The sequence below is a fragment of the Haplochromis burtoni genome, unplaced genomic scaffold, assembly GCF_018398535.1.
Source record: "Haplochromis burtoni strain Fernald_Lab_line unplaced genomic scaffold, NCSU_Asbu1 Contig_80, whole genome shotgun sequence".
In the NCBI taxonomy this organism is placed as follows: domain Eukaryota; kingdom Metazoa; phylum Chordata; class Actinopteri; order Cichliformes; family Cichlidae; genus Haplochromis; species Haplochromis burtoni.
The window spans coordinates 394,988-533,977 of NW_024582441.1; the positions used below are offsets into that span (position 1 = coordinate 394,988).

Consider the following 138,990-nt stretch of genomic DNA (forward strand, 5'->3'; position numbering starts at 1 on the left):
AAGATCTATCCTTTATCACCTTTCAGGTTGTAAATCGTGTTTTTAAAAAGTAACTAAGTAACTAAGTAATTAATTACTTTTGAAAATAAGTAATCAGTAAAGTAACGGGATTACTTTTTTGTGGAAGTAATCAGTAATTAGTTACTGATTACTTTTTTCAAGTAACTTGACCAACACTGCACATAAGTGCGTTCTATCTAACATACTCCATGGAAGACATGGGAGAGCCACTTGGGGTTCAGTATCTTTCCCAAGGATACTGAGACATGCAGACTGGAGACCAGAGGAGCCAGGGATCGAAACACCAACCTTCCGATTGGCCTCCTGAGCTACAGCCACCCACTGATAAATTATTAAGTATTAATGGTTCAGGCTGCTGGTGGTGGTGGGATAATGTTGTGGGGGATATTTTCTTGGCACACACTGGGTGGCTGGCTTAACACCAGCTTTAAGAAGGTCCAACCCATTACTCTCGAGATGGACCTCACAAATAGGCTGGTGAATGTATAACGTTGTTGTAGAGCTGTGCATTTGAGGAACTGCATGTTTCTATTTCAATCCACGGATGTTGCGACTTGGTTCCAAGCAAATATTGAGCATATTATAAATCTTACTTGGGATAACTTAAATTAATTCATAATAACTTAAAGAATTTTATGGAAGTCTTCCCAAATGACCACATGCCAACAGAAATATCATTTTCCTCAAATATAAGGATACGAAGGATACCCTAGCCCTAACCCTACTGTTGAGCTGGCAGAATGAAATTTTAATTTAAGGAAAGTAATGTAATGTGCCACATTTACTTTTTTCATAATATGTCGTTGACCCAAAAATCACAGCAACAATAAGAGTCCATTTACTAATTTAGTCCTAATTTATATAGCTCTTTGTTGTCCATGATACCAGCTAAAAAGTCTTATAAATGCACATGTGAAAAGAAGTTAAATACAGCAATGGCTCATGTCAACCGTTACGTAATAGCCCTCATCTGCAGAGTCATGACTTAATATTTACTGCTGTACATAAATTTAATACAGTGCAATATATTTCTGTCTTTGTTCATGTGCAGCATCAGAGCAGTGACCATGGACTTCTATCTGCAAGTTTCCTGCTAACAGCAGACGAGCAGAGGGCGGGACAACCGTCCACAACTTCCACCAGCACCAACTTTCCAGTGAGTCGAAAAGAAAGAGAGAGAAAGAGACAGAGGCAAGAGAGAGGACAAGAGCAAGAAGGAGAGAGGAGAGCGGGTGAACACAGTCGATGGATGCTGTCCGGATCGAGGGGACAGCACGTTCTTCACTGACGAGGAAAAGAAAGATTTCAAAATTGAGTCGAAGGATAGAAACTCGCCGTCAGGTAGGTCTCACTTTGTCACTCTCTGCACCGTCAGGTTTAGCACATTTGTGTCTGTGAAAAGGAAACTTTTAACACAACAGAAATATCTGTGGAGGTAACTCTGCGATACTGAAACAACTTTCTGTCTTTCACACTTGCTTGGTTCAATGTGAAAGGCTGTAAGTGAATTATGTAATGTGTGAGTGTATACATGGATGTTTGTATGTAAGAGGTCCACCAACATTGCCTCTGTAATAGAAGTAGGTGCAAGGTGATCCCATGTTTCATCTGCTGTGTGTGTGTGTGTGTGTGTGTGTGTGTGTGTGTGTGTGTGTGTGTGTGTGTGTGTGCATCGAGCCCTGCTCATACCGAGGGGGAGAACATTGCCAGGGTCATGAATATGGAGTAGACTGAGTTTGGGAGGGTGAGATCTGTTGTGCTTCACATCAATTCTGTCTTGTTAAGCAGAGTCAGCAGAGTCATCAAACTCTCCTCCAAGGACACATCATAGAGCCACTTATGCACCTCCCACATCCGCCTACACCTCGCGCTCATCTTTTCTCATCGCCTCCCTCTCTCCCTCCCACCGGTGCCCCTCGCCTCCTCCTGCTCCTCATCATCTCACCTTCTTTGTTTGCTGTCTTTTTTAATAAACTGCACTTTGTTAAGTTCTTCCTTGTTCTCCTACTCTTCGATAAATTCTTTTTATTTGCACTCCTGATGCCCACTCTCTCCAACTTCTCACTCACCTCTTCCTCCACTTTCTGGTTTCCCTTAAAGGCATGGTGTGTGAGAAGGGGATCCAGATCCTTCTCACCACCGTGGGGGCATTCGCTGCCTTCGGCCTGATGACGGTGGCAATAGGCACGGACTACTGGCTGTACTCCCGTGCCCTCATCTGCAACAGCACAGCCAACGTGACCCAGGATGACCCTCATAATAAGGACAAGAAGGACCCTGGTGCTCTCACCCACTCCGGTCTATGGAGAATATGCTGCTTGGAAGGTAACAAAAGAGCTTTCATCGACAGGAATCTGTGTGCGGGATTTGGACTTAAGTAGACGCATGTTTGAAAAAGTTTGAAGTTTATAGCTACTTTCTGGATCTTTAGGTTCATATTCAACTGAGAGATATAATAGAGTTGCAGGGTGGAAGGGCACTCACAGTATTGTGTGACTTTAAGTTATGGTCGTGGTGGTTTCAGACTGGATGCTGTGCAGACAGCAGATGAATTGAACCACTGTTTAAATCACATTAATCACTGCATGCAGTAATTTTGATACTTTGTTTATTATACTGTATTTACTGGCTCTTTTTTTAATTTTCTATATTCAACTATTTAACCTTTAAGCTGGTGGCCTGAAACCCGCTCCTGAGGTCCAACTAGACAATCGTATCTCATTGAAATGTTAAAGCTTATAAATGGGAGTACATTTCCCATTATTCAGTCACATATTTTTAATAGTATGCATTGTTCTTCTGTTAAATGGGATCAGAGTCTAACAGCAAGAACCTCTCACTTGACTTTAGAAAAACTTTGCTCAGGAGGGCGCAGCACTGCAGCAGCACCAACATACACATTTCATTTGTATTTGGTCGACCGTGCCACAGGGCCAAAAAAAACAATTTTGCATAATTGCAATATAATTACGTGATACTGAAGCGTAACCCTCATCCAAAATAATCCATTAATCATTGTCTGTGATTCAGGATGCATTCATTCAAGTCAATTGCTGAAACAAAAGCCTCTGTTCACCCATCGGCTTCTCATTTCAAGTGGCGGAAGATACAGAATCTGGCAGTAACCATCTCTCAATCTTCACTTCTTGTGTCACTGCAACACGAGCTGCTAATTCATTATACATTACACTGCCTGCCTGACACTCTACAGTAAAAGCTGGGATGGAGTTAACAGTGAAGAAGCAAAGGGGTGGTGTGAGTTTGCGATCTGTGCCTTTGCTCACATGCAGACTGAGGTAAAAGCTTTTTTTTTGTCTCCAGGAAAACCGCTTGGCTCTCTTTATAAAGCATCCCTGGCCCATCCTGGGCTTGGTCATTGTACAAAGCTAATTTGTCCTCATCTCTAAGCTTCCTGATAGCAAAGCAGCCAATTAGAGATAAGCTCTAGCCCTTGCAGCTCTGCTGCAGTGCACCCCCACCCACTCTTTCCCTCACCGCTCTCTCTCTCAGTTTTTTCCACTTGCTATCCCTCTGCCTTCCTCCCCCAAACATTTTTACATTTCATCTTTCACTGGTTTGTCCTCATCTTTGCCTCCTTGTAGTTTCCTCTCGTTTTCAGCCTTTTCTGCTGCAGTAAAGCTGACAGAGTCTTGGCGTGGCTTAGAGGTCAAGTATCCTTGATGTCTGTGGAGTATTCAGCCAAGATAGATGCTCAGTAGTTGTGCAGTGATGCAGTGAGGTGTAGAAGGGGTGGAAATGCAGGACATGCTAGCTCCAAAAGATTTATGCCTGCAGGTGGGTGGCACATTGTGCTGTGGATATAGACGTGTCCTGTCCTCTTCTCCCCTCTGCAGACTCATTCAAGGTGGGGTTGCACTGACTTACCAGTCAATGAAGATTTTATCTGTCTGTGTGATTTTTTGTTAGATAATTCCACAAATGTGTGAGCCCGATACTGAACATGTCAGCTGCCAGAGTTACTTAGCACAGCTGTGTTTGAGGTCATGTAGTGAGATAATATTGGAAGCACGTTCACATACACTCATTGAATACTTTATTCAGTTGACCCTTTTGTCTTCAGAGCTACCTTAATTATTTCCTGGCACAAATTCAACAAGGTGCTGGAAATGTTGCTCTGAAATGTTGCTCCATATTGGAATGACAGCGTCACACAGCTGATGGGAATCCATGAAATGAATTGAGAGATGTATATATTGGTTGTAATGAGGTTTATTACACGAAGTAGTCCTCTGTCCTCTCATATCAATGAAGCATTTTCACCTAAAGAACTGCTGCACATTGAATGTTTTCTGTTTGTCAGACAATTCTCTGTAAATCCTAGAGATGATTGTGTAGGAAAATCCCAGCAGATCAGCAGTTTCTGAAATACTGACTAGCCTATTTGGCTACTGAAATGGTTTATTCACTCTCTCTGCCTCTTAGGGCAGCAGACCACATGAACCAGTGTTTCTAAAACTAACTCTTACATTTATATAAGACTATAGATATAGAATACTCTAAGAACGTGTGTGCATAAGGTGGTATTTTCACAGTCCTGGATTTGTGGTTTAATAAAGGACGATGGAAAATGCCAACATAGACTAATGCAGGGTTTCAAAAGTGCCTGATCCATGTGGCTCATCCAGTATTTCCCTCCCATTGTACCACCATCTGTTTCTTTACAGACCTACCTGTGGAAATGTAGGAGCACTGAGAGACCATCTCACCCCACATCTGTTCGTCTCTCCCTCAGTCTGTGTCTCTTCATTTCATCACTCCACCTTTCTCAAAATCCATCCACCAACAACAGTGGTGGGCTGTCATCATCGTTCCGTGCGTCCCTCCGTTCGTCTGTCTGTCTACATTCAAGACCCCGCCGGGTAGTTATCGGTCTGCCTGTGTGTCTGCTTGTATGTATTTACGTTGTGCCTGTGCGTTCACTGTGTTTGTGACATTACTAACATAAGCTGTAATTACAACGAGAGTCATTAACCTCGATGATGTTCCTAAACAATATACCCAAATTTACCATTCAGCGCATTTGCTTGGATTCATTTTCGAATCACGGTACAACATTTTCCAGGTCAATCAGTCTTTTCATCAAGAGGATAGAAACTGTTCTCATAAGGCTTCAGCTTTGAGTTGTTGCCTTTTGTTGAGTCTGGTCACCATTTTTCTTCTTGTCTGTCTCAGGAGTGAAGAGAGGAGTGTGCTCTCAGATTAACCACTTCCCAGAGGATGCAGACTTTGACCATGATGGGGCAGAGTACGTCCTACGTAAGTTATTACCTGAAGTGCCAGATGTGGGTGATGTAGAGGGGGAACAAAAAAACAACCTGAAAACAAATTAAGAGCAAAGTATAAAATTATGCCTTGATGCTTTAAACTTGGCGTTTTATTGCTCATTCTCTCAATCACATTAAGAAATAAACACGTGACAAGGTTTACAAAGCCATGAGAGAAGGGGTGCCCTAGTTCATGCTCAATGCCCTGCAGACATGTCTTTCTACACTGATATGATGCATGTGTGCCCGTGCATACTTTAAGAAAAGCTTGTGCTCTGTTTACAATGTTGCAGAGGCATTTTGCTGGCATTTAGGTGGCATTTTCTCTCCTGTGGCCTAGTTGTCCTAGATGAGAGAGGCGTGTTAATGTGTGTGTGTGTGTGTGTGTGTGTGTGTGTGTGTGTGTGTGTGTGTGTGTGTGTGTGTGTGTGTGTGTGGTTGGCAGACCTCCTGAAAGGACCGGGGGCCACATGGGAAGGGTTTGATTCAGTTGGGTGCCTAGAACTGAGTAATTAATTTCCTCAAAAAAGTATTCTGTGTATTTTATTTAAAGCAAATTTCAACATATTTAATTATTTCATAGCATTTTTACCCATTTTTCTCACATTTTCTAAGCCTTGGTTAACAAGGACATAGAATGTTTTTCTCCACCTGTCACTACAGTAGGAGCACAGAAACAGGTTGGCTATAATTTCTTCCTTGTAATCCTTATAGGGAAATATGCTTCTTACAGTTTCAATGTTAGATGATCATATTAAGCATAGCGAAAGACATCCCAGTGAGCCAAAAGGTCAGGGGTCAGACAGCACTAAACGCTTGGTTTCCAATGGGTTTTCTACTCTTGTGTCGAGTTGATGTCAGCTCAGAACGATTTTCCTTATATTTCTTATTTTAACATGGCTTAGGTTACCATGCCATACCACTTTATTTATAAAGCACTACAGTGCTGATCAAAGTGCTGCACAATAACAGCAAACATAAAAGACCAAAGGGTAAAAGTTACAGAATACACTGGGTCAAAGGCCATGGCGTAAAAATGTGTCTGTAAACAAGAGTTAAAAACAGCAAGTGAAGGAGACTGCCTGAAGTGCGATGGCAAATTGTTCCACATACATGGAGCCGCAGCTGTGAAAGCTCTATCGTCTTTGAGTTTGTGTTGCATCTTTGTAACAAGCGAAGTCGTCTGGTCTGCTAACCTGAGAGAACGAGACGGGATGTAAGGATGTAACAGCGCACACAGCTGAAACGGGGGAAACAACCACTTAGAGAATTAAAAACAAATAAAAGGATTTTAAAGTGGATTTGTAAAGGCTCTGGAAGCCAGTGTAGAGAAGCTAAAATTGGAGTGTTATTGGTTGCACCAGATAAAAATCTAGTGTTCTGCACCAGTTGTAGGAGGTGCAAAGGAGCGTGAAGTCAAGCTAATTCCTATGAAAAGTGCATTGCAGTAATCGAGATGAGACGTAATAAAAGCATGTATTAATGTTTCAAGGTTTGCATATGGACAGGAGAGGCTTGATTTGTGACAGCAGCCTCAAGTGGAAAAGGCAGGAATTAGACACTGTGTTCCCATGAGGATCGAATTATAGAGAATGATTCATTTTCAATGAATTTCTTATATAAGGTCAAGAAGAAAATGTGACACAGGAGGTGCATTTGGTGCCACTGGAACAACATAACTTCTGTCTTGCTCTCATTAAAATTTGGGAAATTTAATCAATAAGCCAGTTAAGGAAAGGCTGGACAGGACATGCACCAATGTGTTTCACTATAAAAATAAACTTGACAGTCATAACAGTTAAAGCAAATATTATGTGTCTGGAAAATAGTGCCAAGTGGGTACAAAGAGAAAGATGGAGGTCCAAAAATGGAGCCTTGTGGTACTTTTTTCAGACAGAGAATAAATGTTTTCTTTAAATGTGAAAGTGCTACAAATGAGCATAAAAGATTTAGTCCTAGTTGTCGTAGTGCCAGGATGCACAATAAACACTCTCTGAGCACCTACTTTTTCAAAAACACATCAGAAGAGCAATTTGTAAATTTGCCTGCAGCACAGGCACAACAATTGCATGCTGCTTTAATGAAGAAGCCAATCACAGTTGCAACAATGATCTTATTTTTTGTATAGGGTTTTTCTAACAGACCTATTTCAGAATAAAATGCTTGTGATACTCTGTTAGAAAACCTATGACATAATTGACTGTTCTGTCCTGTATACAAGAGCTAAATACCTTGTGCTTATTTAGGTAATTTGATTATATTACACAAACTTTATCAAAAGCAAGTTTTGATCTGGTGAAAATCTTCTATTCATTAAGTTTCTTGATGTCATGTTGCACAGTAATAGCTTTTTGCTTGTTTCATTTACTCTTCATCTTCCATTCTTTTAGGGGTAGTCAGGGCTTCCAACATCTTCCCCATCCTTAGTGCCATCCTTCTGCTGATGGGAGGAGTTTGTATTGCTGCTAGTCGTTTCTATAAAAGCAAAAGGAATATTATCCTGGGGGCAGGGATCCTCTTTGTGGCTGCAGGTAAGTGAGGACTGTTTTACGTAACTCTGTATGTAGCTCAGTATCTGTGCTTGTGTGCACATGTCTTCATGTATTTATCTACACTGCTAAAAAAAAATTACAGGAACACATTTTTATAGTAGTGCCAAGTCAGTTACACCTCTGGGATATTGATCTGGTCGGTTAAGTAGCAGAGGGGGTTGTTAATCAGTTTCATCTCTTTTGGAGTTAATGAAATTAACACGGATGCACTAGAGGGACAACAGTGAGACAATCCCCTAGAGAGGAAATGACATTTTTCCCTCCTTATTTTTCCTGACTGTTTTTTCCACTAGTTTTGCATTTGGCTAGGGTCAAAAATTACCTACAGCAGGCCTCTAGTGTGAATGTGCCTGACCAAATAATCAAAAACAGGCTTCGTGAGGGTGGCCTCGGGGCCTGACATTGTCTAGTGGGCCCTGTCCTCACTGTTCAGCGCTGTGGAGCCCGATTTGGTTAGCATTTGACATAGAATACTAGAATTTGCAGGTCCATCATGGGCACCATGTGCTTTTCATAGATCAGACCAGGTTCACCCTAAACACATGAGAGATGTGAAAGGGTCTGGAGAAGAACGTTATGCTGCCTGTAATAGCATTCAGCATGACTGTTTTGGTGGTGGATCAGTGATGGTCTGGGGAGGCGTATCCATGGAGGGATGCAAGGACCTCTACAAGCTAGGCAACAGCACCCTGACTGCCATTGGGTATCAGGATATAGTCCTTGGGTCCACTGTCAGGCCATATGCTGGTGCAGTGGGTCCTGGGATCGTCCTGGTACATTACAATGCTCATCTGCTGAGAGCATGGAGGCAGTTCCTGGAGGATGAAGGAATTGATACCATTAACTGGCTCCCACCATCACTTGATCTAAATCCGGTAGATTTAATGTGTGTGAAATTCTGTTTCAGTCCTGCATCATTTTTTCACTTTGGTTTTGCAGTGTCTTTGAATTCAGCTCTCTGTAGGATGACAATTTTCTTTTCCTTGAAATGATGTAGGATCCGTTTGTACCTATCGCATTACCCAGTCCATATCAGTGTAGATATCCTGCATTTTTTTCCATTGAGGTCTGATTGGTTTTAAATGGTTGTTATACCTTTTTTTAGCAGGGTAGATGTGTGAACAGTGTTCTGGAGAATATCATGTGGCACAACAGTTTCTATGCTTTGTTTGGGGGTGCCTGTCGCTGCCAAATTAATGGCTACCTGTTGTTTTTATTAACAAATGTCAGACAAATTTATGTATTAGCACTGTATGCAGGCCCATGTTTGTGTACATCTTTTATAAATATCGTATTTCTGTGCTGTCGCAGGTCTGAGCAACATAATTGGTGTGATTGTCTACATCTCGGCTGCGCTGGGGGACATTTCTCCGAAGAAGGATGAAGATAAGAAATGGCAGTACTCCTATGGTTGGTCCTTTTACTTTGGAGGCCTTTCCTTCATTATGGCTGAAATGGTGGGGGTGCTGGCTGTCAACATCTACATCGAGAAGAACAAGGAGCTCCGCTGCCGTTCTCGCACCGACATTTTCAAAAGTACCACGCACGCCATGCTCCGCCTGCCCAGCTACCGCTTCCGCCGCCGCTCTCGCTCCTCATCCCGTTCGACCGACCCTTCCCGCTCCCGAGACCCCTCGCCTGTGGGGGGAGGTGGAGGAAAGAACTTTGGGCTGCCCCCCTCTGCACTACTTTCCCAGGGCCCCATTTCAGTGTCCACTCTACCCAACCCGCACTCTCGCTCCCACACAGCCCTGGCTGGAGGAGACATCTCCCTGTACACGTTGTCCCGTGACCCCAAGTTGGGAGGGTTGCCGCCCATGTATGGAACGGTGGACAGGGCCACGCTCTACCAGCTCCACAACTGCTTTCCAAAGGATGGAGGCGTAGGGGGAGGGGGGGTGATGATGAGCGGCACTCTCCCATCACTCAAGTCCCACAACCCTTCCAATTCTTCCAACTCCAATCCACCAATTCCCAACTCTGTGGGCTCTGGCCCTCCGCCCTTCACCTCATCCACAGTCGACAGGGAGCGAGGGATGGGGACTCTGGACAGGCTGAAGGGAGACAGGGAGAGCAACTCTAACACCCTCAATAGAAAAACAACACCTGTGTAGAGGAAGGGTATTAGAGGGGTAGGTGAGGAGGGAGGAGGATGGGTAGTAAAGAAAGAGGGAAGCCAGAAAGGAGCACTGCAGGCTCAACAGGAGGTAGAAACACAGGTAAAACGCTACATCTCTCCCTCCATGTTCACTGTTATTTAGTCTACTCAATCTCACTGAGGATAAAAAGAAGAGTAATAACAGAGCGATAATAACAACAACAATGAACTTTCACAATAAAACTATTTTGATATTTTAATGTGCTAGAAATGATTTATTTTGTTAATGATCAAACGCAATTAACCTTGGGCTATTATGAAAATGTTTCACATAATTTTTGTGCAATATTACCGCTAATTTAACCAGGCCATCATTGATGTAAAATTGTTGTTGTGATTATTCTTAGAGTTATTACAGGCTAGCTGTATGTGCAAACACTATAATTTAGAATGAAATTTTAATTTTCACATTTTCTTTTCCTTTATGACTTTTACTGTGAATCTCTTCCATGCAGAGCCACTGGGACTAACAGTGAGCTGTAATATGTCAGCGTCCAGCATGAGTGTGCACAATAACGTGGGAGAATGAGAGCCTGTATAATTATTTTTTCTTTTTTAACCCAAATGTTGTATGATTTTCATTTATATGATGAAGTCAGATGTGAATACTGTAAATTGTCTTCCAATATTGATACTGAAAGAAATGCAACAATAATGTGAGTGACTGCGACAGCTCACCAACTTCATTGTTATTATGAGTCTGAGTTTTCTATGGGCCTCTGTTAGTCTTATTTCCATTCTAATCAGTGTGAACAGTAGTAATTGTAGCTCTAGTCGTGTTGAAGATGTTTGTTCTTGGGCATTAACAGAACCTCTGCTCAGACGTAGCAGGAAAAAAAAAGAGACATAGAATTACACATTTGTACAGAATCAGGTGAAGGTTGCTGCCTGAGGAGAAAAGCAAAACAAAAAAAAAGCAGATTTTTTTCTATGAAAAGTCCCAAAGTGACACATGCAAATCATCATTTTCAGTGGCAAAAAAGAAAAACACTCTGTATATGTGGGTTAAAGGGTTTAAAAAAGATACCTGTACATTGTAATTATGCATACATATATTTGTAACGTCTATAGACATGTTTCTCGGGACCACTGTTCAAAATGGGTATGCATTTTGGAACGAGCCGGTTTGGCTTAAGTGTTTTGCTCCCAGTGCCGTCCCTGGACTCTTGTCGGGTGGTTTCAACCGCCAACCCTGGCCCGCCATATCTGCCCATTTACGGCCACACGATCAGTGTTTTCCCTACTTTATCACCAATGGCGGCTTCACCACAGACAACCCCTTAAGCTCCCCAAAGATTCCTTTCACTGTGCTTCCCCAGTAACTCCTGAGTCTGAACTCTGCGCTGTTTATGTGGATGAGAATGTAGACACATGTAACACCCAGCCATCCCACCCTCTTCCAAACTGTCCCGAGTGACTGCAGATCTAGGTGGAAACTGTGGATTCACCTGCTACGTGGTATAATGAAGAAACAAAAACAATGACCAGATGCTTCCAGATTATTTTCATTTCTTTGATTTCATTTCAGAAAAAGAAAAAAATGTGATTAAAAATGCACACAGATAGCATTTATGTGGGCAATATGAATAGTATGTAGTTGAGAATAGATATATCTAGATAAATGATTATGGTTTATCTAAATGTGTGATAAACTTAAAACACTGTATTGCACGAAGTTTATAAAAAAAACAATAACAGAAATATTTACAGAGTGCTGTCTTTTTTTTTCCTTTTTTTGTTGTTCAGTAGAACCTCCGAAGCAGACTGAAAAAAAAGTTGGAATATTCTGGTTTTTTACCCGAGTAAATGAAGCAATACAATATTTTACAAATACTGCACTAAAAAAAAGTCCTGCAGTTAATTTGTGTTTCATGTTCTTTCTCCTATTGTTGCGCTACAGTAGAAGGCTGTGAAAAAACACAGTTGAATCATAAAGATTCAGATTTAATTCCGTTCATATTCAGTGCAAAGCCACTCATATATAAAATTATTTAGTTTATTTTAATTTGTTATGGTGGTTGACAAAAACAAGTTAATTAGGCATTAACTTGATAGACACTTTATTATGTTGTCAACTCAAGTATCTAATCAGCCAGTCACATGGCAGAAATTCAGTGCATTTAGGCATACAGATATCAGCGAGACAACCTGCTGAAGTTCAAATCGAACTTCAGAATGGGGAAGAAAGGCAATTTAAGTAACTTTGAAAGTGGCATGGTTGCTGTTGTCAGTCTGTTTCAGAAAATGCTGATCTACTGGGATTTTCCCACACAACCACCTCTAGGGTTTACAGAGAATGGTCTGCAGGTATGCAGGTGAAAGGTATGCAGAGGAGCATCTCTGAACATGCATCATGCCAAACCTTGAAGCAGATGGGCAACAGTAGCTAAACGCCGCACTGAGTATGACTCCTGTCAGTTAAGACTCTCCAGTCCATATAAGTGGATCAAAAAGTTATAAAAACAACAACAACAAGAGTTCCCTATAGACAACTTACACCGTGACCTGCAATTTGGCAGAGGTCATGGACCTTATACCTGAGAGCAATCATCAACTTCTGTTTCAGACTCACCTAAATATTGTGCGGAGGATAACTGCTGATTATGAAAGCTGGGGTGCTGGGTGAGACCAAGTGGTTTTCAGTTGTTCTGAGTTGAGTCTGCAGATTTCAAGATTAGTAGTGAGACTATGTTCATCTTTTCTTTTTCTTTTCCTTTTCTTGGGCTCACCATTGTGAATTCAGCCCCCAGGGACAGGCTGTAAAGATGGAGTTCTGCTGTAACGTCTTAGGGAGAATATTCCACCTTCTGAACTGTAGGGCATACGAGTGTGACACCTCGTGCTGGCTCAGAGTGCAGTAAAAAGCACAAAATTTCTTGGCTAGACAAACACAACCTTTGCTCACCACCAGATTTGGCTCCTTGCAACTTCATCCACTTCCCAAAAAGGAAAATCAAGTTGAAGGATCCCCATTTTGACACATTGGAAGAAATCCAGCACCCACTGCAGAGAAACAAGTGCCAAGAGACACAGTGGTACTTGTAAGGAACAATCTAAAAACAGAATGCTGCTGAAAACCACCCAGAAGTGCACCAAACTATGACCTTGAAAGTGAGATCTGCAAGTCTAGTTCATGACTGAGAATGGACTTCTCAGTTAACTAGAAGATCCTTTTTTGCACTTAGTACTTTGAAATAAGCGAATATTTGCATATTTTTTAAAAATATTTTTTTTCAATTACAGCTAAGGAGAGCAATTGATTTTTCTGCTCACTCTGCAAGTGACAAAATGGTAAAATGCCAAAGCTTGGCCAGTTACATTGTTGCAGAGTTGAAGTTAGTACTTCACCGTATCATTAGAGAGCTAAAAAATTAAGGACAATTCAGCTTTCATCTCTACACCATCATGACTGTCATCGAGCTCCAAGTGTTGTGCGACAGTTTGGCACGTTACATCACATGCCTCCACTGAACGTGTCTTGAAGCCAGTAGTCTGAACACGATGTGAGCATGTTCAACTGTTTGGTCAAGAGACCATTTCACAAACTCTGATCCATATCAAAGTAATCTAAAAAAAAGTGCCATGAGATAAGGTATTTACAACAAAATTTACTTAAAGCATCAAAACTAAAGGTACTCATGATGGCCTCTGTCACTTTTATGTTATGAAATAGTTGGATTATTATCATACTGTGATTGTGATGGACATTCTGACAGATGAGGTCAGACAGGAGTCTCTGAGGACTGTGATGTTTGCAGATGACAATGTGATTTGAAGTAGGAGTAGGGCCCAGGTGGAAGAGAACCTGGTGACGCGGAGGTATGCTCAAGAGAGAAGAAGAATGAAATTTAGTAGAAGTAAGACTACATGCGTGTGAATGAGAGCTAGACAGAAAAGGTAAAGTTGCAAGGAGATGTAGTGAAGGTGGAGGTGAGTTTAAATACCATGCAAAGCAGCATATAGAGCACAAAAAAAAGGTGAAGAAGAGGGTGTAAGCAGGGTGGAGTGGATGGAAACGGGTGTCAGGGTGGTTAGTGGCAGAATTATAGCAGCAAGAGTGAAAGTTTATAAAACAGTATTAAGACCTGCTATGATCTATGTTTTGAAGACAGTGGCACTGACCAAAAGACAGGAAACTCGAGGTGGCAGATTTGAAGATGTTAAGATTTTCACTAAGCGTGACCAGAATGACCAGGATTAGAAATGAGAAAATCAGAGGGAGCAGTTAGGTTGAGTAGTTGACAAGTTAGACACGCAAAGTTAGGATGGTTTGGAAATGTTCACATAAGGAATAGTGGATAAATTGGACAAAAGATGTTTAAGATAGAGCTTCTAGGCAGGAAGAAAACAGGAAGACCACAGAGAAGATTTATGGATGTGTTGTGAAGGATATGAAGAGTGTTGGTATGACAGGGGAGGATGCTAGGGATAGGCTGAGATGGAGGCAGGTGAGACCCCTCAAGCGAGCAGCCGAAAGACGAAGAAGAAGGATTATTATCGTCATCCTTTAACTAACATACAGGCGCAATTTTAATGCTGCAGTTTAATCTGCTAAAGCCAGATTTAACTGTTTGACGTATTGGAGCAATCGTTGAATTATTTTCCATAAATATTTGGTAGAGTAGAATTTTAAAGTGGGTGCAGTACATTACAGCAACTGTGATATTTCACCACTTGTCAATAACGCACACAGTTTGTCATAAACACTGCTCTTAGTAGTTACTGTGGCTCAAGGACTCTTAGCTAATGTTTTGTTTGCTGTGATCCTAAAACGATTTCAACCTTCCCTGTCAGTCTTGAGGCTCCTAATATTTGCAAATATATGGATAGTGCCAGATGGGTGGTACTTGCCAGAGAAGATAATGAGAAGAGCAACTGAAAGTTAATTCACTGAGCCCTACCTCCAAATAACTTTTTTCCGCCTCATAGGGCCATCTGGTACCTCATGCACGTTTTTTGCATGAACGATTACAAAATACTGTAAAGGTGTGCTTCGGTCACTACTCTCCTCAGAGGGATGCAGAGGAGTGGCAGCTCAAAGACTCCCATTACTGACAAGAGATGATACTCCAGATGCATTAGAGCAGGAGGAAGCAGTGACATCCTTGACAAGGGGCCCGAGAATCCTAGAAGTGCTCCAGCACCCTGAGGATTAGTGAGTGTCTTTCCCTGCATATTATCATACTTACTGCAACGTAGCTGCAGTCACAATAAGGATGACTGTGATGAAACATTTAAGGAGAGGGACTGCCAAAGCAAACAAATCTACTGCACAAGCACCATTAACAGTTTATCATATATATCATATAGATACATATATATTTATATATACAATCAATAATGACAGCCCTTCATCATTTCATGCTCTTTTACTTGTCACATTCAGTCTACAGGTCCATCATAAAGAATTCCAGGAAGCATTTCTCCATTTACAAACACGTAACAAGTGCCTACGAACCACTTTTCATGCAGTCTCAGTAGAACTATTAAACAGCTATATATACAACCCGGATAGTGTGTCATGTGGATTCAGTTTCTGCCCACTGGGGAGGTAAAAACATGTGAGTCTACATGCACACATGCATGCATGGGAATGTATGTGACTGCCAGGATGTCAAGTAGTCTCTAGAGAGATGAGCGTGAAGATTTGTTATTTCTGAGATAATCAGTCGGTTTTTGGATGGAGCAAAAAACTCGGGTGGCATGCTGGCGGTGACGCAGTGAGGTCGGGGTGGCAGAACGAGACGGGGAGGCCACATAGGTATGAGGATAGGGGTACATAGTTGAAATTCAAGTATTAAGTTTCCCAACCTCTGCAGTGAAATGCATTGCGATGAGCTCTGGCCTAATTATAGAGGAGTGGAGTCTGGGGGAGGGGGGTGTTTGGCAGAGGGGTTAAGAGTCACTCTGCAAAGGGGTGAAAATGGGTGAATGTCAAATTGGAGGGCAGACATGGTGTCGTGCCAGCAGAACAAAGGAGGGCAGCTATTTTATGTCAAATCGTTTTAATAATAACCAATAGTGGTGCCATATACTGAGCACAGTTTACATACTGTAAACCAATGTTTCCTGTTTGAGACGTTAGCATCCTATGACAAAAATAAATTGTATTTACTGCATTGCACATAGAGTGATTAGAGACAACACCACAAGCATTGACCATTCATAAAACACAAAACAAATCCTTTTATATACAGAGGACGCATGCCCACATGTTTCATTCAACTTACATTCATCTGATACACTGAAGCAGCATTTACACAAGTGTAAAACACAGGTAATAAAATAAATAGTAATACATAAAATATTAAGATTTAAAAAGCTTAACAGAATTTCCTGCATGTACATGTAATCATATAACATGTACATGATATGATTACTAGCGCTATCAAAACAAAGCATTTGCTACTGTTTAATGTTGATATATGTCAATTTAAGCATGATATAAATAGAAATAAAAAATAACAATATTAAGCAGCCTGATTCCAAAGTTTTCACTTGTTTATTTATAATTCGAACAGATTAAAGTCCAAATTTGGTTTTGCTATTGCATTATTTTGTGTCACATTCTTCCAAGAACAGCAAGCGGAGATTAGAAAGTCAGTTGACATTAGTAGGCATGAGAAATGAGTGAGTGTGTAGATCAACAAAACATTTTCCCCTTATCTTAAATTATTGTTATACCAATCTAGGTCATGTAAACGTTCTAACTTGTGTCATGATCTAACCTAACTGTGCCCTCATCAGACTTAAACTATGGTGTAATGTAATGAATTCTTCAAATGCACAGCTAAATATTGTAATTTTGCCAATAGTCACATCAGAAAACATTAGTATAAGAAGAGTTTCTCCAGGGCATGGACTACACTGTATATTCTAATTTAACTGTGTTTTTAGGGAGAGGTGAGCTTTCAAACAAAGCAGACTATGAACATTTTCAAACCTCAAAAAAAAAAAGTCTTAGCAATTAAAAAGAAAAGCATCTGCACGACTTATCCCAGTATAAAGGTTGGGTTTATATGTTTGTACAGCTACAGGCGGACTAACAAACCTATTTGTGACGCAGGTTTGAGTAAATACTAAAAAAGTCAGCAGTAGCCCCGTCAGTCATTCGATTTTATGCTAAAATGAACAAAAGCACTTCGTTGCAAAATCTACCTCTGCAGGCCATGCTGTGTTGTGTATGTGTTGTTGACTCCCTTTCATAAATTTAAGACCAAGTTAGTATGGCTTCTCTGGCAAAACCAATGCCAAGAGCAAGCTTGACATCACAGCTGTCTGAAATCAATTTCTCCTTCCTCATAAGCAAAGACGTCGTGAATACTGTGTGCAGCATCGGAGGGCTAGGTGTCGCTGTTCTTGTGTGGAAAACATTTCTGCCATGGGCTGAAAGGAAGAGCGAGAATGATGAAGAGGACGCCTCCAAAAATAAGAATGCCTCCCGCTGAGCCCACGCAGGCCACAGACCAGGACAGTTCATGGTGTAAAGGTATGGAGTGGTCACTGGACAGTAAGGCCAGCACAGACTGGTGGAATATGAGGACAGAGAGCAGGACCAGTACACCTGCATGAGAAGATAAAAAAGTAACAGTAACATTTAAAAGTTCAATCAGCAGTTACAATCCTTAAAATACTCATGAAAATGTTGTCTTAGCATGACTAAAAAAAGAGTCACATCCCACCTGATAGGATGAAGCAGAAGGAGGCTGGCTTAAGAAAGAATTGCACTCCTTTGCTGAGCGACATGGCAATGCATATGGAGCCCATCACCATCATGGTCAGACTCAAAAGGGCCAAGACAGCTGCTGCTAGATTCAGACCTGTGAGGGAGAGCAGCGAGAAATAACAAAATATAAAGCGCAGATGTTCAGAAGTGCATGCAGAAAGAAATCTGCAGCACAAAAGATGGAGGAATTATTGTGAGGTCTGGAAACTAGTTATGTTACACCACCTCACACATGTTTGATTCCTCTGGGATTTTGGTTAAATCTGGATTTTTGTTAAAGAACAAAAATGATGTCATCTGTGCTGCTTCCTGTACTGGCTCTGCTTAAAACAGATTTTCCTGGCATTCCAAACCTGAACAGGTGCGACCCCAAAAAATAGCCTGTGCCAATTGTGCTGTTTTTGTTTTGTTTTTTGATTCTCCAGCACGTAGATATTATTTCATTAATAAAAGCATTGCAGATAACAGGAATGGTCATAGTTGGTCAATTCCTTCCGTCAGAGTAACGAGTAACATCACAGACTAGCCACCTCTTATTATCATTTTTAATTCTCTTTTTAAACAAATAAATAAAATCATATAAATATGTAACTCTACATACTTGTGAGTAATTTCAACAGAATTTCTGTTATTACTGTAGCCCAGTTGCAGTACTTTCGTAGCCCACCCCGGTCAACGCTTTAGGAATCTATGCTTTGAAAAATTGCCACAAAGTTAGCATAAACCGTAAACACAGTACAAAATAGATATGCTAGCTTCCCGGTAGCTCAGAACCTAAAATGTACTTTTCTGTAATAACCAGCAGGGGGCGACTCGACTCTTCTGGATGCAAGAAGATTTGTGGTTGTGCCTATGGGTAAATGACCATCAGCTTCCTTTCCTATTTGACCTCTGTAAAAAAATTACTGAAACGTTTATGGGCTCACTCACTAGTTTCGGGTCATATTGAGTAAAAACTAAGTACATTTTGTAAATTAAGGTCACTGTTAAAGTCAGAAAGGGTTCGATGGGATATGCTCATTGGCTAATGACTTATGATTGAGAAGTGGTATACCCTTACTTATTTTTCACAGGACTGTGCATATCTGTTGGTGTGATTATGTCCAAGTCTACTGTGCAGCCACTGACAGCAAATCTTTCCCACAGCTCATATGTCAAATGCCGCCTTCTCTTTAACCATATCAGCAAGCAAATTTTCAAAACAGCCTCTGCTCACAACTTACGACCAAAAGATAAAAATGACTGATGTTTGCTGTGATGTAAGTAGCCTATTAATTCTCATCCAGCTTATCTCCAAACTACACTGAAACCAGTGGCTCCCTGGGCAGCACAGCAAACACATTAATCAGTCTGATAGCTTATGGCTTGCTTTGGAAAAGGGGTGGCAGTGGAAGTTAATGGTCTAAAACATGCAAAAACCACCAGTACGGTCCTGTGAGCACCGCAGTGAGCATCTTTATTGAAAGAAGAAGCTGCTGGTGTAACTGCTAATGTGTATGTCCAGGGGAAGGTGTAACATCTCACTCTTCTTAGTTGTCTTCTTGAATATGACTGCATTCTCCCCAGAGGTGAAGAATTTGAAGTAAGTACAGTTGGATTCTGTGGGCATAAAGAAGAGATCAGACAAAGAAACACACGTGCACCCACGCGCTCGCACACGCACTTACACACGCACTTACACACTCACTCTCCTATGGACGACTTCTTGTCTTCTCTGATGTGCCTACTATGCATCCATGCACTCTGTCCTTCCAGGCATCATTCCTATTTATATCGAGCATTAGCTGGAATACCCAGAGACACACACCTCTTCGCACACAAACACACACACATACGCACACTCCAGCACTGCACATATGGTGCCGCCAAAGAGGGTGAGAGACAGCAAAACACTAAGGGTGGATGGCAGAGGGGAGAAATAGTGGTAGACAGAGAGAAGGGGCAGATGGAGGCTAATGAAGGGACATGGCTACAGAAGACGGGAAGAGGATGTGCCGGGTGAAAAAGAGGGAGGAAGATGCGAGAAGTATGGATACAGGCTCAGAGGATGAGAGCGGTGAAAAGGAGGAGTGAGTTGCTGGCAGATGGAAGGGTGGTGAGTGAAGGGAAAGAGAGAGGGTAGCCGCAGATGGAGAAGGAGGTGAGACGAGCGAGCAGGAGATGTCAAGAGGGGGGGGGGAAACACAGGGGGGTTAGTTAATACTGCATTAGTTATACACTCTCACTCGGTCCCTGTCTGTCCCCCCTCGTTTCCCCCTCTCTATATTTAGACAAAAACTGTGAAGTAGTCAGATTCCGTTTGGCTTCACAAGTGCATAGTGATGACTTTCACCCACTGAAAATTATGTGCTCCAAGATGACCACGTGCATGTGCACACACACACACACACACACACACACACACACACACACACACACACACACACACACACACATGTTCTGACATCCTTCCTCACCACACAAATATAGCTGTGGCTGAGGGCATTTGCAAACATTTTTTAATGAAGCAGACCGTCCATTTGTCAACCATACTGATTTTGTAACACATTATGCTATCACAGTCAACTGGTTTTGCTCCCACTACCCCCGCTGAGACTGTAATTATTGAGCCGCCATGTTTCTCTCCAGCAGGCAGCGAAGATGGATAGCTGGTGTCGGGATGACAGACACGGTATCGTCAGGCCACACTTTGAGCGGGACGGGAGCCAGAGGCATGTAAACAGGGATGTGAAATGGGGAACCATAGATGGCAAAAACATTTGTTTTCCTGCAAACATGATGAGCCCACGGCCATCTGTGACAGGCGGCGTGGGCCAACAGTGTTGGGACGTGTGATGAAGATTGTCAGAAGCATACTGGCTTCTCTCAAACACCAACAGAGCATCTTGGAATCATATCTGCCAGCTCGAAGCAGTCAAAGAGGCACAAAAGATAAATTAGCAAAGGATAGATAAATAATCCTTGAAAACTGGATCATTAAGTTGTATATGTGAACCACTTGTGTCTCTGAAATTTAAAGAGACTTTGTGGTTTCTTCAGACCGCTGCTGGGTCCTGGCAGAATCCACGAGACATGTGTGATTCCAGGAGCAAGTCTTTCTCCTCCAGTACCTGCCTCTTTCCATCTCCAGACTCACTTGTCAGACAGAAATAGGTCATTGTGCAGATAATCGGCGCACTCCGGAGAACATAACCATGGTCAAGTTGAATAAAGTGCTTTTAGAAAGAACCTGTCACTACTCTAAACATGAATGTCCGTCAGCACAATAAACCTCTGGTTTGCCCCTTTATCACCTGTCTGCACTCTTGGTAAAACAGGAGATGATTCGATGCTTAGTCAGGAGAAAATCTTAATATTAACAATGCCCTGTTACACAGATCATGTTATGACTGCCAACAAATATGCTGTATATTGTACCTGCATGCTGCTGTGTGTTGGTCCAGCAGGATCCAAACTGATAAAGCACCACTGTGTTTATGCACTTGAATGCATTTTCACGCTTTATACTTTTTAATGATTCAATTTGCACATTATCTGTAGGATGACCTAGATACATACTGTATCTACACAAGCTGCTTCAGATACCCAACTCTCATTATTCCTTTGCAAATCCACACAAGTGTACATACACACAAGGAATACATTTATTTTTAAATCTATATCAAAACTCAGAAAAATGTTGCTCAGAAAAAGGAAGACTGTTCGCGTTGGATGCAAATGACTTTTTTAAACAAAGTGGCAACAGAGCTTTTTTCAGCCTCTTATGAGTTCAGATACAAAGACCTACAAATGTATTCCCAGGGGGCATACATTATATCAGCTATGACAGCTCACTCTTATTTTACAACATTTGTCATGGCACAGAAAACCTGCAGTGATTAAGGGTGATGTCAGCAACTTCTTTCCACAAACAGTCTCTGACCCCTTGCTGTTAATCCACTTTGATACCGATACACATACTGTAACATGGTGGCAGCTTCAATTCAGACTTGCAAGGAAAGCAGACAGGGAGTTAAACACAAAATAGTCCCTGCAGAAACTCACCAGCTCATCTTGTGCAGATCAAACAGATTTACACAAATTCACACACACACACACACACACACACACCACTCTGAGGTCTCACCTCCAGGTAGATCAGCAGGACCACAGCTTGTCCTCTCTGGGTCTATTTCATCCACCCGTAGGGTGCGGATGCAGCCCTTCCAAAGGCCGTAATGGGCCAGCTGGCAGGTCTGGTTGCCGCTGAAATTCTTTGGTTGGGCCAGCTCCACCCAAAACTCTGTCCCCATGCCGAGCACCGTGAGGGTCACACCGACGATAGAGACAAAGAAAGCCAGCTTGATCTTTCCCTCCTGGCTGTCGCTCAGCTTGTGGATCCGCCTCTGTCCTCTACCACCTTTCATTCCAGCCAAACCTCCACTCTGTCCTGCCACCCCTGTGCGACCCTCCTCATCCTGTTGTACAAAGAAGTTGGACCACATACTGATCTAAAGTGGCCAGAACCGAAGAAGTACAGGGGATGGGACGGGACACCTCAAATGAAGATTAGAGAAGCAGATAATAGATGAAAAGTGTTTTAATTAGAATCAAATAATGAGATGTTTTAGGTTCGGAAGGCGAAAGTTTGCAAGAGAGCTATCAGTTGTCCTGTGATGGACGGGAAAATTGAGCAAAAGCAGTGAGAAGATCAAGTAAAAATAAATGGGCTGGACATAAGAGATATGAATAGAACTACTGTGAAGTGGAGAGGGGGGCAGATGAAGTGAGGTAATGACAAAATGGGATAGATGGAGGCAAGGACCAGGAGAGCTGTCTGTCTGTTTTCCGTCCAGGCCTCTGAAAAAGAGAGATGAAACAGAAAGATGAAAGAGTAGCCAGCATATGCTTCACCAGAGCAAAATCCTTTCATCACCAGCGTAATATTTAATTTCCAACAGCTTTATCAGCATCTACAGTATTCCCTCCCTAAAAGCCATATGAAATGCTCTCAGCCAACAATAGATAAGCCATATGGCAGATTTTGCAGGAGATGTAGAAACAATTCGACTGGAAGAGCTACTGGAGTAGGTTTGTGCAAGGTCAAGGTGAGAGATAACGCCATAGTGTCACACCGGACCACCCAGCTTCCAATTTCCCAGATGAGTTGACAACCCATCGTCTCTCTGAGCAGGTACACTATCTCTGGCTTAGACACAGATCCCCTTTGATCTGAGGGGATAATGGATTGCCACAAATACCTCTCAGGCTGCATTACTTATACCAGGAAAACTGGGAATATGTAGCAGCGGCTGTGCACTTGCACATGTGTGCTTCAGCACGAGTTTGGTCCCAGCTTACAGAGACTTTCAACTGTGAGCGAGGGACCTTTGGAGCGATTTGAACAAAGTGAGTGACGGGGCACAACGGTGTCGATGGTCTGCACAAGAGGTGATAATTCAATCCTGAACCCTCTGACAGAGAGAGGGGGCTACAGTAATTAACTCTGCTGTGAGGTCCAACAGGTCACAGAGTGGAGGCGAGAGGCCTGGCCAGTTAGGAAAGCAGCACCAGCAGGCCACGCACAGTTGGCGAATCACCTAATTCAGAGCTTTGGGCTGACAGCATCAGAGGTTTTATTTAGGCAACATGTGCAAAGTCTCACCGCAAACCCTTTGTCTTTGATACTTTGTAGTATGTGAGGAGACATAATAATAAACATAATAAACATGTAACAAAAAACATTTCATTGTCATTGTCATTTAGTCGTGCTGCGTGTCGTCTGCCCCGCAATAATCACAATAATAACAATTCAGTAAGAGCAGACAGCATTTACACAGAGCATGAGAAGATGGTTCTGCAATGTCAATAAACAATAATATCAGCTTATCAACAAGCACTAAGTGACAGTTGGGGTAAAAATCATTTTATAGCTAACAAAAGGCAGATACATACGTGTGACTAGTGAACCAAAGGTATGGAATAGCAACCGTGCATTAAAATAACCCTCCAACATTAACTGTAATAAAGGACATCAATACTGCAGCTGCTGACAGCCAAATTAGTGGTCATAGAATTACAAACCTTGATCACATTACATTCATATTAACCACAGTGTGATCAGACGGCTCAGAGGAGCCAAGCTGCTCTCAGGGTGGGCGACACAAACAAGTGCTTACTTTGCAGTAAGTGAAGGATTATCCTTAGCAGGGTATATAGAGCATGTATACAAAGTTATATACGGTACTATAATGCAACGAAAACTTTGGTGCAGTAGCCTAAATTCCAAAGCGTCTGAACACAGGATATAACTTCATGCTGCATTTTCTGTCGTGAAAATTAGAAATTCTCTCTACTGCTTGACCGGTGACAGCCACCGCCACCTGTGTGACACGTGGGCGTAAGAAAGCAACAGCTGGCTAATGCACTTGATTGAAAAGAAGAATAAATCTGACCTGTGTCGTGTGTGTTGTTCAGCTCGAGAGGAAGAGAAGCATGAAACTTAATAGAGGGGGGAGAGCAGTGATGTGAGAGTGAGTGTGAGAGAGAGAGAGTGAGAGAGAGAGAGGAAAGGGGTGGGAGAGAGGAACGTAAGAGTTATGGAAAGTGAGTGTAAAGGAGTAGAGGTGGGGGATGTGAAGGGGGTTGGAGTCTGGTTGGTTAATGCTGTTGCCCATTAAATGCGTGTGCATCTGTGTGTGTGTGTGGGTGGGTGTGTCTGGTGTTTGGCCCCCAGACTGTGCTTACACCTCACGTTTAATCTCAACAGCATCCAGCTCATGCTCCATAAATGTTTCAAATTTTAAATCAGCAAGGAAAGTTGCTGCAGGGTGGTCCGCTCACATGATGACAAGCCTGCCAGCATGATAAAAAACATCTCTGTATCTGCGACAGCCTTGCTGTTTGTGTGTGTGTGTGTGTGCGTCTATTTCGGACAGCCACCTGTTAATGACATTAAGTAAGAGTGAAGGAGGAGTCTGTGTTTATATGAGAGGGACCAGAACAGCATTTTACAGCAACACAATACACTGTGAAGAGGTGAAAATCCAACAGAGAGACAGATTGAAAGTGTACTCGGGGTTTAAAAAGAGCCACAGCATGCAGGGACGCATATAGAAGGGGGAAAAAAGACGTATGAGAACAGGAGATAAAAGGGGAGTAAAAACTGTAAGGGAATGCTGAAGTCTGAGGTAGCTGCCGAAATGGACAACACTGGCTGAAATGAAGCGGTACAGAGAGGAAAATGAGAATGTGCAGCCCCCATTTCATTCCTCACTGAACAAGGTCCAGGGAGACTTCAGAGGCTCAGGCTGATCTTGTGGAAAGCTTTTCTCGTGGCCCATCCCTGCTTGGCCGTTCCACAGTTTAGGTTACATACGTGGCACAGCGAGAGAGAGAGAGAGAGGGAGGGAGGCCAAACCCTGCAGCCAGCAACACTAAGGGAGGGCGGGGATGGGTGGGGGATGCAAACCGAGAGTGAGTCGGGGACAGAAACACATAACAGGAGACAATCGCAGAAAAGGGACAAAGTAGGCCGCAGGCTGTGACAGGGAAATAAACACCTGGAATGTCCAAAAAAGTCAAACTCTGCTTCTCTTTTCCTTTTTTCAGTCTGCAGACGGCCTCTTCAGACAGAGGTCACATGCTAAATGCGTGACATCCATGATAGATTAATTAATGTGGAGGACAGCTATCTGTTTTAAGGCACACATGTGTGCCAATTCTTTAAAATCGCTTCCTCTAATTACACACACCACCACTGCTCATCCATCATATAAGATAGATCCAAAGTGTCCACAGGCAGTTGGAGGCCATCAATATTCTACATTATGCTGATATGAACAGTCTTGTTCATATGTCTTGTAGTGCCCCTGTCAGCAGTGCTGATTTATGCTTGTACTGCACGCTCATGTATGCACTCATGCGCATGCCGTTCACACTTATGCATATTACAGCTACAGAAAATTCTTAGTTTCATGCTGCTAAGTAGTACTGACTAAGAGTATTTGCCCACTTGAAGCATCTGATGATTTTCCTACTACGAACAATCCTGCAAAAAGCTTTAAAACTCAATAATGAACTTGATAAAACAAAAAAGGGACTGCAGAAGTATCCTGAGTATCCGGTAAGGGAAAGGGGGGACTTTTATATCTGTTCACCTGCTGGTTAACACAAATATATAATCAACCAATCACATGGCCAGTGAGTGGTAGTTCTCTGGGCGTCTCTGCGTTGTTGATGCCAGAGGTCAGAGGAGAACTGCCAGACTGTTTCGACCTGACAGGAAGGCAACAGTAACTCAGATAAGTTCCCGTTACAATCAACGTATGCAGAAAAGCATTTCTGATGGAACAACACATCGGACCTTGAAGCAAATTCAATGTACCACTGTGTCACATAACGAGATACAGGTTCCTTCTATTAGGTAGTAAATTGTTGTTAATCAATCTAATTTTTGAACAGATCAACGAGTAACTGATGTGATACGATGCTCTATGATATCTTCCTGGAGAAAAAGACACATTTTTATTAACAGCAGCTGTCAAGGCAGATGCCACTGAGACAGCAAAAGATAAACTGACCTTTTGGTATACGCCTGGAGATCACTGAGAGCGATGTGGACAGTTAGGAAAAAACCCTCAATCTTTTCAGGGGTAAGACTTAATAACTAGATTAAAGTAAAAAATTAATGTTCAGTCATACTGCTGGATGGCTTTTATTAAGATATATTAATGTATGTGTCTTGGTACACATTAACAGCTATACACCAAATCTATATGTGCACTTAAACTTTTAATAAGTGGTGCTGAAAGGTCTCGAGAGCCTTTTAACACCACAAGGGCAGGGTAGTTTCTCTTTTCCAGCATGCAAAGGATTTGTTTGACATCACTCTTTCGACTGACCAATGCTGGGAACAATGGGAAAGTGCAAGAAAGTCAATGAAGTTATAAGAAGGAGAACTGCAGATTTAGAGAAGTTGTGAAGGTCTCTTGAAGCTATTTCCAAAAAAACATTCCAAGATCATCCATTATTTTAAACATGTAAATGTAAGTACAAGTAATTCAGGTATATCAGCACATTTCCACGGTCCAAATTCTTCATCTTCACCTCGAATCAACAGCAAGATGGCTGAAACTTGGACACTGTTGGGTCAATAATCACAAGCATGTTCAGGAACAACCCAAACAAAAGCAAAACAAAAGTGGTTTTGAAAAGCAGGCTAACATTAGCTAATGCTAAACTAAGCCATGCTAATGGACTTACCAAAGCCCTGAACTCAACCCTATTGTATATTTGTGTATTTATGCTTAAAAGGTGTCTGTGCCAGGAAACCAACCAATTTTAATGAACTCTACCAATTCTGCCAAGTAGAGTAGCAAAATATCCAACCACAAAATGCGAGAAGCTTGTTGATGGATGTTGATGGAATTTACTAATAGACCAAATATTAATATGATGGATGTATATATCTGATGCCGTATATTCCCACCCGGGAAAAAGAACAGTTCAAAGTGGTCATTAAAAGCCCATAATTACCATAACATTGATGAATGAATGTATGTAAACTACAACTATAAATTCCCAAATTTCATCACCACCATTACCTTATACATTAATTCATGCATCCTGGGATAAGCTGCCTGCAGTCTTTGTGCAGTTTACATGTTCTGTTTAGTAACAGTTATGTTACTCTGTAGATTCATATTTTAAAGTTCCAGTTTCCTGCCCATTGACCCTTTTCTAAATGATAAACACTACAAATATGGCTTGTCTGCATTGCATTAATGTTTGATCTCTTCTATTGCAAATCATTGACATTTTTACACCGGTGGAAGAACATCAACAGGACACATTTCTACTAATGTTTTTGACATGTACGTATTATTAAGTTCTTTCTTGTGAGGTGTTTACTTCGTCTAACCTCCTGTGGATTAAATACAAACTGGATCATGTACTCAATGTGTCCATTCTATTCCACTGTTGCACTCTCCCACTGCTGCAGTGTTCTATCTTTTTGAATGAAGATCAATGGGGATGCACTGCCTAGAATGACAATGACCATCACCAGAGTCTTGCATCCGCCACTAGAGGGAGATAATGTATTAACAAGCCTTTACTGCAGCGTTAGGCCTGGGGAGGGCATACAATGCACTTGAGAGAGGGCTGCCAATAACATTCAGCGGCTTTCATGACAGACAGCCATCTCTAAAAGACTCAGGGTCAGCTCTCCATTTTTGCTCCAGTGGACATGGTTTCAACTGCATGAGAGAGCTGCTGATTTACCTTTGTCCTGAGGGAACTACTGGGTAGTGAGTGTTGCATCAGAGGCCCTGCTGCTGCTGGGTTTTGTGCAGTGAGGTGCAGCGATGCAGATAGAGATGGGTAGTATAGAGCTGACACAGGACATTATTGCATGACAGAGTGTAGTTGCTTTCCTGTAACCATTTTACATGAAATCCAGGCTGAATAAGACAATCCAGCTTTTGCTCTGCCTTACTCTTTGTACCTTGTGAGATGTAGAAAAATAAATGGGTTAATTGGAAGAACATAAATGACTTGGCTCAAAATAAGCCTGAATCTATCATCAAGATTGACATGATTCAGTTGGATTTTTTATATATATATGAAAACTATATGCTCACGGTCACTTTATTAAGTACACCTGTTCTAATCACTCATGGCAGCAACTCAATGCAGGATGACCTGCTGAAGTTGAAGCTGAGCATCAGAGGAATGGGAAGACAGGCAATCAGTCACTTGTTACAAGCGAGCTATGCAGAAGAGCATTTGTCAATGCAAAACACACAGAACGATGAAGCAGAAGAGCTATGGCAGCCGAAGAGCACGCTCCTCTCTGTTAGCTAAAAACAGGAAAATGAGGCTACAATTTACACCTAGATTGAACAATAGAAGACTGGAAAAACATTGTCTCGTCTGGATTTCTACTTCAACATTCGTTTGGTAGGATCAGAATTGGGCTTAAACATAAAAAAAAAAAATCCTGTCTTGTACAAGAGGTTCAGGCTGTCTGGGTGTGGTGTAATAGTGTGGGGATATTTTCTTGGCATACTTTGGATCCCTTAGAAGCAACTGAGCATCAATTAAATGCCACAGTATTCCCAAATATTGTTGTCCATCCCTTTATATCTATTCACTTTTGATGACTTCTTCCAGCAGGTTGACACACCATGTCACAAAGCTCAAATCATCACAAACTGGCTGCTTGAACGCAACTATCAGGTCAGTATGAATCAAAGTCTCTGAAGAATGCTTCAAGCATCTTGTTGAATCTATACCATGAAGAACTGAGGCAGTTGTGAAGGTAAAAAGGGGGTCTGGCCCCTGTGTGTGACCAATGTTTATGCTACTCTTACATAAAAAGTCAGTCTAGTGACTGTGAAATAGCACCATCATTTGGACATTACCAATAACTACACAGTTTGATTAATTATGCTATCAGGTCAGTAAAGCTGACTGTAGCTCCAGTCTACTCCATCTCCATTATTAACTGTGCTACGGTGTGGTGAATGGATGTGGGCGTGCACAGGAAAAGGAAGCACAAAGGGAAGAAAAGCCGTCATGTAAATTCATGTTTTAATCAACATTTGAAAACAAACTGGACAAATGAAAGACTGCTTCTGCTTTTATAAACTATGTGTGGCTTTTAGGTTTTAAATCATTTAAGAAATCACATTTTTTTCCAGAGAAAAAGAAACTAAAAGACACTTAAAAAAAAGAAAAAGAAAAGAAAAGCAGATTTTCAGAAAGGAGTAACATCTCTAAAGTGTTATCACTGACACAGTCTCTCTTTCAGCGCTGTAAAGCAAACCAAAGGATCAAATGAAAGCACAGTCTCAAGCCCATACAGTTTGAACATGTGGTCCTCAGAGGATACAGGGCAGAAGATGAGGGAGATGAGCGATAAGCAGATTGTGTCTACGTACACAGGGACTGTTTTCTATCAACCCAACAGCTGACCTCAGATTTAGTGAAATTACCAAATAGTTCAACAGCAGAAAAATAACTAACAGTGAACACTAAAATTTAAAAATCAGGTTACTTTATTTGTTTTCCCTAAATAATCTCCTCAAAGCCCCCAAATTTCTGAAGGACATTGTAGTATTAGTTTTACTTTTAACTCTGATTTTAATTTTTTGAAAGACAAATCCGGCATTTTGGGATTTTAGTTTCACTCTGCAGTACAACATGAGTCGTGGGTATTAGTCTCATGTTTATTTGGTCTTGTCAGAGGTGAGACGCTGCACAAACAAACAACTGGGTCCAACACATCTTACATCCCAAATCTGCTGGGAAACAAGGAAAAATGTGAGCTGGCTGAAGGACAAGACAGTAACATACATGAATATATAGACATCATTGGTAGAGGGGTAAGCCATATTTCTTTCAATAGCAAATTGACATGTAATAACATTAAGGCTTGTTGGTAAGGAAGAAATATATATCCCCCCATGAAATCCCCTCCCAATCTGTCTTTATTGTCTCTTAAACTAAATCAGGGCTGAACTGCTGAGACGAAACAATCTCACCTTTAAAATGCTGTTCACAAAAGATGGACGTGACAAAAGTTGCAAAAATTAGAACAAAAACAAGAAAGCGCATAATTAAAAAAAAAAAAATTCTCTTTTTTTTTTGCATTTTGTGTTATTCTAAGGGACTGAATGCAGGGTGATATTACAGCTGAAATCAGTGAAGCTACACACAGTATCAGAACAATTACAGTTGACATTCAGATAGAGTCCAATCAGACAACAGATTTTCTAGAGATCATCCTGAAGGGTGGGGGGCAGCAGTCTGATGAAAATGAAGGAACATAAGGAAAGGACAGAGTCCAGACAGGGGGTGGAGGAAAAAAATAATATTAAGAGTGTTCTTTTGCCTTTCTAATGATGACAGAAAAGCTGAAGTGGATGTTACAACTACTGTGTATCTACACTGGATGGTCAAATGAAAATGCCCTCCCATCTTCCTCTCCATCTCCCCAAAACCTCCCTGTCACAATTTTTTTTTTTTTTTTTTACCCCCCAACCAGAATCTTCCAGTAAGTGCCCTACCGCGGCTCCTTCCTAATGTACTTAAAACAGGCTAACTCCATTTAAATACAAACCTTAAAGTGTGGCACCCCCCCTCCCACCCAGAAATGACATCCCTGTCTCACAAAGTATAAAAAATGTTCGCCCAACCCCTGGACCTATTATTACACACTTTTTTTTCTCAAAAATCTTTAACTTGCCCACCCACCCAGCTACACCACTAGCAACCAAACCTAGCCCCCTTTTATTATGTACTGAAAACAAACCCCATAAATTCTCCTCCTCCATTTCCAATTCTGTCTTAACTGCTGAATATTTCGTAAAGATCTCCAATGATAATCTGGATATCACCACTGCCAAACAAATAATACTCCCAGATCGACCTGCAACGTTGCGCTACACACACACAAAAAAAAAAAAAAAAAATCACTTTGGGGGCTGATTTGGAAACTGGCAGTGCACACCCTCCCCATTCCCCTCTTCTCGTCATGCGCCCTCTACCAGAAATCCCGGCGGTGATAGGCGTCTGGATCGCAGTATTTGGTCACCACCACCCTGTTGGCAAACTTCCTGCCTGTCAGCCCCTGCATGGCCTTCTGGGAGTCAAAAACTGATGTGAACTCCACAAAGATCTGAAATTTTTTAAAAAGATAAAAAACACAACCAAAAAAAAACAGTGAGGGCTTGTAACATCTCACAGCATTGTTTACCACAAGTCAAATGTAAACGGCTCCTACCTTGCCGGTTCCAGGCACTTCCAGGCCATCGACAGGTCGAGGTATCTCAATGCTTTTAACTTGGCCGTACTTGCTGCACTCATCCCTGACGTCCTCCACAATCTCCTCGTACTCTTCGTCATCCAACAGCTCTTCAGGGGCCACCATGTTCATCAGGCACAACACCTCCGTGGGCAGACCGCCCATCTGAGTCACGGAGCTGTTCAGACCTGGCACCTGCAGCGTCACTGGAGTCTGGTTTATACTCGACTGGAAGGAGACACACAAAGGTTAGATGAGGCATTTTATAGCACAGCTTTCTCTACATTTTACAGTAAACTGTATAAAGCCAACAATTTAATATTCTTTACATCCATTTTCACAGCTAAAAAAAAAAAAACAAAACAAAAAAAACTACTGGCCACTGCCACCCACCAGACAAACAATCTCAGTCCAGCTTAAACTCAGTTTGGTCTCCAATCACCGTTTTCGTAAGTGTGGTTGCAGCTTTAACCCTAGGTAGTGTCGGCTGCTGGTTCATAAAATATTGAGAAAATGTGTTTTCGGGTGAACACGTTTTAACTGATTTCATGCAGAGCTTCAGTCAGCAGTATTTCATTGGCCATAGCCGATTAGTAATAAATACGATCTGTTTCATATTTTATTATTATTGTACCGTATCCAATTGAATCCGAATGGATGTACTACACAGAGATTAGTTCAGGCAGTGATAAGGAAAGTCCTGCTACATGCATTTTTCCTGCTTTTATTATAAAATAATAATTATAAAATAATAATAAAAGCAGGGGGAGGCAACTAAAAATGTACTACATTTAGATGTGCACTTGTAAATGGTTAAATTTAAGAGTAACTTCATGAATTGCTGGAGAAGAGTGGCCAAACAATCTTTATGCATTTTACACCCTCTAAAAGAGCATCGATCCTCCCACCACCCGCTGTCATCTGTCCAGCTCCTGGACACTTACCAGAGTTGCGTTCTTCGATCCCACACTGGCTCTTTGCACCAGAAGCTTCTTGTCTCCCAGCTGCATGCCGTTCAGTCCAGCAATAGCCTATAATGACATAACGTTGAAAACCATGCCTTCAAAAACTCATACTACAGAGATAGCATTGTATATTCTGTTGGACTGGTTACCTGGTCATTAAGGTTGACATCAACATATTCACAAAAGGCATATCCTTTGGATAGGCCTGTGGCGCTGTCCTTCACCAGGTTAAAAGCCTTCAGAGGGCCAAATGACGTCAACAGCTCTTTCACCTAGCACACATGATGCATAAAGGTCACTGCAAGGCATTTCCAATGGTTTCCAACAGGTCTCATGAACACCAGACATTCCCAACATGACACCACTGTTCAAGGTGTGTTACTGGGTAACATGACAGCAAACATAAAAAGAATAACACAATGCTCCTTCTCTTTCGCTTCTTCCAACAGTAAGTATAGTGTCTCTATGTTTCAATACTAGTGGAAATTATATGCCGATGTATGCACATTTTCTTTTCAGAAAAGCACAAGAAAGAACAGAGTACACTCTGGGGTTCTTTAATCTTTAGTCATGTGAGAAATACAGGACTCAAAGTATAACAGAATGCAATGTAGTGTTGTTTGGGCCATTTTGCAAGGTGAGTGTGTAAGTGTATTGTGCAGAACAATTGATACTGAACAAGCTGTACTGCACTTATAAGAAAATATGAGCTGTTTAAGGCACAAACACTGACCTGGTCATCATTCAGGTAGTTAGGCAAGCCACCAATGAAGAGCTTGTGAGCAGAGTCTGGGACTACTGTGGACACCACACCTGCAGGAGCAGCAACAGACAGAAACATTAATGGAGAAATTGAGTTCACACAGATTACAATTTGCTGAGAATTGTGCCAGAAGTAATTAGAGTTAAAAACCATTAATTGTCTGTATACCAGGCACATAGACACTGGGGTTCTCGCTCATGCCGGGCAGGGGCTGGTAATCGTGGGGACGGCGAATCTTAAGACTCTGGCCTTGAAAGATGATGCCATCAAAGGCCATTGCCTGTGTTGTTTCATCCACAGAACGGAACTACACAAGACAAAAGATGGCTGACTTCAAAACTGCGTATTTTAATAAGGTTTTAGTATTATACCAAGAGAGAACAATCAGTGTTCATGGGAAAATTGACTCACCTCAAGGAAGGCAAAGTTCTTATCCTGATTGATCTGTACTGCAAGAACGGGATTGCCGGGGGCCTGAGTAAGACCACCCAAACGCATCTGGGCATTAAAGAAGTCCATCATTGACTCCTAAACATAAGGGAGGGGAAAAAATAATAGATTGTGTTAATTTGCACAATAACAACCAAACACAAGTATAAATTACTGCAGGATGTTTATAGGGCAGGAGCCAAAGTCAAATGCTGTCCTGTTACTCACCTCTGTGATACCAAAGGGGATGTTGCCCACATAGAGCCGACGAGCCTGTCGGGTCATCTGGCTACCCACTACAGGTACTGGGGTTGGAGTAACAGCCAGGCCATCTGGAGTCATGGTCGGCAGGAGGGCTGTAGCTGGGATCTGGCCTGCAGCTGGAGCGTGAAGACAGGAAATATTTAACAACCTCATTCTGTTGTTTCAATAAAGCCATATGGCAGATTAATACGCACATAAACGTGGAACTATTATGCTCATTTCTATTCTTCATATTTTGCATTTTTGGACTCCATTAATCCTTTTTCATCTTAAGCTGGGCCTTGGTATAGCCCCTTAGTTCTACTATGTTTCTGTTAAGGGTGAAAACGAGTAATTTTACACACACTGACCATGTTTAAAATATGATGGGAAAATAGGGAAGAGCATAATAGATCCACTTTAAAGGTGTCTTTCATTCAAGTAAGGCAGAATCAAATATTGTAGTAAACATATAAATAGATGAGACGAGAAGGAAAATGGATGGTTACCTTGCATGGCTTTGTACTGCATGGGAGTGATGTGTTCAAAACCAGGTGGAGGGACATCCCAGTACTTCTTCACCTTCTTCTTCTTCTCACGGTGGGGAGAACGGCTGTTTGAGGAACACACAATCATCATGTAACATATCTCTCATTAGCTCACACTGGACTACTACAGGAAACGATGGTTTGATTTCAGAAATGAACAAAACAGACTACATTTCAATCACAACACTGTAAAACTCATGTTAAAGATGATAAAAGGGATAGAAAACCCTCATCCAGGCAGTTATTTACATACTAAACGGTAGACAGAATCTAAGAAGATAATTAAAATCCAGTTGCTGCAGTAATGCACAAACCAGCTTTGTGTTAGTTTGCTGTATTACCTTCCAGCATTGTCCTGGGGGAAGCTGGATGGTGAGCTGAAATGACATCGGAAGGGTTTCACATTTCTCTCAAATAATAAACACATTAACCAACATTTCCACTTGACAAAATTAGAGCTTCCATTTTGAATACAAGTCAGTCACTAAGTGAGCCTCACAGCTGGCACGAATTCAAACTATTAATGAGGCAATGAAAGCATAAATTACATCGTTAAAAATTGAGGAGCCAGATATTACATCTTTTTAACTACTCACACTGCATATCTGCAAGTAACGCGTTTTATACTGGTACCGAGAAAGAAAAGAGTCAAGCAGCAGTCAAGCAAAGAGGTCAACATTCACAGCCAATAAGAAGCAGGAAACTGGAAAACTTTGCAGAAGTCCGCAAGAGAGTGAACATAATGAAGCAGTCACAAAGGAGATGTGTGACTTCAAATGAAAAGTTATTGTATATAAATGCAATCCAAAGGTGAAAGTGAAGGAAAGACTGGCTAATCGTGAGCATAAACACATACGGTTATGTGTTGCCCCGTCAACAGGCAAGCTTTTATCTCTTTGGTATCAAAGATGATGTTCTTAGAAGAACGGACAATTTTCCCACAGCAAGAAGCTTAACGAGATTTGATCAAAGACTGCAGATCAGGCTTGTCACGAGAAAAAGTGGGAGCACATTTCAGAGACACCCGATATTATGCAACTTCAGAGTGAATATGCAAATAATCTACGTTTCAGAAAAGATTCTTTCTGGAGTTTTATTAATAGACCTGAAATTCTTTTTAACACTTTAACACAGTTTTGACACTTGATATTCTGCATGATGAGTTCCACAGTCGACAGGAAGTGGCAGAAGCTCATTGCCCAAGCTAGTTTTTAGTTCTGATTAATGTGTTTAAGTGCATTTGTTGTCCTGAACAGCAACACAATATGCTATTAAGACAGAAAAAACAAACAAACAAACCAACAAAAGAAAAAGAACAGATGACAGCAAAAGCCAGGAAGGAGAGGGCTGCATTTTGCAAACATAACAAATTTTTATAGTGTCAGTTTTTTGTGCGCATGTGCTTGAGTTTGGAATTTGCAGCCACCTACTGTGCGGCACGAAACTGGCTGGATGTCAGTGCAAAGTCGAGGGTGTTTAGACAAGCTGGTGTTTCAACACAATTGTATTGCATATATATAGGGCAATTTAAAAGTGTTTACATGTTTGTGAGATCCAAGTTTACTTGGACTCACAAGTAGCTTTCATCATTGTACTAAGAAGGTGTCCAGAGGTTAATATAATCTGATCTATTCTTTGCAGATGCTTTATTTTCGGCCAGTGTGATGACTATACAATGTACACTACATTCCAGTATAGTGGGGCGATTCTTGATGCAACACAGTAGCTTTGACTGCTTGTTGGCCCAGATGTGGTACTAACCTGCGTCTGTGTCTCCGCTCCTTACTGTCTCCACGGCGGTCTCTGCTGCGTCTGTCCCTGTCTCTGCTCCTCCTCTTCCTCTCTCTGCTGCGACTGCGGGACGAGGACCGACGGTGGTGGCGGTTCTCTTTGTCCCTTTCAGCTGTAGGAATTAAATATTAAGTGTTTAATAACTTGCATGACTGCACATAAATGGGATACATAGCTAGCTGGGGATATACACCAATTAGCCACAGCATTAAAACCAGTGAGAGGTGACCACTTAACACTGATCATCTTGTGGATGTTTAATTGAAATGTACAATCCACATCCAACTACACCTCGTTCCCACTGCCTTGCACTCCTATATAGCAAAAGAAAAAAAAAACTGCAAGGGCCATGAAGAATGGCTCAAAGGATTAACACAGCCTCAAAACTGCATCATAACAATTTGAAAGAGTATTTGTAGGATCCATTCAGACAAGATGGATACAGAATATCCACTCACAACCTACAGGACCCAAAAAGATCCACTGCTCCCTGTCTATGGTTGAACAAAAAGCCCATGTCCATAGGCCACAAGGTATTTCTGAAGCCCTATGGAGACCACACAATATTAGTCCTGTGTACCGTATGGGTGTACACATAGCTTAATTTACAGATTGGTAAAATAAACCAAATAAACTTTACATAGACATAAGACCATAAGCCTTGTAGTGCTATACAGCAGGATATTTGAAATTATAAGGAAATGCTAAAGTGGTTACGTTAGCATTTTATAAATAAATACTGGTTATGGTAGCATTTTAAAAACAAGACCACAGCTTTTATAGATTAATAACGTGAATAACAGCTCGTAGAATTTAATAAACCCCATCCACTACACGGATGCAGCTCATAGTGTGCGTGTATCTATACAAATCTACCTTGAAAACAGTCTGTGTCGGATAAGTTTTTTTTAACTGGTACAGTTACTGGTTGTGTGTCGAAAAGTTAGAGGCAATAATCTAGTAGTAATAGTAATCTGGATTAGAAACGTTCAGTGCACGCAACAGCTGCAAAGAATGAATGCTAGCTGCACCAATTATTCAGTCAGCTGGTCTTGACTCATGATATAAACTTACAATGCTTTAAAGAAACAGTAACCTTTATTTAGTTTGTATTTGGTTACCGGTAAACTTACAGAAAAGTCGGAAAAATGCTCATCCAACAGAATAAAATGACGAGCAATATTCCCGTAAAACTGTGGGCTAGTAATTTGCTAATACTGTTCCAGTAAATAGACATGGCCACAGTAGGATACACTGATGGCGGCCTGTACAAACAAAGGCACCATTGGCGTTTCTAAATGCTGATGCAAAAAGAAAAAGTGATTTACCTTGTTTGTTTTCAGATAACTGTCTTTCGAATTCGTCGAAGTCCGACATCTCTCTGCTGAAGCCTGCTACGCTTTCGGAGATTGCGTTGCTCAGTTGGCGGTGGCTAGCTTAAGCTAGCAACAAAGTGAACAACACTTTTAAAAACAAGTGTCTTGCAGATGCAGCTCCGGAAAGTTAGCCTCGACTAGTAGCTTACCTAACGACAGATTTATCGAAAATGTTTAACTAGAACATATATTAGCGGCAAAGTATTTGTTTACAACGTAACAGCAGAATCATTGATAAAGAAAACGTGTTCGCATGGGTTAGCCTGCTAACGTTAGCTAACTAGCTTGTAGCAAAGTCCAGAAGAATAGTGGGCCCGTGGCTCCTAGCTAGCTACCAACGCCGAATGAATGAGCTTCTTTTCGGAGCCCAAAGCGGATCCGGGGAGTTAATGATCCACGGGAGCCAGTTGTTCGGCTTTACAAGACAAATATATGCGCTTTCAAATATTTCGAAGCTAGAGAAAACAATTAAGACTTCGGTATGCCCGCTTTTTTTGCTCCGTCTCCCTGGAGCTCCGTGACACAGGAAGTTGATGAATGCCTTGTTTCCGGTGAGTGAGAAAGAAGAGACGCTCCGGTGTCCGTTTTCGCTTGTTTTTTATTCTTTTCCCATCAGAGTTAATTTATCTGCTAAGGACATGCTGAGTCCCAAAGTGTCAAAGTTTTATTTTGTAGTTCAAGTGAAGATGAAACCTTTAACTTCAGTCTTAAACTGCTTTTTTTTTTTTTTTTACTTCTTCCTTAGGGGTCGCCACAGGCCTCCATATCACTCTCTCTTCTTACCTTCAACATCAGCCCAACACTTGAAATAATCCCACCCACACTCTGAACCCATCTGTCACTCCTACTGCAAACCTGACTGCTGTCTTGTCTTCTGGCTCAGGACCTGGACAACTTGCTGTAATTACTGAAATCATGAATTCTACCAAAAAATCCTGAAGCAAAACATTCTGTCCATAAGTTTGTGCCCTGAGGCTTACTTGGGTTATGGAGCAGGGCAATGATCTGAAACACACCAGTAAGTCCACCTCTAAAAAAGTTTTGGAGTGGCCTATTTAAAGTCTGGATTTAAATATGATTGAGATGCTTTGGTATGACCTTAAACAAGTCATTTCTGCTGCAAAACTTTCCAAGGTGGCTGAATTAAAACAATTTGGCAAATAACAGTGGGCCAAAATTCCTCCACAGCGATGTGAATGAGTCAGTGCCAGTTATTGCAAACACTTGATTGCAGTTCTTGCTGCCACAGGTGGCACAACTAGTTATTATAATAATAATGGATTGGATTTATATAGTGCTTTTCAAGGCACCCAAAGTGCTGTACAATGCCACTATTCATTCACACACTGGTGGAGGCAAGCTACGGTTGTAGCCACAGCTGCCCTGGGGCAGACTGACAGAAGCGAGGCTGCCATATCGCGCCATCAGCCCCTCTGGCCAACACCGGTAGGCAAGTAGGGTAAAGTGTCTTGCCCAGGAACACAGCGACCAGGACAGACCCAAGGATCGAACCGGCGACCTTCCGGTTACAGATGCGATTCCCAACCCCCTGAGCCACGGTCGCCCCAGTTCTTGGCTTTAGAGTGCAATTACTTTCTTTTTCCCACAAGGCAAGGTAGGTTTGGATAGCTTTTTCCCCTTAATAAATGAAATATTGTATTTACTTGGGTTGTCTTTGGCTAGTATTAAAACATTTTTAATGATCTAAAACACACAAGTCTGACAAATGTGCAAAAAACTAAGAACCGAAGAAGAGGGAAACACTTTTTCACAGCACTGTGAGCTTTGACAATCACACTCACCCGTTTTCACCCATTTAAACATCAATTTGGAACTTTTTGGACTGACATGTTGGACAGTATCAAAGCAGTAAAAATGAGGAAATATATTTGGAAAAATTATCCTCCATCCCTTCAGTCGAATCTCTGAGACATAGAAGCTGGTCTGGTATCTGGTGGTACCACAATAACTTACTAAGACATTTTATCACCTATTTATTGTAACCTGACGTCTCCTCACATCTTACCCAGCACCAGCAATGCAACAAATCCATTAAAGTAGAAATACAATTAGAAGTTCGCACTACTTGTCAGAAATGAAATCTTTTAATTAGTATTATGTTTTAACAGTAGAGTTCATGAGTCATAAACAGTGGAGCTGTGCAATTTTACAGACAAATAAATCTACATTTTCGTATGAAATCTATGCTGTAATGAATTCTGAGTCTTACTATACATTAGGTGAATAATACGTTACATTGTTTAAACACTGCACACTGGTATGACCTTTAAAAGGCTCTGCAGCAGATTCACTGTCTGCTCTTTAGCTCCACAACCAAACACTAAAATGGCTTGAGTTCCACAAATTGGAGTACTTATCACTGTTAGGAAAACAGGTTATTGAGATATGAGGTCACAGTATTCCACTGTAACTTAGTCTGTTTTATTCTAACAGAACTTACTGTCTCACTTCACTGGAACACACACTATACATTACTGTACATTATAGTCAATGTGTGTGCCACTTTGAAATGTAAAAGATCCCTATAAACTACAGCTCACTGAAAATCTCTTTAACATGCACTTGCAGCGGCATCGAGAAAGCATTGAGAAGGAATAAAACATCTTTTGTCATCATGAGAAAGCTGCTTTTGCTAAAGTTGTAAGTGACACTGTAAAAATGTTTCACAATTTTTCACAAGGAACCAAAAGTTACACAATGTTACAGAAAACCAGTATAGTAATAATCATTTTAAAGGCTCCAAAACCGTATTTTACAAAAATGTGTTAGTGTCACAATGCATTACAGAAGCCTCAGTATCAGAAGCATAAGAAATGACATCTACTGTAATTTAGTGCAGGTCATGTACAAAAAAGGATTGGTGCACTCCTCAGTGAAACAACAGAGTAATGCAGACACAAGAGCAGCTGGAAGTCATATTACTATTATTACTAACCCTTAAGCAACCAAGATATTTTAATGACTAACATGACAGAGTGGCCATTTATGACCCTATTATTGATGTTTACCATACCTAAGCGGTTTAGATATTCTAATTTGTTCCAAGGTCAGATCCACCAAAGCTTTATGCCATAGTTGGCTGGTTTAGAAGGAATGCATTCCCTGAAACTCCACCTGCCTCTGAAATCTACCAAGTGTTCATTCATGCTGCAAAATGATCGTGACAGTATAACACTGAACCCGTAACCTCTAGCTGATTCAGATTTTGTAAACAGAAAAGGAAACAACAGTGCAGCTCTGCACAATAAAGGCTGAGCCCTAAATGAGGTAAGCTAAAGACGCTCATTTAAGTACTGGAAAAAGCAGTCTCCTCTATAATCCTGGTAAAGACACATTGTTTTTCACCAAATCTGGATCACACAGACATACCCTCCTGGCCTCAACAACAGAAGCGTGTTTTTTTTTCTTTCTGTCTGCAGCAGGCACCCCCACATCCTCAATACCCACTGCAGTGAAGATTTGTCGAAGGACAAACAACAAATGTGTAGGATGTTTGTAAAAGTAACATGTGAAGGGTTTGTCCCAGGTTACATGGCCACAACCAGATTGCTGAGATAGCAAAATAATAATAAATAATAACAATAAAATGATCTTAATATTGTTTCTTGGGAGTGAGCTAGCCAGCAGAACCTAACTGCCTTTCCTTTTACTACTCAAACCACAGTTGTTGTTTAGAGAGATCTCCCATTATTCTCTCTTTCTTTCCTTAGTGTCTGAACCTGTAGGAGATGGGCAGAAGCAGGTTATTCTTCTTCAGGGCTTGGACTCTGTTAAGTGTCTCTTCATCCAGGGCAGTGTAGCAGCGCCGGGCATAATCCAGCAGCTTCTCCTTGGATGGATCGAACTCCCCCACCTCTGCCACCTTCTCTGGGGCGACTAGCAGCAGCTCAGCAATGGGCGTGGTAGACGCGACTGTGTTGCGGTCAACGCCATGAATTTGGAAGGCTTTGGACATATTTTTTAGTCGCTGGTATGTAAGTAGGATCTTCTTGTAACGGAAAAGCACTCCAGCAGCATCTTTCACTGAAGAAGAAAAACACACAGGTGAGTCAGCTACAATCTCATGAGCATTGTGGTAACTCATGACCATAGTATGTAAAAGACAGATTAAACAGCCAGGATGTAACACAGCAGTTTGTGAAATGCTATTTTTAACCATTAACTTGACATTTTTGTGGCCAGATGTCACAAATCTGACTGAGAAAGAGAGGGCAGTGCACACTCACACCACAGGTAGCGACTTGTACGTCAAAAGGCATCCACACACTAAATCATAACTACATTTTATCATCTATTGTATTTTAAATGGGACCACATTTTACAGAATTAACCTAATGCTGTATTAAACAAGATTAGAAACTAACGATTGAAACTATCAGCTCATCAGGAATCAAGTGTATTCTTTTTATGGGTTAAATTTTTTCAACCAGGAGTTGCAGCCTGCTGGTCATTAGAAAGAACACAGGTTTAAGACACCCAGTATCGTAGTCCCTCGGTCTTGGACCCAAGGCTTTTGTGATTTGCTATCAGTTTTGTGATTTGTTGCACTTCATGTTGTGTGTTTTGTTGTTTTAATCACCTCTTGGTTTCAGTTAGTTTGCTCCTGCTCTGCTCTGTCTTTATGTTTTGTTAATCAGTCAACAACACCCAAAAGCCATGTCCAGCTTTTTATATACAGTCAGTATTAAGGACACTGCAATGTTGAGATTTTCCCTTCCTCACCTCTTTGTCGCTCTCTTGGAGGTCTGAAGACCCGCCTTCTTTTTAACTGTCTGTTGCTGTTAATGGCGTCTGACATCACATCTTCCCCTGATATCATTTCCTCCTCCTCAATGTAGCTATCCTGCTCAAGATACTCATCTGATTCTCCCAATAGTGAAAGGGAATCTGACGAGATAAAAATGTTCTATTTAACTAAACCCAATAGTTAAAAGACAACATGTATAAAGCACTGATTGCATTCAGTTAATTACGGTGATTCAAAGCTTTATGCCGTGTCATGTATATTACCTGGACCTACGTTGCTATGCCCACTCATTTCATTCATGGATGACCTTGCAGCACTGCTACTGTTGCCACTGCTGCCACTGGCTGTACTGGAAGTACTATGGCTATGGCCTTGCAGAATGGCTTGGGATTGTGTGGAGTTGAAGAGAGCATTCATAGATGCAAGCTGATTGGTCAATGGACTGGACACGTGGTTTTTCGAAGTCACCATAGTTGGAGGACCAGGCCTTCGCTGCATAAAGTGACGTGAGGGGAAATGCTGAGAGTCGGTCTTCTGTTGTTCTACAAAAAGAAGGAAACCTGAGAATCTGCAAGCTAAGCCCAAATATATGAAATAAAGTATAACATTAACAGGCTGTTTGGGTATGTCTAATTATGACTTTTCAAATTTTTACCAGCAGGACGATCTTCCTCTCTTCTTGCCCTCCAGTTAAATCGTCTTGATTCATATCCTTAAGAGAAAAAAATAACAAGAGATAAAAAATTATTTTTGATTCTAATAGACTTGCTAAAAAATCAGTTTCTCGTTGACCAACTAACATTAATGAACCCATCTTCTCCCCCAGTGACAGATAGGATAGCTGCCAGTCCCCTACATGGATTAACCACGGGTAAAACTGTTGGATGTGTTATTAACTCACACCTGCCCCCTGTCCTCACCATTACTGTATTGGCTCTGACTCTGCTCCTGTCCTTGGCTCTTTGTGGAAAAGATGAAGCGGTCCAGCTGGCAACGGAGGAAGTCCCTCTCCTCTTCCAAGTCCTCAATTCTTTTCTGAAGCCAAGAGTTTTTCTCCAGAGAGATCTGCAGCTGGGTCCGCAGGTTGGTGATCACCATGTAGGAATTGTTGACTGGAGATGGTCCAGCAGATGACGGTGACTCTGAAGAGTATCGATGGATAGTTAGTCTGGCCAATAACTAATAATGCACATCAAGAGATTGTGTGTATGGAATTAAGTTATTGTAGAGTAGATTTAAAGTATTGATGCGGATGTTCACCATCAAAATTTTGATCACTCTGGTTAAAAAATCCCTGCTGCTCAAAGTTGCCCTCCTCATAGGGGATGGAAATTTCATAGGCGTCCTCATTTTTTGGCGCTGAGAAGAGACAACTTAAACAAATTAATTATCATGCTTGACCCAAAGACAGGACGGCCATATGTGCTGGGACCACTTCGAATTCTTACTCTGCAGGTGGAGTGAGCCTGCGTGGCTCTTGGATGTGGACGCAGCATCATTCCTGTTTCCGTCCTCCATCTCACACCACAGACAAACCTTTGCTTAGTGCACAGTTTAAAAGGTGTCTTCAGTGACTTTGTTACATTTAGCGATGATGTGCTCACATTTATCTAAACAGCTACAGCTCACCGGAAACCTTTCACAACGTGGGGGTGTTGTGCTTTATGCATACGCAGTGAGCCTACAAAGCATAGCTAATTTTATCACACAGCTCTCTCCCATGCAATTAGAAATTAAAACAGTGAAACTGATTGTATTACTCAAACATAAGTTTGTAGCGCCCTGCTACGGCGCTCAGAAGAGAGCCCTATGTTAGCGTCCTGTAATATTAGCACAAAAAATTAGCTACAATATAAAATTACAATCCATTTCTTTCTGCACCCTCAAGTTTAATGATTTCACTCTCACATTGTTAAAATCCCCGAGTTACGAATATCATCTGCAGAAACTGTTACATACCACTTTATGTTTGTAATAACTTAGTCTTGCACATGTAATAAGACGTTATAACTCCGTCATATCTCCATTTCACCAGTTCGTCGGCTAGCTAACAAGCTAACAATAACAATTATCGGGGTTTTTTTTTCTACCGAGACTCTGACGTCACTTCCGGATGACCGCCCGCTGCAGATACTTTTATTTTAGGAAAAGTGTTGGGGTTTTTTGAACGACGGTATTTAATGCGTGTGTATAGTTAAATATATAAGTAAATATAAACGTTTAGGTATATTTATATAAAATGTATATATTATTTGAAGATATTTGGGAAACCTTTTACTTTTAAACTCATGTTTCTTGACAAAATGTTACTTGTACAAAACAAAAATAAAATACCGTAACTTTTCCACTCACTTGTTTCGAAACATTTCATTGTTTTTTCTCTGGTGTAGGAAAACTACAGGACAGGTTGAACAGGTGACGAGGTGTCAGGTTTCAGCTTTGTCTATTGGTCGCTTCTGACAAACTGTATGCGGAAGGACAACAAAAGCGCAGAAACATTTGACTTTTAAGTACTCAACAACGCAGAAGGGGGTAAGTGTTCTGTTTTGAGTTTGTGTGTTTTTTGTTTAGTAAAATGTTGTTGTTTTTTTAGCTCATGTAAACAGTAAAATCTGTTTGTAAAAGGCGTTAAAGGCGCATCCACAGGTGTTATAAGTGTGGCATGGCCGGTGTAAACAGTGCTATCAACATTACTCCCATTTTTACACACACACACACACACACACACACACACACACACAAACAGTTAAGAGGTCAAGATTAGTCAGAAATATATTCTATATATACCAGCACCCATTTTTTTATATGTTAGCTTAAGTTTGCTGACAAATTAAACTCGTAAGTAATTTAATAATAACAATAATAATGGAGTGGATTGATATAGCGCTTTTCAAGGCACCCAAAGCGCTTTACAATGCCACTATTCAGTCACTCTCACATTCACACACTGGTGGAGGCAGCTACGGTTGTAGCCACAGCTGCCCTGGGGCAGACTGACAGAAGCGAGGCTGCCATATCGCGCCATCGGCCCCTCTGGCCAACACCAGTAGGAGGTAGGTAGGGTAAAGTGTCTTGCCCAAGGACACAACGACCAGGACAGAGAGCCCAGGGATCGAACCGGCGACCTTCCGGTTACAGATACGCTTCCCAACCCCCTGAGCCACGGCCGCCCCAATGATATGTTGTAAATATGACTTTGTTTAAATATTTTATGTATCTATTTTTAACAATGGAGTCAAAAGATATAAAAGCTGATATGTTAAAGGAACAAGCTTCCCTCCCTCTCTCTTTCAGTGCAGTAATGGCACCGAAGTATGATGGGTTGTCCCACTGTAAGCTGGCTCTGGTGTTTGCTGTGCTGATGGACCTGCTCGGTGTGATATCCCTGCTGCTGGGGGTCTTTGCCCCACTGGAGATCAAAGGTCAAGACTTTGGGGATCTGCTGGTGTACTCGGGAGCTCTGCTGGTGCTGTTTTCCCTAGCAGGCTGGGTCATGTGGTACAGTGGAAACATTGAGGGTCTAACCTCCAAAATAGAGCTTGGTGGAGTTGTGGGTGGAGCTGTGGACAGACTTGCCCGCAACCTGAGTCGCAGGATACGGCTGCCCAGGACCCAAAGCAGTCCATCGTAGGTAGAGAAGCCTCACTGGACCAAAGACTAACTGACTTGGGCTGTCCTTATTTAGGCAGCAGGCCAGACTGCCTGAGGCAAAGGAGTGTCATTACTGTTTGACTCTTTACAAATACTTCCTTTGCTGACACCACCTCATTTACTTAAAAACGATCTGTTGTGCTATTTTCTATAAGGAAAACTATGTTTGTTTCATCTTTACTTAATATATAAAAGGAATAATTTATAGAGGTTGAAGACATGAATCTGCAACATTGTCTCACAGTGCTAATTGAAAATTATTCATTCATTTACTTGTGTCATATTGCTGGACCAGATTATGGCAGCAGAATCACTCAAAGCTAAGGATTGTACATTATTGTTATTAAAATGCCTTCAGCTGTTAATCATATTTGCACAAGGTTGAGTCAAAACATAATTTCAAAGAAGGATACAGAGCCGCTACGACATCAACATGTGTGCACAAACTGCATATAAATACTGCAAAGGACATTTGAAAGATTTTATCTCCCTTATTTTACAAGGAAAACAAGAACAGAAATCCAAACATAACTGAAATTAAAAGAATTGCATAACATCCAAAGGAAGACGTCAAGCAAACAGCCAATTGAGAAAATAAAACATTTTTAACAACAGCTTCTGAAGTTGTTCCTTTAAGCGAGGGGATATCGGATATATTTTCAATACAGACACCTCAAGCACTGTGAACAGGTAGAAATTGAGTTAACACTCATGGCAGGAATACCCAAAAATATACATCACAAAAGATGGAGCTTTAATAAGACAATAAAATGTCTGATTGTGTTTATGGTGCGAGACCAAAATTCTGTCTCCAGTTCACAATTAACAACAAAGTATGTACACAGCAGCTACGAGAGAAACCACATCACCAGCTTATATGTTTTTGATGCATGCACGACTGCTCTCTACATTTTTTTCCCCACCAAGCAAAGGAAAAATGTATAATTCAGTTGACAGTCAGCAATACTGCATTGATTTTTAGGGCAAAGGTATTGATCTATTAACCACCAGGGAGCTGAATTACTGACCAGTTATACAGCAGTGATATAAAATGAGATGAAGGCACATGGGAAGGTTTCACCATCCATTAGGATAATTAGATATCAAAAGATATGTACGATATGTACAATATATATATATATATGAATGAGGTAAACAAGTATGATTCATATCTTTAAATGGTATTTTATTGCTACCACACTAAGATGTTGGTTCATTCAGTTCCACGAAAGACCCGTTTCAATGCTTTGTTGAGTCTGCTCCATCTTCATCATAGGTGAGAAGCATGGAACAGTTACCTCCTTTCCATCAATGCAGTGCTGGTGCTGAGGGAACAAGAGAGCTGCCAGAATTCCAGCAGGTTTAAACCTGGGCTAAGTTGGGATAAACTGAGTCAGAAGAATTTCTTGCATTAGTCCCTCTCACACTCTCACACAGCTGCTGACATCAGTGGTTCGAACTTCAGGTACAGCAATATGTTTAGTTGGTGTTGCTTCTAGATTGGGTACCAGCACTGCGCTGAAGGAAAGGACGTGTGAGATGAAAAAGCTCAGAGTGCAGGGTTAGGCACAGGTGGTGTGGGAGTCTGCCAGATGATCATGTGACTACGTTCAGCTCGCTGTGGCGTGGCTTGGGACACCTCTTCCGAGTCATCGCTTGCATCATCTCCTGGAAACAAAGAGGACTTTGTCAGCCTTTAAATAGACCAAGTAGTGCACAAATGATGCAATGGATGAGACAGACTTAAGTACAGTTTTATTATTCTTCAGCTTACCAATTCGAAAGTTGATGTAGCCCTCTCCTCCACTGAGGATAAGCTGAGCAGTAGTGACATGGCTGCTGCCAGGATTGGTGATCAAACAACCTGACAGGCACAAACATTTTTTTGTGGTCACTCAAACACAAAAAATAACATGCATGTGCAATCTGAAGCGTCTCACTTAATTGTTAAGAAGTTACATGTAATGCCTATCTAACTCTTACCGGGTGCAGCAATGATGAATCTGACAACTTGTCTATGTCCATGGTAACACAGCTGGGCAGATGCAGTGGAGCAATAAGGGATGGAAACATCCTCTGAAGCTGCAGAGCGTTCGTAATATGGTTAATAGTACATAGAGACCATTTATGGCCAAATAACTTTAAGTTCCAGGCATTCTTAAGCTAAACATACTTATGGACAAAGGGATGGAGAAAATGGCACCACCTCCTGTGCCCACCCACAAACGGCCACAGATAACAGTGAGAGAGGAGATCTGGAGAGGTGAGAGTGTCAGGAAGGGCTGGCCTGTGGAGAGAGAGAGAAAACTGGTTAGCAAAGCTGTGAGATTAAAGTTAAAGTGGTCGGTTACAAAACAAAATGTATGTAAAACAAAAATAATGAATAAAATATACACACAGTACTCTGCATCCCTTATTGCTTTATATTTTCTTCAGAAAATGGGGAAAAGGGGCATCAATCTATTGAAACGTACATACATGGAAATATTGTACATAAGGCAAAAAAGTGTACAAGCTTCAAAGTCAATATTTGGTGTGACCACCTTATATGGCGACAAATTACAAGAAAGCTTCTAAGAGAGTTCATTACTACATAGGACCTGTTGCCACTGATTTTCAGTTCAGTTTATGTGTAATTTGGCACATTTAGCCTTTCAAATAGCCAATGTCCAAAGAGAAATATCTTCAGAAAGCCTTCAGAAAAACTATTGCTCAAGACTGATTAAAAAAGTACAACAAAGTCTGGCTCTTTGGAAGCAAAATTTAAAGAGATGTATTACTTTTTTTTCCCCAGTTACCAAATAAGAAATGATAGTAATAAATGTTCCCATTACTGTAGTCCATCAAATGATTTTTTTTGCTCTAGTAGCTGCTCAGTAACAACACTTAAGTCATACATACAGGTATATGTATTGTAAGAAAAACAAAAAAAACAAACAAAAACGGTTCGACTACCTAATGTTTTAGTGACCAAAGCTGCAAAGTCAACTTCCTGTAGTGGCCGTCCTGTGGACCAGTCAAACAGCCTGAGGATTGGGTCCAGTCGGCAGGAAGTCCAAACTCCACTTCCACCAGCGCACAGAAACCGAACCTGCTGTTCACTGCGCTCAGAGACTGAGAATGTTTGCTGTAAAGTAGGATAAGGAATAAAGAGAGTGAGTTAAAGATATGGTAAGAATGAGACACAATAAACAATAATAGGTATCAATTTCCTCTGTTTCTTACCTCCACCTTCTTGCTTTCAGTGTCTACCACGTAGATTTTGTTCCAGTATCCCACCCACAAGCGGCCGCCTTTTGCAAGGCAACAACGAATGGGCTGCACAGGATTTGATCCAAGAGGCATCAAAGAGTGTGACTGCAGATTCCAGCCATCTATTAATCACACGACTCATTGCATCATTATTCATTTCACTCACTTATGCAAATCAAACAAAATGAAGAAATTAATTAGCCGAGACAGCTGGATGTAAGTTTGAAACAAATCCATTACCTGTACTGTGTGAGAAAAAAGCCAAAGTCCCATCACCTAAACCAGCAATGACCTGACCCTGTGAATACCTGTGAGAGCGAGTCAACACAAAGTAGATTGTTTTCAATTCTGCTTAGAGACTTCAAGGTAACTCATCTCGTGTTACAACATCCAAATGCAAATGGACAGAACTCACGTGAGAGAATGAACACTCTCACAGAGGGATACAGACCGCAGACAGAGCCTTCTGCCAGCAGAGGCCAAATGCACCAGTATACTGTGAGAGAAGGACAATGGGAGAAAGGAGCCAATGGAAGAAGAGGCAGTCTGTGATAAACTAACAGACAAAAAAGTCTTTGAATTATTTAGATGATATTTACTGACATAAACTGCTTATTCAGCTGGCACTACCTTCCTTCCTGAGTTCCAATCCACACAGTTCCTGCAGTGTTACCTTAAATAACAAGACAGACAGGCCCTGTCAGAGCTAAGTAAGCAATGTTGATTTCCAAGCGTTTCCAGTAAAACAGCACGGTAACAGGGGATAATAGAAGTACAGAATACACTCGACAAGTCATCTGTGGGCAGCTGCTGCAGCCCATTGTACCAGCACTGACCTATGGGAGGCACAGCACAGATGCAGAGGGCAGGAGCTGTGGGAGGGAGGCTGAACTGATCCAGAACTGTGTTGGAGCGTGCTGGATCAATCACTGTAATATCACTGCAGGAGGCAGGGCCAGAAACTACCCACACAGAACACTGGCAGAAAAGGGGTGGATATGAAGTTTGAAAAGATGAATGGCATGAACCAATTTGTGCCTCGACAAGTGTTAGTCATGGTTGGGTGATCATAATTAGAGGATGACTGTAGCTGCTTCTTAACTAGGATTATGACAAACTTACTGTGGCTTCGCCAGAGATCTCAGATGGGACTGCGACTGCACACTTAAGCTGAAGGGAACAGAAGTAGCTTTGAATTCATGGTTAAAAACAAAAAACATTTATCTTGTGCATTAAACAGTGCTGTGCAAAAGTTTTGAGCCACCCTTAATTTCTTTACATTTTGCAAGGAAACTGGGTAGTAGTCTTCAGGAATAGTTCTCCAGGCATATTGAAGGACCTTCAAGGCTCTTCTTTAGATGACAGCTGCCTTTTCTTCTGTTCTCTGTCAAGATGATCCCATGCACCCCTTCAATAATGTTGTGGCCCGGGCTCTGGTGAGGCCAATGTGTATGTTTGGGACCATGGTCATGTTGAAAAATGAAGGTATTGCCAATTAGACACTTTCCAGATCGTATGACATGGTGGATCAAAATCTTGTGGTACTTTTCTGGGTTCATATTTCCATCCATTTTTTAAAAAAAAAAAAAAAAGGTTCCGGAACCAATAAATAAAAGAAATTGGCTGCATTTACCGTATGTGTGGGACCATGGACATGTTGAAAAATGAGGGTATTGCCAATTAGACACTTTCCAGATCGTATGACATGGTGGATCAAAATCTTGTGGTACTTTTCTGGGTTCATATTTCCATCCATTTTTAAAAAAAAAAAAAAAGGTCCCCGAAACCACTGAGTGACATCCAGTGGGGTAGTTCAAGACTTCTGCACAGAAAATAAGCCTCCTTTGAGTGACATTTACCTTGGCAGTCGATTCTTTGTGATCCAGCAGTCTGAGCTGCATTAGAACAGGCACGTCTTTAGGCTCTGGTACTGGTTCACTGGAGTCCTACAGTAATTAACAATATTTTTACCGGAGTATTGCTTGTATAGTGATCTGCACAGTAAATTTCCATATTGTGCAAAAAAAAAGTCTTGAATGAAAGCCAGACATTTTTTTTTTTATTGGTATAGTAAAACAATGAAAATAGTAACTATTTTAACTATATAGACTCAATAACAGCAACAGGAAGCTTTTTATTCCACTGTTTCCTATTTATTCTCTATAGCACGTCACTATTTATTTGTATATAGAAATGTGGTTCTACTACCTGTGTGTTTGCTAGTGGCAGGCTCCAGCCATGTAACTGCCGCTTTCCCAGAGTTCCCCAAATCTGGGAGCGAATTTCTCTGTAGATTTCCCTCTTCCTGACACGTGGTGAAAGAGCAGCAGGAGAAGCAGACCTAGACAAAATGATTCTGGCATTTATCAGCTTCACATTAAATACGTTTTATTTTTTTAAGTGAAATAAATAGAGCCACAGTAGGACACAGAGCCTTCGCTGTTAGTATCTTGCATTTCATTTACTTAATAATTTGGAAAGTGGAAAGAAGTACCCGAGGCCGGTGTAAGAGTTTGGACACTCCTGTTTCAGTACTTAGTGACCTCTCCTGTGGCCGAGGCAAACACTTGTTGTATACAAATAGAAAGTGTCTATTTATGATTTTCATCCAATGTTTCCAGCTTATCGCTTAAAATTCTGAGATATTCTTAGGCTGTCTTGTGAAGCGTGCTTATGAATTTCCCACAGATATAAAGGGAACGGATAATTTTTCATGTCTGATTCTTATTTCACTTGCATTAGCAAGTAGCTGAACCCCAACCGTGAATGAAAAATATTTATTGACAATGAGGTAATCAGCTAGGCCAGACTCTGTAGTTCAGAGAAGACCTCACTCAGATCCAATCTCTATTTTTCTCACTTGCATTTTGTCTAAATCTTTGCACACAATTGCTGAAAAACACATAAGCAAGAGTAACTTATTAAGAGACAGATGCTTACTCAGCCTGAGTTCGACTGATGGTTGGTGGTTGTGGAGAGCCCAGAGCAGTGCGAGTGAGTGATGGGGAAGGTCGCAGAGCTGATATGGAAGCAGGAGGTGAAACTAATGGTTCCTTGGACCGGCCAAAGAAGCGGTTGAATCTTTAATTGAAGAAAAAATGAACAATTCTAAGTATTTTAACCATGAACAAATATACACTTCTTAATTTAAGCCCACCTAATGCCAGGTGCATTTAGTAACACCACAACACCAAAACATTTGTCCCTCTCCTGCATTTTAACGGACTCCTTTTCACTTTTATGTAATGGTTCTCATCTCGTGTTGTTTTCTGCACTTCTTGGCAACTGCTAGCTGAATGCTCAGCCAATGTGACTGCACAGCTGCAATGATGATCCTGGACTAACACTGTTATGAAGATGTCAGCTCAGATATCAGATCATGCGGCTTGCACCAACCCACCTCTGTTTGGGTTATAAGAGCTTCAACATCATCTTAAGGTACAGGAGGATGGGTGTGTAACAAGTCGTAAATTATTTTCAAAGACAGATTTACTTACTTTCTCCAAACACTTGACCTTCTTTCTTCTGAAAATCTCTCCTCCTTTGTTGCTCTAAAGAAAAAGTAATAGATGAGGTTGGAGGCAAAGATTTGAGCCACTGATGTTACACGAGTTGTTGTAATCACACAGCAGATTCTCAAATGTAACAATTTTTTTAAATCTTCAAGAAAGGCACAAAAGTTACCTGAGTGTCTGACTGCGTCTAACCGCCTCCTGCAGTTCAAACAGACGCTGCTTATACTGGTTCTTCTCCATGACCACGCGAGCCATTTCAGAACGGGAAAAGTTACGCATGGATGCTGGCTGAGACACCTGAAGGGGAAAATAAATTAATCCATCAAACCATCTATGAGCAGCTAGAAAGGCAGTGAAGACTACACCTACAGATAGTACATCACAGCTTACATCAGAATCCTCAGACTGACAAGTTTCCAGTTCTTTCCGAAGTCTGTAAAATAAAGGGCGAGATTATTGTCAGAATGTGTATGTAATAACAACAATGAGCAGGTTATTTATTGAACAGCTGAATGATCCTCTTCACCTCTTAGTTTCCTCCTCCTTCTCCTTCACCCGCCCCTCCAATCGGGAGAGTGTTTCCCGAAGAGTTTCCACTTCCAGTTTAAGAGCTGAACGCTCATCTGTCAGCTCCACTACCCGAGATATCAAAGTCTTACGAGCAGTTTCAACCAATTCACTGAGAAAAAGGAAGCATAGCATCAGATATAAAGCTCAGAATTATGGTGGAAAAGAAAAACAGTGGTTAATCATATTAGATAATACAAAGCTTTCTGTTGGTATTTAGCGAAGTAAGAAATCCAAGTGTTTGGAAACTCCCCATGTCCTCAACAAATCACAATAGACTAGTCATAGAAAATAAACTGAGGACTCACTGGGTGACTTTCAGTTCCTCATACTGAGAAAGAATCTCCTCAGACTGGTCTACGCTGCCTAAAAACACACACAAAAAAATTAAACTGCGTGAATGCACATGCAAACAGACAAGTACTGAAATTAATACATTTCTAACCTGTATTAAGGACTATTTAACCTGCATTCATGTTTAAGAAGAAATCAGGACATGAGATTTTGTAGAATAGGAAAAGGGGAAGTAAAACTTTGTAGAACACATACTTGAACTTAATATACCGTAAGTAGAGTATAAATAGTCTCCCAACAGAGCCTGATTATTTTTGGATACCAACTTTCTGTCACTTCTTTTGTCTCGGATCACTTTGTGTTTCAAAGAAGCAGCAAAGATTCTATGTTTGTGACGTTTATTTCTTTAAAACTCAAAAAAGCAACTCAGGAATGCAGATCTTAACAAAAAACAAACAAACTTGCATTTACCTCTGACACTGGCCCCTCGGTCTACACTCTCCACATAATCGCGGCTCAGCTCAGACAGTTCAGAGAATACAGAGTCAGTGTTGCGGAGCTCCCACTCTATACTATCCTCGTCCTCTACCTCCTCTCCCTCCTCTCCCTCATCCTTTTTGTCCGCCTCTTCTCCTTTTTCTTCTTCTTCTACTTTGCTCTGCCCCAACTCATTCATCTCGTCCTTGAAGCTGGTCTCCAGCTCACCTTTTAAAGGTTCTTCAGTGTCAGGTTTAACTGGGGTGCTGAAAAATTTGGAGGTGGTTGATACAATATGTGTGCGAGCAGATGAATTCAAGTAAATGTTGGCTTAGTTAATAAATATAAAGCTGAAATAAATCAGTTAATGCTTTCAGGTTAGTACCTTGCATTTACACAGCCATTAAAATGTGCCAACTCAGGAGTGGAGTTTATGATGTCAATGACAAACTGATTTGTGGAAGGCTTTGCAGCTCTATCGACCTGTTTTTCTTTCTTGGCCATGAGATCTTCCAAACAGGGGGGACCAGACTTTGAATGTGGTCTTTTAATCATCTGTAAAAGAAAAAAAACAAAACAAAACAGAACACGTAAGCTACATCTTTGGCAAAATCTCGAATTAGAAATTTGGAAGATGGTCATTTTAGGTGCAAAGCCATTTACCTTTTCAGTAACACTGGGTTCTGGCAAGACCTGATGTGACGGAAAGTCAGCATTCCTGGAACGCACATGATTCCTAAATGCAACAACTCAGTTTATGCTTTTTTAAATCCTCTTATTTTTCACCATGTTCTTGCAACGGTGTTTCTAAAATATATCCTGTGACTTTAAAAAAAAAAATCCTAGTTAATAATCTTTCACTAATCACTTTCCACAAATATTGCATTTAACAACAATAAAGGTAGAGAATTTGCGAGTATCTTGCCAAATGCAACTAAAAAGCTGAAGTTAACGCTACAAAGTAGCTTCAGGTTTTCATTTTCAGTCACATGTGGTATACACTGTACTTGATATCCCTTTCAAACAAAGAAATACCACCAACCTGCTGTCAGAAATGCCAGAAGCATTCAACATTTAGTTTAATATTACAGCAAGCTGAGAGTTTTTCATTTTGCGCATGGCTACAACACGATTCACAATAAGGCTGCTGCTACTTAAAGTCTTCCTGTGTGATACTTTATGCAGAATAGCAAATGTGTTTTAGCATAATGTTGAAAAGAACCTTAAAGGAGAATCTCTTTCAGACTCCTTCCTCTTTTCCAAAAGTTCCCGATATGTCAGGGCCAACTAAAAAAAAAGAAAAGAAAAGAACATCAGCTACATGTAAGAAACCTGACGACTTAAGAATAAGACAGTGGTTACTGAGCATACGCATGGAGGTTAACCAAAAATATCTGACCTTGTTGTGGGTATTTCTCAGTGCGCTCAGTTCTCTGCTGAGATTTGCCTTCTGTTCCTCCAAGGCCACCACTGCAAGAAAACAGAAGGCATGTAAGAACAGAATACAGTCTAGACACCTAAAACTAGACTTGAGTTGCTCTTTGGCATTTATTCCTGATACACACCAGTAAGCCACAACTTTTAAACCACTGACATTTGAAGTGAAAATTGTGCTCTGTGGGAAAACTTTGCACCTTCACATTTATTTTTGTGTAATGTGATTTATTTCAGGGCAATGTCCTCTACTGAAGAAATTGTCTCGAAATGGCTAGAGAAACACAGAAAGGAGGGACTGATGTGGCCTTTAAACCTCCCAAATCATGAATACAAGCCTATTCCATTGTGCAAACCATATTCAAATGTCCATCAATCCACCTTCTTTAGTTCATCCAATTCATAGTCATAAGGGGGAGGGGGTGCAGCCTATTCCTTCTGTCATGGGGTGAGAGGCAAGATAAACCCTGTATAAGTCACCAGTCTGTCACAGGGGTCACATATAGAGACAAACAACTATTCAAACACCTACGGGCAATTTCAAATCAGCATTTAAGCTAACATGCGTATCTTTGGACTGTGGGAGGAACCCAGAACACCCGGAGAGAATCCACAGAGTCACAGGAAGAACTTGCAGGCTGCACCACCATGTCACCCCTGGATGGCAAACCCACACAATCTGCTGCCAACCTCATTGTGCGTGACTCTTTGTACACAGCAAAGACAGGATAAACTCAAAAGAAAAAAACAGAAATGAAACCAAACAACTAAACGTCCTGGAGAAAACTGTGCATGAGAGCCCCACAAACCCGATTAACATGTTAAAATTATAACCCCCGAGTAGTCATTACTGCATGCATCTAAGACTTTATTTTGATCTCAATACGCCTGTACAGTTGTGCTGCTGTCATGTTGACAGTATCTGTCCACAGACATATGAACACCAGCTAAAAATCCTCAAATTGCCTTTGCAGTAGCTTCTACTGAAGTAGAGGTTTCCAGAAACATATTTTATCAACAGAGACCGACGTACAGGGTCAAAACAATACCAGTGACATTACTGTTGCTGGTAAATATTCAAATACGCACACTGATCAGCTTGTTGTCTTGCTTTCTTCTCTAGATCTCTCTCTCGCCGTTCTCGCTCCTTTTCCCTGCCCCTCATGGCTCTCCTCTCCTGTTCAATTTGGTCATCCAACTCAAGATACCTCTTAAGAAAAGAAAAAGATTTGAACAGTGAAATGCCTGCTTTTACAATAAAACCTGCAATAGCACACCTTCACAGTATCATGACTCACCTCTTGACTTTCTTTCCTCAGTGTTTTCTCTGCATGATATCGCTCGAGCAGCTCTTCTCGTTCAGCTTTCTCCCTCTCAGCCTCTTCCTCCCTGTCTCTCAGCTGTGCTTTGCAGCTGGCCAGGCCCTCCAGTACCCACACAAATATGGGTACCAGAGACTCCACCACGCTTTCACCATGGATCTCAATAACAGTCTGTGATAGAGTAAAGCAGCAGAGAGAGAAAACAGGTATCTGTGACCACATGTAAATAATATTTCCACCCAGATCAACATAACATATTGTTCTCATTCTTACCTGTAATTCTGAATACAGCTTTCCTGCCTCTTCACTCACAATGTTTGGGTCCGGCTCCACCTCCCCGGTCCCACAAAGCACTCTCTCACTGTACTCCATCAGCCAAAGATTTTTTTCTTTTTTTTTCTCGCTACCTCTGCTGCAACACAGTTGCCAAAAGCTCAAAACCAAAAGCAAACAGATCTGTGAGTCGATGGTGTGTTACAGTTTCTCACTAACAACTCGTTTGTCTAGGTTCTTAACCTTTCTCCCAACACTAGCACCTCCCATTCTCCACATGTTCATTCATACAGCAGCATCCTCGAAGACTTCCCTTTCTGTAGAGGTTTATCTGATGTCTGGAGGTGTTTTAGAGTCCATCCTACAGAAAAAAGGGAGGAAAAGGTCATGTCACTTTCTTCAGAGATGATTTAACTGGAAGTGCACTGTCAGCTGTTTTGGCCATTTTCCCTTTTCAGCATTACTATAACCTTGGAAGTGACACAACACAATCATTTGGTTTTCTTGTATTCTGGTATGATTCTTTGAACTTTTTTGAGACCATGAAGCAGGCTATTAGGTTTTGATCAATTAAATATTAAAAGAAATAAGAAAAGGAAGCTATTTCCTGATTTTGGTGTATTTTCTATTTTTAAACGCTTTGTTTTGCACTTTTACTCAGCTAAAACGTCTGCTTTCACACCAAATAAATTGATCTTAATCTATAATAGTTTCCCCAGTAGTTCAACCTTGGGATCAATAATAATTAAAAAACCCTTATAAATCACAACTAAACTATAGATACCTAATGTGATGTTGTCCGTTTCCTTGGTTTTCCAGGCTATAGCACAAGACACAACTATGTTCTGTGAACTAGCAAATAGAGCGAAGAATCACATACTTCATATTTGACTTTAAAGTCGAGTTGTGTGCTTCAAACTGCTGACATTTCACCTCAGTACGGTGAGGCTTTCTGTTAATTATTTATATGGATCTAATGAGGATAATACCATAGCATGCAGACCAAGTGACCTCCTGTGTGTGTTTTTAAAAGCTCCACAAATAGCACCAACTAAGCAAACATGACAGACTATGACAGCGATAGGTTTTATTATTCGACTCCTTACTCTAATTATTAATACTCTCGGTAAGCATTACTAGACCTAACAGACTCGAATCGGCATACTGTATAAATAAGTAAGAAGCCTGACAGTGGACACCTTGAGAGTTCGTTAGCAGTAGGTTCACAAAGTTGAAATCTAGCCAAAAATAAAGCCGTGTTTCTTCAGTTGTTCGGCTGCCGTTTTACAAACTTACCTCAGCGCCTGACTTCCTCACAACTTTCATTTTACTGGCCCAAAATAAGGAAACTCCAGCCGTCTTTTTCTTCGGGACGATATCAATTACACATAAACGAGTTTAAAGAAGGGGGTGTTGCTCGAATTTGACGTGCGCAGACATGTCCTCAGATTGACCAATGCGAGCGCTGTAACTGTTTGCTCTAACCAATGGACGGTAAAATGGGCGGGACATTGTTAGTTTTGTTTTCGAGAGGAGGAAAAAAACGGTTTCCTGAAACTTGCGCGACGACACGTGACCAAGGAGTTTGCAGCGGACTGTCAGGTGATCTGAGGAAAGCACGTTCGAATCCGAAACCTGTCGAAATACCTTACATTCCTGAGAACAGCTTAATCTCTTTTCCCATGTTGCCACAAGTGGTTGGAACAGTTTACCGCAATGTTTGTGAGCGAATCATTAAAATAAAAACATTACAAATGTGAAGTCAAATTAAAAAGTCGAAAGAGATGAAGTGTCTTTAAGGGATATTTGTGCAGGGATCTCTTTCCTAGTGAGATGGGGGAAAACAATCATGCAAACGTGTTTAATATTACACCGACGAAACTAAAGTAAAACTACTGCAAACTTGCAAAAGCTAGAATTGTCTTAGGATAAAGTACAGTTAGTTTTCCTTCCACTAGATGGCGATATTCTAAAAAAAAAGACAAAAAAAGAATAATAATTCAAATACTTAATGTTTAAGGAAAATGTGCTTAACTTGAATGTATATCAATCGGGTACAGTTAATTGGAGTCGATTTTATTAAATGTAACTTTAAACATTGTTCTTATGTAACAAAACTAAAGGGAAAATGAAGGTAAATCAGTTAAGTCAGTATTTTGGGCAGTATTGGTCCCTCAGTACATTTCATGTTCATTGTATGTGGTTAGAGCTTTGTTATTTTTGTTTGTTTTGCTGTTTTTGTTTTCTCACAACTTTTTTACATTTGCTTTTACAAGCATAAAAGAACGTTACACTTCCTCAGTGTCAATGACAATAAGCTACGGAAACCAAAACAAAGTCTTTCAGAGTTTTGTCCTTCCTTTTTTTATTTTTGTAAAGTATTATACTATACCTGGATGATCATGAATCCTATCTGCAGGATGTCCATCATGCAGCTACCTTCACTTTAAAATGCCTGCTCCATGAACCTTAACAGGTAAATGATATTTTACAAGGTAAATTCAGCAAAAAATTAACAATACATTTAAACTCTCACGTTAGACAGTCACAGAAACCTAATATCCGAAGTCCTGTCCCTCTTTTTGTCAGAAGATAGTCAGAGTGTTACTATACAAACATTTTTAATTGTGCTAGCCTCCTAGCTAGCTCTACAGGATTAAAATAATTAGTTGAATAATTCATCAAATTGCAAATTTTAGAGTTGACTAAAACAAAATGACTATGTGACTTTGTGTTCCATGAAATTCCCACGATCTGGTCATTTTCTTTGACTAAATAAAATATTGATAAAAACAACCTGAATTGCATTGTTGGATATCAAGTATTTCATTGCTTTTGTTTATTTTTTAATGTTATTTGTGATATTAAATAAATTTTCTAAACTTTGTTTTGCACTTTATTAAGTTAGCTTAACTGTCCCTGTCTAGCTAACTTCTGTGGGTCTTACTGGTGATATAGTTTCTCTTTCACTTTTTTTTTCCTTTTCAGGTCAGTGAGCAGCAAAGACATATGGGCACATCACATGAGAAGCACAGGTCTGAAATATAACATTTATTTTGTACTTTATTTATTCTCGTTACAGTAGCCAAAACATTAAACATAACCTACAACAAAAAATTACAAATCAAGCAGGAAAGCTCAATAAAATCAAATATGATATGACCAAAAATACAAAATAAAGGACCCCAGTAAACACAAATCTTAGAAAAATAATATACAATTTAAAATTATATTTAGTATTTTATTGTCACACACACTCCTGAGACTCCCAAAAAAGAATTAACAACTTTTTTTCTGTGTATTAGTAACTCCAGTGCTTTTTATAGTCTACCTTACTTCTGTTGGTCTGCACTTTTATGAATCATGCTCACTGTGATTTGTAAATTTGTCTGGTTTCTAGTAACTTTAACTAAACCCTCAAATGACATTTGTGGTGCTTAAAGTTAAAAAAAAAAATCATAAAAGGCAAAATACTAAGGATAATGTAGCTCAGGATAATCCCCATATCTGATCCTAAAAGATACGTAGACAGGAAGGTCTCTGTTATCCCAGCAACATTGTGAAAGGCTTTGGGTTATCCTCACTAACCAGTGTTTCTATAAAGATGTTGTCCTGCTGAGTTTTTAATATCAAGTTTGGGTGCAAATACAAAACCTAAAAGGTATCTGCATGCATGGGAGCCACTAGGTTAAAATGAGCAATGTCCTGTATTCTGTCTCTCTCTTCCTTTTTTTGATTCTCTCACATTTTACCCAGTCCAATTATTGCATTCTGTTTATGCTCTGTGCACACATTACAAGCTGCAGGAGTGAAAAAAAAAACCATTATAAGGAAAATAATTAGTGGGATTAAACATTTATATTCATAATTTTAATTAAGTGTAAGTAGCACAATGTGCATAATGTAGTCGAATAGTGTTACATTATTGGCTTATTATTATCAATGTGACATGAACCACTGCTCAAGACGAAACTCATTTTCACTGCTTTTTTTTTAGATTTACAAAGCAACAAGTCATAAGCATAAGCAATAACATATGTTGATCATTAAGAAGAACTTTGCCAGCCTACACGGCTCAATTAGAATACAAAACTACAATATTAGTGTGTAAAATTTTAATGACTGTAAGTTGAAATAAAATGCCTCAAAACTGAATAATTGCATTTCTACATTATTTAGATTAAAGATACCTAATAAGTAGTGGTACAGAGTTGGGTTGGAATGGTGATAATTTATTTCTAAAAGATCAGAGATCTTTTTTCCTTAATGTCTGTCATTAAACACTGTTTATACTGTGACTTTTTTTATTACCCTACCACTCTCTATAAGAACTTCTTTCCCATGCTGTCTCACTTCTTTCGTCATCTGTCTTTTTCTCTTGGTTAGGAGGTGAAATGTTGCCACACCCACCACCATCACAAAACTGAGGGCCAGTATCACAAGCCCCAGTCCCAGCAAATGAGAGGTTCCCCCTTTATAGAAGTTCAGCTGGTCCCACAGCCCCACAGCCAGGCAGCTGAAGCCGATGAGAGTTCCCCAAAATCCAAAAGCTAGCATGCAGGATCCACAAGACAGTTCAACGCCTCCAGTAACCACAGTGACGCCCGCCACTGACACAACTCCTCCTGGTAAGGTCACGGTTTCCGATTTAGACCCGTATCTCACAGTAGAGGTGACATCTGATAAAGTTGAAGGATCAAGGGTTTCCATTTTGGACGCCATGGTCTGTTTTTATTGCTTGGTAGATGGCCAAGAGGGCTTTTTACATGCAGCTTCTCTCTTCTTTCTACGATATCACACATAGTCTTGATTAGAAACCCCCCCACTTTGCTTTCATGTCTGGTATCAGTTATGCAGCTTCAAGTTTAAAATAAATCATCCCAAGCTGTCGGTATAAACTTTGTATAATTATATACTGTGTCAAATTCCCATCAGTGTGTTTGAGCTTTCCTTGAAATAACTGAACCTGTTTAGGCAGGCAACCAGAAGAAAGCGTCCAAAGCTTATAGGATCTGTATTTTATAATGATAGCCATACATATTATACACATTTCATGAAAAAGCCTTAACTGATGACCTATGTGTATTTTGTGGCTGTAAAGTATAATATGCATCGATCAATTCACTGCAGGCTCAGTGAATTAAATGTAAACTAGCTCAGTACACACTTTTTTTAAAGATTGGACATTGTTTTAATCTGATAATCGAAACAACCTTTCACACACGCGTTTGTCACGTCAGGTTTTCTACCAGTATTTGTAACTGTAACTCTTTACTTTTTTAATTGAGTGGACCTGAATATTAGGATATAAAAGCTTTTTATTCTAGAAAGCCAAATGAATTGTTAATATTTGTAATTTTAGACAGCCAAAAAAGTCCATTTTTTTTCTTTTTTTTTTACATTTTAAGTGTAACATTTCTTACCTCAGTCTTGATCCAGGAGCTTAGACGTCAGAGGAAACTTTATAAAAGTGAAGGTCCTTAAATAAAGTCTTAAAGTAAGTATCTTTTAAATATGAAACTCTCTATGATTAGACACTAAAGGCACTCCTGACTTCTCTCTGGACAGTGGGTGTAGAAATGGGCGCCAGCGGCAAAGTGCTTTTCTGAAATACATCACCTACTCGAGGCCTTGCAAAATTGTGGACGCAATCATCAAGACTTCCGTCACAGTATGTTTGTTCCCCTCTTTCCTTGTGTTTAGTAGGAAGCTGTCATCTGTCATTACGCGTCATTATGAGCCATTACCAGATATTTATCTGGAAACAACTCCCTTCCTCCTTTCCTCTTGCTTTCAGTCTTAAGATTTGAGTTGCGTCCCACCCCCACCAAGGCACTGTTTGGACTAAGATTGTTTTTTTTTTTCCTTTAAACGTTTTCCTGTTTGGCATTCCTATTTCTCGAATTATTTTCTCAGTGCTCTTACATCTCAAACTTTATACTCGTACTCAACTTTGAAATGTTATTGGGGAATTTCAATCCTGAGCCTGTCTATATTAAAACAGAACTATAGGTCAACACAAATTCAAGTTATAAAAGGTTAACTTCAAGACAACCTTGTTTCAGAGATCTGTTACCAAATGTAGATAGTAATTAATAAGGCTGATCCTTCATTGACACATTAAGTGTTGCAGATTTATAGAATACGTCAGTACTGACGTTTCACAGGTCAGTGCTGTAACACATGCGACACTTGATACAGCCCATTAATACCATATAATGCTGCCAAGTAGGAGGTTGTCACTGACCTAATTGTGGATATTTATAGTCATGTTATTTTCTGATACAAATAAACCTTTGAGTTTTCATTGTTTATGTTACTGTATGTGCATGTGTTCCTGCCTGTGAAAGAAATACAGATTTAATGTTGCAAAGCAATGTTAAAACTTCTTTATTAAGTTCTGACAGAATCATAATTAATCTAAGATGCCAAACGCCCATGTTACCGATATTTTTACGCACTCTCTCCCCCGAGTGGAAAAACATCTCAAGAGTAGCTACAAATCCTTGCTCGTTCTGGCTCTAGCAATTAGCCCAAACAAGAGTAGAGATCACATGTCAGGGATTGTTCTGTAGAGAAGGGGTAAGTCAGTTGACCGTCACCCTTATAGGATGAAGACGGGGGTAATTGGCTATTCTCTGGCTTGTGTAGGAGAGGGCGGGGCTTGACTAATCCAGTTAGCAAATTATAGTTTAAACATAAAAAATGAATTATTGATTATCATACAGGGAAATACATGTCCTAAATACGATAAGTGCATGCTGCTTTCATCTCTGGTGTTTATGTGTGTTTCTTATATGTGTGCATAACTCATGAAGTCTCCTTTACACATGCTATGTTGGTCTGAAACAACACCTAAGACAATCAAGATAATACTTTCGCTCTAATTAAAGTAGACACAAAGTAAACAGACTAATGACGTAAATGTGGCAGCCAAAGTGTCATGAAGTGAGTTTGTTATACTGATAATACCTGATAGCCTCCAATGAGAACATAGCTGTTGGCAATGAATATGGAAACGACAAGAAAAAGTAAATCGGAGCTGAGTTACAAGAGACTAGACAGAAAAGAGTTTCTATCAGAAAAAAATTCAAGTGAAGTCATCAGTGTGTGTTTTGTTAGTGTGCAGTTCAGTAAGCCTTTAAAACATGAAAGTACCTCATGGCGGAGAAAAGAGAATGTAAGTCATGTCCGCGACTATTAATGTTGAGATTAAAGAAATTCATACAGTCAAAAAAAACATGTAAAAAAACAAAACAAAGTTTAGCTAGGTAATATAAACCTAAACTAGTGACTCAAAGGAAAGCAGTACTGTAGGACAGGAAGGAGGACGTGCACAGACGGGGTCGGCAGTGACAGGGATATTAAGGGCGCAGGTGGGATTGGACGTAAACGTGGGTTGCTGAGGGAGTTAAAATTGCCTGGACAGATGGTGGAGTGGCTTTCAGTGCTCAATCAAACCTATTGAAGGTCATAACTAAAACAGCAGACATAATTTTCCGAAACCCACCTGAAGCTTTGTTCAAAGTTTGCTAGAAAGCACCTACTCACTTTTTGGTGAGTTTACCGAAGTAACGTTTGGCTCCCAGAGTGAACTGTAACTTACAGTTGGATGCACTAAAGTTCTGTTAATCGGTTCATATTCAGCAATTTAGTACTAGTATACTAGTAAATTAGTGAGTACAAGACTAACAGGGACAAATTGATTGCCAGAGTTCATAAGTAATTTAGCAGGGGTATAAACGTACACTAGAGCTTTCCGGACTTTTCAAACAGACAATAGATAAAATTAGGATCTGGGGTTGCAATTTGGTCAAATGCTCATCCACCTTAAATCCCGCATTAACAGACTTAACCTAGTCAACTCGTGTAGGATGTGCTTTCCCCGCCCGCCTATATCTTTCACTGTCTTACTGTCGAGAGAGACACTCGGTTCCTCAGCCATCATCTGCTCACACAACACACTGGTAAGGTTTCTGCACATTTTGCACATTTTAACAAGCAAGTTGTTATTAATTTAAAGTTAAGTGAATTATATCACAATTCAAAATTATATTTCAGATTTCTGCTTGGTTTTTGACATCGAGAGAAGACATCAAGCCAGTAAGCAATAATAGTTTGGAAAAAGAAGAGTCATTTGACACCAGAGAAGAAAGCCTATCAAGTGGCATATCCCAGCCAAGCAGTTTAACACATTGCAAAGATATTAAAAAGAAACTACAATGGGAAATGCAACCAGTAGCGCGATATCAAAGGAGATCCTGGAGGACCTGAAGCTCACCACAAAATTTACTGAGCAAGAAATCTCCCAGTGGTACGAGAACTTTCAGAAGCAGTGTCCATCAGGACGCATCTCACCAGGGGAGTTTGAGGAAATCTATGCGCGCTTCTTCCCTGACAGTGATCCTAAGAGCTACGCAAGGCATGTGTTTCGCTCCTTTGACACCAACGATGACGGCACCTTAGACTTCAAGGAGTACATCATTGCACTACATATGACCTCCACTGGGAGGACAACCCGAAAACTGGAGTGGGCCTTCTCCCTGTTTGATGTAGACAAGAACGGATACATCACCAAGGCAGAAGTGAAAGAAATATGCCAGGTGAGCGTGGTTCAGTTTATAAAAGCGACATCGATGAATGGATGAGTGGCTTTAATGGTTCTAGTGTGACAGCAAGCAGTTAATGTTAACTCATATCCCGTCAGAAAGAGATTCATTTTAAACATTGATCTTTTTTTCTTATTCTGGTTTTTATTAATCCCCAAGCCCCCAAAAACCTAAAGTGTTATTTTTCTTTCACTATAACAACTTTGTAAATCAGAAGTTCAAACTATTCTCTCAGCCGTGGTTTCAGTGAGGAGGGAACGGAGATGTCAGATGAAATTTATTGGATTAACTGACATAAGGCAACATAACGCAAAACCTTACATTAATGCCTGTTATTGAATCTAATGTTTTTGCTTTTTTTCTATGTTTAACTGGTTTAACTCTGTAACATTAGGTCAACTAGCATTATTAATGGATTATTTTGTTAGGTTATCTCCTTATTTTGTCCACGTTCTGCAAAATCCATTAAAGCTGTGTTGCTGTTAACTAAGAATTTACTATTCTTCTCATGGTATGTAGGTCTCAGTCTTAATTGGCAGCCCTATTAGCCAGTCTATTTGAGCCTAAAACTCCTGATAATCTTGGCGATTACAGGTTTAGCCTGCAGACAATATAGGGAGCCCTACTCCTGAGCAGAGCTACTCTTAAGTTCCACTCCTAAACAAGAGTATACTCATCATCTCGATTCTAATCCACGGCTGTTTTACTTGTGAGACTGCCACTGTGGACTGAAGACTGTACTATAATAAATGTTATGAAACTTATGGAGGTTTTACACTTTTCTATATTCTCTCTTCAGACAAATGATATGGAATTGTAAGAGGTTTAGACAGATGAGCCAAGAATCCAGCTGGCATTGTAATGGGATTGAATTCCTGGCCAACTGGCTTGAGTCCATAAGCACCATGTTTACAGCACACTGCATAAAATAGCTGCATTTTAAAGCCCTGATAGCAGTTCAAAAACGTACTATAAGATGAGATTCTTTCCGGTCTGTAAAACACTGAGGTAGAGGTCGACAAATACAAATTTACTGTGTGGTAAAAGGATACACCGCCTCCATTTTCCAGAAAGTATTCTTATGTAATGTATAAATAATATGTTAAATTAGAAAACATAAGTGAAAAAGGTGGAAATGCCTCAAAACCAGCCCGCAAGTACACTGTTCTGACATGTTAGACAAATCCTTAAAGACTGCAAGTGTGATTTATTTTAAGGAAACCAGCTGCTTAATTTTATTTTTATGACTTCACAACCTTGATGTCTGTCAGCGTAGATCACAGTCTGAAGTCTAAACTCTACTGACCATAACATCAGAGCAGGGGCGAGATTGAGGGATAGTCCAGGGAAAAGAGATGACATCTTGGTGTTTGGCCTGTGGCCTGAGTCTTGGCACTAATCCATGTTAATCTAGGTGTCTTAAATGTGGGAGATGAGTGCTCCCTCTCTAAGTGGGACACAAACTTAAAGGCCTGAACCTAAAGTGCACACTCAGGAGGTTTACACTCAGTTAGTCATTCAGTCCACTGTCTGAGAGATGACAGGAGAGTTGCCCTATGAAATGCTGTAGCTTGTTTGAATATTTATGTATTTGTAATAAAAGGATTTTGCAATTTGTATAAATAGTCTATGTTTAAAAACTATAAAAAAAAATACTGGCCTCCATATTTTCACTACAATACCAGTAACTCCAAATATGCACAAGACATTAATAAATTAACTGAAGAAGGCTGTTAGCATCCTCAGTTTTACTAGTGCTTACATATTCTTTGGTCAGTATCCATCTGCTTTATGTACTGTGCTGGTGATGAGAAAAATGATGCAGCATTACTTTCCATCTTATACCCAACCCCCTCTCAGGCCTTGTTTAAGCTGATCCCCAAAGAGGACCTCAGCAAACTACCAGATGATGAGAACACACCCGAGAAGAGAGCCAACAAGCTGTGGGGCTGCTTTGAAAAGAAAGACAATGGTAGGACGTGTAGTGGTAGTGCTTCTGCTCAGAGGGAGATAATATCAATGGAAGCCTCTGCTACCTTTCTTTAGCTGATGTTCCAGCATCCTGTGGGGGAGATTACATTTTACAATCAGCTGTTTGGCTTAACAGTAATACAAGTATTAATCCACCTGGGGGCAAGTCTCCACTTACAGGATCACTTGTGTCACGCAAGCTTTATTACAAATCATTGGCCCAAAAACATCTTAAGTTATACATCACATGCTACTGTGTACCAAGCACACGAGATAAGAACATGTTGTTTAGATAACAATAATCCATCCTCGTGTTGTCTCACTTTCCTGGCTTGTTTTGTACTTATACGTTTCTCGTCTTAACTCCTTATTTTTTCCTCCCTTCACAGATCGACTGGCTGAAGGAGAGTTCATTACAGGAGTGATCGAAAATGAGAACGCAATGCGTCTGATCCATTACGAACCAATAAAACATTAAATCCCTTCTCATTCCTACGTTTCTCCTCTTGGACCCCTTTTCTGTTTTTATTAAACTATTTTTCTTTTTTTAAAAACCCACTTTTCCCTCTTCTTTCTCTCTCCGTATCAGATGTTTTCTCCGTCCTCTTCCTTAAATTCTCGGCCCCTCTGTAAATAAGCATTCCTACAGTTTCTGTACATTTGTGTGTTACACATACTTATACACATTAAGTATCATACTTAATTATTAGCTTGTTATGCTTTTCTTGTTTTTTAGAAATTTGAAATGTCCTCCAGTATTGTAATTTACTCACTTGTACAAAAAAATTAAAGATTTTATCATTCATCTGGGCTTTGGAAATCTATTTATCTTATCTCTCCTGGAAAACAATTAAATCTCCTTTGACCTAGAAACATACTGCATATTAAAATGCTGGTAGTTGATAAAATTTTCACTTTAGGTTTTACGTTTTCAGTTGTATTAATCCCTGACAGTAAATCCAGGATTACCTCAAATGTATAACCTACAAAAATTAAAGGTAAATTTAACTACTTGTTTTTGACTTTTGTAAAAAAACAAAAAACAAAAAAAAAACAACTCAGTACTTATACAATTTTATCTCAAACATAGTATATGACAGGAACTAAATGCAGTTTTTTAGAGCGTTGTTTTCCTGAAACTGGTGTCTCGGTGTTGCAGATATTAGTGTGTGCAGGCAATTCTTTCCAACTTTCATCCTGACCCCCCCACATGCTGCTCCCCTCTTGCTTCACTCTCCTCCCTCTATTCCTCCTCCCTTCCATCCAACTCGGGATTACTGGTTTACACATAATCTTCTGTTCAACATCAGAGAGCAGACTTTTCAAAATCTCTGTAATCTTTCCATCTCTATGGGTTTGTCTGTGCATCTCCAGAGAGGCTGTGCTTGTGGTAGCTTCTGTTATACATGAATTGCATTAAAAAATTTTGTCTCTCAAAAGTTTCTGACCAAAGAAGTTTAAAAAAGGAAACATGTTTATGAGCAGCATGTTTCTCTATAGAACGTGCTGTTCTTTCAGGAATACACGCATCGTCCTCTGAAACGAACTGATCGCTAAGATGATGCTTTTCAAGTTAATATATAAACAATAGAATAGAGGAAGCATTTCTTTGCATTTGCAAACAAAGTCATACATTTCTTTCCTACTATGAGGCACTGAGAAATACCCAGAAAAATGCAGGCTTGCATGTGAACGAGATACATACACAGATACATACGTTGTAGGCTTAGCGTTTTGATATGTGTGGATTTCTTTGGACCTTGAGCCCAATCAGTACATCCCATGTTCACAGAGAGTCAAAGTGGACGACGAGAAAGAAAGGATGTGTCTGCTTACATTGACCTTCTCCACCTTAGTTAAAGTGTCTTTCCTTTTCAGATTTTCAGCCCTTTCAGTTGATACGTGTTACTGATTCCCTAACAAGGTGAATCAACTCGGTCCATGGCTTCCCCCATCTCATCCATCTCTCTCTCACAGTCCTCACACCCCTCAGGGCCACAGCCTCCTACTAAAACCAAAGTTGGTACATCCCCATTTCCCACTCCGACTACGCTGCCATTTGGAGCCCACGCCACATCAATCATCCCATCTGGACATTGCAATAGGCCACTGACAGAGTAGAGCCCTCCCCCTGGGACCACCTCGTCATAGGATGGAGCGTGAGTGGTGGCTCTGGCTTCCTCTAAACGTAGTCTCTGTCTGCGGCGAAGCTCGATGATGGTCTTTGTGTATGAGTTGAGCGTGACGACAGCAGCTCCCATGCAGCAGCTGAAGGACACCCAGGCGAGACTAGGAGCAGGGAATTTAACATAGTTAGGAGATGAGAAATATCAAGCTTGTAGTGAAACATTAAGTCCCGACGAAAGCTTAAATCATATCTGGCACCTACGCAAATGACCAGCCGTAGTCCCAGGATTGAGGCCTCCAGTCCTTGGGGCCCACAATTACTGTCATCTGAAACACTGTGGTGAACATCATATGTGCCACCATCCCAAGAAGACCTACACAGGAGGTGAAACAGACAAACTTAATCCAACATAAACCGGAAAGATCAGAGGAACATGCAATAAAATAGATATATCTGAATATGCACAGGCGGGTTACAAAATAATGTAAAAGTGAGCATTAGACTGAGTCTGACCTGATAACACAGTGCAGATAGCTGCATAGGCATTGATTTTTAGTGAGTGCATCTCTTTATGGGAACACAAGACTTCCAGCCACATGAGTAAGAACCCCATTCCCAGCAGACCGATGTATGTAAACTCAGAAACAACTGACAGCCAGAGCACACCTGCAACATGTCAACAACAGTGTGAGCACACTGTCACAAGCTAACTTTTAATCAAATGGCGACATGGCAATATTAAAGCAGGAAACTGTTAAGCAGTTCACAGCTCACCTTGAGTTTCTCCTGGAGTTAAGTCTATAAAGCTGCGACACTTCTCCCCTGCCAACAAAATGTCATGATTTAAGGATAAAGTTTTGTAGTTGAAAGTGAAAAACATCAGCTTTGATTAACAATCCAAGTTGAAACCAAACGGCAACCAAAAAAATGAACTGCACAGGTGTGCCTCTTACCATCACTGTGTTTTTCACAGCTTTCCCAGAAGCCCGTGTGGAAGTATCTAAAAGCAAACTTGTCTTCGCCCGTCTCCCATATGTAGTGGACAGCGTTGGCCAGCTGCCTTTGTCTGATCTTAGCCAGCTCCTCTCTCCTGGCTGGAGATAGCGTGCGGTTGTATGGGTTCTGAGTGGGACTCTCTGAGAGGGTGACAGTGGAAAAAAGCAAATTTAAGGTTCGGTTCTGCACCTGCTCATTCTTAATGTGGTCAGAGTATAATCCAGCCTTCACTAGGGGTACGTTCTGTCTCCATGTAGTTTCTCACCATATGATGCAAACATTTAACAAATTCAGGAAATGTTGTTGGTGAGGCGTGAGTATTAACAGCGGATCCACTGACTGTCAAACACACAATGCAAGAAAAGGCAGTGAGAACATATAAATGACGAGGGAGTTAGACAGCAGAATAGCGGGTATCAAATTGAGGGGTAAGCATGTAAAAGTATGTGTCGTTAAAAAGAGAATGGTTAGGGGTAAACACAAAAGTCCTGCAAGTCTGCTAATTATACCAGTGCCTCAAAATCAGCAAGCCTCTGTGTACATGCAGTCTTGTCAGTGTTCACTATGATGTGCCAAACAAGTCCTGAGGTTTAGAAGCATAAGGGAGTTAAATGGACGCACTGTACATAGTAAAAATGAAATATTTCTGTGTGAGTTCACAAAGCACGTGTAGTGTCAAAGATGATTGTTATATGCAATAAGAGCTGTCAACAACTAAACCTTTAGAAGTAACCTCACACCCCACAGATTAATACTAAGCCATAACTGAGTACACTGTGGAACAAAGGTATTGGGGGGAAAGGAGATTAAAAGTAAGGACAATTGCTTTCTAACAGTTCAGTGTCAGAAAGCCTCATCCACTTTATTGTGTAAGCCGATCCAGCACCGCAAACAATCTCAGTGTGCCTGAGGAGCAGATTTGAATTCTCTAGATACTGTTTAACTTAGGATAGAAGCATAGCCTCAAAAAGCACCTAGGCATGAAGGTTCAATCTTAAACTTTAAAAACGTGGTTTCACATAACAGTGTTACCTAAGACTCCGCCTGTTGAGCTTTTTTCCTTTCAGCAGAGCTTTCTTTTCAGCAAACTTCCCCCAGATGGAGTTTACTTCAGATGAAGCAGATGGAGTTTGCTTCAAGCAAAGCTGCCTCCATCTGCTTTACATGAAGCGTTCCTGAACACTGAGAACCAGAGAGAAGCTCCAGAAAAAATTAAAATTATTTTGACAAATCTGTCTAATCAAATCAAATCTTATCTATTGTCTATAAATGATAGAAATCCCTAATTAAATCCTATTTTATTGTATTGCGTTGGCGATTATACGACCTACTGCAATAAAACGCAATGAAAGACAGCATGTTTGCTTTTGAAGGTGTGTCATAAGGCTGTGGCTATGATTGGCTGTACCTTTCTACTTACAGTTAAGACTTTCAAATCATCCCAGACTCTTCAAGTGGCTAAATGCCAAGATAATATTACAACTGTTTACACAAGAATGAATCCAAGAATTTTTGCTGTTACAAGCAAATTGTGACATGTCTGTGAACATGATGCAGCAGACTCTGGATTAGTCACCAGTGTATTTTCCCAACTTCTGTGCAGCACAGAAGTCGACTCCGATTTGATTGTTTGCTTTTTCTTTTAGTCCAAGTCAAAACCTGATGTTCTTAAATACTCCTGAACACTACTATGAAGCATAAGCATTTCCACATGGTTCCACATTTCATGGAATGTCTAAAGGTCAAAGGACGATGCACTTTGACACTGAATTTCTGCTGACGCCCTAAAGATTTAGTGATGCTATTTCAAAACTATACTATAAAATATGATGACTCACAGATCATAAAAGCATAAGTCTTAATAAACAGGTACACAATAAAAGGTTAAAGGTTACCAAAAAGCAATCCAAACATACAATGCGATGAAAAAATATTTGTCCCCTACTGATTTCTTTTTTCTTTTCTTTTTTTGCATTTTGGTCACACTTACATGTTTCATCGAACAAATAATAACATTAGACTAAGATAACCTGAGCAAAAAAAAAAAAGATACAGTTTTTAATTGATGATTTAATTTATTAAAGGGAAAAAGTTATCCAAACCTACCTGCCCTTATGTGGAAAAAGTAATTGTGCCCTAAATCAAATAACTAGTTGTGTAACCCTTGGCAACGAAAACTGCAATCATCATTTGCCACGATTGAATTTTGAACTTTGACTAGGCCACTTCAAAACTTTTATTTTGTTTTGGGGTTTTTGGAGCCATTACTGATATGTTTTATTGTCCTGCTGCATAAGCAAAAATTCAAACTGATGGCCGGACATTCTCCTTTAGGACTTTCTAATAAAGAGCAGAATTTATTGTCCCATCAGTTACACCAAACCGTCCAGGTCCTGAAGCAGCAAAGCAATCCCAGACCATCACACTACCACCACCACGTCTGACTGTTGGTGTGATGTTCTATTTATGAAATGCTGTGTTAGTTTTACTCCACATGTAACAGGATTCAAACCTTCAAAAAAATCCCAGCATTGTCTCATTAGTTCACATCATATTATCCCTAAGGTCTCGGGGCTCATCTAAAGTTTTTCTTTGCTGAATGAGAGATGAGCCCTTGTGTTTTTTTGGTCAGCAGGAGGTTTTCTCCGTGGAACTTGGAACTAACACTGACCTTAACTGAGAGACGTGAGGCCTGCAGTTCTTTAGATGTCGTTCTAGGTTCTTTTGTGACCTCTACAATGAGTCGCTGATGTGCTCTTGGAGTAATTTTAGTAAGCTGGCCACTCCTGGGAAGTTTCACCACTGTTCCAAGTGTTCTCCATTTGTGGATAATGATCTCACTGTAGTTCACTGGCACTCCAAAGCCTTAGAAATTGCTTTGTAACCCTTTCTAGACTGATAGATGTCAATGTGTTGGCTTTTGAGATCTTTTAGCCTTCTTCACTTTATTGACAGGAGCTATTTAAATGATCTCTTGATTCAGGTTTTGATAGCTTTTAACAAGTGAAATTAGCATCTGAAAACGGCATTGTGTTTACTCTGGTTATCTTTGTATAATATATTAAAGTTTGTCTGATCTGAGATATTTAAGTTTAACAAATATCCAAACAACTAAGAAATCGGGAAGGGAGTAAACTCTTTTTGACGATGACACTGTAAGTGTATGTACAATACATTAACAGTAAATAAATACAGAACTCCTTTGGATATGTTGAGTTTCCTACCTGTGGTGTAAGGCTCACTGTTGTTTTGACCACAGTTCTTCATTTTGACAGGCGACAGGCAGAGGGGCTTGACCACCTTGTGAGTGCCCTCACACCAGTAGGAGGTGCAGAGAGCCAGGATAGAGAGGGCCAGAGCCAAAGAGGTCAAGGTGAGGGAGAGCAGGGAGCGAGAGCGACGGGACATGCGTTCCAGCATGGCCACGCGGGAGAAGATGGAGGTACGGGTGGGGTCAGATATAGAGAGAGGAAGGTCAAAGTAAGACAAACAGGGGACAGAACGGGACAAGGCACACGCGAATAGCAGGACAGAAGGTATGAAAACAGCCACAGATGGAGCTGAGAGGGTGGGACAGATGCTTTGTGGGGGTTTTAAGAGGTTATGGGCGGCCAGGTTTAAAAAGAAAACAAATAAAAACGTGATGTAACAGTAAAGAAAGAAGATAAGAAAACAGATGGGGAACGATATTGTAAAGTCAGTGGGATTAATAGAAAGGAAGATAAAGAAAGAGAGAGAGCAGGGAGCACGACAAGATGCTCTGATTTTGATACACGTGGGAAAGAGGGACAGAAGGAACAAAAAAATGAACAAGAGGAGATTTAGGTGGATGATTTGGGCACAGTGGGAGAGAACCGAGGGATTCCAGGATATTACTCTTTGTTGCCCAGACTTCTTCAGTATGAGGAGCGATTGATTCCTGCGGGAACAGATACAGACATGCGTCCTCTGAAATCAACACTCGAAGCCCTTTTTTCCTGTATTAGATCAATTCAGCTGTATCAAAAAAGCATCTACAAATACTAGAATTTATTAATAAAACTTGTATGTCTAAAGAGGACATCAAAATAGATTCCTGAACTTATTATTTTGCAAAAAAAGTTAAATGAAATTGAGAGCAAGTGAGCATAAAAAAGAAAACAGAGGGCAAAAGGAAATTGGCCATATAATGAAATCTAGCTTTACACTGTCAATCACTGCCTGAAGTCACATAAGTCCTCCAGCTGTTTAAAGGGGGGTTGTGAAAGGCTGAGTAATGTGTACTTTCCTGTGACCCCGGCTAACATCTCTGTGCTTCCTGATTAACGCACTCAAGCCCGAGCCTGCCGCTCATTATAAACTGTGGGCCTTAAGTGGAAGGCACGATGCAGGGGAGCAAAACACTAGATTGCTTTTTTGATGAAATTATAGATAAGCCAGAGATCTAAATGAAATTTTACACGTAATCCCTGGAAATCTGCTTTAATCTGTTTTTGTTAGGTGTGTTTTAGTGTGAAGTACACTTTGACCATGTCTGCTGCCAATCTTTCTCTCATGCAATGTCCCCCTGTCAGCTCACAGCCCCTGAAACATAACACAGATTAAATCAGGTGAATGTAGCACATCACTCATCCCTTAGCATGGTTTCTGTCATCTGTACTGCTGGAAATAAAACTCCATCAGTATGATAATACGCTTAATGACCATTGGAGTGTTACTGAGGCAGTTAAAGCCAATGCTCAGCAGAGATAAGGCTTTCCTAAATACTTGCATTGCGTGTACATTATGTCCTTTCAGAACTGCACATCTTTTAAGCACTGTTTGTTTATATTACCGCTCAGTGCGTCACACCATCACAGAGATGCCAGTTTAATTCATTCAGCACTGAAACAATTACCCCACAAAGCACCTTGATAATCTGTGTGAAAGTCTACCTCTGCATATTACTGATGGTTTAACAGCAGCCAGTGACCAAGTATTGATATTTATAAGATTATGTTTGAAATGGTTACTCTTAGCATAAACCTTACCATGTCGACTGTTGCTAAGACAATAAATATTTTCAGCCTTTACACGTCAGTAACTAGCTGATGCATCATTTTCCAGTTTGCTCAATTTTTGCAGACGTCCATCCAAAATAACTCGTTCAGTTTTCGTTCACAAATGACAAATTTAATTGTACATCAGTGTAATAACGACGTTTTTTTGCTATGTGTAAATATTAAAGAAATTATGTTTTTGCGATTGCTGATGAAGAATCCACAAATGACTTCAGAACAAATTATTTTTAAATAAGTAAAATACCTACCAGACTTTGTTCTCGCCCTCTGTAGTCTTTCATGTCCATCATAAAACATATTTCACTGCCTTGCAGTGAACTTACATTGTGGTTTTTCTCTGCCTTCTTCATAAGCCCTTAATCAAAAAGCTCGTTCATAACTTTAGTTCAGCTGCTCCATCTTGAATACCCTCTCTGTTGCTACTCTCTTCCTCTTTTCTCTGTGCATCAGCTTTCCTCCTCCAGTGTGAGCATCAGTGGCCCTTACCTCTCCGGCTGCAAGCCCCGTGTAATCCTCCTCCGATGGAGATGCGAACCAATGGAGTGACTGCATGTCTGTCTCCAAGCCACTCTACTCCCTTTACTGTCTTTCTTGGTAATTTATGACACAAACCCACCCTGAATCATGTAATCCCTCTTAGTCCATCTGTTACTATAGTGCCCCCTCTCTTCCCGTGTCTGTCCCTTTTCAGCGGTGGCCTTCACTAACCCTCCCTAAACTTTAAGCAGCAGTTTAAGTTCCACTGCATTACAGCTCTATTTTATTATTTTTATTAACATTATAATACCTTATATACATTTCCCCAGATTAGCAACAGAACAAAAAACAAGAACAGTGTCAAGACTTTTATGATATACACAATAATTTATTTACAGTGTATTTACAAAAAAACCTGTAAGACAGCAAACAGCAAAGGGGAAAGACAACACTATGTTGTCGTGTTTTGAAGTTAAGGATGGGGATAGGAGGGAAAATGTAGTTGTAGAAAGCAGCTAACCCCAGGCTTGAGATTTACAATAATGTAGAATCAGCTTGCCATCACTTCCAAAACACTGAAAGACAAAAAGACGGGAATACAAACGTTGAAGTTAAACTGTCAAACACAGGAGTGAGCTGTCAACAAAGTCTAAAATCAGTGTTAACTGCTGTTGTGACATCAGAAAGGACCTTTTAACTAGATATTGATCTAGCAGTGAGAGCAGAGAGGTGATCAGCCAACCACTGATCTAGACTTTGACGTTTTTACTGTTACTTGTTAAGACATTTACCAGTGCTCCAGGATTTAAGATTATGTCACAGAAGGCTTGTCTCTTATTGCACCCTCTGCTGGTAGAAGCTCTGCATGACCTGTCCAGTCACACAGGCTGAACCTGCAGAAACAGTTAGGTCTAGAAGTTTCATACGTTTTTGGACATTGACCGTTTTCTCCCCTCTGTTAATTTTGCATCTATACTCCACCACAGTGGATTTTAAATCAAGAAAACAAGATGTGATTGAAGTGCAGATGTCCAGCATTAGTTTAAGGGGTTCAACAGAAGTTTTCATTAACTGCCTAGGAACCACAATGATTTTTATACAAAGACTTCCAGAGTAGTCACCAGGTGAAGCAGGTTCCCTTGTTATTTAACAACAAATTAAGTAGATAAAAGATCTGGAGTTATTTCCAAGTGTTGAACATGCATTTGGCAGCTTTAACTGGAACTCTCGATAAGATGTCCAAACAGTAGTTTCATGCAAGTAAAGGAACCTTCATTAGGCTGGAAAAACAAAGTAATGCCATCAGAGAGACAGCAAACTTTTTTAGGAGTGGTTAAGTTAACAATCTGGCTCATTCTTAAAAAGGGAGGAATCTGGTCAGGCAACACCAAATGGCCTGAAAAAACACAGACAACAACTCAAGTGGATAAAGCAGTAGCATTGTTCAGGTCCACAAGCAAGAGACCGTTTCATGAATAGAAATATAGAGGCTTTACAATAACATGTAAACCCCTCAAGAACAAGAAGGTCTGATTACATTCATTTGTATTAGAACAATGGGAAGAGAAAAGTATGGAGAAGGAAAGAACAGCTCACGAAGCATATGACATTATCTGGTGGAGGAAATGCCAGTGGAAGCTGGGCACTGGTGTTTACTGATGATGTCACTGCTGGTAGAAGGAGCAGGACAAATTGTGAAGTGTGCAGGGTTACACTCTCTGCTCAGAGTCAGCTAAATGCTTCAAAACTGTGCAGACAGCACTTCACAGTCCAAATGGATAATGACTCAAAACGTACTGCAAAAGCGACTCAAGAGTTTCTCACGGCCAAGAAATTAGATATACTTCAATAGCCATGTCAGTGGCCTCATGTCAACCTGATAGAGCAGATTTTCAGTTATTGGTTGTGGAGAGAACCACAATGAAGCAGCAACTGGCTGCAGTAAAGGTCAAAACGCTTAAGAGAGGAAACGCAGCATTTAGTGAGGTCTCTGGGTTCTAGAGCTCAGGCAGTCTCTGACTACAAAGGATTTTCTTTCAATTACTAAGAACAACACTTATATTTAAAATGATGTTCATTTGTCCAATTAATTTTGCGCCTCTGAAAATGGATTCTGTATTAAAAAAAACAACAAAAACAAAAAGAAAAAAAAACTCTTGAGTTAAAGCTGAAAGTCTGCACTTTAGTCACATTTTGATGGTTTGAGTTAAAAATTAATTGAGCTGATGTACACAGGCAAAAAGAAGTGTCCAAAGAAGTTTGGACCCAGTTAAATACTTGCCTAACACTAGTGCTACTGATGTAATATTTCAGTGAAGACCAACTCGGTCTGTAACTCCAGACTGTGCGCTATTAAATTAATAAAACAACAGGGAACATAATGTTGTTGATAAACTGTATGTCTGTGTGTGCTGCCCCATTTAAAACTACACTCACATCAAAGAGGACCCCTACTTCTTGATCCGGTGAGGGGGCAAAAGACTGGTTAACATAGATGAACTGGGAAAAGAAAAAAAAGATTTAGTTTTCATAATTGGTTTTTAAATCATGTCCATTATAAGACTTCAAAAATTAACAAGCTGGTAGAAAAAAAATGTCATGCTTACTAGTTGTTCATTGGCATCAAGCTTGAGGAAGCGAGATATGAATTGTGAAAGAGACTGTACTGTTCTCCCCCTGTCCACTGCCCACTTCTTTGTTTTCATTATAGGAGTGTCTCCCACTGCCTTCAACAGCACATCGACTATAAAAATGAAGAAAACAAAACTGAAAGTTATTCAACATTGTTGCAACGCCGACTGGCACAGGCAAATCTCAACTTGAATTTACAGTGGAATTTCTGGGAAGGTGCAGTCACTGATGCATAGACACTACATTATACCATGGTGGAAAAACAAAAACAATGTAAAGGCAAACCCTCATCCCAAGTAAACATCTACCTATGCAACTAAGCCAGTGCTGCACAGAGTTCAAAAATGTTACTGTATTATTTTCCCCCAATAGTGTTTTGGTGAAATATCAAACACTCCCCTGTGGAAATTTTAATTTCATATTGCTCTAGGTGTTGTTGTTTTTTGTGATGTGTTTAATGTGGAATGTGCATAATAACCGCCTTTAACTTCTTGTCTTCGTGTCCTTTCACATCAGCTTTTCTGAAGGGCAGAACCCCCCCCCCAAAAAAAAAAACCCCTAACAGCGCCTAAGCTTAAACATAACCTCTAATAGTAATATAAACAACATTCAACACCCAGATCTAATTCAATTACTAAAATCTAGTTATAAGTTACTATGACCTCATTCATTTGTTTCATTAAATTTTAGGCAGGGTATTGCAAAATTGAAATTAGATGTCTGGCTACATACAGACTAAGCTGTCTCTTTACCTCATTTTAATTTAAATTTCTGTTGTGGTATTTGTGCAAATTAGTCCTGCAAAACTACGCAGGTTAATATCTTTACTTTTCTTATTTTCTTTACTCTTGAATGTTTCCAGTGCAGTAGGTCTCAAAAATGAAAAATATGCATATATTTAATGTTATTTCCGTAGTTATAATTGATATAACATCTGCAAACTCCAAATTTTGTTCATTAGACTGTCTACTCATATTTCTGGTAAATCCAGCAGGAAGGTTGAAGGAAAGTAGCGTTTTCTTCCCTTTTGTGACTAAGAAGTTCATGTTAAAAAGTATTATAGTCATTTTATTTTGCATTAGCTATATATCATTCAAAAATAGTTGCTGTTTGTCTCTTATTACCTATTATTATTACTTTCATTAGTATGTTCTTGGTATGGAACTTTGAACTGCTTGAATTGTTTTTTGCAGAACAAGGAAATATTCAGATCTTTTTAGATCAGTCCCAAACTACAGATATTGACTGACTTTTATGGCAAGAGAGGCCAGTGAAAACATCTGGCTTATCTTTTATAGTTTTTCGATGTTCAAACATCGCCTTAGTGAGTATCCTGGGAGTGGATTGATGGACAATTTATTAAAACAAATATATCTTTAAAAGTATTTGATTTATGAAGCTAATATTTTAACAGCAGTGGTTTGTATATATATGAAAACTTTGGAGCTTAACATTTTTAGGCAAATGGAGACAGTTGAGCAGCAAATGTAAAAAGAAATTATGAATTGAGATGGAATGTTCTATTTTTAGTGGTATGTTCAAAGTAATCGCACATCGGGAGCCAACAGAAAAAGTTATGTTTTTAGAGGTCATATTATAAAGTGATATCAATCTTTCAAAGCCTTTTAATTTCCCTTTTGTGTAGATCAGAAGATCAGTAGTAGCTGTTGTTATTCCTTTTGCAGTCCAGGATTCGACTCTATAAACTATTTTATTAGGTTTAAACTCACAGTCGTAGGCACACCATGCAAGTTTTATATATTCTAGTTTATGTTCTCTTCTTAACATATCCCAGATTTTCAGCTCCATGGATTTTGTGACATTTTAAGAGATTTGAGCCAAGTGTAGCTCCTTAAGATCCTTGTTGCATTTGCACGCAGAATATGTTGCTATTGAGACGACTGGTTAGTATATTTGATCAAATATGGCAAAACAGAGACTTTCTGTGAACTATGTAACATATAAGAATACAAAATACATGTAATGTTTATTAGCATTAGCTTCAGCTGTTCCCCAAACCGGCAGTACCACTTGCTAGAAAACGACGCGCTTATTGGCTGAAGAGAGAACATGCTTCCACCCTAGTGGCCGACTTTCACTGTCAATCATATTGTACGTCACACATCCGGATGTGTTTTCTTTAGCATTAGCAACAGTCATCAGAAACACAATTGTTTTCCCGTAACTGAGAAGTTATTTTCCGCTCTCTTACTTTTCTTCTTCTCGTCATTTGTCGTCGAGTCGTCTGACGGCGGCTGTGTTTCTTCTTTCTGCGTCTCTGTTGGGGACTCTGCAGTGTCAGACATCTTTGGTTCACCACTCCGGGTTACTTTATGGTTTCCAACCACCTCAACGTTTGCTCAGCAGCGGCGGCTATTGGCGCAAAAGAAGCGTCAATCTCTACAGCTCGCAATACTATTGGTCAATAATCGCTCCCAGGAAGGCAGCGCCTGTCAAAGAAAGGCTGAAGCCGAAGTTGAACTCCGTGGTCTTCTTAGCTTCGTGCTAGGTTCGTTTTTATTTTTTACATCCGACTATAGATGCTAATATATTAACTCTTTAATAACAAATATACTTGTTTATTTATTATTAGTTAATATGATTACATATACGCAATTTTGTCTGCAATATTAAATTCGGTAGTTCTTTTTTCTATTACAAGTAAGACATATAAATATTTTATTTGGTTTACACAGGCGACGTCACATGGGAAATAATACTTTAACCTGACAGTTAAAGTTTCTGCAGTCCCCTTCAGCCTGTTACCCACTACTCTCTACCTCACCTCTGGACTATTAAAGCAACAAGAGTAAGTGACATTTCTTATGCTTTAATTCGCTAAAACGAGCCATGATCTTAGCAAATTCCTTTGAGTCTAGCTGTTTTTGAGTTGTCACTGGTGCCTTTGTTATCAAAACAGTGCAATATCAAAGAAGGAAATAATGTCCTACAAGGAAGAAAACGCGCCATTTTAGACTCATGCTGACAGGTTAGCTAGAGTCTACGATTGTCCAAATAATGGTTAAAGACTGCAACAAGCAGCTGTGCTACAGTTGTAAGCTATAAAACTTATAAAATTTCACCTTTATAAATTTTACTTCAAATCTCTCTGATGATAGTACAAGATGGTATTAAATCTACCTGAATGCCTTCTGTGACCTTGCTCTTGTAGTGGCAAACATTGGCAGGCTCTCCACCAAGGATGCAGTGCTTTTCCTGTGCGATATGCAGGAGAAGTTCAGACCCAACATCTTCCAGTTCACCAACATTGTCAGCAATGCAGCCAGACTGCTCCAGGTTGGTTCTCCTCATCAGCACAGTTGTCGAGGATGAATAATTTGGAGAGTCTGAATCAGATTTGCCAGGTTTCTCCTCTTCTCTGACAGGCCAGTCGTATCCTGGGCATCCCCCCCATTTTGACAGAGCAATATCCTAAAGGTCTTGGGCCCACAGTACCAGAGCTGGGAGCTGAGGACCTAAAGGCCCATGCTAAAACTTCATTCACCATGATGATAGAGGAGGTGCAGAAGGAGCTGGAGGCCCTGGGGAACCCCAAACAAGCCATACTGTGTGGAATAGAGGCTCACGCCTGTATCGCTGTAAGACACAAATGGGATTCAGCATCTGCGCCGTTAAAACGAGACAAAATCTTTCCATTGACTTCATATTTTTCAAATGTATATTTTATATGCGAAGCATAGTTGTAGTTATCAGGAGACAATTATATGGAGACGTTAGTCTTCAACTGGATTCTCTAACATGCACAAACAATGCATGTCACATCAGTATGTGTCTTATCAGTTGTTCCACAAAAGAAGCAACAAGCAGTTTATCTGTGACCCGCAGATATGACAAATATAATAATTTAAGGTGCACTTGGATGCATGCATTAACTGTATATTGTATCTTCATAATGTGGGCTAAGGTTCAAGGTTCAAGGTTCTTTATTTGTCACATGCATAGTTATACAAGTATAACACACAGTGAAATGTAGCCTGACACGCTCCTCGACATGTAAGGGCTAAGTGTTAAGTTTTAATCACAAAAACAGAGTGGTGGAGGTAATGTTAGGTGATTATTAATTTATTACACTGTCATTAAGTAACATAAATATGTAATTTTGTAACTGTGTTTGACTGAGTTTGCAGTTTTAGTTGACAAATAGAAAACTTTCCTCCTTGTCTTTTGCTCAGTGCACAGCTTTTGATCTGCTCGAGAAGGGGATAGAGGTTCATATTGTAGCTGACGCCGTGTCATCCAGAAGGTATCGGTGTATTTGAACAGTATTTTTTCATTGCAGTAAGAGATGTCACACACACGGAATGAGTGTGCCTTGGGGAAGTTACATGTGCACTTTACTACAACGTTTTCACTTCCCTCCTCAGCCAAACGGATCGTTTGTTTGCTCTGTCACGACTGAAACAGAGCGGAGCATACCTCACCACCACAGAGGCTGTTCTGCTGCAGCTGGTTCAAGATGCCAAACACCCCAACTTCAAGGAGGTACCTGCTACAGATGCTTCCTGTCGCCCTCCTGACTCAGTATTGTTTAGCTTAGTTTATTCAGTCAACACATATTAGATTCCATAAACAGTTGGTGGTCAATGTACAAAACAGACACTGAACAGGCTTAACCCCCTAAAGAAAACCAAACAAAAAAATGAGCAAAATACACATTTCTGTGTTTATATCATCATTATTAAAGTAATTACACAATAACTACAATATTAACACAAATTCCTTTAATGTTTTTTTTTAATCCTTTTCTTTGGTGAGAAAAAAGAAATACACTTCAATCTGTTGCCAGTAAACCTAATTAGTTGCAAAATGTTCCTCCAGCTGTTTTAATTCCAACCCTTTGTTTTCCCTCATCCCAGCTTTTTGGCGACAGTTTGCTATCATCAAATTCAAAATTACTTTATTCTTTTCTTGCAGTGATGCAGCATGTCAGTTTAAATGTTTGATGATGTCTATGCTCAGACATGCATAAGATAATGTTTTGGCATTCAGGGGCTGAATAAAAATTTAAAAAAAAGGGAAAATTCAAACAGAGCTAAACATTAAAGTCACACAAAACAGACAAAAACACAAACAAAAACCAGGTGCAACAGAAATGGCCCATGCACGCTCTCCCCCACTCTCTCACACACACAAACACACACACAATAAGCTGTTGTGAGTGGTAATAATTTGCGACTTATCCCTACTGACCTTTTGTTGTAAAGGGTGCAGAAATCAGACACCTGTTTTTGCGCGTGTGAACATGCCAAAATTTATACGATTACATGACTAACCCACGTCGTAAACTGTGTTGACAGATTCAGAAGCTTCTGGCGCATCCGTCTCCTGACACCGGCCTCCTTGCTTTCTTCAGCGCTCTGTAAAGAGACCCATGTCCTACCATTGTGTCCCACTGTAAAGAGCTGTACCAATAAAGCGATGCTGCTACTTTAAATCTGCTCTGTGTGTGTTTGTGTATATGAATCAGACCCTTGTACCTTGCATAACAGCTTGGACTTGTCTTAGTGGAAAATTCAGGTGCATTATCTGTAACCAGAACCTGACAGGCAGAGAAAAGGCTGGTGAAAGAGTAAAGAGGTGGAACCAGCTCCCAGAGGCGGTGCAGAGTGATATCACGCAGGAGGAGGAGTGAGTGACGTCATTCTGGTAAACCAGAAAGGGAGGGGAAGCAAAGAGAGGGAGGGAGAGCGAAAAAGGAAGCTGTCGGATAAGTTTTTTGTGTGTATATTTCTCCAAAGTTACACAAACTTTCACTAGCCGAAGGTATGACTGCAGCCCTGCGGGGACCGACATGCTGAGGACAGAGACCTGAAGGAGAGGACGTACAGCAGTTTGTTAGCAGCTGTGCACAGCTGATGACAACATAAGCCATTAACACTTCTGAAGGCCTTGGGCCTCGAGTGACCATACAGAGGTAAGTAAGTCATTCTTCCTTCTCAGAAAACAACACAAGTAGTTGGAATTGGCACACATATGCACCTATAGTCATGCTATGGCTTTGCTGGTGAGTGGAAAGTTTCCCGAGCAGCACAAAGTGTCTTCTGTCTGAACTTACTGGTGTGTAATAGACGCTAGTTGGGAAGTACAGGAACAGGACTGCTGACACAGTTACAGGCAGAGGGAAATCCTCTGTGGGAGTGCTCAGTGTTTTGACTGCCTACTATATTGAGAGTAAGCAAAATGTAAAAAGACTTGTTGATCCAGTACTTTCTCTTCTGATCCTTCAGAGCCTGGACTGAGAAAAAAACAAAACAAACTAAAACTGAAAAATGTCCTCTGACTTGGACTCCAGTCTTACCAGTATTGACTGGTTGCCCCAGCTGGGAATCAGCAGCCTGCGCTCTGGGAAAGAGAGAGGAGGAGGAGGGGAGAAGGAGAAGAAAAAAGACAGAGGGAGGGAGAAAGGAGACTTTCTACCCTCAGTGCCGGACCCCTCCCCTTCTAACTGTAAAGGGAAACCCCCTCACAGCTATGCTACTCTAATCGCCATGGCAATAGCCGCTGCACCTGAGAGGAAACTGAGTTTAAATGACATTTACACCTGGATCAGTGACACTTTCCCCTACTACAGCCGGGCGGGCCGCGGATGGAAAGTAAGCTACAACATATTATCAGTGTGGGCGAGCAGTAATAATATGTCACTAAAGTGTAGTCAGTGTAACATCTGCTTTACTGGACATTCCTGACACATGTCATTCCCAACAGAATTCCATTCGACACAATCTGTCCCTTAATAAATGCTTCAGGAAAGTTCCTCGACCGCAGAACGACCCTGGCAAGGTGAGTTACTTCTACCTACTGTTGGAGTTTTCATCATTTGAGATTGATGACTGTTTAAAAAAAAAAAAGAGCATGAGTTCACAAACCTGTGGTGTCTTTCCAGGGTTCCTATTGGACAATGGATGGACCTTCAGACGGACATCAAGTGAGGGCACCTAAACGTTCCTATCCTGAAGAGGACGAGGAGAGAGAGGATGTATGTTTTTGGTTTTCGGGGTGTTTTTTTGTGACAAACCTTTATTCTCCACCTGTCAAATACATAGAGGTTTAATGAGACCACATAAAGTGCAAACACAGATGTAAATTATAGCCCATTAATGCTTAAAACTTTTAACCAAACCTCAAGCATGTGGCAGATTATTAAAACCGCCACATTTTTCTAATTATGCCATTATTTGCAATGTGTGAGAACATTAAGATGGAGTAAGATATCAGTTTTGGTATGGCTACGTCCTATGAAAAGAAGTGTACCGATGTGCTTCCCCGGGTCTTTAAAAGTTCAGCTTCCGGTCCCCTCCCCAGTGGAGCCAACTCCCAGTTTGGATTTAGGAGACAAACAGCATCTCTAGTTTTAAGATTAGACTGAGCAAACTTTCTTTTTTGATAAAAGCTGAGAGCTAAAAGGGAGTTGTTGTTTTTTTTTTGAAAGGAGGTAATTTCTGGCTGTAGTGGAGGTGCTCAGTCTTATTTAACATTTAATGTATATATTAGCCTGCAGGATATTGACAACTTTTTTTTTTGTTGCTGTTGAAAGTATTTATGCTGTGCTGTTACAGGTTCCTCAACTGCAGGAACTAAAAGCAGAGACGGGGCTCTCTCCTCGTCAGCCTCAATCAGCTTCACACACAGACCAACAGCTTTTTAACTCAGAGTCACTTGGAGGCATCCAGCAGCAGTCACCACAGTCTGCCTCCCTCTCTCCTCCCCCATGCAAAGTACAGTCACTTTCTCACTCCTTTTATAAGGTTTACTTTAATTAAACAACACCTTGCTCTTCATAACACCTTATTCTTATCTTTACAGCAACCATCTCCCTACATGCCCACCTCTGTCTCCAGTCTCCCTGTCCCTCATCCATCCGTCTCGCCATCAGCGGTGCTCCCACCTGCAGCCCCTATGTCATCCATCACTTCTTTCCCACCTTCTCACCCACCTGGCCCCACTTTCTCCATCCCCCCTGCTTCTGCTACACCTCTGGCTCCTGCCAACATGTCTACAGCGTCTCCAGCTGCTCCCTCCTTCTCTGACGCTGCGCTGTCTTTTCCTGTGACTTCAGACCCTGTGTCTGTTCCCGCTTTCTCCTGCGCGCCTGATCCGACAGCTGTTCCCATTTGCATCGTCTCGGGACCCAATCACTCATCCGAACTGACTGTCCCATCATCAGCCGTCGCCCCTCCCGTCGTTTCAGTAAACCCCCCTACTGATCCCTTGCTGCGTTTCACCTTTGACGAGCTCAACTTACCTGATCTGTATGCGTCTTTCAAGTCTCTGTTCAGGACAGTGCGTGAGAGGGGAGGCTCGCAGTGTAAGTGGCATGTGTGTATCTGTGTTTTGACTCTGTACAGTTTAGATTCTGCATAGATGGATTGAAGGAATTGCCTCTTTTCTTTCCAGCGGATATAGTTCCTCTGGTGATCCCAAATAATGACATTACCCCACTTCACACTCCAACTCTGCTACCCATGTCCCCCCATCCTGCAACCGCACAAATTGCACCACCTGCATTGGCTGCACCAGCTGCACATCCTGCCGACACCGAGCGCATTTCACAATTAAGTAAGTCTCATGCGACTTTCTCAAACCAGAAATGCATAAACTGTATAAAAGTTCAATGCTTCTAAAGTTGCCTTCTTGCCTTCCACTTTTAGCGGTGCCAGCTGACTGGTTCAGTAACCCAGATTCTCTGAAGGAGAGTTTCCGCATTGCCAGCAACTTAGACTGGGCAAACATAGACCTCACTGGTCACCCAGGTTTGTTTTGTTCTTGTTTAAATGGGCACATTAATCAATCATCAGGGTTCATAGATCTATGGAGTTTAGAGTCGTGAGGACATGGGTAAAAATGTTTAATCAGCCAGTTAATAGAGTGATTGGAATTCAGTCATTTTGATCATTAATTCATCATTTAATTTAATTATTATTATTATTATTATTTATTTATTCTTTTCTGGTTTCACCTTTATCTTTGTCACATGTAACACTGAAGTATTTAGTTTTGTATTTTGGAGTGATGGCTACATAAAGCGAGCAGTTAGAAGATTTCACAGCAGGCCTGTAAAAAGGAGATTAGGCAATTTTTCAGAAATGATCAGCTGATTAGTAAAAGTAATTATTGTCCTAGATTACAGTCCTCTTTCACTGCGACCATTTGACATGAAATAGTGGTTAAACACAGACATGTTTCAGTGCTACGTACATTGGCGGGAAAACAAAAGATTGCAAAGAGTCCTCTGAAAACGAACTACATCTCAGGCTCTACTGGCCTCAGGATGTTAAATGTTAAAGTTCACGGCTGTAAAATCTGAAAAACACTGAACAAGGGAGAAAGAGTCTTCCCTCTAAAAAGAAAATGACAACTCAGCTTATGAATGAAGAACCAAGGTTCAGTCAGACCTCAACCTGACTGAAAGGCTGTTTCATGTTAAATGGCTGCTGTGAAAAATGGCTGTCTGCAGACTGTGTGCAAGTTATTATTAAGCCAAGAAACAAGAGTTGTCGTAGCTATATTCCTCCAGTGTTTTTATTGTCATTTGGGCGGCCTGACTCTTTAGAAGTTAGACAAGCACATCATGCACACTAAACAATCAATCCAATCCATTGAAAGCTTTGCTGTATTTTGTAAAGAAAGGCCTGTGATGTTTCATATTGTTCTTAAAAAGCCACAGACTGGACCTTCGTGCTCTGATCTGCTGTTTCATTTTATATTTGCAGACCTTGTTCAGAGCATGAGACAGGCAGAGCTCTGCGACTGGGCTCTGGACCCGGCGGTCTTCACTTCTCTCTGCGACTCTCTGAACCGCTTCTTCACTCAGAAAGGCATGATCACCCCTGGGAATAACTCCCCTGTAGCCCCTGGTGCCCCTCAACCCTTACCAGCCTTTAACTTCAACCCACCCCCTACCCTCTCCAGCCTCACTCAGCCCTCACCCCTTCCCTACTCTTCAATAGCTCCCCCTGCCAATGGTGCACAACCACCGCGGCGGGCTCTGCCCATGCAGGGACCAGGTCTTCAGAGACCACAGCTAACACAGCCTGCAAGCACAGCCGGTGAGACCTGGACTTAAAAACATATTTTCTTCTTTACTTTTATGAAATAAGACAGGATGGGTTCATATTTTCCCCAAGCCTGTTTTAGAATAATCTTCCAGATCAGTGACATGTTTGTGCTATGAGAGCTATTTATGGAAACACTGAATTAAAAACAGTTTTTCTCCTAAGATTGAACAGAAATTGTTATAAATCTGGACAGCAGGTTTTGTCTGTTTAAAACAAGTTGTTTAGATAGAAAAATATGATTTGACATTCTTTCACTTCCTTCTTGTTATATACTCAGTCCATGTGTCCTCTTTTTTTTTTCCTTCTCAGCTGGGATTCATCCTCAGCCGATGACGCCACGACAGCGTCCCCCACTAAAGAATCTGCACAGCAACAGTGAGGAGATCCAGGACGACTTTGACTGGGACTCTCTGATTGTTTGACCCTCTCGCTCTGTGTGGAAACCCCAAAATGTTTTTGAGAAAATACTCTACTCTTTGCAGAAGCTGTCTCACTCTGTTGTACATGTTTAAAGCTTCTCTGACAGCAAGTATGGGATCGAGTTTGTCACATATGACTGAATGCCCCCCGAGGTTCAAATAGTTATTTTTTCAATATTACTCAAATTCATATGCTGTAATACTGTTTGTTTAGCATATCCTATGTAGGTAGTTGGGAGGCTGGTGTCTATTGGATTGTAAAACACAGAACTGTGTAAAGGTCTTGAGCCTCACCTCATCTTTTTATGTTTTTCTTCCAAGGAGCCAGGCTTTTGTAAAAGTGCTCCTGAGCAGTAGTTCTCCAAGATTTCTGAAGGTCTTTCAGAGCTTTTCTTTGGACATTGGCTGCTTTTTTTTTTTTTGATAACTCGTTTTCAGCCAAGTCCTTGTACCTGACCATTTTCAGAGGAATGTTTTTTTTGTTTTTGGTTTAGCTACTTAACACTGACCTTTAAATCATTAAAAAGACACCAAACTCAAGGGATGATCCAGTGTTGCCTACACATAACTTATAAAGAACTCAATTTAAGTTGCATCTTTAGGCTCTTTGTTACTTGCTGCCTGTCACAGTAGGGATGGGTATCGTTTAGGTTTTATCCGATACCGGTGCCAAACCGGTACTTTTGAAACAGTGCCGGTGCTTAAACGGTGCTCAAACCGGTGCTTAAAGAATGGAGAACACAAAATTGGTCCAAAAACCTCTCATGTTCAGCTGTTTTTTTGTAAAAAGATAACAATGTTAGCCTTTTCTGCAGCTATGGGGCATATATGGTATCACTCTTGGCTGGAAGCAGTGCTTAAACAATGGAAAAAACACAAACTTTGTCCAAAAACCTCTCATGTTTACTGTTTTCCACTTTTTCTTTGGTCATTTTAGCCTTTTTGGCCAGGGTGAAGGGAGTATCTGCCATCAAACAAGAAGACAGCCGCATGTAGCTATGATGATGTTTGCTAGTTCACCTTACATGCATTAATGTAATAACGTGGTTAGCCTACTCAACGTAAATTACACACGAACAACATTAAGCTACTCACGCAGAGAAGAACGGCTGCTGCTGCATCATCATCCTCATCATTTCTGCTACACTGGCAGGGCTAGGGGCCAGGACTCTCCTCTTCGGGTTTTTGGGGGATGTTGCTAACTCCGGGTCCGATAACAGGCACCACACCCGCAGTAGATGTGCTCGGTGTGAGGTCTCGCAGCAAGCTATCAAATACGGCGCATTTCTCGGCTTTTAAAAAAAACGCTATGCGTCGCCAGGTGTTTCATCGGATTTGAGGTGTTACCTCCTTTGACAGTATCACAGTATCAGCTTAAAGCACTTGTTGCAGGCTGCTGAGTTTGCATATTTTGCTGTGAAGTACAGCCAGACTTTTGACCGCTTCGCCTTGGGCATTTTTAATCTGTAGCTCTGCTCTAAAAGAACGTACGTACCTGGCCCCGCCTACTATCCTTGACATCTCAGGGGGAAAAAGCACCGAAATGTGCGCTGCTTTTCGGTCTGGTTACTACTAGTACCGTTTATGTCAGAACTGGTGCCATCATGGCACCGGATACCGGTACCCATCCCTAGTCACAGAGCTATTTTACTACTTGGCATGGTGTGTTCTTAGAGAAATCGGAGGAAACTGGACAAAAGAAAGAAGTAGCAAGCCTAAAAAATGGTGGATGATGGATGGTATCTGAAAAGTCATATCCTTAAAAAACAGGCGAAAATCCAGCAAAGACCTGACACAGAGATACATTGGACTTCAGCTGATCCATCGAAGTAGTGATGGGTATTTTAGGTTTTATCCGATACCAGTACCAAACCGGTACTTTTGAAACGCCGGTGCTAAACCAGTGCTTAAAGAATGGAGAACACAACAATTGGTCCAAAAACCTCTCATGTTCAGCTGTTTTTTTGTAAAAAGATAACAATGTTAGCCTTTTCTGCAGCTATAGGGGATTTATGGATCACTCTTGGTTGGAAGCAGTGCTTAAACAATGGAAAAAACACAAACTTTGTCCAAAAACCTCTCATGTTTAACTGTTTTCCACTTTTTCTTTGGTTATTTTAGCCTTTTTGGCCAGGGTGAAGGGAGTATCTGCCATCAAACAAGAAGACAGCCGCATGTAACTACGACAGTGTTTGCTAGTTCACCTTACATGCATTAATGCACTCATTTCCCATTTTCCTACTCTAATGAAACAAGATTTTAGTCACATTGGAAGAACGAAAAAGCAAAAGACATTTCGTGTTTTTGTTTTATTTCATAAATTTCTTCTGATTTTTTTCCATTTTACTTTTCAAATGTGAATGTTCACAGTCAACACCACACAAAATTCCACCTTACCCGATAAAAGAGATATTCTTCTTGTTGATATAAAATAACAATAAATTCATCAAACTAAATTAAAAGAACAGCATGAAAAGCATATTGTCGAGTCCCAGTTTTATCTCCTTCCATTTGCTGAAATAATTGTCTTTTTTTGTTTATTTCTTATTTTTAAAGAAGCATCAGTTGCCGTCCCTCTCCAAAGGAAAGGGGGATGAAACACAAGGACAGTGCTGCTCTGGGACACCTGCATGCCAGGAATCCCATATGAAATGTGTGATTAAGAAAAACTGCTTTTAATTACTGAAAAGAAGAGTGTGAAATATGATTGGCAGGGAAAAAACAAAACAAAAAAACAAAGGTGACCCTTACAACACCTCATTTGAAATCCCCACATTACATCTTATTATTACAACTTCCAAAAGCAAAAATAATCAATGTGGATTCTTCCTTTCTGAGTCACTGAAATGAGATCGGACACGGGGGAAAAAAAAAAAAAAAATGGAGACAGACACATACAAAGACATGAACATTTGAACAATTGCGTACTTGCACACTCAAAAATGAGCATTTGTGTTCTCATTCGCACTTTGCCACACACACACACACACACACACACACACACACACACACACACCACAAAAAACACACACACACACACACACATCCGATCTACACACACACACCCCGAACATCACTCCCTCCCTCCCCTCATTGGATCACAGATGTCAGAGCTCTTTAGGTTTTCTACAGTAACCAGGAAAAAGCAGAATAGGGAAAAAAGGGGGGAAAAAAGGCATTTGATCTAGATGGCATCATCACACAATCCTCCTTGTTTATTTGTTCCCAAAAAGTTGGAAAAAATAAATTACATTTACCATTAAATTAAAAGTGAAACAATTTGACCACATTGTGCCTGAAATGTTAATGCAGGTTGTTCAGCCCGTATCTCAGTCTACAGTTCATTAAAAATAGCTCTTCATGCACTCGTTTCATTTCAGTGATTCAGTGTTTGTCTTCATCCTAGAGGGAGAGAAGAGGAAGAGGCAGGTACAACAGTTTCTTTGTCCATTTTGTTAGTGGCTGTCTCCTCATCCTCCCTCTCTCCCAGTGCAGTAATGTTAGAATAGAGACACTACTGAAAAAGCCTCGAGGTATCACAGACTTACCTTCATTTCAAGACAGGACTGAAAGGACCAAAAATGAAAAACAAAAAACAAATACATGAAGTACGATACAGAACAGAATTAAAACAAAATAAATAGATCTCTATTTCCCACCCGTAAAATAACCCGTGAAATGAAAGGACTAAATAAACGAAATAATTATTCTGAAATGAAATAATGCTTTCAAAAAAGGAAAAGATGAAACATTTTTTTGATTTCGTTTTTTTTGTTTGTTTGTTTTCTTTAAATATAGAGATGTAGACATTTTTCTTTTTGGACACAAATTGCATTGGTGAGGGGGGGGGTGACTGAAGGGGGCAGCAGGTATGACAGAGGAGGCTGAAAGGTGAGCCAAGTAGTGGTGACACTTCCTCAAAGAAGAAATGGGTTGGTGCTTGTGCCCGTCGTTCCTCCACCTCCCACTGATCCTCCAGCACCCATCACCCCTCCTGGTCCTGTGGGCCCACCCAAAATCAGCTGAGGAGGTGGTGCGACTCCGGGTCCCATCAGACCTGAGCCTGGGGGTGCCATTGGGGAGAGCCCGCTGTACGGCATGCTCATGGGGCTGGGCTGCATCATGCCCAGGCCCATTCCCGGAGCCCCCATTCCCATACTCATTGGCACCATGCCCATTCCTGGTTGCACCATGCCCAGCATGGGATTGGGAGGCACAGGACTGGTGCGGAGGCCGCTAAGGCCGAGTGAGGAGGGCTGAGGTGAGATGGAGGTCATAGGAGGAGCCACCCCAAAAGGGTTAGATGATGCAGGTGTTGGAGAAACCCCCCTACTGGAAATGGTACTGCCCGGAGTCACTGCCATGCCAGTAGCAGGAGATGAACCTGGGACAGAAGAAACACGTACACAGGATAAATCAAAAGTTCACTCGTCTAACACATTTTTAATTTAATGTTATTATTAACATTGGCACAGTTTAATGTGGAGCTGGAGGCTGTGGAGTTGTATTAAACATGCAGACGATCTGTTAACGTAGTCTGATACCAGAATGGTTAAATTACAAATACAGCTTTCTAAAGGCTGACGGCAGCTGTCATATTTTACATGGAAGGAACAACTTGCAGCAGACAGAGTGAGTCTAAAGGGGGGCAGGGGTGTACTAGACCATATTCATTACAAGGCTTTCATAACATTTTTCAGATTGAAAGTGAACTGATATAAAAAAAAATTTTTTTGGTTTGCTTTATTTTTTAAAAAAAAATAAAAAATAAAAGTTTTTTTCATGAGCCATTAAACTGACCCGAGGGTTGTTAGGTTGGTCAGTGAATTATTGTTAATATTAATTAACGTCTATACCAGGGGTCGGCAACCCTGGGCACGCTTGCCAGCTGGGTTAACTGATGGCATGGCCATAAGTGGACTGGCCATCGGGATACCGGACATTTGCTTGATGGGTCAATGGTGATTTTTCATTTTTATGGGCCGATTATTATTATTTTTTTGTAACGGCATAAACAATGAATGGTGGTGGATTGGCCAGATGCTGGCCGATGTGTAAAAATAACTCAGTTGTTTGGTGGTTGCTGTGGCAGAGGATCCACAGAGGCCAGCAGGTGGATGAGCGAAAGGGGAAGCAGGAGGAGGAGAGACCCGAGGCGGCCGCCGGTCCGAGTGTCAGGTGAACTGAACTTCCGATAAGAAGTTATGACCTGCAGTCTATCTGGGTCAGATATAAACCAAGTTTAGGTGTAGTTTATTTTCGTTGGGCTTACTTTTTCCCGTCAGTTACAATAATTCATACTGTGTACTAGCTAGCATGACTGAGTTTCTATACAGCTGGGTGGGTGCTATGATGTTACTGATAATGAACTTTATTTTATTCATAAGGTTAGTTAGTAGAGAAAAACAGAATCGTCTCGTATTCAGAGAAAATATTACACGTTTCATATGGAGCTGAAAAGAAACAAAGTTTGTCCCGTAAAGACACAAAGCTGGAGTTATTCTGGGTCTTTACGCTGCACAGCTGCCTCTTCTCTCATTCTCTCCCCCTCCCTCTCCTGTTGCTACTCCAATCATGAAACTGATCAGTGATCAGTGATTAGCTTTTCTCTCGTTTGTTTATCGCCCACTTTGCGCCAGAAAGAGGAAACTGCCGTATGTCGCGCTAAACAACAGCATCACGTTTAAGCTTGATCAGCTGTTGTTAGAATTTATTTAATATTAATTTCTAGGATCAGCTGATGTTTGCTGGAGCCACAGCCGTAAAAGCTGCTGGTCATGATATCGGTTTGGATATGTGGTGAGAGGGAAACATGAAGATGTCCTTACTGAATCATCATTAGCTGAACAGGTAGGAGAAACAGGTTTACCTTTTAGGTGACATTAATGAGTTGAAGGGAAGTTATGAACTGTTTCTGAGAGACAAATAACACCAGGATCCTTTTCTAAGCAGCTGACAGCTGGTAACTGTGCAGGGGCGGGTCTAGCAAAGTTTTGTCCAGGGGGTCAGGTAGGGGATTAACAGGGAAAGGGGGGCACAAAGAAATACTTCTCTTTCTTATTCTCATTTAAAATGTCTAGCTTTTAATAAATAATTATCTGAAGCTTACAACCAAAGTTTTTATCTGACCTAAAATGTATAGAAATCATGCATATACCAACAAGACAGCGTACATCACTGTTACAACAGCGTTTGTTTTCATTCAAAGGCTTTATAGCTTTAACATCTGGTGGGCCGGTCTCTGGTCAAAATGCCCGGGCCGATTTTTTGTCCCAGTCCAGCCCTGGGCACGACATGCAGTGAATTAATCTGAGAAGGTGCATTCAAATAAATGGCCGGGCCAGCAGTGCACATCGCAAATTAGCTCACATAGACACAGTAGTTGTGCCGCTTCTTATTGATGGTATCTTAGCTAACAACCCCAACTACCAGATTCAACTTGTAATTGGCTAAAAATAACGTAGCCTACCGGTGAGAGGGACGTTGCTAGCTTTCCACATTCTGACACTTCAAAAGCTTCAGGAGCTGTCTGCTCAGCGCAGCATCAGCACCACGGAAATACATGGCTACCTCCGTAGACTTGAGACAGAATTCATAATAGGTTTTCTGGACTTTCAGGTGTATGGACCAATGTTTTCTTTTCTGATCAAACCAGAAAGCTTTAATGAGCAGCTGGATTTGTCTCGCATTAACTGGCTGAGTTAATGCCAGTTAATGCAACATTGAAATGCAGCTGATTGAACTGGAAAGCTTGACTCTGTGGGGGTCAAAGTTTGCAGAACTACGAACGCAGCTGGAATCCACAGCTGTGCGTGTTCATGGAACTTGCATTTTCACCTGCTGGACATCACTACCTGACAGGTTTAACTGTCTTCAGAACATTGCAGAGGTCTTATTGACAGATTTTGGCTCTACATACTGTATCTGTGTGAGCAGATTTTCTCTCACATGAATAGTGTCCTCAGGTAGCCGTCTGAATGCTGGACACTCGGAGACCTGTGTCTCTGAGTGGGAGACCAGAAATCACATTAACATGTGTGTCTCTGCATTAACAAACATGCCATATTGGCCCAGTTAATTTTTCTTACCATTGTTGTGAGGAGACCATAAATAGCATTTGCATTTCTGTTGTACAGTTCATTTGCTGTTATGGAGTTCTTGTTATGGATAAAAAGTGTCTGTTTTGTGTTTCAAAATAGCTGATAACTATTCGCTGATAGCTGCCAACATCTACAAACAAATATAATTTTACAAAGTGGTTCTATATAGTGTGAAACTGTTAATATAGAGCGTTATTAAATTTATTGCTAATGCAATCATATGGCACATTGACTTCTGAGGAAAGTTTAGACGGCACACATCATCAGAAAGGTTGCCTACCCCTGGTCTATATCATAACATCATCCTTATTAACATCAGAAAGCCTTTAAGACATAGTAAAGATACATTTTTACTGGCTTAGTTCACATTGCATATATATCTTAATATATCTGGCTATGATCTTTCACAGTATTTGAGATTATTATATATTTTTTGCAATTAAGAAAATGTTTTCTTTAAAAAAACAACAAAAAAACAAACAAACTAAATGTGAATATGGCACGCACATACAATTAAAAGGGTTGCGTTTTGTCTTTGCTTTGCTAACAGACGTTTTATGGAATTCATTTTTAATACATTGCACTTTCTAAAAGAGCAGTTCATTCTGAAACTTCTGTGTTTTTTGCCATTATTGTCTGTGTTTGGTCGGTAACGATGTGTGGATTGTGATTAAGAAGAAGTTTCTCGTTATCGAATCAGAAAATGCCACAAACGTTATTTGTAAACCACAATAATGAATAAAAGAATGGAGACAGTTTGACATCTCCGAGTTAAAATCTCGCAGAGAAGATTAAATCAATTTTCGCCATGTTAACCTAGAAGTTTTAAAATTTTAGCAAACAAAAAAGCAAAACAATATTTTGGACTTCAGCCTGGTTTCTGCATGTTGATCAGATATTATGATATTGTGACATGTGCATGAAAGTGAGGCAAATGCAAAAAATAAATAAATAAAAATGAAGAGATGGGAGCTGAATCAGTAAACTGATCGACCAAATTAATCAGAAACCACTGTGATAATCATTTTACATCTTCATTTTGTTTTTATTTCCCTGACAAGCATGTTTTAAATTCATTTTTCATCTTTCAAATAAAATACTCATATTTTGTTTCAGTTCCACAAAATAAAGGTGGAAACGCAAACATTTGCTCTTACATTTTACTTTTACAGTTACTCAAATTTTAATTTTACATTTAAACAAATAAGTTATATATTTTCTACTGATTTATTAACTCAATGATTTTCTTTCCTTTTTCAATTTCTGTAAATGCTTCCATAGGCTGATAAAAGGTACGCCCCTAAAGTTTGCAAAGCCCCATTACACAGCAGTTTCATGTTAATGTCAGTCATTTTCATATAAATGCTTACAGAAATTCATGAATATTCCAGGCTCTCCCTAAATACGAGTTACAGGAATTCAGCGAGACTGAATTTGTCTTTCTGGACACAAAACGTCGAGCTCATGAAGTTCAGCTGTAACTAACCTGTGTTCTGAAGGAAGGGGTTGTGTGCTGATGAGGACGAGATGGAGGGAGGCGGTGGCTGTTTGGGTTTGGGTTTAGACGGCACCAGAGAATCGAGATCCACCAGTGCTGCGTTGGGGCCCAGGAAGGACTCGGGAGTCTTCCGAACAGGAAGTGAAGAACCAAGAGAGGACAGGTCAAAGGGTACCGGTGAGCCTGTGCTGTCAGCACCTGCTCCTGAAGATCCTAGTTGCTCTGGATCTCCTAAGCGAGGTAATGAGGAGCAGAAAGAGTAAATCAGACTCTTAAAAACGCACTCATAACAGCAAAAAACAATATCCGAGTACATACTCACACAAAGGAGGATGAAATGTTAGACAGGACAGCTGCTGAGTGCATGCATTTGGAAATTTGTGTGCAAAATATGTCAATTCTGTTTACAATTTTGCGCCAGAACCCGAGCATGTGAGAGTTCACGTAGTTTTAAGTGTCAATGTACCTGTGCCGTTAGTGTGTTTGGCGGAGCCACTCCAGATGTCAGAGGTGATAGGGTCAGAGGCAGGGACAGGCCCGTCCTTTGCCCAGGGGTCTACTGGCCCCCCGGAGGAGGAAGTGCTGGGAGGCAATGGAGGACCCCAGGGGTCAGCACTGGGGGGGGTCACAGCTACAGGGGAGGGAAGGACACGCAAGGGAGGGGAGGGTTAACACAACACCTTACAGGTACAACTCACAATAAGGCGGGGACAGGAAGCTGGGCTGGGCAACAACAGAGGTGTTTCTCTCTCCTCAACCTCTCCATTTTTAACTTTCCAGGAGGACTGATGCAACTGACAGCCACATTACTTACTCCTAAAGATAATCTGAAACTTATCGGAGGTAAAGGAGAGATAAGAAGCAACCTTATACATTTAAAAATAAATAAATAAATAATAGATAAATAACTGAAAAAGGCATACAGAGGGCAAGAGAAGAGAAAGCTCTGGTTGAGACAGCCACAGTCAGTCCTGAGTAAAAACAAGAGGATAAAAATCCCTGGTTTAGACACAGAGGGGGAATGGCATGCTTGCTTTCATCACTACAAAGAGAAAGCATGTATAGACGGATGAAAAGATCAGCTATGACAGCATGGTGACATGTATGAGGGGAAATGCAACCGTGGAGTGAAGGGGAGAAAAAGTCTCCACATCCTCTTTCACCCACAGAGACAAGGTTCTGTTTTAATCACCAGCAACAAGTACAGTCCCACCCACCTGACTGCCGACAGAGGTCAAACATGACCATGGGTCGAAGATCCTTACCTGAGCTTCCCCAGGGGTCGACGTTGTTTACTTTGTTGGACGATTCACCCCATGGATCTGGAGGAGGAGCTATAACAGGCGGAGCTCCCCCACCCCAAGGATCAGAGCTTGTAGGGGATGTGGGTGATGCTACCCCCCATGGATCTGTGGTAGCTGTGCCCCACGGGCCCGAGCCGGCAGAGGCAGAAACTGTGGGTAGAGGTGAGGGCCCGGCGGAGCTCACGACAGGAGCAGCAGGGGTCCCCCAGGGGTCCACAGCACTCAGCTCCATCAGAGCGCTCTGTACAAGAGAACATTTAATGAATTAATGCTTGCACAGCTGATGGACATCATTACACACGTTTCACTATGCCAGCACATTTATCATTTTCTATCAGTCTTATTAGCCTGTTCTCTCTCTCGGGCATTCATCAATAGTGCTGATGAGATGTAAAACCACAGAAGGAGAATTGTTGGCATCTCTCCTCTGTCAGCACCAACTTTTCTTTCGCTGTTTTTTGCACATTTTTAAAATTATTTATTACTTGAGTTGGGACTTAAATGAAAGTGATTTCAATCTTTGTTTCAAAAGTTTAGTTTTCCAAATAGTTTAGGGAAGTAAGCCTTAACCAAACTGCTCACTGTGTGGGCGGTTAAAGGCCTTCTTCCTCTCCATTGTTTTTGCAGAGGCTTCCATTTTTCTTATGCGTGTTTGGTCTTTTTAAGCAACTATTTTACATGAATAAAATTGGGATAATCTCAAATGTTGGCTTGTATGAACCAAGGATCAGGGGAGTAGAACCTCAGGTGACATTCTGAGGTTAGATAATAGTGTTCTGATAAAGGAGAAAATTGAAAATTAGTAATATTAATTAATTTAATATTATTAAAAATAATAATAGCTGTTAGTTATGCTTTGAAGACCATCTGCAGTCTCAACAAAGATGCCTTTTTGGTGGAAAATTCTGGCAACGGCTGAACTGATTTTTATTACTGTAGAGGAGAAAAAAACTGAATGAAAGCACAAAGGTATCTCACATTTCAGAGAATGATTAATGTGTCTTAAGCTCTGAAACTTGAAAGACCTGAAGGGTTGTGTAACACTGAGGAGTAGCTTTGGACCCAAAGCTTTCTTACGAACGAGCGGATTATTGCATCAGTCATGATAAAATCTACGCACTGTGCATTTTATGGAGCACAATGTGTCTCCCCAGTACAATGAAAGCATTGTGTGTTTCCAAGCTTCATGCAAATTTGAATCCTTAGCAACACTGCTTACACATGAAGTCAAATAAGACACCTGATAATGCTTTCACGTACCATCTGCTTTTATCTTTTTGCTGAACAGTCCATCTGTATTTTACCAACACTTTTAGTATCTGAAAGTTTTCACTTCAAGTCAAGTCACACTTTGTTAATCAGACACACAGCTAACAAAGCTGAATTTACTCATGGAGACACACACAGACCCAAGTAAAGGAGATGATCCAATGCAGCTTATCTATATTCATTAAAACAAAACAAAAACACCCACCTCTTCTGGTTTTGGTTTCTCCCTCTTGCTCTCCTCAATAGCCATCTGCAGTCTCAGGTCATCACCTCTGCGCAGCCGCTCCTCCTGCCAATCACAAACACACAATTATATCCATCAGCAAACTCCAAAAACGCACCACAGGCACAGATTCATTAAATCCACACTGAAGGTCAGTATGAGCGAAAGAGGAAACCCTAACCTTTAATCATGATTCAAAGGCAAAAGATAAGGCTGTTCACACAATGTGTGTGAAGAGCTTGTAATTTTTACACAGCTTAACACAATTTAGATTACAAGCGCTGTCACGCGGCATCCTAAAACTGAAGACGGTGGCAGGAAGATGTCTTAGACATGGGTAGGCAAAACGGCTCCTGAGAGGGAGGATACAGGTGCAAAAGCAGCTGTGGTTCGTTTGTTTGCTATCAAATGCTGCCATGGTGAATACTCCAACTGCTGTGTGGGTTTTAACTGCCTGCACCAACAATGGTATCAGTTCGGTAGCTGCGCACAGCAGAGCTTCTTTATCACCTGAAGGACAAAACTTTTATAGTAGAAATAGAAAGCCTTTTATATGAAATCAATAACAATTAATTTCAGCTCAGATGGAGCTCTTGAACATCAACTTAAGATCCTGCCTATTGCCACCTTTATTCTAACACATTTCACTGAGGACTGACAGCATAACACAGACTTATCTGCAAGACAACAGATCGTCTTTAATGCCAGTAAGCAACATTAACATTAAATCTGAAAGGCTAAACTAGTCTAGTTTTACAGTAAGTGCAGGACTGCAAACACTTGATGCAGACAAACAGGGTTAGCACTCAGTAAACACAGAAACAGGAAGTTACAACAGCAGGAGGGTGTTAGAGGTTAGGAAAGAAATGTTTCAAATCAAGACTAGGGTTAAGTGCATGCTATCAGAGACGGCAATGAGAAAGAAAGAATAATCAATACTTGCAAGCCACTCATTGTTAATAAATTATGGCAAATATTTGCAAGTGACATGCAAATTCTAGATGGCAGATGATTAATTTGTTAGGTGCACGTTTTTCTTGCAGTTTTAACACATCTTGATGAGGTTCTGAAAAGCGCCTCTTAGGATGCGACTTTTTAAACTGAATTACTGCAACAGGATTACTGCAAATACGAGCATTAATTCATTTTTTCTTGATCGATCAATACTTGACATTTGCTTGAGAAATTCCATTTGACAGAAAGACAGATAGTTGATGACTGGCTCTCCAGCCAGCTGGACACACTCTCTGCCCCTGACCTGTTGGTGAATCTCTTTGCTGAGTGTGAGTGCATAGCGGAGCTCTGCATCCTCCAGAGGGTCCGTGCTATTCTGGGGGAGTTCAGGGGTTAAATGGTGAGAGCAAAGCTAGGTGTGCTGCATGTACAATATTTGTAAAGCCTTTGTGTACATAAGTGACGTGTACATTAGACTGACTGCAAACTTATCTGAAGTAAAGGACCAGTAAGCTTAGCTCAACAGGTCTACTTGGTGTTACCTGCTCTGCCTCTTCTTTACTCATAGCCAAAGCCAGCTGGAGCTGCAGATCTTCTTCTCCAGAGCTCTGTGGCCAAGCCTGCTCACTATCAGCACCCCCAGAGTGTGAGCCCAGCGACAGGCTGCCCCCCAGGCTGGGTGCTGAGGGGGCTGAGGAGGCTAAAGTGGAGATAAATATGCACAGAAGGGACCAAACCCTCTTATAAATACTGCAACTGTGACCACTGGATCAGTCTGTTAACTACTTAGAGTAGGTGTCTCACCACTGGAGGTCTGTGCCATCTTCTCTTTGGTTTTCAGGGCGTGGATCCTCTCCTCTCTTAGTCTCTCTTCATCTTTTAACAGCGTCACCAATTGTTTGGCTTTCTCTCGAACATTCACACCCTGGAAAAACAAAGCGAACCACTGTTAATTTGATACATAACATAAAACAGATACAAAATCAAGTATAAAAGCAGTTACTTACACAGCATACTGTATTGATTTAAAAAATGTTTTAACTCAAGCAAAGCTCATTTATCAACAACCAATAAAACTTTTATGGCTGGCTTTGTGTAGTTGCACAACAGGTCAGAGACACCTAGTCAAACATGCTGCTTGTAGTTTAGTCAAGGACGTTTTACAGAGTGCGCCTGCATTCCACAAATGTGGACTTTAATCACCACTGACTTTCCTTTCCTTTCCATTCAGCTTTGAATGCATGGGTGTGTCTGTGTACCTGGTCTTTGCCATCTCGGTCTATGTACTGGAAATCCTTGAGGGTCTGGACTGCGTAAATGTTCTCTCGGCACTGCTGGGCAACACGTTCTGAACCAGTTTTGATCAGGTACTCCATAAGAGTCATAGCCTAGAGAAAATGGAGAGAACTGTAAATTTTCAAATACAAAATTCCCAAAAAGAAAATAAACATCTTACACACAAAAATAAAAACAAATATTTGAGCTTTCGGTTTTTAAATCCCACACATAATTACTGCCCATCTCTGTACTACAGACATAACTACGCCATGGATTCCCATCCAAAGCCCCAAACCTTTTTAGGTGGCAATTATTCCCTGCTGCAGACACTCAGACATTGCGGATAAGTAGTTATTCCTGGAAAACTTTTTTTAAAGGGCACATAGGTAGTGCACTCTTTGGTAATGTCCTGTAAACAAACCTGCGCTGTCATAAAAAAAGAAAAAAGAAAAAGAAAACAGAACTGCACACAGCTTCAAGCAAAATGTCTGATGGGAGACTTTGTTGCTTGGACCCAAGCAGCGCACTTGCAGACACCGAAACTACAAAACATCAAAGGGTGATATGTCTACCAAGCAGTTTTTTAAAGACTATGGCTGTGCCATTAGGTGAATCTTAATTTCGGTTTCCACGACTTATTAACACAAGCTGATTCTGATAGAAAGATTATTATGCTGCACTCTGTTTTGGACATTCCTTTCCTTTACTGTAACCTCTATATAAAAGTCCACATTTACTTCCAGCCAGGCAGCAGATTTAGTTTGGTTCACATTTATTTCTTTATTTAGTTTTTCAGTTGAATTAAAGTTAATGGAAATACACTTGTATAAAAGACATCATTCTTCTTTTACGTTTAGTCAGTCGATTTTTGCAAAACCAAAAATTAATTGTAATCTTACTATTTAATACAATAATTGTGACTATGAATTCTCCTATAATTGAGGCACTTTCCTTCCAAAGGTCTGTAAGAATTGTGCCATATTTTTACACATTTCAAAAAGGCTGCGTTTGCCACTGTCAGCTTTTACCAAGGCACCTAATGAAGGAGGGGTGGCATAAATACTATGTCAACCAATAGTCACAGTGGTGCTCTGTGTGTGTAAATACCACGAGATTAGTATGAAAATAATACTTGCAGGAACATTTTGGGTCTCTCGGTTAAGCAAAAAGACAGAAATATGCAGAAAAAAAAAAAGGTTGCACACTGCAAGGTCCCAGATTCGCCCTTTTTATTAAACCAGATATCTGATGAACTGTTCCAAACAACTTACTTTTAAATATTCACAATTTAAGTAGCATGCTTTATTTCCTTTGGATGAAATAATGAGATAATGATATGCTATATTTTGGAGTTTTCCCCATTGTGTTTACGGTCTTGTGTTTAATCTGTATTGTTATTCCCCAACTTCACTTCTGGACTCACAAACCTTGTACACATGTCTCCAATTCTTGCCGTGGTCATTGAGGCGCTTCCACACCATGCTCATGATTTCCGAGAAGGCCACGACATTGTAGGTAAGATCAGCGATCTCTGACATAAGGGAGCTGCTGGGGCCCCATGGGTCATTCGACGTCGCCTCCCTAACCTGGACACAAGAACACACAAAAGGGATAAACCATTAATTATTCCACTCAAACCGACTGAGATGGGAATTATTTCAGACATTACTTTGTGACATGTTGGTGCACAGTGTTCTGAGTAACAAAATAAATTCAATCAGATCACAAGCTGCAGAGAATAATGAATGGGTACGATATGATTAGATTAGCTCATTCTCTACATAACAAGGGGAAGAGTGAGGAGGTTCTCCAAAGAAATATTAGATTATCGGAATCCGCATAATCTCATCATCTGTGTGGCAGAGATGCATTTGCTACACTTAAGTCCTAGATACAAAATGGGAATGTGTGCAGAAAATGAAACAGAAGAAGAAAAGCCAGCTAAGAAGCCAAGAGACAACCTTGATTTCAGCCTCTGAATAGTTGTGGACGATGTTCTTTACTTGTCGCCGTAGCGATGAGGTCGACATGGCAACGGTCTGGCCACTCAGCTCTGTTGAAATCTGAACAGCAGATGGGCAAGACGAAATGTAAAGTATAGTTAGTACAGTACAAATAATACAAGTTTATTTCCAGCGCACACAAATCAACAAGACTTACAACCAATAAAACAACCAGCAAGAAAGACGATGAAGACTTGAAATACTCGTAAGGAAGTGTGCGTATACAAGAGTCTGAAAGAAAGAGCAGCAGACTTTAAGAAGAACAATCAGTGAGTGGAAGATGGCATTGGTAACCCAAATCAGCATCAAACGAGGAATAAAGACAATATCATGCACACCTGTTACACAAGACTGATGCAGGAAAAGGGTCTCTCCTCTTGGTATATTGCCGTTCCTCTATCTTGGCTGCCACTCATTCATGGAGTGCTTTGTCTCGGTTTGTCTGTTTCTTCCCGTGGCAACATTGGGTCCCAAAACCACAGACTAAGGGGGATGAAAACTAGGGAGCAGGATTGAGATTAATGTAAGTGTAAATGCATTGTGACTTGGATACTTCTGCTACAGCACAGCGAGCAGCCTTAAACTTAATCTGTCACTAAATCTAAAGTAACCATTTATAAAAATTTTAAAAAACAAAAGGACAAAGGAGATATTCAGCAACAAATATCACATGATCTGTTGCTGATCCACACATGCTTCACAGAGACACAACTTATCAGTTACAAGCTTTTTCTCTTATTAGAGCAAACAGCTTAAAAATAGGAATGCAGTCATTTTAAATATGACCATCTGACTGAAAGCTAATACAGGTTGTCTTTTTATTTACTTGTCAAGTGAAGAGAAACATTACAATCTACACTATAAATAATTATTCAGTGAGTTTTAAAGTCTGTTTTCTCTTCTTTACATCTTCTTTGAAGATTTACCCCAGGCCAAACTGATAAATAATGTTTACTGACAATGTTAAATTCCATCTTTAGAAGCAAAAAATAAAAGTAATCAGTAAAAAGAGCAAGAAAGCGTGAATGAAAACAAAGTAAATTTATGACAGAAATGTAGCAGTGAATTTAACTGGATGCGATTTTACAGAAAAAGATGGCGTTCACACTTTCAGGCAAACCATTTTGGCTCCTCAACCTTGATTCCTTAACAAAGTCAATAATTTAGTTTTTACATCTAAACATCTAGGCAACTTCCAGCTTCACACCAGACTAAATTTATACAAGAGTTGCACTAAGATAAATATTTTAGAAGGGATCCGTTTACTTAACTTCAGGTACTCTAATCATTACACTGCCACAAACTTTAATCTTGAACCCATATTTGCAGGCCTCAAGAGCAGAACCACGGATTATTAAAAACAACATATCATCAACCAGTGCTGACACTAATCAGAGACAGAGTCACGTATGGATGTCAAGAAAATGACATGCATGGTTAAAACAAACTATAAACTTGAGACGGATTTTAAATGAGTATTTTAATTCGAAGAGATTGATACCCACAAGTGTGGGAAACCTTATGGTGCAATAACGTATAGTTTCTGTTTTGCAACACCACTGACAGTTCCTGAATTTGGTCTAAGAAAAAAAGAAAAAAAAAAAACATGGACTTATTCTGTTTGCTGATGGAGAAAGAAAAAAGGCACGCAGAATGATTTTTGTGGATCAACAGCACATCCCTCACTACCTGCTGAGCTTTTTTTAGTATCCGATTGCTCACGCATCAGGTTGAAACACTGTTGCTGACCAGATGCAAGCTCTCACTACCACAATCTGCATTTTCCTTGCGTAACAGATGCTACCTCAGCTTGTGCCACAAAAATACAGTCAGGTCCATAAGTATTTGGACACCGACAGAAGCACTGAAGGGGCTAGCTACACTTTTCTGATGTGAACAGAGGCAAAATTACAAAAACTATCACTCTCAAAACACTTATGGATCTAACTGAATAAAGGCAATAAAACAGATCAAAATAAAGGAAGCACATTGTCTTTCCTTTATAATATAATAAATATCAAATTTTCCCCACCCACTGTATGAGGACCTTCCCCCAGGTGGCAAACCAGCACTGGCAAGAAACATTGCCGCTCTTTCCGTTTCTCCAGATTCAAGCAGATCCTTCTTCATACTGAACCAATAAAGTAAAGAAACTGACTTCTACAAACAGCATGCTGGTTACAAACTTGAGATTAGTTAAAGAACGAAAGAAAAATAAGATTTTAGCTCTGACTGCTTGTTACTTATTAAAATAAGTTGTAACTTGCAGTAATAAATCAACCTGCTGACAATGTTTAAACCAGTGGTTCCCAAATAGTGTGGCTGGATAAAAAAAATGATTACTGTAACTGCACAAGAAGTAACCAATGAAATTCAAATGTACTACATTAGTTGACATGAAATGACCTGATTGAGAGTGAGGAGGATCAAATTTGCACAGTGGTAAAACTGATCACTTTTTTGTATAGAGAAAAACACATACAACCACTTCAAGATCAAGAACTGTTAGGAGGGAAAAAAAAATACAAAAAAATATACTTTTTTTATAGCTTCAGCTGGACTGGGATGTTAATAGGCCTTTATTTTCTGAGAGGTATTAACAAATGTGAACGCTGTGCCACACAAGCAAGACACACCTGAAAACCAGATCTTGAGAGAAACTCCGACTACTAAGTTGCATGTTTGTGGAGCTTACTGGAGACCAAAAAAAAAAAAAAAATTGTAGGTGTCACACTTAAAAGTGCTTTCATCTGACACAACAGCTAAAACAGTCATTCACACCATTTTAGCTGACATAAAGGCTAGTTTCTGCAGATATAAACACTGGTTTAAAGTTTGAAAACTGCTGGGTCATTCCATCACAAAACAAAGTGGGCCTTCTGCTCGAACATCGCAGATATCCCTAAAAATGAGATGGTCCAAAGTTTGGATTTATATTAATATATGAAATACTTCTCTAGCTTACACTTTGAAATTTGGGACCATGTTTGAATGAGCATACCTCAGCAAATATTAAAGATAAATACCTGAAATTTACTATATCAAATGATGAATCGGTATCTGTAATTTCAGACAAATACAGAGTATTTTCTAACTAAAATATGGAGGGGGAAAATGAAAGCCATCTTGTAAATTCCCATGTTTATTCACATACTGATTTAAAAAAAAAAAAAAAAAAAAAATCACATTGCAAAAGCCAACTATTAATAATTTCTGAGTGATATATAATTGTATTTCACAATTACACAAAATGAAATGTGTAGAATATTGTTTTGACATGACATTCTTAGTTAATTCATAATCCAAATATAGTAAATTTATAGAGTTTCCAGAGTTTCAACTGAGAAAATTTTGTTAAATACATGCACGTTCTTAATTTTCAAGACCTACTGCCCTGTATGACTCAGGTTAGGTTTAAAATATACAAAGAATATTAAAAATGCAGTGAAAATGTACAAAAAAGACAGGCACATCGGACAAGGTTGAGCAGAAAATGTTCTTAACAATTGGATGATTTAGGATGGTTTGGCCCCAGTGTCACGTTCAAAAATGCCTTCATCTGACAACACAGCTAAAACTGTCATTCACACCATTTCAGCTGTGTGAAAACCATTCGATTACACATTTTAAATGGATTTTAAATGGCACAGACTTAAAGCCTTTAGTTTGGATACTATATGAAAAACATAACCGTTCCAAAGATCATTAAGTGTTTTACATGAGCCTGACAGCTATAAGGGGTTCAGATTTGTAGGTCAGATAAACATGAGAGCATGTTGCATAACTGAACAGAAAGCAACCATTGCAAAAGTCAGTTCAGAGACTCCTGAAGCCCAGTGCCAAAGTTCAGACACGCCAGCTAATCCGTGATAACCATGATAAGTGACATAACATACCTTTTATATAGCTCCTCTTCTCGGATATCGTCAGTCTGAAGCCACACTGAAGGGAAAAAGATCCCCCACAAAGTTTCATCAGAAGCACTACAGTACACACTTTATCAGCCTCAAGCGCCAAAAATACACAGATCTCTCACTTATATCACATACAGAACAAGCGATAAACGATCTGCTGTAGCGTTTATTTACTCATAACTCACGTCACAGGAAGCTGCTCTATATGAAGGATGGATTGTATGGTCGAAGCCAACTAAAAAAGGCGAAAAGCAGGCATAAGTGTTAACTGATTTATTCCTCCTATCACTCATATCCAGCTAACACTGCACAGCCTCCCGAAGACGTGACCCCCACCCAGATAACGTTAACGACCCTGCCAGGCAGATGCTGAGCTCCCTGTCACACCTATTAAGATAGCAGGCTAACTAAATGACATGTTAGCAACCAAACTGTCATCTAACGTTTTTCTAGCTGCAAGCAAACGATAATGCCCGCTGTAAAATGGCACACACGGGTATTAAGAGAACATTTTTATGTCGCAGAGGCTTAATTTATCGACTAAAGCTGAGCACCAAACTCTCTTATTCCCAGCTAAGCTAATCGAAACTGTTTGCGATCACTTTGCTATCAAAAAGTCTGGGTGTAGTACTAACAGGTGCACGGATGGGGTTTAGTTAGGCACAAAAAAGCGGGGTAACTAAACAGAACGAGTCGCTCCTGTCCCAGCGCTGAATTACCCCAAAATCGATAAAAAGGTGAAGGTTACCTGCCACTTTGACTGATAAAAGAAATCACTTTGCTGCTGTTGCTGTTCGGACACATTAGCCAGCTAGCCTGGTAGCAGTTAGCTGTTGCTAGTTCGCTACATGACTGACAGACCGTATGAGCTCCAGCTTCACGTCCTGCTTTGGGACACTACTGAATACACGCATTCAAGAGTCGAAAAAGGCTGACAACCCGGCACAATAAATATCTAAAATAAATGTCTACTGACCCTGCTGTAGCTTGAATGTACGAGGAGATGGCCGAATTTCCGCTTCCGTTCTCGCCTACAGGAAAGACCGCACCCCCTGTAGCTTTGTTTTCCTGTGATGGTAGTAGGAGACTCATGAATTATTAATTGAGATGAAATGAAAGTCTCAAATAAAGAGACATCGAAATGATTGTTTATTACCGTTTAATACGTAATACGGGGTACGTTTTTACATCTGAGATAAATTTCCTCTTTAATATTCATTTTGTGTCAAAGGGAAGAACTCACATCCTCTTTTTTGTCATTATTTTTGATTTGGGAGACGTTTGTTCCACGTTTTCCAGACTTCTCAGAGATTTAAAAAAAAAAAGATTTTGTGTGGCTAATAGAAAAGAAAACTGTTTGATACTATACAAGGTGTCTCTCTGGTTTCATTTTTAAAAATCCTAGATGAGGAACTCGTTTTACTATTGGCAAGAAAATGGAGAACTTGCCCCTGATTTTATATTTTTACATTGTGATAGGAGGTTTAATATTAGACAAAGATTACCCAAAGAAACACAAAATGCAGTTTTTAAATGATGATTTCATTCATTAGGGTAATCCAAACCTAGCTGGCCCCTCCTCAGTAAAGGAACTGTTAATTAATGTGAACAACATTTTTTTTAGAAAGCACAGTTCAGTTTCTTTAGCTGTCTCCAGGACTGATTATTGCCAGCCTGTTGATTCGAGAAATCACTTAAATCGTTCCTGTCTGACCAAGTGAAATAGGCTAAAAGATCCCAAAAAGGAAAGCTTCACACCACAACCTAAAGAAATAGCTGAGAAACACAGTCATCAACATCGATCAGTCTGGAAAGAGTTACAAAGCCATTTCTAAGACTTTGGGACTCCAGTGAACCATGGTGAGAGCCATTATCTACAAATGGGGGAAAAAAAGTGGAATAGTGGTGAAGCTTTCCAGGAGTGGTCAGCCAACCAAAATTAGTCTAAGAGCACATTAACGACTCACTCAAGATGTCACAAAAGAAGTAAAACTAACAAAGCATTTCATAAAAGAACATCATACCATCATTCAAACATGGTCGTTTTAATGTGATGGTCTGGGGCTGCTTTTCTGGTTCAGGGCCTGGGCGACTTGCCATAATTGATGGAACCATGAATTCTGCTCTCTACCAGAAAATCCTGAAGGAGAACATCCAGCCATTAATTTATACCCTGAAACTCAAAGTGAATTTGGGTTATGCACCAGGACAAAGCTCCGAAACATACCAGCAAGCCTACCTCTGATGCAAGAAAATAAAGGTTTTAGAGTGGCCTAGACAAAGTCCAGATTTAAATCACATCGAGATGCTTTGACCTGACCATAAACAATTCATTCATGCTTGAAAACCCCTCTACTGTGGCTGACTTAAAACAATTCTGAGATGATAAATGGTCCAAAATTCTTCTACAGTGATGTGAAAGATTGATTGCCGGTTATTGAAAATGACTGATTGCAGTTCTTGCTGCCAAGGGTGGCCCAACCCTTAGCTTTAAGGGGCAATTATTTTTTTCACATAGGGGCAGATAGGTTTGGATAGCTTTTTTTGCCCTTAATAAACCAAACCATAATTTAAAAAATGCATTTTATATTTGCTCGGGATATTGTTATCTAATGTTAAAATTTGTTAAACAAGGACTCTGGCCAAAATAACATCTTTGATGGACAGAGTCTCCCACCCCATGCATGTAAATGTTGCTGAACTGCAGAGCTCCTTCAGTGAGAGACTGCTGCATCCTAGATGCATGAAGGAGCGTTTCTGCAGGTCCTTCCTCCCTGCAGCTGTCAGACTGTACAATCAGAACTGCTCCCAACAAACATAGATGTTTACATCTGCGCTGTAACTGCAATAATTTAATCAACCGATTTGCACTACAACCTGGTTTGCCTCTTATCTGTAGTCATTTTTATTTAATTTAATAACTGTACAGTACTCTGTTTATAGCAACCATTGTCCATATGTTAAATTGTATATGTTTCTGTCCTGTGTACTGTTTGTTTGTATATGTGTCTTTCTGGCTGCTGTTACAACCAAATTTCCCCTTGTGGGACAATTAAAGGATTATTCTATTCTATTCTATTCTATTCTTGTTTGACGATTTTGAAACATGTAAGTAAACTGTAAAACCTAATATTGTGCTTAATTAAAAACATTAAGTAGACTGAACTCAGTTTTTGTCAGCTTGTTAGAGTTCAGTTTAAGTTACCAGCAGCTTTTGTTAAAAAAAAAAGCTGATTAATAACTCTAACTTTATTTGAATTGGCTTAAATTAGGAAAATTTAAGCTGGAAATTTTGCTTTTCAGTGGTGCAATGTAACTAAGTTAATTTACTCTGTGCTGTACTTAAGTAGGTTACATCTCACAGGCAGCTTACTTTACTTGAGCGTCTGGCCTTTTATGCCTCTCTCTATTGCTGCCTCTCTATGGATATTTTATATTTTACTTCATTATCTGACAGTTTATACTACTGTTGGAATTTTGTATGTAAAACATACAAATAAGTCACCCAACTAAAATCATTAATTATTAATTTGTTCATATATTTTTGATCGTTTTTTCTTGTTGACCTTTTTTTTTTTTGTAGTTTGTTATGTTTTTGTTTCTAGATAAAAACAAAGAAGTAGATTGAGAGAGTGTATCTCAGGTCAATACAAATGCCCTCATAATTTAAAAAACAAACAAACATATGAAATGGTCATTTTATTTTTGTTTTAATGGTCATTTTATTTTGCGTGATTGGTGGTGCCTGTTTTGTGGTGGTAATCCCAGAAGGGAGCCATCAAGCTGAAGGAGGAGTCCTATTGGGCTTGGTCAGCCATCAAGTGGTGGTCTCCAGCTGGCAATGGAGCAGTTCACAGCTGAGTGTGAAGCGTCGGGAATGAGAAGGCCTGGACTGAGAAACAAACTATCCTTAGAACTATTACAATATACCAAGCTTCTGTGTTTAAATGCAAAACAAATATGTTGTTTGAGCTGCAGACTGCACTTATGGCTGAACAATAAATACATTTTGTATTTATTAATGTTACTTGCAGTACAAAGTTATGGGAAGCCTAAGTTTAGTTTCAGAATAATTATATCTGAGACCTTGTTTTATTGTAAGGTTATTCAAGTTTAAAATTGTGTAAAAATAAATATAAAATTTCAATTTGATAATATTTAAATAACTCAAGCTACAATGGTTGCAGTATACTTGTTTGTTGTTCAGCAGAATGGTGTCCAGCATGTTGGCTGAAATACTGTTTTTGCATTTAAAAATAAAAGTTGGGCTGATTTTAATTGCATTACAAGAAGTGTTTTTAATTATGCTTACATACAACAACACTTAATATGAACACGGTATAAGAAATTTCTTAAGCTCCAGGATGATAAAACATAATTTGTTTAGTTTAGTTTAGTTACACTCAATTTTTATGAAAGCAAAATTTAAAGTTCTCACAAATTGTGATTTAATTTAGTTGATTTTTGTCAGTGGATAAATATTTAGTATTGCTCACTCAGAAAACTCAAGTTATACAGGAGAGGTGGAGGAAGATCTCAGCCTGGGTGTTTATTGTCTTATGTAGTCTGGAAGATGAGTGGATGGTGGGGTGGGTGCAGTTTTCTCTGTGGTGGGGTTGGGTGGACTGTCCACTGCCCACTGGTCCCCGGTCTGGATGGGCCTGGGCCCCCTTTCCCTGGCGGAGTATGGGGGTGCCTACTGGGGTCAGCGGGGGAGCTGGCCCCAGGGAGGGGTCACTTGCCCCTCCCTTCCTTCCCTCCCCATCTCCAGCTGCCTCCCTCTTCCCGCTCCACCACAACCACCCCCCCCCCCCCCCCCCCCTGTCCCCTTCTGGCTGCCTCTGCCTCAATTTTATCCCACAACTTAGACATTCACATTACTCACACTCTCATTACACATACATATAGGATCTTGGGGGTGGGCACGATACACGGAGTCCAAAGTACCATCAGGGTGTACACCTCACCCCTGGCGTCGTTGCCCACCTCTCAATTTTAAATACACGTAGACATTGAGGGCCAGCAGGAGGGACCATGCGCTTACCTGCTGCTCTCTGGCAGGTAGCTCCATGCCCTCCTGGGTTTTAAATGCACCTTAGAACACACATGCATCAACACTACAATGAGCGGGTGGAGGGAGGTTTGGAGTCTTCTCTCACCCCCATTCTCTGCGGCCTGCTGGAGCGGGGGGGCTAGGAGGAGGAGTTGGCCGTCCGACTGCGGTCTGGAGTGTGGGGCCTCCCTGCTGCTGCGGAGTCGGGGCGGTCTGCCTCCCCCCACCGCAGGGAAAAGGGTAACACCACCTGGGTCTGGGTGCAGTTCCCCCCTCCAGGGGCAAGGGTACCTAGACCCGGTTTGTAGAGTACGCTTGGGGAGTGTGATCGTGTGTACAGCGTCTCTTTATGTCTGTCTCCACGTTGGTTGAGTGTGGAGTAAGTGCATTTGAGAGCATGAGGGTGGGAATGGATGTTTGTATCTGTGTGTGCCTGTATGTCTGTGTCTATATGTCAGGTTGGGTGTCAGGCGCCACCTCTCTGGGGACATCTCAGGCCCTCCAAGGTTTGGAGGCCTATCTCCCCCTACCACCACTTCCCCTGCCAGTGGCGGACTCCCTCAGACATCGGTGCGTTGGTGGTTCTTTGTGTCCGGGGATGGGCGTCCAGGTACACACCGGCTCACTCCTTGGCGGCCGCTTATCGGGGCCTGGAGCCTGGGGCTCGCTCGGGCCACTTCGGAGGTGGGGTGCCCCCGGCCTCTCGGCCTGGGGCTCGGTCACTCAGGCACGCTGGCTGCCGGCGGAGCTCACGGGCGCGTCACTGCAACTCCCCCTGGCTTCTGCTCCGCGGCTGCTGAGTGAGCCCTCATCTGGGACTCTCCTCAGCTCTTTCTGGGACAGTGGCGCGGCTGCCCCTCTGTTGGTCTTCCTTGGTCTCTTGTGTTCTGGGGGCCTCTGGATGTCTGGAGTTTTGATCTCCTCCATACCTGCTTCATGCCCTGGAGGACGGGGCTGTGGCCCCCCCACACCCTCTAGCAGATCATTACATGAAGGAACCTTTTAAAAAAACAAGCGCGTCCATGCTCACAGGTGTACACACGGGTGATCACACCCACAAACTACACCCTTTTTGGCTCCTACCTCAAAGCACACTGTGTTCTGTTGATCTTATGTGCTGCACAATAATGTTTAATATTTAGTATTTACTGTCATATTCCCATATATCATTGTGATGTTGTTTATTCTATTACTCTTGTTCTCTTCTGCTTGTTTTCTTTTTTCTTTCTCAGCAGGTGATCCAGGTGATTGATATATGCATTTTTTTTTTTTTTCTGCCCGTTCTGTTGGTTTTTGTTTTTGCCCTTCTCCCCCGTCCCTCTTCTCAGCTGTTTCTCTTTCCCTCTTTCTTTCTCCCCTTCTTTCCCCCAGTCAAGTCTGTCCCGTATTCAGTAAGTGAAAATAAAATAAACAATAAAAGGTGAATCAAATGGACCATTACGGCAAGGCTGGGATGGTCAATTTGGTAAAGTAAATCCGTTGGGCATCTTTCTTTGCCTTTAGACAATAATTCTGATGCAAAAGAGCCAAACGGGACAGGCAAAAAAAAAGAAAAGAAAAGAAAAGAAAAGAAAACTCAAGTTATTTTAGTACTGTGTACCCACAATGAACAAGTTGTCCTGCCTTAGTTATCTTAAGTAAGCTTTACTACTTTTTTTTTTTTAAGTTCTGGAAACGAATTTGATTTTATGGTGTATTAAAAAAAATAAGCACAAAAAAAATCAGGAAAGGAACAAATTATTTATTTATTTATTTAACAGCGCATAATTTAAGTAAAATTCCAAAGAGACTATTTTGATGTTGTGTTTAACTGAAGCTTCTTGTCAGAGTGAGAAGACCCATAAGCACACTGATGATGTGAAAAATATTGAGAAATATTTGAGCAGGAAGTATTTCACTTCTTAATGAATGAAAACATGAAAAGTGACACCATAAATTGGGTAAATCTTAAGATTTAACGTGCAGCAACAATTTCTGCCCAAAACTGCAATGACCCTCACCGTCCACAGAGAGGCATCCTCGAACTATCTGGTGTGACACCAGACCAGCGTTGCCTTCCCTGGGACCATGAAAAATACCCCGCAAGCCTCTTGGATCAGAACAACAGCTGGCATGCATGTGTGTTACAAGTTCCCCTTTAATCCTTCATCTCTTTATCCCTTTATCTTTCCCTTCTCTCCAGGGAGGAGGGGATTGAAGAAAACATTGCAGCGTGACTCAAGCAAACTATATGACTGTAATGTAATGTTACTCTGCTTTGGAAACACTAATCTTATGAGGACAAGCAAAATGCCGGCGATTATAACAAGTATAAATTATTCTGACAGGTGTCGTTCCACTATTATGTCACACCGAAACTTTATTTAGTATTTCCTCTGTGCCCACTCCCCCAAGAGGAGAGGATTGTTACTTTGTTTTAAAAGAAAGACCTGGACTCAGCCTGAGGAGGGGCTTTTGAAGAGGAGGAATCAAACAAACTAACACCGAAGCTCTCACGAGATGCTCTTTTGAAAGTCTGTGCTGTCACTTTCTGGATGTAAATAACATTCATCACTGTGGTTTCTTGTCTGACAAATGAACTCTCAGATCTGTTTCTGTTCATTTTATGTCTAGTTATTTATTTATTACTAAAAAAAACCATTTTTTTTTCTGAGTAGGTATTTGTTTGTAGGCTCAACCCTGCAACATTGTGTACGTATCAGGTCCTTTTGTCACAATCACTTGAATTAATAATTTATCATCATGCTAAAATTGCCTTTTGTATTAGTCTGTGTTTTGTTGGCCTCTTTTGAGCTCCTGGCTATTCAGTAAATGCAGTTGCTTCCATTTATTTATTCATTCCTGTTTTGCCGATGAGTGAGGAGATGGCAAACCAGTTTCTTTGAAAACTGTACTTGTAATGCATTGCTTATCGGCTGCTCAGTACCTGACTATTACTTTGCCCCAAGACAAACTGACTAAAAGATACTGCATCAACTCAAGACTAACTGAAGTGATCCATTTTTTAGGCACTTTCATTTTATTATGAACTAGAGCGAGGTTAGAGAGAGAGAAAGAGACACAACGATTCACACTCACATTGACATCTATGGCAAATTTAGCATCATCAGTTAACTTGGCATGCTTGTTAACAGGTCTTTGGACTGTGGGAGAAACGCACAGAGGGAGAACATGCAAACAGATAAAAAAAAAAACCCCATCTCTGTTAGCTGGAGTCTCAAACACAGGACCTTCTTGTCGTGAGAAGACTGTGTTACTGAGATAAACCCATCAAATATTGCTCCAGTTGTCTCAGAGGTGAGAGGCTTTTCCTCTTTGTTTAGACTGTATCAGAGTCGCTTTGCATGGTTTTGCATACTCAATCTTGGTGAAACACCTCATTTTCATCCGCTGCCTGAAACAAGCAGCTTTAGCTTGTCGTTAAACTAACCTTATTTTGTCTGGCTGCCACAACAGTCCCGTGCCCATATTAAGACATCACTGTGACATCACAGAGATTCAGCAATAGAAAAAAAATGTCATAACCCAAACCTTTAGTGCAACCTTTGGCTCATGTAGAAACATTTAGCCATGTTTAATATGAACTTTTATCAGTGAAACAGGAAATAAGGACAAAATGTCGTACCCATAGATGAAAAAATAAAATAATAAGGAAACACAAACATACCAAGTTGTAACAGGATTCTTTTATTTCAAAATGCATATAAGAAAGTCAGGCTGTGTTGTGAGGTGACTGTGCACTATTTCTGTTTCTGAAGCCTGACATAAATGATTTGGTTAGGATGATGTGATTACCATCATTATCATACTTATCAAACCCCAGTGGATAAGGGCAGCGACATCCTGAAAGAGACTGCTTTCATTAGCATGGAAATGTGTCATTGCAGGATGAAGGTGACGCTGGACTATTTGTACTAATTTGCACTCACCCATTCCTCTGGGAGACAAGAAGACTAACCCGTGCCAGAAAAGATCCCAACCAGGGGTCAAAGGTTCAGGATTTTTCTTTAATGTCCCCCCCCCCCCCCCCCCCCCCCCCCCCCCCCCCCCCCCCCCCCCCCCCCCCCCCCCCCCCCCGTATAATAAGCACAGAACATTCCCTCAAAGAACATGGAACCTGGACAAATGGGGCCCACTTTGTGTATATATATCTACTGTATATTATGTAATGTGCCAGTAAAGCAAAGGTGAAAGTTTGTGTGAAACATCATCAGCAACAAAGTGGGCAATCTGTTTGCATTTTGTACATGCATGCCTTACACACAGTATTTGTGAATGAAACTGAATACATCTTGGCATCAAAGAGTTTTGTTGGTGGAGTGGGCAAGTTGGTTGTCACAGCAGAGGCCAAAGAGCCTTGTGGTACATGCACAAACATGCAGCCCGTCGGTGATGACCAGCTGAACACAAGCAGTGGTGTTAGTAACCTGAGAAGGGACTGGCCCGTTGTGATAGCAGCCAGTGTTTGTGTTACATAATGCACAGCCAACAATCCAGTGGCAAGAATATGTCTGTAGTATGTAGTACCAGGGGAAATCTATCTGAGCAGACCGAAAGAGGAGGAGGGTGTTGAAGCTATGGGAGCTGGAGGAAAGGCCTGACCTACAGCTGGTGTTAAGTAGGAAATAAAGCTGGCATTTAGATCAAGTGCAGAATTAAGTTTTATGTTTTTCTTTTAAAGCAAGGTCTCAGATCTTCTTAATATGAGTCTGATGATTAATATGTGCTTGAAAAGAGAGTAAGTCAGATAGCATTGTGTAACAAGAAGAGGAATTATGATGACCAATGAAAACCTTCATTTATGGATGTGATGATTATATTTTAGTCTATTTTAATTTCGATCAATTTAAAATGCCTCCATCAGAAAGTGGCAGATATCAAGGATAAGGAAGAGAGAACATCAATATTTAAAAATAAAATGCTCTGTAACTATATGCTGTAATCCCAGTAAGATTCAGGGATCATGGATACAGCTTGTTGGCCTATTCCAATCATTCCAGCATACCTGTTGATTAAAAGAGGAATCCTATACTGTGTGTGGATTTCACTGACTCAGACAGGCTGAGAGGGTGAGAAAGAGACATGGAAGGAAAACAAGGGGGTACAAGGTGAATGACAGCTGAGGAGAGGGGAGGCAGGAGAGCGATGGGTTAATGTGGTCAGGCTGACTGACAGATTGGAAGAGGTGGGATATTAGCAGTGCTGTGCAGTAGAGAGGGGCACACGGGGAGTAGGAGGTTTGAAATGCCTTGTAGCTGGTTCGTGCGTATTTGCCAGCATAACAGGCCAAAGGCGGTGAGAGCGGGAGTCTTGGCACAAGAGTAGGAAAAGAGAGGGAGGGAGTTAAGCATGTGTCTCATGGGGAGAAACACACAGCCAATATTCTGGTCTCCAGTAAACATCTATAAGCCTCCTTTATAAAGTCAGCTGTGCTACTGCATGGAACAAGGGAGCCAAGGCAAAAATATCCACTTTGATTATCAGTCTAGCTGCAAACATTCAGTAGATCTTCAGCCTGAACAGCAGCTCCCTAACAGGAGCCTGTCAAGTTTTCAAAGTCTCTTTGATTAGATGCTGAAAAGAGCAGAGAAAACTGAGTAGAGATCATCCAACTGAGCAGAAAATGACAGTAAGTATTGCACATTATTCCTGTCCATCCAAACCTTTACATTTAGTTTTCAGATATATATTTGTGACTTTAATCAAACTCATAATGTCAACATGTGAGTGCAGGAAAAACTACTGTCAAGAAAACAGTAATATCGTGCACGTGCAGACCGTTTGCAGGTTTTCTGTAATGCCTTAATGATTTGCCTCTAGCTGATGGGATGGCATGCAGACGTTGCATGAATACACTGATGACTTTTTACTACAGCATTTCTCTTTGGCTTCAGACTGTATCATTAAGTGGTGTTTTCAACTCCCGATGCTTGACACTTCTAATGGACTTCAAATTAGTTAGTGATGAGCTACATTAAGACGTTATAACACTTACTGCTTTGTGCCAAAGAGCTTTTAATTAATAATCACCTTAGTGACTTAGGACATGGCAAGTATCAGCATGTGTAGGAGTCACTCAGCTAAACTGTGACCTAGATAAAATAAATGATAGTCATTTTCACTTAAGCACGCGTGGAATGAGGAGCACCAAAAGAATCTGACAATGCGATAACTTCAACTCGTGTTAACAGCTCCTGGAACGAAATCCCACTGAGGCTTAAACTCGTGGAAATGTGCTTAAAAACATTTCAACATTTTGCTTTCATGCATGTGGAAGCTGTCTGAAATGTCATGTTTGATCCTCCTTGTGATATAAAATGTTTTAGTTGCTGCAGAGCAGAGTCTGTTGTTGCACCTGCAGCATTAATCTGTGCAGTATCAGTCCTCAAACGGGCCATCATTAGTCTGTTTAAAATACAGCTCATCTGCACAACGTCGTGCTCGCAGGCTGGTCAAAACCTGTTTTTTTTCCAGTATTGGCTGCACATCAAGTCTATCGGTTTCCTTAAAAATGACTCAAAGCTGAAATTAATCAATTTTCCAACCATTTGGAATGGTTGTAAGTGATTGGAAATGTTTCTCTGTAACAGTAATCAGGCTTATTATATTAATTCAAACCAGAAATATTGATTGATACCAGCACAGCAAATACTACTAGGTGTTTGCAGGGACATCACAGTTACACAACATGTGGAAGGTCAAGAATAAAAATATGTTATCCTTCTGGAGTCTCTTTATCTTTTGCGTTAAGCTCTTGTCTTAGTTGTTCACACCCGTCCTGGTGTTATGGGCTATGTGGTGGCGGATCTACTTCAAAGTAAATCATCATGGGTGAGACTTCATGAAGCAACGAATAACAATAGGGATGAACACTAAATCACGCTGCCAAATGTTCTGATCATCCTGATAAGACATCCTGATGTCTGGAGTGTCTATATACCCCAACATGTTCCAGTATTTTCTGCCAAATGTTTGCTGGGATGGCACAAACATCTTAAACTTAAATAGTAAGCCAATAAACTTGCATAGAATTTAAAAAAAAAAGATTTTTACTATTGCAGCTAATGTGATGTGTGAGGTTTGAAGTCCTGAGGTCTTGTCATGCCCGAGGTTCAGGTAACGCATCTGAACGTGCTCCCTCAGATTCAGACTTCATTCTCTGAAGTTATCTATCAATAACATCAACACATGCTGCTCAAGCTGCGGCTCTTATTTCATCAATTTGGATTTATGTGTGTGTGCTTTCATATGTTCCCAGGCTGCAGCAGCTCAGGAACTCGACGAGCTATGTTTCCTGTCGGCGCAATCCATGCCCAATCTGAAAGTTTCTGAACACTTTCGGATGGTGAAGCTCCTGGGAGAAGGATCCTATGGGAAAGTCATGCTGGCAGTGCACAGAAAGAGAGGTTAGTGCAAGACTCAGTTCAGTGGGAGCTTCTTTAACTAAGCATTTTTCCATTTTTTTAAACTCGCTGCCTATCTGAAGTATTTGCAAAAGTGTCCCTGAGCACCTCAGACTCAGTTTTCTCTAGTAAAGAAACCACATGTTTTTGTGGGGTCAGCTCTGCAGTAACGTGAGAACTGATCCTTCTTTATTCTGTTGCTCTAATGAAGAGCTTTCTTACATTCTCTCGGATAAAGTTGCTGCAACTGGGGTGTAGACGTGAAATATGGTCTCCCCAAAGGGGAAGTTATATTTGTTCACAGTGTCGGTGATGGACAACACTCACATGCCACAGGTGGTGAGATTATTTATAAGGGAATTTTAAAGCTAATTAGATCTCATCTTGGTTTACTCTCATCAGGAACTCCTATGGCTCTGAAGTTCTTCCCTCGTCAGTCTACCTCGCTCACCTCTTTCCTGCGTGAATACAATCTGTCCCTATCTTACTGCACCCATCCGTCTCTGACACGAGCCCTGGGCATCTTCTTCTCCACGCCATCCTACTATGTGTTTGCCCAGCAAGCCGGTCTATACGGTGACCTCTACAGTGTTATAGTGTCCGAGGTCAGTTTGGCTGACGTGTGGCATGAAAGAAACTATATGCACGCCCTACTAATACAACAGAAAACATATACAGCAGCAAAACTTAATACAAATGTTATACAAGCTGATATGTTTTTGCTTCATAAACCCCAGAATCCCAATATTCCAGTCATTTTATCCAAAGAACAAAAAAGCTATTACAGCTATTACAGCCTACACAGTTTATTACTTTCAATAGAATCACAGTATTGTTGTTTAAGTGTTCCTGCTGTAGTCTCCAAATATTATTGTATAATATAACTGCATGTCCTCACTCACATCACCTACCCTGAATTCAGTTTCTTCTCCTTCTTAGACTATGACATATCAGCTAAAAAACACTGCACTATTCGATACTTTAACAAAAACCCTGAAGGTGAACAGTGACCAGGTGTGATGAATCACTGCAGGAGTCTATAGCTAAACCTTAACATTCATCTCAGCCACACAAACTGCATCACATCACAAGATGTGTAGCAGCATGCACAGTGTTTAACTGTATTCATGAAGATTGGCATATTATTCCACAAATTTTCCTTTACTCTTTTGGGAGTTTGTACTTGTTGAGCGCTCATTTCGAAAAGTTTAAACATAAGACATGCTTGATAACAGCTTCCAGCTCACCTACTTCCCTGTTTGTGTCTCTGCCAATAACACAATGAAGAGCTGATAAGAATAAGAACAGCCTGCTCTCACTCAATGAAGAGAGAGTACATGAAGTTAAACAGGGATTTCCAAATGCGTCACCAACCAGTTAAGATTTTGTTGTCTTAGTGCCAGTAACACAGTCCTCCTATCAGACTCCACTTGGCCTAATTGTCTTATAAAATATTATATAAAAAATAATAATAACTGTCTGATATTGGGCCACCACTCAATCATACTGTCTGTCTGTTTCAGGCAGGGGTGAATGAGGACTGCGTGCAGAGGGTGATGTCCCAGCTGAGCGGTGCAGTTACACACCTCCACTCTCTGGGCTTTGTCCACCGTGACATCAAACCTGAGAACATCTTCCTCTGTGACAGCTCCTGTCGCTGGGTCAAACTCGGGGACTTTGGCCTCGCCCGAGCCATCGGCACCACCGTTCGAGCTGTCTGGTACGAGTCGCCTTTCTGCACGCCTGAGGTGGAACCTGCCAAGGAGGCCGAGAAGGAGATGGAGAGAAGGCGGACTGAAGGAACTGAAGAAGAGGTAGAAGACATCTGGATATCAGTAGAGCCCTGCATTGACAGCTGGGCTCTTGGTGTGCTCGTCTACTGCCTGCTAACTGGCTGCTTCCCCTGGGAGGAGAGCACTCACGATGATCGTGGCTACCGAAAATATAAGGAGTGGTTTGACCGTGAGGCCAAACGTGACGAGAAAATGCGAGATGGCGAGTGGAGGGGTGAAGAGGACGCTGATGATTACATTATTATGGAGAGAAAACAAAGAGACAATCCTCCTCCTTCACAGTTTGAGGGCCTCAGCCCATTAGTGATGACTCTGTTGAAGGAGCTACTCCACCCTGAGCCCAAACACAGAGGGACTCCAGAGGAGATCCTGAGCTATCTGGGAGGGCCGTGGCTGATGGAGACAGAGAGAGAGGAGAAGAGGAAAGCAGAGGAGGCGGAGAAGGAAGCCAGAAAAATGAGGGAGAGAGGGGGGGTAGAAGAAGAGCTGCTCAGGGAAGGAAGGGGGGAGAGATAAACTTTGTCTTTATGAAACTGTTTAAGCGTTTTCATATTTTTATAAGTACCCTTAATACTCAAAGTGCAACTTCATTGTACATATTTCTGTTTGTGAACGTTTGTAAATATGTGTGTTTGCGTGAAAATAATACAAGAAAAGTGTGATGTCTGAACAAAAAGCTGTATTATAATGCTATTAAAGACTTGTGTTGGAATGTTGGTTTATGCAAAATAAATCAGTGGTGTTGCATGTGTTATATAAGTAGCAAGTCAGGCTGACAATAAAGAGGATTTGCAGATGATGATGGTTCAGATAAAAGCTACATTTGAAGACACTACAAAGCACCCTAGACTTTATTCTGTTTAGACAGCATTGCATACAGCACGTAGACAAGCACATCTATGGAAATTATGACATCTTGGATGTGGTGTTGAAGCAACAGGTGCAGCAGAACAGCAGGAGCACATCTAAAATTGGACTAACAATACAGTCTGACAGCGATACCAGCATGATCTTCTTTCGTGCTGGAGTGATGAAAATCACAGGCATGGCACCTATACTAGGAGAGAAAAGGATTTTAGGGCTAAAATAACCCCTTCATGCTGTTCTCAGTGATGCCCACTGTAGGTGATGTACTGACAATGAAACACACCTCATGGGAAATCTGCAAGTGGCTAGTTGGCCTCAGTATGGATTCAGGAGAGAGCTGTCCTGTATCTGTCAGAGAGAATAATTACTTGTTGAAAGATCACCTGGAAGCCTGCATACAGAACCCTCCGAAATGGATTTCACGGAATTGCTGATGGCGCCTTTGTTCACATTTGCCGTCACTCAGTCATGCTGTGATGTTAACTGTCCAGTAGTATGTAAGAAAAAACACGACGCAGTCCTCACCCTGCCAGATATTAGATGGTGCAAGAACTATTTAATGTGGAGTAAATGTACCATTTGGACTGGATCCCTGCTGGTAGCGAGCTGCTAATGCGCTGTGCGTGAGTGTGTGCATGCTGGTGGGGCCTGCGCTAACCCCTGCTAAGGACCACTCCAGATGGATTTATAAATAGACTTCTGGGCCATCTATTTACAAACCATGCAAATCATCACCTCCCTCTGACTATCTGCACTTCACAGCCTTCCAAACGCAAAAGTCAGGCTGCCTTGGCGCCCACAGGCCTGTAGCAGCACAATCTGATGGAACACTTTGACCCATCTTGCCCATTTACCCTCATCTCGTTTTATCTCTGGCCCTTGTGCAGATTACTTTCCCCTGTCTTCTGCCGTGCCACTTGGACCTGGTCTTTCCCTTTCATCTTTGCAATTACAGTCAGATCTGTTTTCTTCACACTTGACGGCTGTCATTCCCTCACTCTACTTACTTCTTTTTTTAATCTCGGATCACGGCCGCGTATCAGCTGTGTCACACAATACCAAATGTTTACGTGAAAACATTTGTTATCTCCTTTAGCAATGGTGGTTTGGGATTTACTGGTTTCTGGGAACCAAAGCTCATGTGACACTCAGATTGGGCGTTAAAGGAGGACCTCAGCCTGACAAATGGAAACACATGGTGCAGACTGCTGAGACAATCGAGTGCCAACACAAAGATGCTGATCGAGGTGCAAATCTGTTGGAGGTTCAGAAGGACAGATAGCGGGGATGATGAAAACAGGAGAAACAAGGACAGCTACACATGTGGACTACTGCTGAATTGCTGAACCAAGCTGGAGATGCAGCTTAGTTTATTTTAACTCACGTATGTACTTCCAAGTCACATGTCATGACAGACCTTTGAACATTTGTCAAGTTGAAAGACACACTCCCACGTCCAGAAACCAAAGAAGCTAGTATTTAGATGTCAGCGCCATTGAGATTGCGTGTTACCAATATTGCATGAAGCACACTTTAGCTGGAAAGTTTAAACTCTGTAAAGGTCTACATCATCACATTCGCTGCCTTCAAGCTACCTGCTTATTTATCATCCTTTACATTATACAGCGTTTGCCTTCTTTCTGACTCTGAGAGGACATGCATTAGTGTTTTTAAAAGTGCATTTTTACAAAGGTGAGACAGAGGGCACAGAGAAAACCAGCCTGAAAACTCCACACTATGTAACAGATATTTAGACAGATATCTGATAAAAGTTTTCACCTGTCACCAGAATGAGGTCTGCAAAAATGCACGGCGATATAAGAGCCAGATTAACTGACCAAATGAAATGTTCATATAGCCAAATGAACGAAATGTACCCCAACTTGGAAGCCAAACCCTCTGCCCATCATGGCCTAATATTTCCACTGCAACTTTTTCCCCCACCTGGCAGCATCTTACAGCTCAGCAGGTTTAATTACTTAAACAGGACTGGCAGAGGTGATTCTGGCTGACTGGGAGAACCTGAGATTATCAGTTTTGAACAGCGAGAAGCATCAATGAGCCACACTGGATCTAGTTTAGAAAACAAAGTGCTTAAGTGTGCTGCGCTGCTGGTTTTCGTGCACAGGAAACACAGCAGTACTAGAAAAAAACAAAAATCTATCAGCTGGTTGAAATCCAGAGACTGTAAGCGAGACGAAGAGCGAAGGCGAAGCATGTTGGGGTGAAAGAGAGGAGCGAGAGGGTATGCATTGCATTGCCGGCATGCCTCATGCAATGCCATACAACTAATAAACAACTAGAGTTTTTATCATGTGTTTACAGTCAGGCATGTTTTGCCTTAACCATTGCTGGTCCTTCTTGCTCAGCACCTGACCCCTTTAATCCTCTTTTTTGTCTTCATTTTAGCTTTACTTTGTAGCTCCTGCTACAGAAGTGTAGACCGAGGGGCAGTTGGATACGTTCGCAGGACTGATCGTGCTTATTGGCTCCTCTCCTCGTCTCTTTTGCTTACACTGCCTCTATCTGTCAAGCTGTCATCATCCTCACCCTGTCGACCTTGTTAGGGGCATCCCGCAGGCTCACCCTGGAGTCCGTGTAGCCCCAATATGTCAAGGGAGATGATGAGTGTGTCCCTATTGAGCTGACTTGGCCCACCACAGGGTGAGAGCCAGTAAGACTTTGTAGCTTCAGGAGTATGCGTAGCAATATTTATATTGGTCAACTTCGTAGAAGCCAAAGAAGAGTCAAGTTTCACCAAAGCTGCTATAAAGGTCACAATGAAAGAAAGCTTTCAACACAATGAGACAAAGGGTCTGGAACAGTGGCCTTCATCTACACGGATAACACAACTCTGAACGATAGCTTAGGTATGTAATGAACTGTAGTCCACAGATGACAAGTTTATATACAGTAATAAAAAATGTCCACTCCCTGTCTAACTTGTGGTCTTCCAAGCAATTGTGATGCATCTCTTTGTTTCAAAAGAGAACAAACAGCGAGCTGCGTGAGCTGATGACAGAGTGTAAGTACTTTGGGCTTATCAGGGATGAGAAACCATCTTTGGAGCTACATGTTGTTATTTTCTTGAGAGCATTCATGATTAATTCTTACCTGTGTAATCTGTAAATACAGACAAGGTCGATCGCCTTTAACTTCAGGCAATAAATTAAATAAAGGTCATAACATGATCCATTTCTCATATAACTTTAATTAAGTTAATTGTTTTCTACATCTTGCTAGTATTGGGTTGGAACTCCTTTTGCAAGCAGAACTGCCTCAATGAAGACAGTTTGAAATGATCTGAGCTTTGTGACATTCTGTGATGTGGTCATAAAGGCATGGAGATGATCAACAACAACAACAACAACACTCAGTTAGGCTGTGCTTGCGCTTGGTACTAAGGAACCCACAGTGTACCAAGAAAATATTTCCAACACTATTAATACCATTGATATAAGACAGGAGGGATTCATGCCTTCATGTTGTTTATCATAATCATGTCATTATCATTAATATGCAAATTGTCACGATGATTGATCATTCACCATTGATCAATGGCCACGAGAGCATCCTTACCTGAATGATTGAGCATGCGTCAAGACGATTGTCTGTTAATGGGAGGCACCACTTTCTTATGTGCATTGCTCCATCTGCTGGCTGTACCAAGTATTGCAAAAGTCAGATTTGGAGCTCATTCTTGACTGTTAATTTGTGAAATAACTACAAACATATGCCAGGAAATAAATGGCTCATGTTTACAGCCTTCTCATTTGTCACAGGAATACAAGAGGAAATATTACATTAAAGCTTTTTCTATCTCTTTTATCTTTGTGTGTGCTTTTTCAAGCAAATACAAAGAAAATGAGTTATTGAGCGTGTCTGTAACTCCTGTGCTCAATCTACCTTTATTCAGAGAAGGATAATTGCTGATGTATGCTGATGAAACAGTGAAACACAGGGAAGTAAAAATATATAAAGATGCACTACTGTGCAAAGGTTCAGGTAGCTTTAGTTCTTATCCATCACATGGAGGCCCCTTGAACTTACTCTGCATCCTAACAGTCATAAAGACCCACCTTTAGATTTGAGAATAATACAGTCCAGCAGACTGTTTACCTTTACAAAGTAAAGTGAGTATAGCGTGTTATCACAGCAATATAATTGGATACTAACCATCAGATATGACGACAAAGGCAGAAGATTTTATCAAATCAAGACATGAAAATAGCGAAAAGCATGAAAAGTGCCAGGGGAAGGAGGACAGGGGGAAGAGGAGAGGGAGGAGGAAGCAGAGGAGGAGAAGGAGGGTGCAGGAGAGGGAAGGAGGGGAAAAGAAGAGAAGACAAAAGATTCATAAAACTAAAGCAGTTGTGGACGACAGCAAAAGTTGTGAGTACAAGTTATGTTTCTTTTTCCACCTGATTTTTACACATTCTGTAGGAATTACACAGAAGAACATCTGCAGACTCAGGATAACTCACAGCCAAAGACATTAACTGGGTGATACATCCTTCTGATTAGATGTAAACACAAGTTAGGAGGAGAATGCCTGACTAGTTAACTAACTTAGTCAAAAAGGCTCTGTAGACGAGTGAAGGGTTGATTGCATGCGAAGTCCAGGAGACATAAAGAGTGAAAAAACTCTCACAAACGAGCCAACAGAGACAAACAAGCAGCTAAAGCAGAAAAATGCAGTGTTTTCAACTGAGTGATTGCAAATGTGTGACTCTGGGATGTATCGCTGCTGAAAGGACAAGATGTGAAAAAAAAACCCCACCATCGAGTTCAGATTGGCTGGCGATGATTGTACAGTTGGAAAGCGGCGATATGTTCTCTGAAAATAAAGCTGGGAAAGAATGTGAGAGCGTAACAGAGGAGGGGTGGAGGGGTCCTCAAATAGGCCACACACAAAAAACACATTCTTTTGTGAGAACTCACATCTTGGACTCCAAAGTTACTGTGACACATCAGGAGAGGAATTGTGCAGGGCGGGAGATGAGAGAGGGAAGGGGGGGGAAAGGAGGAAGGAAATCAGGCATCACTTATCTGTTTACAAGGAGTCCAATAAATACTAGAATAAATAAATGTAGGAAAAATGACATCAGAGGCTCTTGTGCGACACTGTGCTACACATCTGTGTTTTCAGCTGATGCAAAACTCTAAGGAAAACATTACCCTGAGCTGAAATGTTGTTAGCATTTATGTAACGGGATTAAAGGAAACATAAACAGTTAAGGAATTAGAAAAAAAATCATAGTGAGGATATTGAGCAGTTCCACTCTGTGAAATCATCCCGACTCTTTTCCTCTTCGGTTTCCTGCAGCTCGTAAAGTTCACCCCTTACAAGCTGAAGGAATGGGCAGCCTCCCAGTGGTCCTGCTCCTCTGCAGTTTCCAGGGTAACGTTACCAAACAGGACACACAAATCAACTTGTTTAATTATGGTTGAGTCGCTGTGTGTTTGCTTTTATGCTGCAAACCTCTCCCCTCATGCGGTTTCTGTTCCACAGCACTCACGGTTATAGCCCAAACTCAGCCAACTGGTAAAGCCCTTTTACTTTTGATAATGATGACAGACGTCTGCTACTCTTTGAGTTTTTCTCATTTATTCTTTTTCTTTTCTTTCCTCACTTCTAGAAGCACCTGGGAATGCCATACCAACCGGTGAGTATCTCCACTTTTAGGACTTTTGTGATTTACACAATATCAACATGACATGTGTCTCCGCTGTTATCACTCTGCAGAATGTAGGGAGGAGACGTATCCTTGCACCAGGATGTACTCAGTTCACAAGCCCATCAAGAGATGTATTGGTAGTCTTTGTCTCTACAGGTGATCTGCAAATCCTCTACAACAACACACTTTTAATTAGTCTTTTTTCCAGAAAAATGACTTACTTATTTTTAAAAACTGAGCAGTAAAGGTCTTACTTTTTCTTCATTGTTTTAACGACAGGTGGTGAAAGAAAACAAGGAAATGGTCTTGAGCAACAGTTCTCCAGGCTTTTCTTTGGACATTTTGGCTGTTTTTTCACACATTTTCAGTCCTTGCACCTGATCATTTTTAGAGGACTTTTATTTTTTGGTTGTTAAGCCACTTAACGCCGACCCATGAGTCATTCAATCATAAAAAGGCACCTGACTCAAGGGATGAACCACTATTGTGTCTAAACATAACAGACAGCTCAGCAAAGCAGCTTTAAATTGCATCTTTAGTCACTTTGTAACCAGCAGCCTGTCACGAAAACACATAATTTGTTGCCATTTCTGTAATTTAATCTATGCCAAAGATAACATCGTTTGACGGGCATAAAATAGTATTTTTGCACCGACAGGGTGATTCCCAAAGAGGTATTCCCTGAAGATGACAGCTTCATCTTTGCATCAGTACAAGTAGTAAAGTGAAGAGCTTTGAATGTCCTTCAAGAAGCCTGGAAAACTACTACTGAAGACTACTTAAATGATATGTCAACAGACACAGCTAGAAGTATAAAGTACTACAAATAGCGTCCTTAATTATTAGTACAATATTTGTGTAACAGTATTGAGCTCACCAGACTTTCATTACTGAACAGAGTTACCCTGTCAGCCTGTATCAGTATATCCATCCTCATAATGTTCATGTTTTACCCCGGTGCTCTCGCAGCCTCCCTCGTGTTTATGTGATCAACAAAGAGATCTGCGTGAGGACAGTGTGCCGTGAGGATGAGTATCTGAAAGGTGAATTAGTCTTAATGTATACACAGGTGACAAATTAAAGGAAAAGACAACACTGGAGCAGCTTCATTGCATCACTTCATTGGCAGTGATTCTCTAAAACAAATAACCAAAAAAATGTAATTTGTTCCCTCAGTTGATGATGCCAAAGAGTGCAGTTTAACAAGTTGGTACATTCATCAGCTTGATTTTGAGGGTAAAAACCAAATAGATCGCCAATAATAATAATAATATATTTGCTGATGCTGTAACGCTCACTTTTATTTTATTAAAATTAAACTTGGATCTTTTGTTTAATAGATGAAGAATGATAAAAATGACAGCAGGTATGAACCACACCACAGCAGGTCAGAGCCACAGGATCCCTCCACTGCAGGGCTCAGGTTTCGTCTTTCATTTGTCACCTGTCTGTATAAAGGAACAGTGATCTTACAGTCCATGAAAATATGCATACAAATGAATACAAATAAATAACCCTTTTTCCCCTTTCTTTACATTACAGCTGAATTATGCAGAGAGTTGTCTGGGTGGCCCAGACGTATCCAGAGGTCATCCAATAGCAAACGTTGTCGCAATCGTCGTGGCAACCCCCAAACCTGGGCAAACAAAGCCTGATCTTGCCTAGAATGGGCCCGTGACCACCGGGTGACGATGGTGCGACCCATGGGCGTCGTCATCGAAAACAGCCAATAAAAACACCATAAATCCGCTGCGCCACACCTGAGGGTCTCTTTCCTTTTCTTTCACGCGAGCACACACACACACACGTGTGCTGAGTCATATCTACATATGTTTATGTATTCGTCCTTTTACTGTGTGAGTATTTCATTTCGTCCGTGTGTATTGGACACAGGTCATGTCTTCCATGGTTTACGATCCATTTGAGGTACTGCAGTAATGGGCCTATAGGAGCACTGAGTCACTTAATCGTATAAGAAACAAAGTAAAACAAAGACCCACTCTGTTGTGGATTGTAAGGTACACACTGACAGTTCAGTATTATGTGCACTATTGTAACCAATAAAATATAATGGAAGTTGTTCACGAGATTATTTATTTTTTTACTACTCAATTTAAAGAAGAAGAAAAAAAACAACAACCACAAAAGAAAGTTATGGCCATTAAGTGTTTTCTTTATAGTTTTCTTTGCATATTCATTTGCACACACACTTACGGTTTGAATAACAGGTAACATCTGGGAGAAATAATTTAGACAATAAACAAACACTGACAAGCATCCTTGGGGCTTTACACTCACACACACTCTGTTCTCTGATCAACATCCATTATCACACCACTTTCCACTGCACATCTGTTACAACACATGTGCGTGTGATATCATTTTTTACATAATCCATCTCTGGGTACACAACAATATCACAACAAAACACTGCATCAAACACGGACTATCTTATTTCCACGTTGTATTTGTCTGCATCACAATACCGCTGATAGCTTAACACCTTGATATGGAACTGGAGTTCACATTTAACTCATCTGTACAGCACAACACGCTGTGCTTGAGCACGACCCGATCGCCCTTCTCATAAACACTTACGGAGACAGAAACACAGAGCGATTCACTGATGAGGAGAGAGGCCGTGACCTAAATGACTCACCAGTCACAACTTTAACAGCTGTGCTGAGTGAAGATGACATAACACGGACTAAATCATCTCTGCTTCCCCCCTGAGGCAAAGATAAAAGCACTTGATGCCTCTCCGTCTTTTGCTTACACCCTCTCCCATCCAGCATTCCTGCTTCCAAGTGTCCTGATTTATGGTTAAAACAATGCGCGCGGCTCCCGCGGCCCGTCCCCGGTGGAATATGTGTTTGACAGCTGCAGAACCGCAAGAGCCGAGCAGAGAGTGCTAAAGAGCACGGCTGCTCTGTAAATCAGCTGCGACTTAACAGGAGTCTTTCAAGTAAAATCCTTATGCGGTAAACGTTGCAATAATCTGAAGCTAGCATGAGCCAATCATGGCGTTCACTGCGGATTTCATGAATTACTAACTACACAGACAGATGCGACCGTCAGTCAGTGCATATAATCAGTCCCGCTGCTGGAGACTTGGAGAAACAGGACGTAGACCAACAACAATAATTACAAACCACTTACAATATATGTATATACACATTTAAAATAAATATTCTCTGTACATTTAAGTCATTCATGAACATTTCATTAGATTTCAGTAGATCATTAGATGTTGATGACAAGATTATGCCTCCCTTGATTTTCCTATTGTGTATCATTAGCAAATAAAACACTGTAAGAACGGGAAAATTGGCGGAATAAACTGTTACAGGGCGAATCTAGACAAATACAGAGAGTCCAAGCAGATGGAGTGAATGATGGGGATGCAGAGCCTGCTGAATATGTCAAGTTGGCCCGCAGCTGTAGCTGTAAGCGTAATTAAGACGGTGCTGTGAGGTCAGAACAAAGTAGGAGGAATTCAAGAGAAATAAAACTACGACAGGGGCTTACCCTGCTTGGCAGGGAGAGATACGGGACCCCGTAATCGGGAAAAGAAAGTTGCAAAAAGTGCTGCATAAATTTACAGAGAAAAGGGAGGAAAAAAACAGGGGGACTCTCTCCTCACTTCGGGGATGCAGAATCAAAGTCTCCCCACAGGTCAGAGTTGCCTGTCGAGGTGGGGTTGGGTGGAGCCACAGAGTTGGAGTTACTGGAGTCCAGGTCTAGCAAACACCCTGGCAGTTTGAAATCAAAGAAAAAGAGAGACGCACATCTGAAACTTTAATACACGTCATATGTTATAATCTGCAAACAAATTGTCTTTTTGAGGGATTAAAAAAGTTATCTGAATGTCAATACAAGGATTTCTCAAATAATACATCAGCTCTAAGCAATCGATAAAAATATCATTTCACCAGATAACAAAAAAATATTGTCCTACAACTTTTACTTGCACTGGTATTCGCACTATTTTCCAGTTTACCCTGGTGGTATCAGTGATGCACATGGTTTCAGTTTTATGCACTGAGCTTTCTAGATCTCGACCTCTGAAACTTCTGCCGCCACCCAAACACAATGGTGGTAAAGTATTGAAAATTTCCACTTGAAACTCAAAACTAGTGAGTCTTTTCCCACATTTACTCTGGACAAACCACACACACCGCGCCACTAACAGGACAATGATTTCAGATAGACAAGCTTTTGGAATGTTTTTCAGTGCTTTAAACACACATTCACCTCTGCTCTATACAGATGGCGGAGGAAATCTTACACAGGCATCTACAAATCTTAATACACGAAACCGAAACCGCGCGCATGATTAGATACCACTAGAAGAGTGTAGAAAACCATGACACAGTTTAGTTCTGTAAACATCTATGCTACAGAAGCTACAGGAAACACTATTTTCTAAATGAAAGATATTTTAAAATATATGTGTCATAGTTTTGGATAATAGACCTGCGCAACACTGTACTCACTACATCAACTATGAAGACTGACTTGTGCTTCAATGGAAACAGACAAGCTCAAGGAACTAATCTTCAACACCAAAAAAATAAGCCCTTCCTCTGATTCATTTCTGGAAGCATTTTTTTTTTCAGTTTGACTTCTGCTTTAAGCAGGTCAGATCCCCCATTGTAAATGAAAAAGCGGCGCCCAAACTCGAAGCATTAATGGAGTAATAAGGTTCACCTTCATTTGCACTATAAATCAAAAGAACTGCTTCTGACATAAATTAAAAACTGGGCTCAACCAGCAAAGTGCACAGATTCACGACCTTCACATTAACCCCTGAAATACACCTGCCGCTTGTCTGTGAGACTGTGTCTCGAGTGCGGTTTTCTGTTGCCTTTAGCACGGCTTCAAATCACAACAGGAGAGTTTCAGAAAACTGTGCATGCGGTCTATTATTTTGAAAAGTGGCCAGATTTCTATACCTGACTTCCTGCCCTCCTTATTGGCTCTGTGCAGCTTGACAGTCGTTCTATAAAAAAACTGACCCGATGCTATTTTAAGTATCGCAGACCAGAGCTGCTGCGCTGCACCTGGTGGAATTGCAAGCATCATTTTGAGCGTAGTAGTGACACAGCATTAAGTCAAATGTAAGTGCTGAAGAAGCCTATGCGGTGTTTAAAAAAAATTCACAACTTGAAACTCTTTAGGACTGTGCACAGATTTGTCATGTTATAAAACTGAAACTGAACAGCATTTCATTTCAACCGGGATGTTCTACCTTGAGTAGAACTTTTAACCAGCTCCTTAAAGCCCTACTTTTCTACAGAGTAACCGCATCAGTAATTTCCATCCACATATGCTCCTCCTGTCATATGGAGTATAGCCAGCGACTCATGTGACTCATTTGTTTTACTTTTGGGCTGCACATCACCAGCTGCTAGCATCTCCACCTTTGCAGCCTTCTTGAACTCAACGATCTATTTTTGCCTCGAGTGGTGAAATAAGTTTGTTGCTTCCATTGTGCTGTGTTTGGAGTTCAGTGAAGTAGCTCCGTCTTTTACTAAATCATCATCGGAAGCTGACATGCGACTCTCGCAGTCAGACATGCCTGGGCTTGTTTTCTTATTGTGCATGCTAGGGAATGTAAACACATGGCGCCGCTCTATCGCTGATATCACGATACGACGCTTTTAAATCACGTAAAAATTTATTCCGGTATCATACTGGACGATATGATATACCGCAGCCCTAGTTCTGAATCCTCCTTTATATCTTTTCTTAACCTCATAACATTGTCAATTGAGGTGAAGATTAAACATGGGGTTGTTGTTGGACTGTTACATACCAGAGTCACTTCCTCCTGCTGATGGTTGTGTGTTATGATTTGTTGATCTGGAAGAAGGGGGTGGAGCCAGTTTGCCCCCAGGGGGAGGCGGGAGGAGCCCAAAGCCGCCTGAACTCTGTGGACGAGACCTGTCCTTCTTTTTCGATTGCTAGATAAGATATAGATGGAAGGAAACAAAATCTGTGCATGAATGAGGGTATATCCAGTATGATTGATGCTTTTTTAAACCTAGCAGTAAATATATGTGATGCAATGCATTTGAGCTTCACAGACACATATTTGTACAGCTTTGAAAAAGGCCTAAACAAACACCACACTAGTACTATGAAACTCTATGAAAATAAATAATACCCCAATGTTCAGAGTAATGGTCTGTCCTTCTTTGAAGCCCAGGTCCAGCTTTGGAGTGGAGTCTGGAGCCTGAGCCTGCTTGCTAAATTCAGTTTCCTGTTTCACCCATCTGAAGAAAGCAAGGGAGGAAAGCAGTGATACAAAAATGTATCTTAGGAAACACTAAAGGAAAAAAATACACTGACAACTCAATTAGTCATGATTAGAGCTGTGTTCACAGAGCAGCTTCATACTTAAAGTGGTCCTGAAGTGCGACATTGAAGTCGAAGGCATCGCTCCGGTCTCCAAACCCAATGCCTATGAATGCAGTGCGGCCTTTGAGGAAAAAACATAAAGACAACAATCAAGTTACAGCAGTAATAACAAACAAAATAAACCCACAGGTTTCTCAGAATGACCTGCACACCGTAGCACAAACTGGGTGAAAATGTGCTGTACAGAAACAGAACTTCTGTAATGATCACTGTCCCTGCATTACTTTAAAAATGAAGACCTTTAAAATAAAAATCAGGACTGAAAGAAATTTAAATTATGCAATAAAGTTTTGTCTTTGCGAAACAAATTATGGATACAGCTACTCAACAGTTCAGTAATCTCTAAAACAGACAGTATGTGATTCTATAAAAAATATTTTAAAGGCTTTAAAAAAATATCCAACATTCTTTAATTTAAATTGATTAGACTTTTAAAAAAAACCCACATCAATCCTGATAATTTCGTTGTATCCTGTTCAAACACATTTTTTTTCAATATTTTATGGCTTAGCAATAATTGTTTTACCCACCGTTGTCGTCCATGATGCGCAGCACAAAGTAACGGCTTGAGTCGCTAACTGTTTCCACTGCAACTCCAGGATACTCGTCCACTGGTGCTTGGGCAAAAAGCTCCCCTGAAAAGATATGTGTTTGTTATCAGCTTGGCAAAACAGTCTGAAGGTTTGATGGAAAATGCCACGAGGTAAAGGACAGATGTGAAGGAGAATAATTAAATAAGTGTGGAGCTGGTGAGAATCTGACTGCACTCACAAAAGTCTCTTAAACAATGTGACGATGACATCATTGATGTCGACTGTGTTGAAACTACAGGGCCCTGAAGATGGACTACAAAAAGCTTATTTTAGATACTCACCTATAGCTTTGTATGTTGCAATATGTTTCAGGTGGTTTTAAATAAACAGGAAGATATAGCCTATAAAGTCAGTAAAAATCCCGGTCATACTCAGATTAGTTGGTCATCATGTCCTCACTTACTTTAATAAAGCCCGCCTTTATTAAAGGTTTATGTGATTCAGATCAGATGAATTCATGATAATCTTAAAGGCAGCAACACAACAACGGACATACAGTCCTATGCAAACATCCTGAGTATCCCCTCATCATTTCTTTATATTATCAAAATCTGATGGTACTTCTTTGTTTTCATAATTCAATCGATTTGGACAAGTTCACCAACATCATTGGCTGAAATGCAGCCCCAAACCATGGCAGAGTTTTCTACACGTTTTGGAGATGGCTGTTGTACCTCCTCCGTACATACTGATGACTTGAACTGCAAATTTCAGGTCTTTGCTGTAGTTTTCCCTCTTAAGGACAAGGCTTTCTGTTCATCTGCTTTAGACAGTGTCTTACACCTCCCACTTTTTCTTTTTTCCTCTACTCTCATCCAGTTTACTCATTTTTTAAGGATACACTACACACCATGCTGACATAGGCCAAATTTTTGGGAATCACCTTGCTGGTACAAAAATACTATTTTGTGCTCTCCAACGGTGTTATTTTTGGCATTTACCGTAGATTTAACTAAAGACATGGGAACAAATTATGTGTTTTTGTGACAAAGTGCCTAAAGGTACAAATTAAACTTGGTTCTTTCCTAAGTGTTATGTGTAGACACAACACTGGTTTGTCACTTGAGTCAGGTGTCTTTTTTTATGCTTGAATGAGTCACAGGTCAATGTTAAGCAGCTTAACAAACAAACAGAAAAAAAAACATTTCTCTGAAAATGGTCAGGTACCGGGACTGGACCGAAAATGAACCAAAAAGCAGTCAATGTCCATAAAAAACAAAAAAACAACAACAACAACTTTTGCATGGTACTATAACTTATTCAAGCTCAATTACTGTAAACCTTAAACTCACTTTGGTCATTTTAATACAGCTATGAATCTCTGGCTCTCTTTCACATTGTGTCTTCTCCCCATCACCCCCAGTTGGTCGCAGCAGATGGCTGCTCCAACCTGGGCCTGGTTTCTTCCAGCTAAAAGGGAGTTTTTCCTTCCCACTGTCACCAAATCTTTGCTCAAAAGGGGTTAGTTGATTGGTGGGATTTACACTGCATTATTGTAGGTACTTTACCTTATAATATAAAGCACCTTGAGGTGTTTGTTCTTGTGTTTTAGAGCTAGATAAATAAAATTGAATTGAATAATCTTGATTTTTTAAATGATTTACAGCAGTTCTGTGTCCACATTTAATGGCTGCTATTCCAGGTTCAAAACATATCAGCAGGTTATGTTAATTCAAATTTACACGATCTGCATCACCTATTTGTTATTCTGATTGTTCTGCAGGACATTACTTGTATCCTATGCTGAAGGAGGTAGTAAATAAACCACCTTTCTTTAGGATTTAAAGAATCAGACCAGAACTTATTATTGTTGCCATGTTACGTGAATGGAAAACAAAAGGTGTATTTTACAGAAAACAAGGACATTAAGTTTCGAAAAAATGCACTGATGCAGCCTCCAGACTGCTCACTCGGCTGCAGGCTGGGTCACCTTGGAATCGATGAGTAACAGAGGGGCAGGGTGACAAACAGGAGACTATACAGTGAAGTGATTTACAGCAGCGACAGCCCGGTAAACAATGGCGCTGCCCTGTCTGCTCGTCTCTCACCAGAGACTTTGTCTTCCAATTTCACGTAGGCTACTTTGCCCCGG

The 138,990-nt window shown here is 40.7% G+C and overlaps 13 protein-coding genes and 1 long non-coding RNA gene across 29 annotated transcripts in view; 7 read left to right on the forward strand and 7 right to left on the reverse strand.

Moving 5' to 3' along the window:
* cacng8b (calcium channel, voltage-dependent, gamma subunit 8b) overlaps positions 1–11,717 on the forward strand; it is a 31,382-nt gene extending 19,665 nt beyond the window's left edge. The window contains exons 2-6 of the mRNA XM_005925314.3: positions 1,073–1,362; positions 2,122–2,346; positions 5,215–5,298; positions 7,697–7,837; positions 9,170–11,717. Of these exons, the coding sequence (XP_005925376.1) occupies positions 2,124–2,346; positions 5,215–5,298; positions 7,697–7,837; positions 9,170–9,972 (1,251 nt within the window). The 5' untranslated portion in view covers positions 1,073–1,362; positions 2,122–2,123 and the 3' untranslated portion in view covers positions 9,973–11,717. The remainder of the gene's footprint in view (positions 1–1,072; positions 1,363–2,121; positions 2,347–5,214; positions 5,299–7,696; positions 7,838–9,169) is intronic.
* A 4,785-nt stretch (positions 11,718–16,502) lies between these two features.
* cacng6b (calcium channel, voltage-dependent, gamma subunit 6b) lies at positions 16,503–24,272 on the reverse strand. The gene is made up of 5 exons (XM_005925313.2): positions 24,177–24,272; positions 21,869–22,581; positions 19,267–19,341; positions 17,699–17,836; positions 16,503–17,580 (listed from the first exon to the last, which is right to left on the reverse strand). The coding sequence occupies exons 2-5, from the start codon at positions 22,224–22,226 to the stop codon at positions 17,360–17,362; spliced, it is 792 nt and encodes a 263-aa protein (XP_005925375.1). The 5' UTR covers positions 22,227–22,581; positions 24,177–24,272; the 3' UTR covers positions 16,503–17,359.
* Positions 24,273–29,065: 4,793 nt separating this feature from the next.
* Positions 29,066–38,171, reverse strand: u2af2a (U2 small nuclear RNA auxiliary factor 2a). Of its 4 annotated transcripts, none has more exons than XM_005925311.3 (12): positions 37,599–38,170; positions 36,241–36,382; positions 34,821–34,856; positions 34,441–34,544; positions 33,917–34,068; positions 33,671–33,787; positions 33,410–33,566; positions 33,230–33,309; positions 32,646–32,768; positions 32,476–32,562; positions 31,511–31,759; positions 29,071–31,405 (listed from the first exon to the last, which is right to left on the reverse strand). In XM_005925311.3, exons 1-12 carry the CDS (start codon positions 37,645–37,647, stop codon positions 31,271–31,273), a joined length of 1,431 nt encoding a protein of 476 aa, XP_005925373.1. In that variant the 5' UTR covers positions 37,648–38,170; the 3' UTR covers positions 29,071–31,270. The 4 variants fall into 4 exon arrangements, with proteins under 4 accessions (XP_014190012.1, XP_014190013.1, XP_005925373.1 ...); XM_014334525.2 differs by having other exon boundaries at positions 29,076–31,405; positions 33,428–33,566; positions 37,599–38,169; XM_014334526.2 differs by lacking the exon at positions 34,821–34,856 and having other exon boundaries at positions 29,066–31,405; positions 37,599–38,171.
* A 1,561-nt stretch (positions 38,172–39,732) lies between these two features.
* Positions 39,733–44,496, reverse strand: LOC102304456 (coiled-coil domain-containing protein 106). Of its 4 annotated transcripts, none has more exons than XM_005925310.1 (8): positions 44,374–44,496; positions 43,863–43,932; positions 43,675–43,773; positions 43,335–43,556; positions 43,070–43,126; positions 42,678–42,956; positions 42,390–42,554; positions 39,733–41,690 (listed from the first exon to the last, which is right to left on the reverse strand). In XM_005925310.1, the coding sequence occupies exons 2-8, from the start codon at positions 43,930–43,932 to the stop codon at positions 41,374–41,376; spliced, it is 1,209 nt and encodes a 402-aa protein (XP_005925372.1). In that variant the 5' UTR covers positions 44,374–44,496; the 3' UTR covers positions 39,733–41,373. The 4 variants fall into 4 exon arrangements, with proteins under 4 accessions (XP_005925372.1, XP_005925370.1, XP_005925371.1 ...); XM_005925308.2 differs by having other exon boundaries at positions 43,863–43,955; positions 44,374–44,489; XM_005925309.3 differs by having other exon boundaries at positions 43,863–43,950; positions 44,374–44,481.
* Positions 44,497–44,509: 13 nt separating this feature from the next.
* Positions 44,510–46,644, forward strand: LOC102304258. The gene is made up of 3 exons (XR_315967.3): positions 44,510–44,587; positions 44,805–44,946; positions 45,709–46,644. It is a non-coding gene; the product is annotated as an uncharacterized LOC102304258 (long non-coding RNA).
* Positions 46,645–47,234: 590 nt separating this feature from the next.
* Positions 47,235–58,631, reverse strand: si:dkey-17m8.1 (C-Jun-amino-terminal kinase-interacting protein 4). Of its 2 annotated transcripts, none has more exons than XM_005925299.3 (28): positions 58,496–58,631; positions 57,200–57,560; positions 56,903–57,097; positions 56,694–56,814; positions 55,570–55,640; positions 55,393–55,457; positions 54,834–54,888; positions 54,556–54,725; positions 54,165–54,436; positions 53,708–53,765; positions 53,359–53,511; positions 53,223–53,265; positions 53,002–53,129; positions 52,815–52,868; positions 52,258–52,398; positions 51,526–51,658; positions 51,177–51,263; positions 50,440–50,487; positions 50,154–50,295; positions 49,948–49,990; positions 49,733–49,813; positions 49,558–49,625; positions 49,291–49,439; positions 49,021–49,192; positions 48,239–48,352; positions 48,049–48,147; positions 47,840–47,929; positions 47,235–47,733 (listed from the first exon to the last, which is right to left on the reverse strand). In XM_005925299.3, exons 2-28 carry the CDS (start codon positions 57,296–57,298, stop codon positions 47,615–47,617), a joined length of 2,970 nt encoding a protein of 989 aa, XP_005925361.1. In that variant the 5' UTR covers positions 57,299–57,560; positions 58,496–58,631; the 3' UTR covers positions 47,235–47,614. The 2 variants fall into 2 exon arrangements, with proteins under 2 accessions (XP_005925361.1, XP_014190009.1); XM_014334523.2 differs by having other exon boundaries at positions 54,834–54,906.
* Positions 58,632–65,057: 6,426 nt separating this feature from the next.
* Positions 65,058–68,584, forward strand: LOC102302235 (visinin). Its single transcript, XM_005925300.1, has 4 exons — positions 65,058–65,166; positions 65,261–65,802; positions 67,669–67,780; positions 68,169–68,584. The coding sequence occupies exons 2-4, from the start codon at positions 65,422–65,424 to the stop codon at positions 68,255–68,257; spliced, it is 582 nt and encodes a 193-aa protein (XP_005925362.1). The 5' UTR covers positions 65,058–65,166; positions 65,261–65,421; the 3' UTR covers positions 68,258–68,584.
* On the reverse strand, positions 68,570–78,849 carry si:ch211-149k23.9 (germ cell-specific gene 1-like protein). Its single transcript, XM_005925301.3, has 8 exons — positions 77,211–78,849; positions 76,429–76,994; positions 74,128–74,822; positions 70,861–71,043; positions 70,682–70,729; positions 70,421–70,573; positions 70,169–70,280; positions 68,570–70,068 (listed from the first exon to the last, which is right to left on the reverse strand). The coding sequence occupies exons 3-8, from the start codon at positions 74,321–74,323 to the stop codon at positions 69,696–69,698; spliced, it is 1,065 nt and encodes a 354-aa protein (XP_005925363.1). The 5' UTR covers positions 74,324–74,822; positions 76,429–76,994; positions 77,211–78,849; the 3' UTR covers positions 68,570–69,695.
* Positions 78,850–81,159: 2,310 nt separating this feature from the next.
* On the forward strand, positions 81,160–84,505 carry isoc2 (isochorismatase domain containing 2). 2 transcript variants are annotated; one of them, XM_005925306.3, is made up of 8 exons: positions 81,160–81,559; positions 81,747–81,859; positions 81,971–82,105; positions 82,223–82,347; positions 82,437–82,649; positions 83,244–83,314; positions 83,436–83,553; positions 84,369–84,505. In XM_005925306.3, exons 3-8 carry the CDS (start codon positions 82,069–82,071, stop codon positions 84,432–84,434), a joined length of 630 nt encoding a protein of 209 aa, XP_005925368.1. In that variant the 5' UTR covers positions 81,160–81,559; positions 81,747–81,859; positions 81,971–82,068; the 3' UTR covers positions 84,435–84,505. The 2 variants fall into 2 exon arrangements, with proteins under 2 accessions (XP_005925368.1, XP_005925369.1); XM_005925307.3 differs by lacking the exon at positions 81,971–82,105.
* Positions 84,506–84,614: 109 nt separating this feature from the next.
* On the forward strand, positions 84,615–90,226 carry foxj2 (forkhead box J2). The gene is made up of 10 exons (XM_005925297.3): positions 84,615–84,985; positions 85,299–85,664; positions 85,777–85,851; positions 85,955–86,047; positions 86,628–86,786; positions 86,875–87,376; positions 87,466–87,627; positions 87,720–87,821; positions 88,782–89,117; positions 89,436–90,226. Exons 2-10 carry the CDS (start codon positions 85,341–85,343, stop codon positions 89,546–89,548), a joined length of 1,866 nt encoding a protein of 621 aa, XP_005925359.1. The 5' UTR covers positions 84,615–84,985; positions 85,299–85,340; the 3' UTR covers positions 89,549–90,226.
* A 3,079-nt stretch (positions 90,227–93,305) lies between these two features.
* On the reverse strand, positions 93,306–110,164 carry epn1a (epsin 1a). 7 transcript variants are annotated; one of them, XM_005925293.3, is made up of 15 exons: positions 110,065–110,137; positions 109,274–109,323; positions 109,071–109,116; positions 105,513–105,673; positions 105,133–105,234; positions 104,599–104,757; positions 103,153–103,281; positions 102,698–102,818; positions 102,436–102,593; positions 102,198–102,269; positions 100,922–101,005; positions 99,409–99,688; positions 98,610–98,774; positions 98,132–98,374; positions 93,306–93,929 (listed from the first exon to the last, which is right to left on the reverse strand). In XM_005925293.3, exons 5-15 carry the CDS (start codon positions 105,199–105,201, stop codon positions 93,463–93,465), a joined length of 1,947 nt encoding a protein of 648 aa, XP_005925355.1. In that variant the 5' UTR covers positions 105,202–105,234; positions 105,513–105,673; positions 109,071–109,116; positions 109,274–109,323; positions 110,065–110,137; the 3' UTR covers positions 93,306–93,462. The 7 variants fall into 7 exon arrangements, with proteins under 7 accessions (XP_005925355.1, XP_005925356.1, XP_005925354.1 ...); XM_005925294.3 differs by lacking the exon at positions 110,065–110,137 and adding an exon at positions 109,837–110,058; XM_005925292.2 differs by lacking the exon at positions 109,274–109,323 and having other exon boundaries at positions 110,065–110,164.
* A 9,185-nt stretch (positions 110,165–119,349) lies between these two features.
* On the forward strand, positions 119,350–124,049 carry sbk3 (SH3 domain binding kinase family, member 3). Its single transcript, XM_042222135.1, has 4 exons — positions 119,350–119,770; positions 121,400–121,547; positions 121,947–122,149; positions 123,068–124,049. The coding sequence occupies exons 1-4, from the start codon at positions 119,765–119,767 to the stop codon at positions 123,851–123,853; spliced, it is 1,143 nt and encodes a 380-aa protein (XP_042078069.1). The 5' UTR covers positions 119,350–119,764; the 3' UTR covers positions 123,854–124,049.
* Positions 124,050–128,406: 4,357 nt separating this feature from the next.
* Positions 128,407–131,962, forward strand: mfap5 (microfibril associated protein 5). The gene is made up of 7 exons (XM_042222138.1): positions 128,407–128,596; positions 129,531–129,605; positions 129,717–129,749; positions 129,844–129,870; positions 129,951–130,038; positions 130,852–130,925; positions 131,425–131,962. Exons 2-7 carry the CDS (start codon positions 129,563–129,565, stop codon positions 131,535–131,537), a joined length of 378 nt encoding a protein of 125 aa, XP_042078072.1. The 5' UTR covers positions 128,407–128,596; positions 129,531–129,562; the 3' UTR covers positions 131,538–131,962.
* A 72-nt stretch (positions 131,963–132,034) lies between these two features.
* LOC102299474 (adaptin ear-binding coat-associated protein 1) overlaps positions 132,035–138,990 on the reverse strand; it is an 8,153-nt gene continuing 1,197 nt past the window's right edge. For both annotated transcript variants that reach the window (XM_005925290.3, XM_042222137.1), the window contains exons 2-7: positions 138,947–138,990; positions 136,836–136,940; positions 136,285–136,366; positions 136,052–136,160; positions 135,701–135,848; positions 132,035–133,634 (exon numbers count right to left, since the gene is read on the reverse strand). The exon at positions 138,947–138,990 is cut by the window's right edge and continues 57 nt beyond it. In XM_005925290.3, the coding sequence (XP_005925352.1) occupies positions 133,522–133,634; positions 135,701–135,848; positions 136,052–136,160; positions 136,285–136,366; positions 136,836–136,940; positions 138,947–138,990 (601 nt within the window). In that variant the 3' untranslated portion in view covers positions 132,035–133,521. The remainder of the gene's footprint in view (positions 133,635–135,700; positions 135,849–136,051; positions 136,161–136,284; positions 136,367–136,835; positions 136,941–138,946) is intronic.

Coding starts and splice junctions, on each gene's coding strand:
- cacng6b (XM_005925313.2), bottom strand. CDS start 22,226: ATGTGGTCCAACTTCTTTGTACAACAGGATGAGGAGGGTCGCACAGGG. Junction 19,342..21,868: donor TCCTGCTGATCTACCTGGAG/GTGAGACCTCAG, acceptor TTATGCCCACAG/AATCCAACTGTACTTACTTC. Junction 17,581..17,698: donor CTTCTGCTTCATCCTATCAG/GTGGGATGTGAC, acceptor CTTCTCATGCAG/GTGTACTGGTCCTGCTCTCT.
- u2af2a (XM_005925311.3), bottom strand. CDS start 37,647: ATGTCGGACTTCGACGAATTCGAAAGACAGTTATCTGAAAACAAACAA. Junction 36,383..37,598: donor GTTATCTGAAAACAAACAAG/GTAAATCACTTT, acceptor TAATTCCTACAG/CTGAAAGGGACAAAGAGAAC. Junction 34,857..36,240: donor GAGCGGAGACACAGACGCAG/GTTAGTACCACA, acceptor ATGTCATTTCAG/CTCACCATCCAGCTTCCCCC.
- LOC102304456 (XM_005925310.1), bottom strand. CDS start 43,932: ATGGAGGACGGAAACAGGAATGATGCTGCGTCCACATCCAAGAGCCAC. Junction 43,774..43,862: donor AGGCTCACTCCACCTGCAGA/GTAAGAATTCGA, acceptor GTCTCTTCTCAG/CGCCAAAAAATGAGGACGCC. Junction 42,555..42,677: donor GCATAGCAACGTAGGTCCAG/GTAATATACATG, acceptor TTATCTCGTCAG/ATTCCCTTTCACTATTGGGA.
- si:dkey-17m8.1 (XM_014334523.2), bottom strand. CDS start 57,298: ATGGAGTACAGTGAGAGAGTGCTTTGTGGGACCGGGGAGGTGGAGCCG. Junction 50,488..51,176: donor ACAAAGAATCGACTGCCAAG/GTAAATGTCACT, acceptor TGTTCCCTTCAG/CTTAAGTGTGCAGTCGCAGT. Junction 47,734..47,839: donor CTACATCAACTTTCGAATTG/GTAAGCTGAAGA, acceptor CTTTGTTTCCAG/GAGATGATGCAAGCGATGAC.
- LOC102302235 (XM_005925300.1), top strand. CDS start 65,422: ATGGGAAATGCAACCAGTAGCGCGATATCAAAGGAGATCCTGGAGGAC. Junction 65,803..67,668: donor AAGTGAAAGAAATATGCCAG/GTGAGCGTGGTT, acceptor ACCCCCTCTCAG/GCCTTGTTTAAGCTGATCCC. Junction 67,781..68,168: donor CTTTGAAAAGAAAGACAATG/GTAGGACGTGTA, acceptor CTCCCTTCACAG/ATCGACTGGCTGAAGGAGAG.
- si:ch211-149k23.9 (XM_005925301.3), bottom strand. CDS start 74,323: ATGCTGGAACGCATGTCCCGTCGCTCTCGCTCCCTGCTCTCCCTCACC. Junction 70,730..70,860: donor CTGTGAAAAACACAGTGATG/GTAAGAGGCACA, acceptor TTTTGTTGGCAG/GGGAGAAGTGTCGCAGCTTT. Junction 70,574..70,681: donor AACTCCAGGAGAAACTCAAG/GTGAGCTGTGAA, acceptor GACATGTTGCAG/GTGTGCTCTGGCTGTCAGTT.
- isoc2 (XM_005925306.3), top strand. CDS start 82,069: ATGGTTAAAGACTGCAACAAGCAGCTGTGCTACAGTT. Junction 82,650..83,243: donor AGGCTCACGCCTGTATCGCT/GTAAGACACAAA, acceptor TCTTTTGCTCAG/TGCACAGCTTTTGATCTGCT. Junction 83,554..84,368: donor AACACCCCAACTTCAAGGAG/GTACCTGCTACA, acceptor CTGTGTTGACAG/ATTCAGAAGCTTCTGGCGCA.
- foxj2 (XM_005925297.3), top strand. CDS start 85,341: ATGTCCTCTGACTTGGACTCCAGTCTTACCAGTATTGACTGGTTGCCC. Junction 86,787..86,874: donor TCTCTCCTCCCCCATGCAAA/GTACAGTCACTT, acceptor TTATCTTTACAG/CAACCATCTCCCTACATGCC. Junction 87,822..88,781: donor AGACCTCACTGGTCACCCAG/GTTTGTTTTGTT, acceptor TTATATTTGCAG/ACCTTGTTCAGAGCATGAGA.
- epn1a (XM_005925292.2), bottom strand. CDS start 105,201: ATGTCGACCTCATCGCTACGGCGACAAGTAAAGAACATCGTCCACAAC. Junction 102,819..103,152: donor ACCGAGATGGCAAAGACCAG/GTACACAGACAC, acceptor TTGTTTTTCCAG/GGTGTGAATGTTCGAGAGAA. Junction 98,775..99,408: donor CGACCCCTGGGGAAGCTCAG/GTAAGGATCTTC, acceptor CCTCCCCTGTAG/CTGTGACCCCCCCCAGTGCT.
- sbk3 (XM_042222135.1), top strand. Junction 121,548..121,946: donor GGCAGTGCACAGAAAGAGAG/GTTAGTGCAAGA, acceptor TACTCTCATCAG/GAACTCCTATGGCTCTGAAG. Junction 122,150..123,067: donor ACAGTGTTATAGTGTCCGAG/GTCAGTTTGGCT, acceptor TGTCTGTTTCAG/GCAGGGGTGAATGAGGACTG.
- mfap5 (XM_042222138.1), top strand. CDS start 129,563: ATGGGCAGCCTCCCAGTGGTCCTGCTCCTCTGCAGTTTCCAGG. Junction 129,750..129,843: donor AGCCCAAACTCAGCCAACTG/GTAAAGCCCTTT, acceptor CCTCACTTCTAG/AAGCACCTGGGAATGCCATA. Junction 130,039..130,851: donor GGTAGTCTTTGTCTCTACAG/GTGATCTGCAAA, acceptor GTGCTCTCGCAG/CCTCCCTCGTGTTTATGTGA.